Genomic DNA, 144179 nt, shown 5'->3' with positions numbered 1-144179 from the left:
ACTAGTTCCTGGTGCCTATAGGTTTGGAAAAATTCTCTAGTGTCTTGTGGGTTGATTTATTAGTCCCTGAAGCTGCGGGTTGGAATAAACACTTTGGAGCCTTGTTTTAATTGTGGGTTGAGTTACCAGTTACTATTTCCTAGAGCCCTGGATAGCTTAGGTAGAGACTGATTTGGTTCTTGTTTGTGATTTTTGGACTGTTGAGGTGAAATCACTATGGTTTGGGGTTGAGGTGGTTTGGACTTTGGAAGGTTTGGTTTGATTTTTTTTAGTTTAACACTTATGATCCTAAATTCATACTTGGAATATGGCACATGTGTGATTGGATGAAAGAGAGATTTGGTTCAACCTAATCTATGGTCAGGTGGTACATGAAAGTCCCTAACTCGGTTAGAATTTTCATATGTTAATAATAGTTATTTTCCTATTTTAATATATGAGCACTTGTGTTGGTTATCATTTTAAATGATGGTTGATTTTTCATGTTTTCTATTCTGGTTATTTGTTGGTTATATATCTCGTTATATGATATATTATATATATGGCTCTTGAAATGTTTGATAAGTTAGTAAATGTTTGATGAATGCATGAGCTAACAAATGTTATTGCAGCTACATTCATAGGGTATTATACATTCTTGGTGATTCTTAAATGAATTCCAGAATTTTATGACTAGTTATGCATTCATGACATGTAGCTCTTGTGTTTATCACATGTTTGACGAAATGTCTATCATGGATTATTCATGTCTAGGTCAAGTTATTGTTGGAGTTTTGATTTCTTATCATTTTTATCGTCATTTCCATGCTTCTGGAAAGCTACAGATAGTTCTGGGTAGTGGTATATAGGCTAGCCTAAAAAGTGGCTAAGACCTCGGAACCGTAGACTCAAAACTAGGGGATTTCGGTCATAACCACATGGAGGCAAGCCTATGAGTGTGGTTATAGCCTCCGAATCAAATGGATGCACTGTAAAGGGTGAGATTATAGAGCTATGTGAGTGAATAAAAGTTCCATCTTATGATTTGATCACCTGGGGTAGCTATCTGGATCCTGAGTCATTTGTAGTCCTTGAGGGATGTTAGAAAGGTTTTAGTTTGTAGGCCCCACTTCCATAACTAGAACTTGGAGGTTGGGTCAAATCGTAGTGACACTCGTCTCATGTTCACCCTGGATAGATGTGAAATTGGGTAAATGTAAGAGGGGGTAGTTATAGGGTGGTATTAGAGCTTTCAAATTGGAATGGATAGCCTAGTACATGTTGTTATGCATGCAAGTCAGTTGTATATGTGTGCATTATCCATGTGTTGTAGTGGCTATGGTTATCATGTGTATAATTAGTGTTACTGTTTTTCATCATCATGTATGATGATCATGATGTTATGATGTTGATATTTTGATGTCATTATATATATATATATATATATATATCGTGCTAATCTAGACTAACTTGTGCAGATGGGATAACCTCCCTTGAGATACACTGAGGTATGATTTTGATTATGTTTATATTAGTTTATCTGACATGGCATGTTTGTAGGATATAGAAGGAAAAATATGATGAGCAGAATAGTGGACTATAATTCAGATGACTCTCCTTACATATCAAATGAGTAGCAAGGAGATGAGTATTCCCCTAATATCAAAGATACATTGAGAAGTTGGAAGGAAAAAATAAAAATTTGTAAGGCAGAAAATAACAGGTTGATTAAGGCACATGAAAGGCTTTCTAGAGCTTAGGAAATGCAAGGAGAAGTTAATGCAACAATCCTTCAGAGTATTTTAGAATTTCAGAGATAGGGAAAACTAAGGATCAATCATGGATAGGTGAAAATGACTAATGGGGCATATGACAGTAGGTCTCAATTAGGACACATGTTGGATAGAGAGGACATAGTTAGAGGTGAAAGATCATTGGATACACCTAATAGGAAAGGCAGTTCCTATGGATTTTATTCTAGTTCTAGTTCTGAGAGACATCATTCCCATCACTGCTATCATCCTTATAGAAGGAGTGAAAAACAATACTTTCTTGAGTAATTCAAGAAAGTTGAACCTCCTACATTTGATGGAGAGATGAAGCGTCACACGATGCATAAGCTTGGTTGCATGGGATGAGGAAGTTATTAAAAATGCATGAGTATTGATAAAGCATGAAAGCCAAAATAGCTACCTTCAGTCTTAAATGAAAAACACATATTTGGTGGGAATATGTGAAGAATGTCAGAGGCATTTGAGAAGATAACCTAGTTTGGGATGAATTCAAGAGACTCTTCAAGAAGAAGTACTTATATGAAAGGTAATATGATGACAGGGCTAAGGAGTTCTATGAGATAAATATGGGTTCTATGACCGATGATGAGTACGTTAGAAAATTCTAGGAGTTATTTAGGTATGTGCCTTACCTCAAGGAGGTGAGAGAAAAGATTCAAAGGTTCATCAATGGGTTTACAGTACAATTCAAATATAGGATTGTGTTTGATGAGCCTAAATCATTAGAGGAAGCCATCAAAAAGATGAAGCATTGTTATGAATAGTCAAAGCGTAAATCTGAGTCTAAGAAATATTGGAAATGGAGTGAGAATAATAAAGGAAAGTGGGATAAGAAGCGAGGAAGAATTTAAGATGTAGGTGATCAGGAGAATGCAATGTTGCACAAGAAGTTCAATGCAATTGATAGAGGAAATGGGTCTTAGCCTAAGAGAAACACAAGGGCACTAGTAGGAAGCCTTTGAGTTGTTGGACTTATTATGGATATCATTGCAAGGGATATTTTCCACAGCATCAGGGTGGTAGATGTCATATTTACAGTGCTCAAAAGACACAAAAAATTGGAGATGGTGGTCATAGTATTCCTCGAATTTATGAAACAGTGGATAATAAGAAAGCATGCCATCAGGAATCTACTATCGAGATGGAAGGTAAGATTCATGATCAATTCGTTTCTATTTTGATTGATCCTAGATCTAAATGTAGTTTTATTAGTCCTGACTGGTGGATAAGTGTGGCTTGAGTAAAGGAGTGCATGCAGAATATTCATTGGTGCAGTTGGCTATAGGGACAAAGAGAAGAGTTCATCATTAGGTGAGATATTATGGATTTGAGTTGAATTGTATGCCCACAGTAGCACATCTAAATGTGCTTCCTTTGAGCTCATATAGTATGTTGCTGGGAATGAATTGGTTGTCCATTCGCAAGACTAAAGTAGATTTTTATGACAAGGCTATTGCGTGCTTGGATGATGATGGGGAAAGAATAATATTGTAGGGAAATAATAATCCTACATTAATAAGAATGGTCATAGCTATGCAAGGAAAGAATAGTCACAGGAAAGGATGATTGATATTTGTAGTGCACATCTCCAGTGATAAAGGGAAGGATGCTAAGGATGAGGAAGTTTTGAAGAAGTATCCTATTTTGGAATAGTTTCATGATGTTTTTTGGGGAGAGATTCCAAAGTTATGGCCTCATTAGGAAGTATAATTCTCTATTGAGTTGATGCTACGAGAAACACCAACATCGAAGGCACCTTACAGGATGAGCACACCAGCGTTGGTGGAATTGAAGTTGCAGCTTAAGGAAATGCTTGATAAGGGATACATAAGGTCAAGTGTGTCATCTTAGGGTGCACCACTGTTGTTTGTGAGGAAGAAGGATGGTACTCTTAGATTTTGCATTGACTATAGGTAGTTGAACAAGTTGACCATTAAGAACATGTATCCATTGCCATGGATTGATGACTTGTTTGATCAGTTGAAGGGAGCAACACTGTTTTCAGAGATTCACTCGAGATCAAGATATCATCGGGCATGTATTAAACAAGAGGGCATACAAGACCACATTCTGTACCAAGTATGGGCATTATGGGTTTGTGGTGGTTCCTTTTGGTCTTACTAATGCTCCAACTATCGTCATGTGCTTGATAAACAATGTGTTGCATCCTTATTAGGACAAGTTTGTGATAGTGTTTATTGGTGACATATTCATATATTCCAAGAATGACGAAAAGTATGTAGAACACCTAGAAGCAGTGTTGAGATTGTTGATATAGCATCAGTTGTATTCCAAGCTCAGTAAGTGCAGTTTCTTTTAGACTAAAGTTCATTACTTGTGACATTTTGTTTCCAAGGAGGGGATAATAGTGAATCCGGAAAAGATTAAAGCCATCATGGAGTGGCCAAATCCTATGAATGTGGATGAGGTTAGATCATTCATTGGATTATAAGGTCACTGCAAGAGGTTTATCATGATATTCTCAAATATTGGCTATCCTATTACATTTTTGTAGAGAAAAGAGGAGAAGTTTGAATGGGCATAAGCAATTGAAGAATTTTCTTATAGATGCTCCATTCTTGAGGATCACATATCCTGATAAGGAGTTTGTTGTTTTCACATATGCTCACAAGGAAGGACTTGGCAGAGTCTTGATGTAGGAAGGAAAAGTGGTATGTTATGAGTCAAGGAAGTTGAATGAGCATGAGAAGAACTCTATGACTCATGATCTTTAGTTGGAAGCCATCATTCATGGACTAGAGACGTGGAGACATTATCTTCCTACTAGGAGGTTTGTTCTGATGAGTGATCACATATCCCGATAAGGAGTTAGTAGTTTTCACATATGCTCGCAAGGAAGGACTTGGCAGAGTCTTGATGTAGGAAGGAAAAGTGGTATGCTATGAGTCAAGGAAGTTGAATGAAATTGAGAAGAACTCTATGACTCATGATCTCGAGTTCGAAGCCATCATTAATGAACTAGAGACGTGGAGACATTATCTTACTACTAGGAGGTTTGGGCTGAGGTACTTGTTTGACCAACCTAACATGAGTGCCAAGGTAATCTAGATGGTTGGCTACACCCAGTGAGTTTGACTTTGAGATGAGGTACATCAAGGGTAAGGATGATAGGATTGTGGATTCTCTTAGTAGGAGAGTGCAGGTGAATCACATTTCAACTATGAGTTCATACGGGGCATATTTGCAGGAGCATATCTTGCATGGATGGAATAACGATGGCAAGAACCAATAGCTAAAGTATAGATTACAACAATAGGGTGAGGGTGATAGAGATGAGGATTTTCACCTCATGGTGGATGGCTTGGTCAGATTCGTTAACAAGATATATGTGCCACATATCAGTGAGATGGAGAAGCTTATCTTGAGAGAGTTTCATGTTAAACCATATTCAAGCCACCAAGGATACCATAAGACTCTTACAACTATTAAGAAATTCTATTGTTGGTTGAACTTGATGAAATAGGTGGTTGAGATTGTTGCTAGATGATTGGACTATCAACAGGTGAAATATAAGTGCAAGCACCCAATTAGTTTGTTGCAGCTTATTCAGATTCCATAATGGAAATGGGAGGTCATTTCTATGGACTTCATTACTGGTTTTTCGAGGAAACCAAAGAAGCATGATTCCGTCATGGTTTTGTTTGACATGTTGAGTGAGGTAGTTGACTTCATTGCAGTGAAGTCTACTAGTTCAACTAGTGAGGCAGCTCAAATATTCATCAAGCAAATAATGAGATTGCATGTTGTTCCCAAGAAAATCATATTACACAGAGATGCCAAGTTCACATCTAGGTTTTGGAAGGAGTTGTTTGTAGGCTTGGGGATAGAGTTAGCCTTTAGTACAACTTATTTTATGTCGACATATGGACAAATAGAGATGCTAAACAAGATTCTTGTGGGCATGTTGAGGATGTATGTCATGGATCAACAGATGAAGTGAGAGGAGTACTTTCCACTGTTGGAGTTCTCATATAATAATGGGTATTAGGAATCCTTGAGGATGAATCCATTTGAGGCTCTCTATGGGTAAAGTTGTAATACTGCCATCAACTGGAGTGATCTAGTGAATAAGGTACTAATTGGATCGGATATGTTGGATGAGATGGAACAAGAGATGCATGTTACTAAAAGGAATCTAAATGAAGTATATGACAAACATAAGATTTATGTAGATCGACACCGAGCATTCAACAAGTTTCAGGTTAGGGAACATGTGTACTTATGCATCAAGACCAAGAAGAGATCCTTGAGGATTAGGTCATGTGCCAAGTTGGCACCTCAGTATTGTGGGCCTTTTGATATCATTGAGATGATTGGACCAGTGGCCTACAAACTTTCACAGTTTCCAACAGTGAAAGTCTATGATAACTTCCATGTTTCATTGCTTAAGAGATATGTGAATGATGTTGATCATGTGATTAATTTCTTTGTAATGCAAGAGGGACTAAAAGTAGAATTCTAGTCATAACCTTAGTGCAATTTGTAGTGGAAACAACTCATGCTCCAAAATCGAGTAATCGAGCAAGTTAAGTGCAGTGGAAGCACTTTGGGGTATGATGAAGCTACATGGGAGATGTCTAATGAGATTCAGGATATCTATCCTTCCTTATTTGTTGGTTGAGAAGTGGTGTTGGTACATGTGTTTGGGTTATGGTTATATATGAACTTATGTATTTTAGATATTGTAATGAGTTGTGTTATAAAGCTATAATAAGCAGTATGGTGTTCATGGTTTGCGTAGTTTGGCATGATGTAATGTTTTCATCGAGATATGTTATAAAGCTCCATGGCCAACATGTTTTTCTAGTTATAAGTGTCATACAACACTGAGGATGGCATTCCCCCAAGGAGGGAGGGGTTTGTAAGAACCCTTGGTTAATTTTTCATGTACAATAAGATAAGACCAATATCATGGGACAAATTCCAAGCTTAATGGTGAAAAAACACTATAGTGGACATATCTTGTTATTTATTTATGGCTAAAGGCATTGGCAAAGGAAAAGAGGAATTAATTGTCATTTAATTATGAAAATAAAGAAAAACAGGACAAAAGGGAGATGAAGAGACACAAATTTTCATGCAAGGAAATTTAGAAGAAAAATGAAGGAAAACGAAAAAATAGAGGCATCAATGATAAAAAGGCATCCGAGAAATAATTTATAGCTTTTGTTAGTTCAATTTTGGCTCTTTGTTTTCATTCTATCTCTCTCTTGTACTCTTGTACACTTAGATCATTCTTAGAGCACTCTAGCATTCACTTGGATTTCAAGAAAGAAAGCAAAGGAAAAGCAAAGCAAAGAAAAGGGAAAGAAAAGAAGAGAAAGGAAGCACAAGGAGGCAGTTGGATCAATAGGTACAACTGGATCATTTTGCAGGTAATGGGTTACATGTGTGATTTCCTTACTGGTTTATGGATGCATGATGCATGTGTTTGATTCTTTGGTTTTGTGTTGTCATTAGCATGGATATTTTCCTGGTTTGATAGCGGTTTCATCCTTTCCTTGACATTTCCTAGATATCCATGGTGTTATGGGTTTCCCACTTGTTTTCTGATTGGTTCTTAGGCTCCTTATGGCTATGGGTTGGAACAAACCCTCTATAGCCCTGTAGCAGCTTGGTTTGAGTTACTAGTGTTAGAAAATTAGAAAGGGAGAAATATTTTCCCTTGTAGATAATTAATATTGATTTCCTTGAATCATTATTATCTTTCTTATGTTCTTCTTTTATCTTTGTTCATCAATCAATTACCAAAAATAAAACACGAACATCAAGGACACTAGATGTAAGCGCACAACCAAGGAAAACCCCCCATATAGGGAAAACCCAATCAAGTACTCTTCCTTAAGTAATTCAAATGAGATATACCAGGACCCTAGACGAGCAAGCCTTCCTCCTCCACCAATTCATCCTTCCAATGAGATATTGTAACCTTCAATAGTCTCTTCTTGTCCAGCAACTACAACCCAACATTAACCCAGAAATTTTAGCCCCAGCTCCACCGACAGCTTCAGAATTCCATCCTTCCCAGTGACTGCAAAATCAATGCCCCTCCAACAGCTTCACATGTGTGAGATAAGGAGAGAAAATTTTGACATCTTGTTCTTGTGAACGACCCCCTCCTTCTTGCTATCATTTTTACTCTTCTTCTCTTGAAATTCACACTTTTCCTTAACCAGAAACTACATATCGAACTTGTTCTGAGTGAATGACAAATGACGTCGAGTTTCTACCTTTATATAGTGATTATGCCTCCCAGTTTAGGATGACTTGTCCAGTTTGAGGTTGACTTGGTGGAAGAGGCCTAATTGACTTATTTCATAATAAAATAAATTATCTTTCTTGACAAATAAATCCCAAGAAGGGTTCTTTACATTATGACATGGACAAGGAAACTTGACATAAACCCTAGAAGTCTTCAATGGATACTTGACCTTAATAAGTTAATTTATTTAATAATAAAATTCAATTTTATCTCTTTTGACAAATACATTTTAAATACAATTATGAAGACCAACACTATTTACATTCTTCAACACTCCCTCTTAACAAGGTAGGTATTCATAATTAACTATATTTATAGAGGTACATGGAATATCTCCAAAATGAACTACAAAGCATTTTGACACACTTAGTGCCTCGGACTAGATACTTGACCAAGGTTATCTATCCAGGTGGGGCTAAGCTAGAATAAAGCTTTTAGCTAGTCTAGGTACCATCAGGCTTATTAATTAACCATCAACCCAAGGATCTAGGTGTGTATCCAAGGTCAAAGCTCTAAGACCAATGCCACCCTCCCTCTTTGGGAACTAGACATCAAACACACATAGGTTATTTCCTCCCAAGCATCCGCCATTAGATGTTTCATCTCTCCCAAATAGTATAGATATATCTATTTATCCAAGAATTCTTCCCAAGTGTTCATCCTTCTTCATGGAGATATTTACCTGTTCAAACACAAACCCTAATCAACAATACAAGTAAACATAATCTTTTCGGGTTCTCAATTATCTTGATGCCACTTATACAAAGTTATTCGTATGCAACTAGTCAAAATATTTTCTTCTTTCATTTCTTCAAAAACATCAATACATCCTCAATACATTGTAGTACTTTCATTTATTTTATGATTTCTTCTTCAAGGTGTCCATCAACACCATCATAATATGCCCTTCCTCTTAATTGGAGAGATGTACTATTTTCTTCTAACTATGCTCCCTATTAACTTGGGAAGATCAACCACTTCTTAAATAACATCAGAGAACCTATAATGGCTTCATTCCTTCTTACAATATCATGGTTATCAACATAACTTCCTTTATCATGCTCACCAAAGTTAATTTTACTTATAAACATCTCCAACGTCTTGAAGATTATGTACCTGCACAACTTAAATAGCAAGTAGAACCAAATACAAAAGCATGGAGTTAAATATATTAGAATCATGTCAATATAATGGAATCCATTATATTTTAGACATCAAACACCTAGTTAGGGTCATGGTCAGCAAGAAACACATACTTATTTCTAGGTTTATTGTCATAATCCCTTTGAATGTAATATAAGGCAACTCATTTAAGAAATCAATGTCATTTTATCTAGGAGCTCAATATTACTTTCAAATATGTGGCAAACTCTACTATGATTTATTGCAAACCCTAGATTCCAAATTTGTGACACAAAGACTTAGATATTACCATTTAATAACAATCCTACAATGCATACAAGGTTTCAACAATGTTAGACATTACTTGGGCTTGTTTGCAAACCCTAGATTTTATCATCAAAACTAAATCATATCAGAAAACAATATTATCATATTCTAGAATATCAATTACTAGGGTTTTGTTTCAAAAACAATGTAAACTTTGAAATGGGAACTGATACTGTTACCCATTTCGTAGAGATAGCAAAAAATTGACCCGATTATTAAAAGGGGCGATGCAGAATACACAAAAAAATTTTATAACATAGTTTTTGGCACTTTAAATAACCTTAAATAACTGATACGATTACCTGTTTCATAGAGGTAGTAAAAACATGACCCGATTTTGAAAAGTGATGATGCAGAATACAATACTTAATTTTTGGAGCATATTTTTGACAATTTAAATATTCTTATGTATCAAATATAAATATTCGTTTTTAAATGTTAGTGATTTTTATGCTGATTTTGAAACGTGTTGATGCAACGCGTTATACATCATACTTTTTTTTTAGAGGACTTATTTTTCACACTTTAAAATTTATTATGTCCATTTTTTTTTTAATTATGATTACTTAAAGAATTTTTAAGTGGTTTTATTTTTATTTTTTTAAATGTTGATTACTTCAAGAAATTCATATAAAAATATATATAAAAAAAGACAAAAAAAATGTTAATAAAAAAAATTATCTCATAAACTATAAAAGAAGCCACTGCGACTAAGGTTCGCATAGCAAGATCTGCTCATTCAACTTGTCCTGACGATGAACCACACTGGTTGGTTCGAAACATGTCGACAAAAATTGTCTCTATGTGATTTTCGCTAAAGATTCTTCTCTAAATTGATATGGATCACAGAAGCCTAAATTCAATAATTGAATCCCTGCACGGAGGAGCTACTGCGACTAAGGTTCGCATAGCAAGATCTGCTCATTCATCTTGTCCTAACGATGAACCACACTGGTTGGTTCGAAACGCGTCAACAAAAATTGTCTCTATGTGATTTTCGCTGAAGATTCTTCTCTAAATTGATATGGATCACAGAAGCCTAAATTCAATAATTGAATCCTTGCACTGAGGAGCCACTGCGACTAAGGTTCGTATAGCAAGATCTGCTCATTCAACTTGTCCTGACGATGAACCACACTGGTTGGTTCAAAACGCGTCGACAAAAATTGTCTCTATGTGATTTTCGCTGAAGATTCTTCTCTAAATTGATATGGATCACAGAAGCCTAAATTCAATAATTGAATCCCTTCACGGAGGAGCCACTGTGACTAAGGTTCGCATAGCAAGATCTGCTCATTCAACTTGTCCTAACGATGAACCACACTGGTTGGTTCGAAACGCGTCGACAAAAATTGTCTCTATGTGATTTTCGCTGAAGATTATTCTCTAAATTGATATGGATCACAGAAGCCTAAATTCAATAATTGAATCCCTGCACGGAGGAGCCACTGCGAATAAGGTTCGCATAGCAAGATCTGCTCATTCAACTTGTCCTGACGATGAACCACACTGGTTGGTTCGAAACGCGTCGACAAAAATTGTCTCTATGTGATTTTCGCTGAAGATTCCTCTCTAAATTGATATGGATCACTGAAGCCTAAATTCAATAATTGAATCCCTGCACGGAGGAGGCACTGTGACTAAGGTTCGCATAGCAAGATCTACTCATTCAACTTGTCCTGACGATGAACCACACTGGTTGGTTCGAAACGCGTCGACAAAAATTGTCTCTATGTGATTTTTGCTGAAGATTCTTCTCTAAATTGATATGGATCACAGAAGCCTAAATTCAATAATTGAATCGCTAAACAGAGGAGCCACTGCGACTAAGGTTCGCGTAGCAAGATCTGCTCATTCAACTTGTCCTGATGATGAATCACACTGGTTGTTTCGAAACGCGTCGAGAAAAATTGTCTCTATGTGATTTTCGCTAAAGATTCTTCTCTAAATTGATATGGATCACAGAAGCCTAAATTCAATAATTGAATCCCTGCATGGAGGAGCCACTACGACTAAGGTTCGCATAGCAAGATCTGCTCATTCAACTTGTCCTGACGATGAACCACACTGGTTGGTTCGAAACGCGTCGACAAAAATTGTCTCTATGTGATTTTCGCTGAAGATTCTTCTCTAAATTGATATGGATCACAGAAGCCTAAATTCAATAATTGAATCCCTGCACGGAGGAGCCACTGCGACTAAGTTTCGCATAGCAAGATCTGCGCATTCAACTTGTCCTGACAATGAAGCACACTGATTGGTTTGAAACGCGTCGACAAAAATTGTCTCTATGTGATTTTCGCTGAAGTTTCTTCTCTAAATTGATATGGATCACAGAAACCTAAATCCAATAATTCAATCCCTGCACGGAGGAGCCACTGCGACTAAGCTTCGCATAGCAAGATCTGCTCATTCAACTTGTCCTGACGATGAACCACACTGGTTGGTTCGAAACGTGTCGACAAAAATTGTCTCTATGTGATTTTCGCTGAAGATTCTTCTCTAAATTGATATGGATCACAGAAGCCTAAATTCAATAATTGAATCCCTGCATGGAGGAGCCACTGCGGCTAAGGTTTGCATAGCAAGATCTGCTCATTCAACTTGTCCTGACGATGAACCACACTGGTTGGTTCGAAACGCGTCGACAAAAATTGTCTCTATGTGATTTCCGCTGAAGATTCTTCTCTAAATTGATATGGATCACAGAATACTAAATTCAATAATTGAATCCTTGCACGGAGGAGCCACTGTGACTAAGGCTCGCATAGCAAGATCTGCTCATTCAACTTGTCCTGACGATGAACCACACTGGTTGGTTCGAAACGCGTCTACAAAAATTGTCTCTATGTGATTTTCGCTGAATATTCTTCTCTAAATTGATATGGATCACAGAAGCCTAAATTCAATAATTGAATCCCTGCACGGAGGAGCCACTGTGACTAAGGTTCGCATATCAAGATCTACTCATTCAACTTGTCCTGACGATGAACCACACTGGTTGGTTCGAAACGCGTCGACAAAAATTGTCTCTATGTGATTTTCGCTGAAGATTCCTCTCTAAATTGATATGGATCATAGAAGCCTAAATTCAATAATTGAATCCCTGCACGGAGGAGCCACTATGACTAAGGTTTGCATAACAAGATCTGCTCATTCAACTTGTCCTGACGATGAACCACACTTGTTGGTTCGAAACGCGTCGACAAAAATTGTCTCTATGTGACTTTCGCTGAAGATTCTTCTCTAAATTGATATGGATCACAGAAGCCTAAATTCAATAATTGAGTACCTGCATGGAGGAGCCACTACAAATAAGGTTCGCATAGCAAGATCTGCTCATTCAACTTGTCCTGACGATGAACCACACTGGTTGGTTCGAAACGCGACGACAAAAATTGTCCCTATGTGATTTTCACTGAAGATTCTTCTCTAAATTGATATGGATCACAGAAGCCTAAATTCAATAATTGAATCCATGCGTGGAGGAGCCACTGCGACTAAGGTTCACATAGCAAGATCTGCTCATTCAACTTGTCCTGACGATGAACCACACTGGTTGGTTCGAAACACGTCGACAAAAATTGTCTCTATGTGATTTTCGCTGAAGATTCTTCTCTAAATTGATATGGCTCACAGAAGCCTAAATTCAATAATTCAATCCCTGCATGGAGGAGCCACTGCGACTAAGGTTCGCATAGCAAGATCTGCTCATTCAACTTGTCCTGACGATGAACCACACTGGTTGGTTCAAAACGCGTCGACAAAAATTGTCTCTATGTGATTTTCACTGAAGATTCTTCTCTAAATTGATATGGGTCACAGAAGCCTAAATTCAATAATTGAATCCCTGCATGGAAGAGCCACTGCGACTAAGGTTCTCATAGCAAGATCTGCTCATTCAACTTGTCCTGACGATGAACCACACTGGTTGATTCGAAACGCGTCGACAAAAATTGTCTCTATGTAATTTTCGCGGAAGATTCTTCTCTAAATTGATATGGATCACAGAAGCCTAAATTCAATAATTGAATCCCTGCACGGAGGAGCCACTGCGACTAAGGTTCGCATAGCAAGATCTGCTCATTCAACTTGTCCTCACGATGAACCACACTAGTTGGTTCGAAACGCTTCGACAAAAATTGTCTCTATGTGATTTTCGCTGAAGATTCTTCTCTAAATTGATATGGATCACAGAAGCCTATATTCAATAATTGAATCCCTGCATGGAGGAGCCACTGCGACTAAGGTTCGCATAGCAAGATCTGCTCATTCAACTTGTCCTGACGATGAACCACACTGGTTGGTTCGAAACGCGTCGACAAAAATTGTCTCTATGTGATTTTCGCTGAAGATTCTTCTCTAAATTGATATGGATCACAGAAGCCTAAATTCAATAATTGAATCCCTGCATGGAGGAACCACTGCGACTAAGGTTCGCATAGCAAGATCTACTCATTCAACTTGTCCTGACGATGAATCACACTGGTTCGTTCGAAACGCGTCGACAAAAATTGTCTCTATGTGATTTTCGCTGAAGATTCTTCTCTAAATTGATATGGATCACAGAAGCCTAAATTCTATAATTGAATCCCTGCACGGAGGAGCCACTGTGAATAAGGTTCGCATAGCAAGATCTGCTTATTCAACTTGTCCTGACGATGAACCACACTGGTTGGTTCGAAACGCGTCGACAAAAATTGTCTCTAGGTGATTTTTGCTGAAGATTCTTCTCTAAATTGATATGGATCACAGAAGCCTAAATTCAATAATTGAATCCCTGCACGGAGGAGCCACTGCGACTAAGGTTCGCATAGCAAGATCTGCTCATTCAACTTGTCCTGACGATGAACCACACTGGTTGGTTCGAAACACGTCAACAAAAATTGTGTCTATGTGATTTTCGTTGAAGATTCTTCTCTAAATTGATATGGATCACAGAAACCTAAATTCAATAATTGAATCCTTGCACGGAGGATCCACTGCGACTAAGGTTCGCATAGCAAGATCTGCTCATTCAACTTGTCCTGACGATGAACCACACTGGTTGATTTGAAACGCGTCGACAAAAATTGTCTCTATGTGGTTTTTGTTGAAGATTCTTCTCTAAATTGATATGGATCATAGAAGCCTAAATTCAATAATTGAATACCTGCATGGAGGAGCCACTGCGACTAAGGTTTTCATAGCAAGATCTGCTCATTCAACTTGTCCTGACGATGAACCACACTGGTTGGTTCGAAACGCGTCGACAAAAATTGTCTCTATGTGATTTTCGCTGAAGATTCTTCTCTAAATTGATATGGATCACAAAAGCCTAAATTCAATAATTGAATCCCTGCACGGAGGAGCCACTGTGACTAAGGTTCGCATAGCAAGATCTGCTCATTCAACTTGTCCTGACGATGAACCACACTGATTGGTTCGAAACGTGTCGACAAAAATTGTCTCTATGTGATAATCGCTGAAGATTCTTCTCCAAATTGATATGGATCAGAGAAGCCTAAATTCAATAATTAAATCCCTGCACGGAGGAGCCACTGCGACTAAGGTTCGCATAGCAAGATCTACTCATTCAACTTGTCCTGACGATGAACCACACTGGTTGGTTCGAAACGCGTCGACAAAAATTGTCTCTATGTGATTTTCGCTGAAGATTCTTCTCTAAATTGATATGGATCATAGAAGCCTAAATTCAATAATTGAATCCCTGCATGGAGGAGCCACTGCGACTAAGGTTCGCATAGCAAGATCTGCTCATTCGACTTGTCCTGACGATGAACCACACTGGTTGGTTCGAAACGCATCGACAAAAATTGTCTCTGTGTGATTTTCACTGAAGATTCTTCTCTAAAAAAAAAGAAAAAAAAAACCAAAAAAATATAGAAATTTTAAAAATATATGTCTAAAAAAAAAGAGAATTAGAAAACATGTATTTAGAATTAAAAATTAAAATTTTCAAGAATCATGTATTTTTCTATTTAAAAAATAAAAAACAAAATTGATTAAAAAAAAAAAAAATATTTAAATTTAAATTCTTTTAAACTTACATTTTTTATTTAAAACACCAAAAAAAAAAATTTTAAAAAATTTAAAATTTTTTTATACAAATCGTTTTTTTTTTTTTTTTTTTCGAAAAGTGTATATTAAATTTTTTTAAATTAATTGCTAAATAGTTTTATTTGTTTTTTTTTATTATTTAAAAAAAACAGTTATTAAAAATGTTATTTTTTTTAAACAAGGTTTTTTTATTTAAAACAAAATTTTTTAAAGTTTTTTTTATTTAAAAAAAAAAATTATTAAAAAAAAAAATTTGGGCCCTCCGGGCCGCCCGCGGTGGCGCGGTCCCAGGCGGAGGCCAACATGCAAGACCTCCGCCTGGGGTCGCGCCACCGCGAGTGGCCCGGAGGTTGCCGGGTGGAGGTGCTGCACGCAGGTCTCCACTCGAGGACGCGCCACCGTAGGCGGCCGGGATGGCCCAATTTTTTTTTTTTAATAATTTTTTTATAAATAAAAAACCTTTAAACAAATTTGTTTTAAATAAAAAAAAAAAAAAACCTTGTGTAAAAAAAATAACATTTGTTAATAAGTATTTTTTTAAATAATAAGAAAAAACAAAATTGTTAAGCAATTATTTTAAAATTTTTTAATATATATTTTTCTACATAAAAAAAAATGTACAAAGAAATTTTTTTTTTTATTTTTTTATTTTACATAGATAAATAAATGTTTCTTTAAAATTTTTAAATTTATTTATTTATTTATTTTTAATTTGAAAAGACATATTTTTAAATTTTTTTGTTTTTTTGGTTTTGTTTTAATTTCAGTGTATTTTTATTTTTTTAGTTTTTTCTAAATGTTTTTTATGTTAATTTTACTAGTTTTTTATGTTTTTTTTTTTTAAATATAGTTTGTTTTTATATTTTTTCCTAGGTTTTTTAATGTTTTTTTAACAATTTTTTTTTGTCTTTTTAATATATATATTTTTAAGTAATTAACATTTTAATCTTAATTTTAGTAGTTTTTAATTTTTTTTTTGGGTTAATTTTCTATGTTTTTATTAAATTTAGTTTATTGAATTGAGACTTTTGTGATCCATATCAATTGTTTGAGGAATCTTCGGCGAAAATCACATAGAAAAACTTTTGTCGACGCATTTCGAACCAGCCAGTGTGGTTCATCGTCAGGACAAGTTGAATGAGCAAATCTCACTAAGCACATTAGATAGATAGGACAGAGAATCCCATGACTTAACGGTTAACAACCAACAGCTAGAATTGACTGGATAACGGCTAGATTGACTCAGATAAAGGGTCAATTATTCTTAATATATATAAATTTTCTATTCATTTTATTATTTTAATTAATTTTAAAAAGAAAATTTTATTGCTGATTAATATTAAAATTAAAATGTAAGGGACAATTTTAGAATTAATATATAAATGATGTAAATATATTAATGAATATAAATTAAAAGTTTATGTAAAATAAATTAATTTCGAAAATATTAGTTAGTAATAAATAAAAAATGGAGTAATAGTTAATTATATTATAGTATTATAATATTAAAATTAAAATAGTATATTAGCTTTGAATTATAAAATAGATTAATTTTAAATTTATTTTATGTAAATTAAAAATAAAATTAATAGACAAAGAGTCTAGTTAAAAATATTAGTTAGTAATAAATAGAAATGGTTAATAATAAAAAATATATATTTTTATAAATATTCACCCAAGAAATATTATAATATTAAAAATTAAAATAGAAAAAAATGGTAATAGTTTAAATTAATTAATTGATATTAGTAAATTTATAAATAAATCAAGTTTAAATAAATAGTCACCAAAAATAATAATAATAATAATAATAAAGAAATCACAAACCTAGTAATAAAAAGGGAGGAAAAGAAAGAAGACGACTAGAAGGAGAGGGTTGGGACCCAGCAACTGCTAATCTTCCAACCATCTTCTCTATTAAGATTGTTCGGCCTTTTTTCAATCTCGAGGGCTTCTCTAAATTTCCGATGATGGAATTGAGACACTCTAGCAACCACACTAGCCTCCTCAATGCAGACATGATGAACCACACTTGCTGGTTCAAAACGCGTCGACAAAAGTTTTTCTATGTGATTTTTGCTGAAGATTCCTCAAACAATTAAATTTAGCTTCTTTTTAAATTTCATTTTTGTTTTAGTTTTTTGATAATGTTTTTTAAATTTCTCTATTTTTACCTAAATTTTATAGTTTGTTTCAATTTTATTTTTCTTTTCCATATATATATATATATATATATATATATATATTCTTTTCTTTTGACAATTTTTTTTATAATTTACAAGATGATTTATTATTATTATTATTATTATTATTATTTATTTTTTTTAAAATATGTTTTTTTACTATTTATTTGTTTATAACTTTTAAGTGTTTTTTAGTTTTTTTTTTTACATTTTTATGATTGATTTTTTTTTTGTTCTTTTTGTTTTGTTTTTTTTTTTTTTTTTAGTATATGCTTTAATTTATGTTTTCTTAATTTTTAAACTTTTTTTCTTTTGTGTTTTTTCATTGTTTTGATTTTTTAATTTTTAATTTTATTTTATTTCTTCATTATTTGTTTGAAATTTTAATCTTTTTCAGGGTCATGATAAAATATTTTACGCTATTATTTCGAAATGTTGAAATATTACCCTTGAAAAAAAAAAGGAAAAAAAAAAGTGTGATCCCATTGTTAACACTTTTTGTTTTGAGGGCATTTTTGGGACAATTTTTGCATAACAAATTGGTTTTAACCGCCATTTTTAAAATATGTTCAAAATTTACCCTAGGAAAAAAATAGTGTTATTCCAGCATCAACACTTTTTGTTTTTAGCACTGTTTTTGATGTTTTTAACGGTTTTTTTGGCTAGAGTTCCCGTTTTGAGTTTACAGTTCCTGTTTCAAAGTTGACATTGTTCAAACCCATAATTCACAATCTTTGAGCATCAATAATTAGGTCAACATAATTGAAAATACATATCTAGGATTTCATGCACTAGAAATATACACCAATATCTACACAAACATCAATACATTAGAGTTATACATATAAAAAATTTGATGAGGTTAGGGTTTCAATACATGAATTAGATATTAATAGAAAACCCTGAAGGGATAGGGTTTCTATAACATTTCCAAAACATACAAAGAATAGAAATTATAGATTTCATCCATAACCCTAAGTAGACTATGGTTTCAATATTACCATCGGCATACCCTTAGGTTAGGGTTTTACAATGAAACTTTTCAGGGTTCTACAAGAATGATAATATAATGAGTGTAGATTCAATCTAATGATTAATCACCCTAACAAGAATCTTTATGATTCAAAACCGTATACATAATGATGTCAGTAATGTAACGAAAATTTAAAATAAAATGAACATACCATTCATGAAGAGAACTTTATAACAAAGTTATAGTCTAAGGAATACCTTTGAGTTGTTCCTTAACAAACATTGTAGGTCATGAAATCTTAATGAGCTTCAATAGAACTTATTTCATGCTTCAACTCTATCCTTTGAAGTCTCCTCCATAACCCTTGAGAAATCAACAAGATTTCCTATCTAAGGAAAATATAAAGAGAAAGGTTATTAATATACAATACAACCAAATCTTGATGTAAGGAGGAATCAAAACATGAAAAGATGAAACCAAGAATATAATACTTATCTTTTTGTAAAATGGTGAAGGGTCTCTCTTAACCAAATCCTTTTGAGGGATACCTATAACGTTATAAAAATGAAATAATTTCTAATAAGACATGTTAGAACCGTAAACTCTAGAAATCAAAAAATAAAGTAAAACAATTCAAAATAGAAAAAAAAGGACTGAGAAGGATATGTGAGAGAGAGGGGACATAGCAGTATAAGTCCTTGACATCTGATTATGTGATCTTGTTCTTCCTAGATGGATCTTAATCAACAACATTTTCATGTTCCCTCTCTCTCTTCTTATTTTTTAGATTCTCTGGACAATGGCTTCTGTAGTGACCCTTCCTGTGATAGTTGTAACATTCAATCTTGAATAGGGCCAATTTCTTCTGATTGAAGGTTCCCTCCTTCTTGTGATGAGAAAAATAGGGATTTGAGGTGCTTTCTTCTTCCTCCTTTTTGTTTACTAATGATATTTTGGATTCTTCTTGACTACATGCATTCCACATTCGTTCAAATCTTGGAGTATCATTCCAACTGTTAATTCCTAATGCAAAGGAACTCCAATATTTTGGTGGTCCTAGAAGGGCATTGATTACAAGCTCCTTTTTCTGGAAAAATTTCATCTATAGCTTGGATTTCATCTTTGATTTTAGATATATTTATAAAATATGATGAAACAATATCATCATTTGTGATCTTAACAATTTTTACCTCATTCTTGAGGCTTTCTATTTGACCAATGTTCTTGATTACGAATAACTTGGAGAAAGCCTCATACATTTCTTAAGCCAGATTTATGTTGGATATGTATCGAATTAGGTTATCCTTAACTCCATCTACTATAAGGTACATAGCTAATATTTCAATTTCTCTAAACTTTATTTTTCTGCTTCACTTGATTCATCTTTCGGCTTCTTTATTTTTCCTTCAACGAGATCCAAAACTTTGTTCCTTTTTAGAAAGAGGTCTATTCTCTTTTTCCAGACCTTGTAGTTGGAGGCCCCTCCTAATTTGCTTTCTCCCTTCATTGAGTTTGACATACTTCCTGTAGATAGTAATCTTTTCACTATATATGATCCAATTGAACTTTCCTTGATCTCTTTTTCCTCAATAGATCTTTAACCTGCCTTTTTATTCCTTCTTTATCTTAGGTCTGATACCATGTTAGAAAATCGGAAAGGCATTTAGATTTTTCCTTGTAGATAATTACTTATGATTTCCTTGAATAATTATTATCTTTCTTATGTTCCTTGTTTATCTTAGTTCATCAAGAAGTTGCCAAAACCAAAACATGAATATCAAGGACATGAGATGTAGGTGCACAATCGTGGAAAAAACCCTATTAGGGGAAACCCCATTTAAGAACTTTCTTCAGTAATTCAAATGAGATAGAACAAGACCCTAGACCAACATAAATTCCCCCTCCACCAAGTTAGCCTTCCAATGAGATATTGTAACATTCAATTGTCTCTTCCTTCCCAGTAGCTAAAACCCAAAATCAACCCATAAATTTTTGCCCTAGCTTCACCAACAACTTCAAAATTTCAGCCTTCTCAGTAGCTACATAATTGAAGCATCTCCAACAGGTTGACAACTTCACATGTGTGAGATAAAGAGATATAATTTCGAATTCTTATGCTTGTGAGAGACATCCTTCTTCTTTATCCTTTTTCCTCTTCTTCTCTTAAATTTCACACTTTTCCTTAGCCTATAAACTATAGATCGAACTTGTTGTGAGTGAGTGATAACTGAGGTCGATTTGCTACCTTTATATAGTGATTATGCTACCCAGTTTAGGATGACTTGTCTAGTTTGAGGCCAGCTTGGTGGAGGATGAATAATTGACCTATTTCATAATAAAATAAATTTTATTTCTTGATAAATAAATCCCAAGAAGGGTTATCTACATAATGACATGAACAAGGACACTTGAAATAAACCCTAGAAGTATTTAATGGAGACATTGGGCTAAAAAAATCTAACCCAGGCATGAAACCCATGCTTTAATAAGTCAATTTATTTTATAATAAAATTCATTTTTCTTTCTTTTGACAAATACATTTTAAATATAATTATGAATACCAACACTAATTATGTTCTTCAACAACTAGTTCTTAGAGACTGCAAGGTAGGAAAAACACTTTGGAGCCTTCTGGATTGAGATATTAGTCCGTAGAGCCATAAGTTGGAACAAATGCTTTGGAGCCCTGATTTAGTTGTGTGTTGAGTTACTAGTTCCTAAATCCCTAGATAGCTTCAGTAGAGACTGATATGGTTTTTGTTACTGATTTCTGTACCAGTGAGGTGAAGTCATGATGGTTGAGGGTTGAGGTGGTTTGGCCTTTAGAAGCCCTTGTTAGTTTTGTTTCTGTTTAACCCTTATGATCCCACAGTCATGCTTGGAATATGGCGCATGGGTGATTGGCAGAAAGAGGTATTTGGTTCAACCCAATCTATGGTCAGGTGGTACATGGAAGTCCCTACTTTGGTTGGAATTTTCATATGTTAATAAGAGTGCTTTTTCTATTTTAATCTATGAGAAATTGTGTTGATTATCATGTTGACATGATCATTGATTTGTCATGGTTTCTATTTTGGTTATTTACTAGTTTTATATCTGGTTATATGATGTATTTTATCTATGGATCTTGACATATTTGATAAGTTAATGAATGATTGATTAAGAAATTGGCTAACAAGGGTTATTACAACTACCTTTAGAGGGAATTAAACCTTCTTTGTGATTCTCAAATAAATTTTAGAAGTTTATGATAAGATATGTATTCATGACCTATAGCTCTCATATTTACCATATATTTGACAAAATGTTTGTCATGGATCAGGAATGTCTAGGTAATGTTCTTACTTGAGTTTTGATTACTTATCAGTATTATCACCATTTCCATTCTTCTAGAAAGTTACTCACAATTCTGAGTTGTGGTTTGGAGGCTACCTTGAAAAGTGGCTTAGACCTCAGAACTATAGGCACAAAACTGTAGGATTTAGGTCATAACCACATGGAGAGAATCTCGTAGTGTGGTTATAGCCTCCCAAACTCATGGATTCATTGTCAAGGGTGAATCTATAGTGCTAGGTTAGTGAAAAAGGGTTCTAACTTAGAGATTGATCACCTAGGTTGGTTGTTTGGCTCTTGAGTGGTTTGTAGTCCTTGAGGGACGTCATAAAGTTTTAGTTTGTAGGCCCCACTTCCATAATTGGAACTTGGAGGTTGGTTCATATCATAGTGACACTCGTCTCATGTTTATCCTAGCTAGATGTGAAATTGGGTAAATGTGGGAGTAAGAGGTTATAAAGGGTATGCCCACCTCAATTATCATGACTTTTTGCTACTTTAGAAACAAATAATTGTAGTGGGACTTCCATTATTTAAGAATGAATATTCTACATGTGTATGGTGTGCACTAGGGAAAATGCATAGGGAAGAGTTCCTTACTCATACAAATTGATTAAAAATAGTTGTTATTCAACTAGTGCATACAAATGTGTGTGGGCCTATGCAGACTATATCATTAGGAGGATCATATTATTTCTTGATATTCATTGATGAAAATAAAACTTGGTTGAACATAAAACAAACAAATACATCAAAATCCCCCCATCTGATCAAGGGGGTGAATATAGATTGGGTGCCTTTGTCAAGTATTGCAAATCCCGTGGAATTATACAATTGTACATGGTGTCATATACTCCACAGTAGAATGGAGTAGCTGAAAGGAAGAACATAATGATAGTGGAATGTGCAAGGAGCATGATGGAAGGTAAAAATATTACCAATGCCTTTTGAGCTAAAGTTATTAATACTATTGTTTATTTAAACAATATAATTCCAACAAAAAAATTAAGCCATACGACTCCATTTAAATCTATTTATGGTTATCAATCAATAGTAAACCATTTAAGAATATTTGGAAGTAAAGTATTTTCTCATGTCTTGAAATAAAATGGGAGAAAACATGATGCTAAAGCTATCAAGTGTATTTTTATTATTTATTGTTCTGGTCATAAGGCATATAAGATGACCATCCCTCCACACACAAATTATTTGAAAATAGAGATGTTTTGTTTCATGAACATGCAAATGAAGGCCGTAGGGAGGAAATATATGATCCATGGCCTATTACTAATAACTTTGATGATGTCAAAAAAAAAGTTGATGACAAAGACTAGAAGAAACAATAGGAAGACTCTAATGATGTGGACACCTTGAGGAATGAAAGCACACTTGGAAGAGGAGATCAGTCACCACAATGTAGGAGAAGGGATGAAAGCAGTGAACTACCAAGAAGGCCATCATGCTATATTCAACTACTTGTAACATATAAAGATTATGCCTTGATGACTAAAGTGATGAATGTCAAAAAATCTTTGAAATTTAAAGAAGCTATTGAACATGTAGAATGGATAAATGAAATGAAGGAAGAATATGATTCAGTAATAAGAAATGATACTTGGGAATGAATTGAATTGCCTAAAAATAAAGTACCCATAGGATGAAAATGGTTGTTCAAACCCAAATTTAAAGTTGATGGGAGTGTGGATAAATACAACGCTAGATTGGTTGCTAAAGGTTATTCATAAAAATAGGGAATTTGTAACATCCTCCTCCCACATCTACCCAAGTAATCATCCAATCGGGGTAAACATGTGACAACAGGTTACTATGAATTGATTCAACCTCTTAAGTCATGTTAAGGAAGTGGAATTGATGGAATCACACCATACATACCTTTAACATCAATAATAGGACTCCTAGGAACCATCCTAACCTTTTTGCTAACCAAACCCTACGTCCCACTGTGTTTTTAAGCTATTAAACCTCTGGACTCTCCCATGCTATGGGCATGCTAGCATCCAAAGAGCTCTAGACACTCCCACAAGCCTGAATGTCTATGTCCAGGGACTATTTCCAGCAGACCTATGCTAGAGTCTAGGGACTTTAAGGAACTTTTCAAGCCTAGAATTCTAGCCACTGCCCAAGACTTGTTGAAACTTCCAGAATCCATTTAATACATGATGACAATACTAATAAACCAAAATATAACTCTAGTACTAGGCTTGACCATCCCCAACTAGAACTGACATTCTGTCAAACACTTGGCATTAATGCAATCTACGGGTCTAAATAACAGATCTAAGCATATGGGTCTCATACTTATCTGATATTCGCTATGAGACATTGTTTCTTTATAACTTTAGCTTCAATTTCATCCATTAGTCCATAAATACATTATTCATTCATATACAAGTAAAAACATGATGAGATCCATACATAGTTATTGTCATAATACATGCTCATAACCAACATAATAACAAAAGAAATACCAAGGATACAACAACCATATAATCCACATATAAACAAGTATAATATAATACTCATGAGATAACAAGGAGAAATAACCTCATTTAATGATGCAAAAGGAAACTTGGTATGTGACTACCATGTTCCACCCAATCGTAGAATGGTTGGAGCCAAATCTCCCTTCATCCATTCACCCCTATGCCATATTCCAATCATGAATGTGGGATCTCATAAAACACATCAATGTAAAACCATCCATGGCTTCCAGAGGCCAACCACCTCAACCCATCAAATAATGATTCCACTTCACGGTTGGACATCATAAAACCATCACCGGATTGGTCTCTTCCCAATCCTTCTAGGGCTCTAGAGCATTTGCTCCAACCTGACTTCTAGGGCTATTAACTCAACCCATAGTTGTCGTTAGGCTTCCAAAATGTTTGTCCAACCAAGGCCTCCAAGACTAGTAACTCAACCCACAACTGTCGTCGGGCTTCCAGAGCATTTGCCAACCAAGGCTACTAAGACGAGTAACTCAACCCACCAAGGGCTTCCAGAACGTTTGTCCAACTAATCCTTCTAGGACTAGTAACTCAACCCAAGTTGTTAGAGGGCTTCTAGAGTGTTTGTCCAACCAAGGCTTCCAGGACTAGTAACTCAACCCAAGTTATTACAGGGCTTCCAGAGCATTTGTCCAACCAAGGCTCCATAAACTAATAACTCAATCGACGCTAAAGGAAACATGATAACCAACCATAAAAACAAAGAAATGAACCCATAACACCATGGTTAGCTAGAAAATGACAAGGCTAGGGAAAACCACTGTCAAGCCAGGCAATCCTCCATGCCAATGACAACTCATAACCAAGAAACCACATGCATGTGTCATGCATGACAAAAATAGTGATGAAAATGTACATGCAACTCAATACCTGCAAGTAAAACCTATTGTAGCTGCTAATCATAATGTATTACACTTTCGTACTCTTCCTTTTCCTTCTTGCTCCAAAACTCCAAGTATGCCACGCCCTCCAAGAGTTCTCCATGAAAACTCTAAGTGAGAGAGAGAGAGAATAGAAGAGAGCTCCAAAACTAAACTAACCAAGATTACACTAACCAAGCCTGCCCACTAATTCTCAGAAGCCTTTTTATCAATGAGGCCTCTATTTTCTTTATTTTGCATTATTTTCCTTAATTTTCCTCCTTATTTTGAACCTATTACCTTTCATCTCCCTTTTCTCCTAATTTCCATTATTTTCATAAATAAATATGCCAAAATGCCATTTTTCCTTTCCAAAGCCTTTGCCATTTCCTTTTCTAATTTCCATTAGCCATAATAACTTAAATGAACACCCACTAGGATGTTTTTCCCACCATTCATCTTGGAATACATGTCCCATCACCATGGTCTTAAATTTTTCTACATGAATTTTTAACCAGCGTTGATACATAACCTTCCCCCTTGGGGGAACACCGTCCTCGATGCTCAATGATATCTTTAACCAAAAAGACTTATGAAAACAAAACATATTGCCCATGGAGATTTATAACATAGCTCATTGCAGTATTTACAATGACCATCCACCAAAACATGACAAACATACCTTTTACTTGAGCTTTATACAACAACTCATTACATTATTTACAATAATAACCACATATACATACATACACATTTTCTTCACCCAAACAATAGTCATATTGTTTATGGAGCTTTATAAATCTAGCTCGATATAACATTTACAATAATACGCACATATACACATAAGCACATTTTCTTGACCAACAAATAAAAGGATATGATGCTTGCATCTGCAACAAGGAATATAGAGGCTTACACATCCACCCTCATAGTAATACCAAGATTCATCTCCTTCCCAGGAAGTCTAGAATCCACTACTAAAGTCAAAATTGCATCCAATGTCCAGCGCCACAATCTTGTGCCACTTGTCCTCTTAGTGAATAGTTACCGACTCATTGTTCCAAGGCAAACTCCCAACATGCATTTGATTCTATCTAGCAATGCTAATGACCAAAGAAAAATCCATCCCCACCCTTCCCTTATTTGCTACAAAGTCCCTTAGAAAATTTGGTCACCCCCTTTCGTGTAGTCACACACCTTCGAAGTTCTACTGGCACCCCCATCCTGGGCATTCCATCCCTTGGCAAGGCTTCCTCGCATCGGAAGATACAAAAACCAAGGCATATCCCTGCCTTGAAACAATCATACTGGTCATAGCATGCTCGTGGAAATCAACGGACACTATTGGGCACCTGTTTCCCACAATGACCTTATTCCTGAATGCCTTACCAGCATACTGTTTCATGTTCCAATTCCCTTTACTATTGCTACTAATTCTTGTAGTCGGTTTCAACCACCCAACCGAGAATTTCATGCTTTCCTGTACCAAGTACAAATTTCCATTAGAATCAAAATAAATTGAAATAACTTCAAATCATACCTCATTGGTGGCCCATCGATAAGGTATACTTGCAATTATGTTCGCTTATTGTCACAACAAGTCAATCTAGAATCTTTGACCAAATCATCACGTATACACATATCACATTAGGTTGGCTTAAAACACAACCATCATAGATCAAAATCATAAATCACATGTAACGATCATAAACCATAATCACTGATTAAATGTAATCATCATAGACCATAATCATAATCACATCCATAATAAAACAAAATAATGTTGATAGTTATCCTTTAATAAATCCTTAGGTTCTACTTTTTTTCTTTATTCTGTACGCACACTGGATTAGTTGCCACACCTGACAAACACCCATTCCTTCTCTTCAACCATGTACACATACACAATGTACATCAAAACACATACATCCACACACAACCTAAAAAACCATGCAATACATGCACCTATACCTGACATATAACTCATACACCTACACCCAGGTTACAACACAATGCATACACCTACATCTAGGGTACAACAAAACACATTTGTACACCTAGACCCGATGTACAACACAACACATACATACACCTACACCCAATGTACAATAAAATACATCCATCTACACCCGATGTACAATGCCACATAATACATGTACCTACACATGGCATACACCACAACATAATACATAGACTTGCACCTTGTGTACAACATAACACAAATACATACACAGAGTACAACACAACGAATACACATGTCATAATACCACAAATACACAATGCACATACGTAGTACCACATGTAGGCAACACAACATGCACAACATGAACATAATATCACATGTACACCAGTACCATATGTACAACATGTACATAGTACCACCTATACATAATAGAACCCGCACAACGTGTGCATAACAACACATGTACATGACACCACAGGTACATCGTACCACTGGTACAACATGTACATAGTACCACATGCACGACATGTACACTACACCACATGTACACAATACCATATGCATGACATGTACACAACAACACCTGCACACAACACCACATGTACAACATGTACAAAATACCACATGCTCACAACACAACTTGTACAATCATGCACACAACACCATATGTACATAACACCACATGTACAACATGCACACAAAACCACATGTACATAGCACTACATATCTAACATGTACATAACATCATCTATACACAATACTACATATCCATCATGTGCACAACACCATATGCACACAACACCGAATATCCATCATGTACATAACACCATCTATACCTAGCACTCCATATGCCATATTCACACAACACTATATATTCCACCTTGTACATAACATTACATAAACAAAATGTACACATACTATATATACATAACATCACATGTGCACATTACATATGCAACATGTACAACATATACAACATATGGACAACAATAGTACCTCACATCCAAAACCACACTATCTCTACCAAGAAGCCTTGCTTACAGTATTATCCATGCTTGTCCCAGCATGTCGAATACTACACCACTTTTATTTCACTGATGTATCCCTCTGTATATCCTGTCCATGACATAGACATAATATAATCACATAATGTCAACTAATAACCACATGATGCTGACCTCATAGATTTGTCAGGGCTACTCCTCCCAATTGATTCCTCGTAAGACCAGGAACCTCTTCATTCCATTCACCCGCATAAGAAATCATTTTTCCACAAGAATGATCCATGATGTCCCTATCGGATAGTAACATAGATACATAGATACATACATATATATAAACATTAGTATAAACAATCATGATCCTGTTAGACAACAATATGCATACATAAACATATATACATATAAACATCATCATAAAAAAATAATGATCTAGTTAAACAATGGCATACATACATGCATATGTACATATAAAAATTAGCATAAAATAATCGTGATCCATGATGACGCTATCAGACATGACATACATACATACATGTATACAAAGATATACATCAGCGTAATCATGATCACAATGTAATTACTAGATATCATAAGGTCAAGGTTAAGAGGACCCCCTTTATGCGTGTAACACATGCACAAAATCGAGAAGAATAGTTCCCAACATAGCCAAGGCATCTGTCGCCTCAAATCTATTTACTTTACCTTTCTTGATTACTTTTCTCATGACTTTCCCACCATCGCCCATTTACACGAATTAACCCAACTAATCCAACTAGTTTTCATAGTCTTACCTTCCCCTATGCTTACTCATGCACCAAGCTTCGTCTGTGTCTTACATTACTTGTTGGGTACCAAACAAATATCCTTGATATCCATTAACTTTCCTCTTTCCCAACCAAGTCCCAAGTCTCTCGAAACAATAAAGACAAGACCAAGAAGAAAACGAGAAGAAAACCATGGAAAACCAACAACAATATGACACCACAAACAAAGTAGCATGGCCATGCACAAGATGAAAAACTTCAATCAAGCACAATAAGTTACCAAAATACCAAAAGAACGAGACTAACAATAGATGCCATGACTCAATCCCCATGGTTCCTAGTGCTTCCAAATGAAAGCTTAACCTGAGCCTTCTTCAAAATTTCATGGAAGTCTCTTTGTCATGCAATCCCCTGCAGCATACTACCATAAACACATAATTGTTAGTGTATAAATAAATATAAAAATATACCAGATATCTTACCTTGTTATTCCAAGAACATTTCCTTGTAGCTGAACACATATGTGCCATGTCTCATGGGACCCTAATTCCCTTGATAGATCTAGCTATAACTAGACACCAGCTGTTATACCTGTCAAATGCATGTCAATGAATATAAAAAATATCCACATTATTACAGAAAAATCAAGGTTAATAATACTTCTTGTATGCAAAGCACTCATTCGTTTCGAATTAGGGTTTCCAAACATAGCCAATGGAATTCTTACTCAATTCCTTTCTTTTATCTTTTTACCTTGTTGCAATTGAGCCTTACTATGTACTGTCATATCACCCAATTCTTAGTTATATAAACACATCAATTGTTACCTTGTCACACCAATACCAAGAATGTTTCCTGCAACTATTTACACATGTCAACCACATGTTCCAAATATTAAGAAAATCATATCTATCAATCTAAAATCAACCTTTACCAATACTAATTCAATACTGTCATAATCCATAGTCAACTCATAGTCATTGAACATAATGATACAAATGTCACCTACTTACTCTCAAGTACATATCAACTATCTTAAACCAAAATCATTTCTTCATGTAATCTTACATACACATAGTCATATTATGAAATTCATCAAACATTCAACCAACTTGCAAACATACCATTTTAAATTAATCAACTAGGAGACATAATCAAACAATCAAGCACCAAATATATGACATATGAAAACTCGTACCATAATGTATCTGAGGGGAGGCTATCTTGTCTGCATAGTCAATCTAGTTAGCATGATATAAATTTACAACAAATCATCTCAAGCACAAATAAAATCATGATATCCATAATAGTCACTAGCTAACATGTTCACATCATAAACTCATAAATATTTTCCTTTCATGCATAACAATCACATATGTACGATCAGTCTAGATTAGTACAACACAATGTCACAATAATTTGACTCATACTTGAATGTCATAACCCTAACCATCTCCATAGGCCAATCCAATTTAGCATGATACATATAACATCAGGGTATTAATGCTATAACCCTAATCATCAAGTTAACTAGCATATAACCACAATAAGTTAACATATAACATGCTCATAAAAAACATATAACATAATCATCGAGCTAACTACAAGTTAACATATTCCATATTCATCAATGACATATAACATAATCATCAAGTTATCTAACATAAAAAAAAATAGAAATGCATACAACCACAAGTTACTATCATTCATGACTATCTCACACATGTGCATATGACTACAGTAATCAAGTAACATGTACCATGTATGTAACCATAACATCAATAGAATCAAAGGCATACTCATAGCCATAATGCATATAACAATCCTTAACCTACATACCTGCATGTCCAACATACAAACTTGTATGATGACATGCTCTTGCCTCCAGGCCCAATGCTGCAACTTCACTTTAATGATCTACATCTCCTGCTCTACCTCAACCAACACATTAGCATCATAACATATCAACGACATCATGAGGACTTAACTACATCTAATGACCTCACAATGCATATCTAACCTATTATGCATGCATAACCATGGCCACAACAATGCATGAACAACAACCTATAGACACTTACATGCATAACAAATGCATATATAGCCATACACTAGTGACGACACATTTCACAACAACACCATCATCCTTCACAAGGTGACAACACTACAACCATAATCAACACCATGCAAATGCAACTATCAAATGGACTACAAGCATAAGGAACACATATCAAACCTACCTGAATGCATGACCAACACACTGCCCATCTAGTTCGAGGGGTGAACCATGCTCTGATAACACGTTGGAACATCCTCCTCCCACATCTACCTAAGAAACCAGTCAACTGGGATAAACATGTGATGAGAAGTTATTATGATATGATTCGACCTCTTGAGTCATGTTAAGGAAATGGAACCGACATAAACACACCATATAGATACCAATGATATTCATGAGATAACAAGTAGAAATAACCTCATATTAATGATACAAAATCCAACCCAGTATGGGACTACCATGTTCCACCCGATTGTAGAATGACTAAGCCAAATCTCCCATCATCCACTCACCCCTGTGCCATATTCCAAGCATGAATGTGGGGCCTCATAAAACACATAAATCCAAAACCATCCAGGGATTCCAGAGGGCAACCACCTCAACCCATCAAACAATGATTCCATCTCACAGTTGGACATCACAAAACCATCATTGGATTAGTGTCTACCCAAGCCTTCCAAGACTCCAAAGGGTTTGTTCCAACCCATCTTCTAAAACTAGTAACTCAACCCAGAATTGTCACCGGGCTTCGAGAGAGTTTGTCCAACCAAGGCTTCCAGGACTAGTAACTCAAACCACAGTGGTCGTCGGGCTTCTAGTGTATTTGTCCAACCAGCCTTTCCATGACTAGTAACTCAAGCCACCAAAGGCTTCTAGAGCGTTTGTCCAATCAAGGCTTCCAGGACTAGTAACTCAACCCAAGTTGTTACAGGGCTTCCAAAGCGTTTTTCCAACCAAGGCTTCTAGGACTAGTAACTCAACCCATGCTATTACAGGGCATCCAAATCATTTGGCTAACCAAGGCTCCAGGAACTAATATCTCAACCCAAGTTAAGGAAACACGAGAACTAACTAGAAAAATAAAGAAATGAACCCGCAACACCATGGTTATCCAGGAAATGGAAAGGCTAGGAAAAACCACTGTCAAGTCAAGAAATCCTCCATGCCAATGACAACTGATAACCAAGAAACCACATGCATGTGTCATGCATGCCAAAAATACAGAGGAAAACATACATGCAACTCGGTACCTGCAAGAAAAACCCGGTGTAGCTATTGATCCCAATTTACTATTGCGCTTTATGTTCTTCCTTTTCCTTCTTGCTCCAAAAATCCATGTATGCCACACTCTCCAAGAGTGCTCCAAGATAACTCTAAGTATGAGAGAGAGAGAATATAAGAGAGTTCTAAAACCGAATTGACTAAGCTTACACTCACCAAGCCTGCCCATTGATCCTAAGAAGCCTTTTTCTCAATGAGGCCTCTATTTTCTTTATTTTCCATTATTTTCCTTCATTTTCCTCCTCACATGCAACTTTTGACCTTTCACCTCCCTTTTTTCCTAATTTCCATTATTTTCATAAATAAATTTTCCAAAATGTCATTTTTCCTTTCCAAAGCATTTTCCATTCCTTTGTTAATTTCCTTTAGCTATAATAACCGAAATGAACACCCACTAGGATGTTTTTCTCACCATTCAGATTGGAATACATATCCCATCATCGTGGCCTTATATATTTTTACATGAATTTTTAACTAGGGCCGTTACAAAATTAATTATGATGAAACTTTTTCGCTTGTAGCTAATTTAGATACATTGAGATTAATGATTGCTTTAGCTGCAAAACATAAATGGAAACTTCATAAACTAGATGTTAAGTCTTCCTTATTGAATGGGGAATTAAAAGAAGAAGGATATGTTCTTCATCTAAAAGGGTTTGTTAAAAGGGGTCAAGAACACATTGTTTTTAAATTAAAGAATGCTTTATATGGTTGAAATATGCACCAAGATAATGCTATGAAATCATTGATTCTTTCTTTCTTCATATGGGTTTTATGAAATGTCAATGTAACCCTAATCTGTATATAAAAATATATTAGAAGTGGCATGTTGTTTTTATTTCCATATATGTTGATGATGTTATAATAATAGGAAATTCTTATAATTTGATTGATCAAGTTAAGGACAATTGTCACATGTGCTTGACATGAAACACCTTGGTGAATTGCATTATTGTTTAGGTCAAGAAATATGGAGAGAACTCAAACAATGTTTGGTTACATAGAGTAAATATACTAGAGAGCTACTCAAAAGGTTCAAAATGGATGGTGTAAAGTAGCATCAATACCTTTATAGAAAAAAATTCCAAACTCTATAGTGATTATGGCTCAAGATAGGTGGATTTCGCATTGTACCATTAGTTAGTGGGGACTCTGAACTATGACACTACAACTAGGATAGATATTGCATACTTAGTCAACATGTTGAGTGAGTTCATGGTAAATGCTCTTGAAAGCCATTGTAATGAAGCAGAGAGGGTCTTTTGATATCTTAAGGGGACTATTAATTATGGTATTAAACATACTGATGCTTTTGGTGTTGGGTTGGAAAGTTATTATGATTTAGATTGGACAAAGAACCCTGATGACAAAATATCAACTTCAAGACATGTATTCAACATTGGATCAAATATCGTGGCATGGAGAAACATGAAACAACCAACTATTGCTTCAGCATCAAATAAAGTTGAATATAAATATTTGTGTAGTGCTACATATGAAGCAATTTGGTTCTGGCTAATTCTTAAAGATGTTGGTGAAGAACAAAAAACAAAAATGATTATCAAAACAACATCAAATTGGCCAACAATATTTTGTACCAAGCAAGATCAAAACATGTTGAGAGTGATTACAATTTTTCGGGAAAAAGATGTAGTCTAAAAAAATTAATTTAATTTATTATAATAATAGTTAATGTCACTAGGAGATTTACATAGCCTCTTGGAAAGACAAAGTATGAATAATTTAGAAATATGTTCGGTGTAGTAGAAAACACATTTCTCCATTAAGAGGGAGACCTAGAATAATGGAGAAATGTGGATAATTCTAGATTATTTTATTATTAGTCTCTTGTTGTGTCTCATTAAGATAATGGGTTTTAATTAGATTCTAGGTTTTATTTACCATGAAGTTATTCAAACTCCTTAAATAATTTGTAATCTTGTTAATGTATGTGTTTATAATGATTCAAGTTGTGAAAACAAAAGCCCTCCACCTCACCTATGAGTTGCATTTCTCTTCTTCCATACTTTGTGTCTAGTTAAATTAGATTTATAATTAATGTATAATTTATTTAGATTTATAATTAATATATAATTTGAATAATGAAAATTATTAAAAGCAATTAACTAAATTAAAAACAAGCCTTTTAATATTGGAATATATGGTATGAAATTTATGATGGTCTATAATGAAAATGATTTATTCTCATAGTAAATTCCACGTATGGCAGTGGAACGGCAACGGCAACGCGCCGTCAGGGCTGATCGAAGGCATTGCGGATTATGTTCGCCTCACTGCGGGCTGCGCCCCATCACACTGGGTTAAGCCAGGCAGCGGTGACAAGTGGGACCAGGGCTACGATGTGACTGCCTACTTCCTCCAGTACTGTGACACCGTTACTTCTGGTTTCGTTGCGAAGATGAATTCGAAACTGCGCGATGGATGGAACGTGGGATTCTTCAACGATATCACTGGCAAGTGGCAAGTCTGTGGATGAGCTTTGGAGCGATTACAAGGCTAAGCATGCAAATTGATCCTGAGCCTAAGTAGTGAATTAATTGGTACGTCACATCTACTCAATATAATAAATGGCATCTTAACTGGTGGGTCTAGAAAATTAAATGATGTGTCCCTGACATACCATTCACCTGACGTAATAATGCCATTTATATTTGTATGATATTTCAATGAGTTTGAATTCCTTTGAGAAAAGACTGGTGGTAACCAATCACTCCATAAACTATGGTTTTGACAGGATCGAGTAAACATCAGAATGGTTAACTGTCAGTAAGACGCATCACGATAATTAAGATTCATTAAGAAATTTATATATATGTATATATATTATTATGAATATTGTTAATAAAGATTCATTAAGAAATTTATATATATATATATATAGATTATTATGAATATTGTTAATTTATAAATAAATTAATAGTATGTAATATAATGATGTATTAAATAATATATGTTTAACAAAAAAATAGTATTTATAAACTAGTGTATACTTTTTATATATATTGTTTTATGTATACTCATGTTTTTTTTTTTGTAAGCAAAGGCGAGATTCTTCATTTCTATTACTGTAAACTAAGGTACATAAACATAAACATATGGGCCGGTCTCAACCCGCCCCGAAGGGAAACCAGGTATCTTGACCACCTGAGATTCTTAACAGCCATCCAAAAATAAAATATCTTCAGTCTTTCTACCCATGCTATATAGCCAGTTATCCAAAAATATAAACCCAGCAGTCTTTTTTCCCATATTACATATCCATCTACCTTTCCTACAGTGAAACAGAGTATGATTTGAGTCATGCAAAACTAGTAAATCTAGAGAAAACTAAAAACAAAAAACCTCTTTTCAGCTGCTCCATCTGCTGCTAGTTCCGAGTCTCCAGATTGGCCTCATTCTCCGTCTTAACACCCATTCCACTAGCTTGTAGAAACTTCAGGATCTCATCCATCTTCCTATCTTGCATCATTAAGGTTACTTGAAGATTTTTCAGCTCTTTCTTCATTACAGGTATACCCTGAGCCATTTCTACCATTTCCAGGGCTACCTGTTCAAGTGCTTTAGCTAGTAATCTTTTCATGCCCCAATAGACATGCAAAGATTGTTTATATAATGTCATCCTGCCTCTGGTATGTCCTGGGTCAGGCAGATATGCCTCCCAATCCTCCAGTTCTGACCCTGACTGTTCCTGCGATGCTTCCTCTTCCAAATGTTCAATAATCCTGCGAATGTTGGGATGAGTATGCTGATGATAAGCCTCTTCAGCCTCCTGTAGTTTCTTTTTCATATCTCTCTTGCCACGTTTCCTACCTCTGGCCTCACTGCCCATTTCTTCCTCAAAATCAACTCTTGCTGTCCTACCCCCTCTGCCGCCTCTCCCGCTGCAACTCCCTCTGCCCCGCTGGCTGGCGCCTTCCTTCTTCTGCACGCGCCCTCCCCGTCTCCGCCCTCGTCGGCCACCCACCAGTCTCTCCCCCTCTTCCTCAGACTCCTGTTCTTCCTCCCGGGCATCGTCCTCCTTCCTCTGTCCTTTTCCCCGCTTATCAACGCCTTCTTGTCCACGCCGGGGTTCTTCATCCACCAGGTAATCCCGTATATCAAACTCCGTCTCTCAGTCATCTGAAATAGTAAGCATAATCTTCCGAATGGTCTCCTCGACCTGGTTCTTACCCTTCGCCTCGCGACTGATCTCCCTACTCCTCATCCAGCGACCGCCATCCCTGTCCTGACCCTCCGCCATTTCCTCTTTATCCGCTATCACCGAAATCCTCTGACTACTCTTCCCCGCCCGACAATTCTCAATTGATCCCCAACTCCAATTCATTCGCATGCATGCAAGACAGAATGCATTACCAAACCGCCACCTTGGGTTCCTATAGCTTCGATGCAATTCAAAATCGTCATTACTCCGCAATCCATATGTATTATCATAAGTGGATTCGATCGCCATCACTCTGACGAAGTGTCCTCTCATCCTCGGTACCCAGTCCCATTCTCTTCTTGAAATGATCAATGGGGCATTGTGGTTATGACTCCAAGCGATCTGGGTGTAAATGCCATCCGCGCGAACCTGCGTACTCTCCCCACCATCATGATCTATGGCACATGTGTCCCTGCTTGCCATAATTCGAAGGTAGTTATGGATTCCCCGCTGGCACCGTCGCATCATATAAGTCCCGGTTTAATATATCAGTTAACTCTGCCCACCGCGGATCGTCCTTCACTAACCTCCAGCTACTATCGATCCGCCTATCCCCTCCACCGCTTCCCCAATTTGCCATAAGGTCCGCTGCCCTGTTTCCATCGCGTAAGACATGGTAAATAATCGTGTACTCAATCCCCCGCAGCAATCCTTCTATGTCTTTTACATTCATCTCGTTAAATTTTTATATTGATTTATATTTATGTCATATTTTGCATCTTTATCTTGTCATGATGGTTCAAAATGTGTAGACAAATCATTTTTGAGTGATTATTGCCAAAAACATGTCTTAAAAACTTAATATGGATCACAAAAGCCTTAATTCACAAAAAAAAATAAAAAAAATTACTTATATACAACCTAAAGAGAAGCATATTATGCACACCATAAACACTTAATTTGTCCAATTTTCTAAGATAAGTTAGAAAACAACTCGGTTCTCTTTTAGATTTAAGCCACTCTACCTTTTTGGCAATCATATTTTTCATCTACTCAAGAAACAAGAACAATTAAATCAAAATTTATCAGAATAAACAAGCCTTTCTTCATTCATTATTTCTTAATGATCTGGTTAGAAAATTTCCGGAGCTTCATGATTCGCAATACACCTTCACAATTCACCATATCTGAGCTCATTGTACAATGTTCAAGAAAATGAAGAGGGAATCGTTTCTGTATTTTTCTTCCCATAATGCATCAAACCAATGAAAGGATATCTTCTCTGGATTTTGATGAACCACCATTGTATTTCGGTCCTTGAATTAGTGAAAGCAAACTATACCAATCTCTCTATATAAACGCAGATTAGTGATTCACATCCCAATTATAGGTGTAGGTATCACTTTCTTCTCTCAAACACTAAGTAGGTCAATGAGCACAAGTGCACATTTTATCTATTGATTGTGGGCGAGATCTATCTTATCATAACATATAATGAAATCCACATGAAATTTTTTGGTTATGCATATTATGTGCATTTATGCAGGTGTCATTCTTCTATTAACACTAATATACACTAATGTAGATGGAACTGAGTTCATTGCTTAGAATTGTAGGTTTTTGAAAGTGTGCTTTTATAATTGATTGGATGTATCATACACTACTTGCATTTCATTGGGAGATGAAAAACTCCAAGCATACTATAGTTGTTGTTTTGCACAATCAATGATACCAAAAGGGGGAAACTGCACATCACATTTCACCAACAGCTTTAACCTAGTGGTGTAACACCTGATATGTAGCCCTGGCTCGAAATGCAGAACCTCTCGCCTACGATGAACTCATTATTTGGGTTTGTTATCCCCTCTGTCATCTACAACGACTCCTCTACAACGTTTATGCAACAACTACTCTTCAGGATTCAATGCATCAAACAATTTCAAGACATCTATTTCATGCAACAAACCAGGGGTTGTGGCTTTACTCACCATATTCTTATGCAAACTCCTCAACATAGCTATAAAAATCTCTTCACACACATCTACACTAATTATATTCATATCTACAATAGATTATATCCTGGGCCCTCCCTTAAGGGAGTTACCCATAGAGGCACTAGCTCTGATACCAATTTATAAAACCAATTACACACCAAAAAAATACATTACATTATATTAATCACATATAAATACATCAATGACTGGTTGAAGATACAAATTCTATCTTAACTAGACAATCGATTAGTTGAGAAAATATCTCAACCAAACACCAAAGTATGAGCTATATTAGTTCAACTAAATCTCTCAAATCCAACTAATTAACAGTTAAACAACTCACACAAAAATAACATTTAATGATGAGGAACATCATTCAATTTGCAAAAGACAAGTAGGAGTTAAATCTCCAAGTTTATGGACATGTGTCACATGAATATGAGTTATGGTTTTTTGGGCATGTCTTAGTAAGTCATGTTATTGGTCCATAGTATTATTAAAAACATATTTACAAGTTAAATATCTCCATGGTAATGTTGGGTGAATCTCCATTGTAAAAAATCTTTCATATGTTTTTTAATGTATATATGTTTAACTCATATATTAAATTTTTTAATAATTAAGAATAATATTGTAAACTAAAATTATAATTTAGTTAAATTTTATGTTTTTAAAATCATGGTAATGTGAGATATAATGACATCAATGTCTATCAACATTTATCATTTATTTAATTTATCTGATTTAGTTAGTCATTTAACCTCTATGGAATATTGTAGAATATCCATAAGTCACATATCAAAGATTGAAATTTATTTAGAAATTAGTTATTTCTTTTCCACTCTTTTAATTAAATTGCTTAATTAAAAAAATTTCATGCAAACATGAATTATGGTTTCTTTTACATTCGGTATTTTGTATTTTCCAGTGAAAATGGGATCTCTATCACTTACAATAATCTATGGGTTTTTATGTAGCTTTTTAATTGTTTCCATAAATGCAGTAGAAATTGTATTGCTTTTAAAAGGATGAGATGATGAACAAAATTGTGCATACTTGGTAATTCTGTGAACTACAACCATGATGACACTCTTTCCTTCAAACTTGGGTAAACTTGTGATAAAATTCATTCAGACTTCCTTCCAACACTGACTTGGAAAGGGTAAAGGCTGTGACAGATCTAAAGTCTTAATTGTCTCATCTTTATTTTTTGGCAAACCAAACATTCTACAACAAACTTTTGAATATCAAATTTAAGCTCATCTGAAAAAAATCCTTCTCTATCGTGTGGTAACTTTTAAAAATCCTGAGTACCCTCCTAAGAGGGAGGTGTGCAATTCCAAAATAATATTTTGTTTGAGTTTGAAATTCATACAATGATATAAGGGATCTTTATACCATAAAGAATGATTTTTCCAGTAATGTATCAAATGTATTGGCATCTTGCTGCAACTTTTGAATGAGTGTTGACACCTCTTTTTTATTCTTCCATTCATCCCTTGCTTTAGTTATCCAATTAGGTTGGATAATAGAAATGGCGCAAAGAAATCCTCCACCTCCTCATCTTTTCTTGAGAGTGCATCTGCAACAACATTTTACTTCCTCTTTTTGTAGATGATTTCATGGGCATAAACCAACGTCTGTGTGACCCATTTTTGCTACTTTTTTTAAGATAATGTTTGTTCCAAAAAAATTTTAAGACTATCATGATTTGTTTTTACATTGATGTGTCTTACCATTAGGTATGTCCATCATTTCTTTAGTGCATGCGATATTTCCAACATTTCCTTCTCATAAATAGGTTTGTGTAAATACTTTCCTTTGATTGGGAAAATTTCAAAGGCAATGGGTCTTCCTTATTTCATTAAAACAACACCAGTTTCATTTCCTGAGGCATCACATTCCACAATAAATGTTTTTGTGAAGCCTAGCATAGCTAAGACTAGTGCTTGGTGCACTATATCTTTAATATGTTCAAAGGTCTTAGTTCTTTTGGAGTCCAAGAAAATGCATATTTCTTTAGTAATTCTATTATAGGTGTTGCTATTATCCCATAATTATTAACAAACTTGCGATAATATCCTTTCAACCCAAGAAATCCTTGAAGATACTTTATCGTTATGAAGTTTTCCCATTCCTGAATGGCTTCAATTGTGTTAGGGTCTACCTTAACACCCTCATGAGATACAATATGACCCAAATATTCCACCTTCTGTACTCCAAAGAAGAAATTGGAGGTTTTTAAATATAATTGTTTCCCCTCCAATAGTTTGAGCACCCTGTCAACATGTTGAATGTGATCCTCCAAGACTTGTTGTAGATTTGTATATCATAAAAAAATACCAACACAATTTTTCTAAGGAAGGGTTTGAAAATGGAATTCATCAAACCTTGAAATGTGGAAGGTGCATTAGTACGACCAAATGACATTACTCTCATGAATTTTGAATGTTATTTTTGGAATTTCTTCATTCTTCTTTCTAATTTAATGATATCCTAAACGAAGATCCAACTTGGTGAAGTAAATTTCTCCATGTAATTCATCCAACAATTCGTCAATGATAGGAATGAGAAATTTATCTTTAATAGTAATTTTGCTGAGCTCCCTATAATCCGGACACATATGCCATGATCCATCCTTCTTGTGCACCAATATTACTAGAGCAGAGAAAGAACTTTGACTAGGTTGATTTATATTGACCTTGTTAGGCCCCTATACTACTAGTGTAACCCATTATTATTATTAGTACAACCCACTTATTATATTGATGTACCCATGTAGTGCCCATATTGTTACTATTGTGCCCCATAGAAGCCCACTATTGTTATTATTGTGCCCTTACATTATTATTGTTATGTCGGCTATGATTATGTTATGACCCCTTAGACCCCTATATATAGAAAGGAGGCCTTTTCATTCGTATCATCCAAGAATTGTTCATTTATGTAATGTAAAGGAGGTTGCCCCCTCGAAGAGGCTGAATTATAAGGTGTTGATCTATCTTTTCTTGAGCTGGTTTCATAACATTTGGTATCAGAGCTTTGGATTCTAGGGTTTCGCTGCTCCAAACAGGTCATCGTGGCATTTTCACTATAACTTTTTTCTGTGACGTTTCAGAAATCGCAAAAAAAACCATTTGAGAAGAAATCTCGCTGAACCTTGGGTCCAAATTTCAAAGCTTTTCACGTGATATTTGCGAAGATATGATCTGAGGAAGTTGGTATTTTTGCAGACTCCTGAATTACATTCAAAACAGGTGACCTGGGGAAAATCGTCATAACTTTCTCTCTGGGGATCAGACTGAAATTTCGTAAGAAGGTATAGAAAGAGGATGGACTATAGTTTCTTGTATGCATGTTTCAGATCTAAAGGTCGAAAACGTGACTCGTGGCACGTCGTACAAGTTCGCTCTACTGAACTAGTCTATAAGCAAGTCACTGTGGGAGATTTCACATAACTCTTTCTTGGAGAATCCAATTTGGGTCAGACTTGTGGCATTGGAAAGAGGACACAAAGGGCTACTACAGCTCACAAATGCAAAACTAGATGATTGGAAAGTACAAAGATACATCAGAGGCGATATCGAGATCCTACAAAGTGAAAAAAGGTGTGTAGATTTTCTTAAATTTTTGCTTAAGCTTGGTTTGAAAATTTATTTTGAAGGAATTCAAAGGGCATAGTAGAGCATTATTATCAGTAACTGATGCCCCAAGGAAAGAAAATGAAAATACCTAGTAAGGAACCTGAAATATCTAGCATGACTCATGAAGAAGAGGAAGAAATGCAACATGATATATCAAAATTACAAGACCAAGTGCAACAACTGTCCCTTACACAAAAAGGAACAGAATCTAAGATGGATGGTTTAAAGAAAGATGTAGAAGCTAAGATGGATGGTTTAAAGAAAGGTGTAGAAGCTAAGATGGACTGTTTAAAGAAAGGCGTAGAAGCTAAGATGATTGACGTGGAAGCTAAGATGGATGATTTGAAGACAGACATGGACGAATTGAAGATAAATATGAATAAGTTGCTACAAGAAATGGTCCCTAAGGGTGAAAGGCTAATAAAGGAAACTCATGATGAGAACAAAAGAAATTTTAATAATGATTCCATAGACGCTAATATTACAGATGGAGCAATTCTTCGATCCAAATAATGTGCAAAACACACGAAAGGTACGTATGGAAACTTTATATTTGGAACCAAATCAGTTTGTATGGTATCAATGGCTTTGGTCTCGTAAACCATTTATCACTTGGGCAATTTTTACGGAAGAATTGATAGCACATTATGAGGATACAAAAAGCAACACTTTTTTTAGCCAATTGATAAGTCTCAAACAAAAGGGTTCAATAATGGAGCACATTGAAGAGTTCCAAAAATTGAACATAAGGGTAAAAGATATTCCAGAGGAGCATAGCATTGATGTGTTCATAGGGTCTTTAAAGGATAATATCCAACACGATTTTCGCCTTTGGGAACCTCATTCATTAGAGAAGGCATTCAGGTTAGCAAGAAAATTGGAAAGAAAAATTATGGCAACCAGGAAGCATACCACTCACAACTATAAAGGCGAAAGTGTTGTTGCCCCTAGTCTTCCACAACCTATAAGGTTGACACCACAACAATTGGAAGAAAAAAGAGCAAAAGGGATTTGTTACAGTTGTGATAGCAAATACACTAAAGGTCATAAGTGTGCTGAGAAGAAATTATTCTACATAGATTGCGAAGGGGAAGAAGAAAAGGAGCAAGAAAGGTCAAAAGAAGAGGATATACTCCAGGAACAAAGCCTAGATGAAGAACAAATAAATCCGACCATATCTTGTAATGCATTGGCGAGAACTACCACTCCTCAAACCATCAAGATAGAAGGACAAATCAAGAAGAAAAGGGTAATAGTGTTGATTGATTCAGAAAGCACCCACAATTTTATTCATTGTAAGGTAGCAAAAGAATTGAATTGTTTCCTATATCCAACACCAGAGTGTCAAGTGATGATTGCAAATGGAGGAACAATAAATTGCTCTAGAAAGTGCCATAATATCAAGCTATCCATGGGAGAATATGTATTGAGTAGCCCAATGCTTTCCATTCCAATGGGAGGTGCTGATGTTGTACTAGGAGTCCAATGGCTACAATCCCTGGGTACAATAACTTTTAATTTTCAAGGACTTTTCATCAAATTTTCTACAGAAGGAAAGGAAGTTGAATTAAGGGGTATTGCGGGGAAACCATGAAAGATAATCAGCTCTAATAGTATGACAAAGCTTCTAAAAAAGGAGCAAAGAGGTGTAATTACACAATTATGCTCACCAGATGTTTCCACATCAGAATCATCTATTTCTCAAGATCTCCAAAAAGTCCTGGACAATCATTCCAAGGTATTTGAGACTCCCAAAGGTCTCCCACCTATGCGTGATCATGATCATGCTATTCATCTGATTCTAGGAAGTGTTCCTCTAAACATCAGGCCATACAGATATCCCTATGTCCAAAAGAGTGAAATTGAACGTATGGTTGCAGAAATGCTAGAGGCTGGTATAATTCAACCGAGTCAAGGTTCTTTCTCTGCTCCAGTAGTATTGGTGCACAAGAAGGATGGATCATGGCGCATGTGTCCGGATTATAGGGAGCTCAACAAGCTCACTATTAAAGATAAGTTCCCCATTCCTATCATTGATGAATTACTGGATAAATTGCATGGATCAATTTACTTCACCAAGTTGGATCTTCGTTCAGGATATCATCAAATCAGAATGAAGACTGAAGACATTCCGAAAACAACATTTAGAACTCATGAGGGTCATTATGAATTTTTGGTCATGCCTTTTGGCCTTACCAATGCACCTTCAACATTTCAAGGTTTGATGAATTCAATTTTCAAACCATTCCTTAGAAAATTTGTGTTAGTATTTTTTGATTATATACTAATCTACAGCAAGTCTTGGAAGGATCATGTTGAACATGTTGACAAGGTGCTATAACTATTGAAGGAGAAACAATTATATGAAAAAAGATCCAAATGTTTCTTTGGAGTCCAGGAGGTGGAATATTTGGGTCATATTGTATCTCATGAAGGAGTTAAGGTAGACCCTAGCAAAATTAAAGCCATTAAGGAATGGAAAATCCCCACATCCATAAAGCATATGCGAGGATTTCTCGGGTTGACAGGATATTATCGCAAGTTTGTTAAGAATTATGGGAGAATAGTAGCACCTCTAACAACATTATTGAAGAAACATGCATTTTCATGGACTCTGAAAGCAACAAAGGCCTTTGAGCATCTTAAAGAGGCAATGTGCCAAGCACCGGTTTTAGCTACACCGGACTTCACAAAAACCTTTATGTGGAATGTGATGCTTCAGGAAATGGAATTGGTGTTGTTCTAATGCAAGATGAAAGACCCATTGCTCTTGAAATTCGTCCAATCAAGGGAAATTTTTTAAGCAAAGCTATTTATGAGAAGGAAATGTTGGCAATACTCCATGCACTTAAGAAATGGCGACCAGGTACCTAATGGGTAGACACTTCAAGGTAAAAACCGATCATGATAGCCTTAAATACTTTTTAGAACAAAGATTATCCTTTGAAGAGCAACAAAAGTGGGTCACAAAGATGTTGGGTTATGACTTTGAAATCATCTACAAAAAAGGGAAGCAAAATGTGGTGGCAGATGCACTCTCATGAAAGGATGAGGATGTGGAAGCATTGTTTTGTGCTACTTCTATTATCCAACCATATCGGATAAATGAAGCAAGGGGTGAATGGAAGGACGGAGAAGTATGGCCACTTATTCAAAAGTTGCAAAAGATCCCAATTCAAACAATATTGCCAGAAATTGAAGAGGAAGGAAAAATCATATTGGAACCTGGAGCAGTCACAGAAACAAGAACTCGACAGCTACAAAATCGATTGATTTCAGAGTATCTCATGAAGTGGAAGAACTTACCCACTGAAGATTCCACATGAGAGGACAAGAATTTTATACAGAAACATCAAGAACTACTCAAGTGTTGAGGACAACGCTTTTTGAAGGAGAGGGGCATGTTAGGCCCCTATACTACTAGTGTAACCCCTTATTATTATTAGTACAACCCACTTATTATATTGATGTACCCATGTAGTGCCCATATTGTTACTATTGTGCCTCATAGAAGCCCACTATTGTTATTATTGTGCCCTTACATTATTATTGTTATGTCGGCTCTGATTATGTTATGACCCCTTAGACTCCTATATATAGAAAGGAGGTCTTTTCATTTGTATCATCCAAGAATTGTTCATTTATGTAATGTAAAGGAGGTTTCCCCCTCGAAGAGGCTGAATTATAAGGCATTGATCTATCTTTTCTATCTTTTCTTGAGCTGGTTTCATAACAGACTTCTAACATTTCTGGAACCATATGTTCAATTTCACTATTTTGGGCGTAGGGATATCTATAAGGCATGATGTTTGGAAGAACACTTCCTAGAAACAAATGAATAACATGATCATGCTCACAAATAAGTGGGAGGCCTTTGGGAGTCTCAAATACCTTGGAATGATTGTCAAAGAATTTTTGGATATGTGGAGAAATAGATGATTTTGATGTGTGAACCTTTATTGATCATAATTGTGCAATTACGTCGTGTTTTTCTTTATTCAGAATAATTTTCATGCCATTAGAGCTTAGTACCTTTCCTGGTTTCCCTGTGATACCCCTTAATTCAACTGCCTTTTCTTCCCAAAAAAATGTCAGGAAAATTCTTGAAAATTAAAAGATATCACCCTGAAAGATTGTAACCATTGGAGTCTTAGTAGAACATTAGCACCACCCATTGGAATGGAAAGCATTGGACTATTCAATACATATTTCCCCATGGTTAGCTTGATATTATGGCACTTTCCAGAGCAATTTATAGCTCCCCCATTTGAAACCAACACTTGGCACTCTATTGTTGGATATAGGAAGCAATTCAATTCCTTGGCTATATTAGAATGAATAAATTTAATTTATGGGAACTACCCGAATCAATCAAGAGCACTACATTTTTCTTCTTGATATATCCTTCTATCTTGGGAGTTTGAGGAGTGGTAATTCCTTCCAATGCATTAGAATATATGGTCAGATTCATTTCTTCTTTCTCTAGAGTTGTTTCTTGGTATATATCCTACTCTTTTGATGTTTCTTGTTTATTTTCTTCATCCTCTTCAAAATCTATGTAAAATAGTTTCTTCTCAGCACACTTCTGACCTTTAGTGTATTTTTTATGACAAATGTAACAAAGCCCTGGATTTTCTCACTCATTCATATGGGTGAGGGTCCGTAAGCACACTCGACTTTGATTTCTTTTCCTCTAGTTATTGTGGTGTTAGCCTTGTAGGTTATGGAAGGCTAGGAGCAACAACATGTCTATGTTTATAGTTTTGAGGGGTATACTTCCTTGTTGCCATGGTTTTTCTTTCAACGTTTCTTGCCACCCCAATGGCTTATCCATTGAATTAGGTTCCCAAAGGCAAACCTCATGTTGGATGTTATCCTTTAAATCCCTATGAAGACATCAATCTTATGCTCCTTTAGAATATTAGTTGCCTTGATATTCAATTTTTGGAAGTCCTGAATGTGTTATGCCATTGAAACCTTTTTTTTGAGATTTATCAATTGGCTAAAGAAGGTGTTTCTCTTTGTATATTCCTAATGTGCTATCATTTCCTCCATAAATCTTTACCAAGTGATAAGTGGTTTTCAAGAACAAAGTCGTCGATACCATACAAACTGATTGGGTTCTAAATATAAAGATGAAATGCATACCTTTTGTGTGTGTTTCACGTCATGTAGATCAAAATATTGCTCCATCTGTAGTATACATGTTACCTAATCATTGTCATCAAACTTCCTCATACCTATATTTGGAATTTAGTTTCTCTTCAAACCAAAGATAGAGTCTCTACAATCATATTTCATATTCATTTTTTCGTCATCCTGATTTTCATGGAGTACCTTGTCACCACTGGGAAGATTTTCTTGCAACAACTTTATCAAACCTTCCTTCAAACTTTCCATTTCTTATTTTAAACTATTCTGAGAATATTCCATGTATCCTTTTATTTTTTCCTCTAAACCATCCATGTTAACATTCATCAGTCCCAATTCATTTTTGGTTTCTCTTTGGGAGAGTGAAATTTGTTGCACTTGGTCTTGTAATTTTGATATATTATGTTGCATTTCCTCCTCTTCCTCATGTGTCACAGTAGAGCTTTATGGTTTCTTACTAGGTGTGTCGACTTTTTTTCCGATGCATTTCATAATCAAGAAACTATATCTATGCTTCATTATTCCCTTTGAATCACTTCAAACTAATTGTTCAAACAAAAGTTATGCAAAATTTTTAAAAATACACACTTTTTTTAGGAGCTTGGTATTAAAATTGTTGTATCTTTATAATTTCATATCTCCAAGGTCTGGCATGTCATCCTCTAATATCCCTCTAAGTCTTCTTTCCAATGGCACAAGTCTGACCAATATTAGATTCTTCGAGAAACAATTATGCTCAATATCCCATGATGACCTGATTATAGACTAGTTCAATAGAGAAAACTTGTTCAGTTCCACGTATCATTTTTTCAACCTTCGACCATAAAAATTATACAAGAAAAACTATAGTCTATGTACTTTTGGTTGTTGTTTACTAAATTCAAATCCGATGCTCACAGAGAAATTTAAGACAATTTTCCCAAGGTCACCTATTTGAGACTCAATTTTGGAGCTTGCCAAAACCCTAAGATCTTCAGACCATATCTTAAAAAATATAGTGAACCATGATCTGACATTTGTACACGAAGTCACCAAGATTTTGGATCTACGTGGTCAAAATTTCAACCTCTAAACCTTTATAGAAAAAAATTTATAGCGAAAATGTCAATATGACCTATTTGAAGCAACGAAACTTTAGAATCCAAATCTCTGATACCAAATGTTATGAAATCAACACATAAAAAATAAGAAAAGATGGATCAATAACTTAAAAATTATCATATTCAAGGGGAAAACCTCCTTTACATTACATAAATGATCAATTCTTGGATGATCCAAATGCTAAGACCTCCTTGGTATATATAGGAGTCTTAGGGTCTTAATATAATCAGAGCCTACATAAGAATAATAATGTAATGGCACAACAATAATAATATTGGGCTTCTATGGGGCACAACAATAACAATATGAGGAATAAATGGGAACAATAATAACAATATGGGGCTACACTAAAAATAAAAATAAGGGGGATACACTAATTTTATAGGGACCTAATAGACATTTACCATCCATTTAATTGATGCGTATTCTAACTTATAGAAAAATTAAAAAATATTTTGCTAGATTTCGACCAAAAAGCCATTTCATGAATAAGTTAGAGCATTCCTTTAATTTATAGGGTTGATTTTGTTAAATTAAAAATTTAGAAGCCCTATTACAAAATGGACACACATAATTAATGAAAAAATGACAAATCTACTTTTGAGATAAATAGAAATCACTACTAAGTATATTCTATAATATTTAGTGGAGCTTAAATCCCTACCATCCACCTAAAAATTATTCATAACTAGATTAAAATTTTGGAATCCTTATTCCAAAATAGACATTCACAATAAATACTAAGTAACATCAAAAGAAAAAATCAACATTTAGTGGCGTGGAATGAATGTTGAGAAGCAATAATTGGTCAAATTGATGTTTGATTTTGGTGCGTAGAATCAGAAAGCCATAGACTATTTATGGTTTTCTTAGAGCTATTTATTGAGTGCTATCATTGGAGGAAAATAGCGCATGAATTTTAACTCGCTATTGAGCTCTCTAAGAGGAAATATTTTAGGGGAAAATTTTCACCAATTGGCTATATTTTGGACATTTTTTAAAAACAATAGTTACCCTTTTGGTTACCAAATCTAATAGTGAATTACTCTGTTTTTGTTGGATATTCACCTATGTTATACATGTATGATTTTTCTAACCAAAATAGTAACCTAGAATATTATATATTGGCATGATATTTGAACCTTTAAAAAATGCCTTGCTCTCATGAATCTTTAGGTTTGGTTATTGTCATTTTTATTGAGATCACAAAGAAATGGTAAGGGTTTTAATATAATCATGGTTTGAGTGGGATCTTGGAAATAATGAAATATTGTTGTAGAGAAATGGAAAGCAAAAATGGATATGTTTAATGTTACTAACTTTTAGTTATGGAAGTTTAAGCTAGAAGATCTTGTCATGTATATATACCCTTGGGTTGTAGCATCTAGAATCAAACCCATTAATATGAAACATGAAGAGAAAATGGTGCTGGAGAGAAAGGAAAGAATCCCTATTAGGTAGTATTTGGATGGTTCAATATCATTGAGCATTTATAAATAAAAAAAACATTGCAAATCTTTCAAAAAATATGGGGGATTTCTATTAGGTTAAATCCCTAGTTAATATATAGTTTCTTAGAAAATTGTTGTTTTCCTTGAGAATGGGTCATGGTAATTCTATAGCCGATGACCTAATTGCATTTAATATTATTGTGACTTGTTGATGTTAATTAATGTGATGATGGATGATCAGGATCATTGTATGAACCATTTTTGTTCTTTGTGAGACTAATGGGACAACCTAGTAATGGTCATCTGTGTTGAAATGTGGGCAAGTTTGGGGTGAATTTCCCCAAGAGAAACCTAACTACATAAAAAGAAGCTCGTCTTGCCCCAAAAGGATGTTTCAAATTCAATAAAATAAATATTATTATTTGATGTGTTTGGAACTCCTCTCATTATTATTTGGTGTGTGAAATTTGTTTGGGAAATCAAACTTGGAAGGCATGTGGTCAAATATATTTAATATTTTTGAGACAGGTTTTTAGTGATAATCACATAAAAATTCATTTGTCAACATGTTTCGAACCAACAAGTGTGAGGGTTTTCCTCAAGTCAGCTTCACTTAATGAAGAGTCGCATTGTCATGTAAGAACTCCTTGGCTCCTTCAAAATTTTGTATAAATTAGAGTCCCTCAAGTCCATTCATTAAAAACTCAAGTAAAGGCATCCAAGAGCTATTATTTGGCCGCAATCTATTGGAGCATTCTAAGTTAAGGATGGATGAGTTTCTTTTTGGTTCTTTTATGTGATTGATCTAGGTTGTGAGAAGAATCACATTAACAAGTTATTGGGATATCTCTGTGCTTATTTTAGTGATTCATTTCTCCAAAGAACAAGGTTGAAGTGGTTCAGATAACTGAGCCCTAAATAGATGGAAACCTAAGGTTATTCAGACCTCTGACTAGGCCATGTTTATGAGGTTAATTTTCAGTGGTGTTTGGTGCATCTTCCCTTAAGATTTTGGGTTGCAAGAGTATCACTCTTAGGATATGGTCAAGTCATCTTTCACGTGTTTGGAGAAGGTTGTAAGGCTTATTTTGGAGGTTCGATAGATCAGGACTAATGATGGAGTGTGGCTACATTAAGTGAGGAACTAGTGTTCGAACTTTGTGGAGACTTGAGGCTAAAATTAGGGTTGTTGTAATTGTTATTGAAAGCCCTAAATAGGGTTGAAAATATCAAAATATAGTGCATAGGTTGAAGTTTTTTTGAAGGAAGAATCATGACATCCTAAAGGTATGTAATTACATTCTTACATTGATTATTTTCTTGATGATATGATCTATCTGAGTACAATGAATTTGGAGGTTTTTTATAGGCTGCTTGGTGGGCCCTAGTATTGTAAACTAGCGCAATCTTATTGCAATTAAGTGGGGCTATGTATTGTGTCAAAAGACCTATCAAGTTGGAGAAGCTAAAGGATATATAAAAAGGGTTGGTTTTAAGCCCGTATTCAATGAGTTGTTGGGAGGTCATATGACAATGATATATGACAATGTGTGATAGTATATAACAATGATACTTTTCCTGATGTATGGTAGTGATATGAAAATGATGCATGACAAATATATGACAGTGTATGGTAATGTGTAGTAGTGTCTCAATGACAATAATGTGTATCAAAGCCTCTATGCTAGTAATATGTGATATTTCCTCTATGACAATGATCTGTGACAGTGTCTCTATGACAAATTTGAAAATTCCTCCATGAAAGTGATGTGTAGCTATGCGTTATGACAATGATGTGTATATTAGTGATGTGTGGGTAGAGATGTGGAGGCAATCTTACTATCAAAATTTTTGTGGAGGGCTTGTCATTTCCTCTTTGATATATTTGTCAGATGTCATCTCATGAGGATCATCCATGATCCCAGGTTAGCCCTATGAGGTCTATTTGATTATTATTAAAATAATTGTGTCTCATTATTATTCTACCTTGTATCTCAACTAAATTTTTATGAATATCCAAGAAGAAGAAGATTTGATTATGGGTTTTCCCCGTTAAGGGGTATGTTATGAAACCAGCTCAAGAAAAGATAGAAAAGATAGATCAACGCCTTAGAATTCAGCCTCTTCAAGGGGGCAACCTCCTTTACATTACATGAATGAACAATTCTTGGATGATACAAATGACAAAACCTCCTTTCTATATATAGGAGTCTAAGGAGTCACAATATAATCCAGCCGACCTAACAATAATAATATAAAGCCACAAAAATAACAATAGAGGGATTCTATGGGGCACAGAAATAACAATATGGGGGTAATAGGGGCACAACAATATAAATAAGGGGTATAACTACAATAGTAATGGGGTAATCACTAGTATTATAGGGACCCAACATGCCCCTCTCCTTCAAAAAAGTGTTGTCCTCAACGCTTGAGTAGTTCTGGATACTTCTGCATAAAATTCTCATCCTCCCATGTGGAATCTTCAGCGGATAAGTTCTTCCACTTGATAAGATACTCTGAAATTGATCGATTTCGTAGCTGTCGAGTTCTTGTTTCTGTGACTGCTTCCGGTTCCAATATAATTTTTCCTTCCTCGTCAAGTTCTGGCAATATTGTTTGAACTGGGAGCTTGTCACCTATAACCTTCTTTAAACATGAAACATGGAAAACTGGGTGCAATCGAGAAGCTGCAGGAAGCTCCAATTTGTATGCCATAGTACCAATCTTTTGCAACACCTTGTACGGACCATAATACTTTGGTGATAATTTATTATCCTTCTTAGCTTGCTTTAGGGACATTTGCTTATATGGTTGTAGCCGTAGGAATACCCAATCACCTACATCAAAACTTCTTTCACTGCGATGTTGATCTGCCTGTTGTTTCATTCTATTTTGTGCCAACACGAGGTTATCCTTTAAGAGTTGGAGGACTTGTTGTTGATGTTCGATGTGATGTTCCACTGCCTGAACCTTAGAATTTTCTCTTAAATATGATGTGATGGATGGTGGTTGATACCCATAAAGTGCCATAAATGGGGTCATTTTTGTTGCTGTATGGAAGGAAGTGTTATACCACCATTCAGCCAGAGGCAACCATTTGACCCATTGTGTCTGTTTATCAGATACAAAGCAACGAAGATATCCTTCCAAACATTTGTTTACTATCTCAGTTTGCCCATCAGATTGAGGATGATAAGATGAGCTATGAGCTAACTGAGTACCAAGACAAGAAAATAATTCTGTCCAAAAATTTCCAGTGAAAATGGGATCTCTGTCACTTACAATAATCTTTGGGTTTCCATGTAGCTTTTGAACTGTTTCCATAAATGCAGTAGAAACTGTACTGGCTTTAAATGGATGTGATAATGCACAAAAGTGTGCATACTTGGTAAGTCTGTCAACTACCACCATGATGACACTCTTTCCCTCAGACTTGGGTAAACCTGTGATAAAATCCATTGAAACCTCCTCCCAACGTTGGCTTGGAATGGATAAAGGTTGTAATAGACCCGGTGTCTTAATTGTTTCAACTTTATTTTGTTGGCAAACCAAACATTCCGCCACAAACTTTTGAATATCTGATTTAAGGCCATCCCAAAAAAATTCCTTCTTAACCCTGTGGTAAGTTTTTAAAAATCCTGAGTGCCCTCCTAAGGGAGAAGTGTGCAATTCCATAAGAATCTTTTGTTTTAGCTGGGAATTCTTACAGAGGTATAAGCGATCTTTGTACCATAACGAATCATTTTTCCAGCTAAATGTATCAGAAGTACTGGAATCTTGTTGTAGCTTTCGAATAAGTGCCCACACTTCTTCGTCATTCTTCCATTCCTCCCTTGCTTCGTTTATCCAATCTGGTTGGATAATAGAAATGGCACACAACAATGCTTCCACATCCTCATCCTTTCTTGAGAGTGCATCTGCCACCACATTTTGCTTCCCTTTTTTGTAGATGATTTCAAAGTCATAACCCAACATCTTTGTGACCCACTTTTGTTGCTCTTCAGAGGATAATCTTTGTTCTAAAAAGTATTTAAGGCTATCATGATCCGTTTTTACCTTGAAGTGTCTTCCCATTAGGTAGGGTCGCCATTTCTTAAGTGCATGGAGTATTGCCAACATTTCCTTCTCATAAATAGCTTTGCTTAAAAACTTTCCCTTGATTGGACGACTTTCAAAAGCAATGGGTCTTTCATCTTGCATTAGAACAGCACCAATTCCATTTCCTGAAGCATCACATTCCACAATAAAGGTTTTTGTGAAGTCCGGTGTAGCTAAGACCGGTGCTTGGCACATTGCCTCTTTAAGATGTTCAAAGGCCTTTGTTGCTTCCGGAGTCCATGAAAATGAATCTTTCTTCAATAATGTTGTTAGAGGTGCTGCTATTCTCCCATAATTCTTAACAAACTTGCGATAATACCCTGTCAACCCAAGAAATCCTCGCAGATGCTTTATGGATGTGGGGATTTTCCATTCCTTAATGGCTTTAATTTTGCTAGGGTCTACCTTAACTCCTTCATGAGATACAATATGACCCAAATATTCCACCTCCTGGACTCCAAAGAAACATTTGGATCTTTTTGCATATAATTGTTTCTCCTCCAATAGTTGTAGCACCCTGTCAACATGTTCAACATGATCCTTCCAAGACTTGCTGTAGATTAGTATATCATCAAAAAATACTAACACAAATTTTCTAAGGAATGGTTTGAAAATTGAATTCATCAAACCTTGAAATGTTGAAGGTGCATTGGTAAGGCCAAAAGGCATGACCAAAAATTCATAATGACCCTCATGAGTTCTAAATGCCGTTTTCGGAATGTCTTCAATCTTCATTCTGATTTGATGATATCCCGAACGAAGATCCAACTTGGTGAAGTAAATTGATCCATGCAATTCATCCAGTAATTCATCAATGACAGGAATGGGGAACTTATCTTTAATAGTGAGCTTGTTGAGCTCCCTATAATCTGGACACATGCGCCATGATCCATCCTTCTTGTGCACCAATACTACTGGAGCTGAGAAAGAACTTTGACTCGGTTGAATTATACCAGCCTCTAGCATTTCTGCAACCATACGTTCAATTTCACTTTTTTGGACATAGGGATATCTGTACGGCCTGATGTTTGGAGGAACACTTCCTGGAATCAGATGAATAGCATGATCATGATCACGCATAGGTGGGAGACCTTTGGGAGTCTCAAATACCTTGGAATGATTGTCCAGGACTTTTTGGAGATCTGGAGAAATAGATGATTCCAATGTGGAAACATCTAGCGAACATAATTGTGCAATTACACCTCTTTGCTCCTTTTTTAGAAGCTTTGTCATGCCATTAGAGCTGATTATCTTTCCTGGTTTCCCTGCAATACCCCTTAATTCAACTTCCTTTCCTTCCACAGAAAATTTCATGAAAAGTTCTTGAAAATTAAAAGCTATTGTACCCAAGGATTGTAGCCATTGGACTCCTAGTACAACATCAGCACCTCCCATTGGAATGGAAAGCATTGGGCTAGTCAATACATATTCTCCCATGGATAGCTTGATATTATGGCACTTTCCAGAACAATTTATTGTTCCTCCATTTGCAATCATCACTTGACACTCTGGTGCTGGATATAGGAAGCAATTCAATTCTTTTGCTACCCTACAATGAATAAAATTGTGGGTGCTTCCTGAATCAATCAACACTATTACCTTTTTCTTCTTGATTTGTCCTTCTATCTTGATGGTTTGAGGAGTGGTAATTCCCGCCAATGCATTACAAGATATGGTCGGATTTATTTGTTCTTCATCTAGGCTTTGTTCCTGGAATATATCCTCTTCTTTTGACCTTTCTTGCTCCTTTTCTTCTTCCTCTTCACAATCTATGTAGAATAATTTCTTCTCAGCACACTTATGACCTTTTGTGTATTTGCTATCACAATTGTAACAAAGCCCTTTTGCTCTTTTTTCTTCCAATTGTTGTGGTGTCAACCTTGTAGGTTGTGGAAGACTATGGGCAACAACACTTCCGTCTTTATAGTTGTGAATGGTATGCTTCCTAGTTGCCATAATTTTGCTTTCCATTTTTCTTGCTAACCTGAATGCCTTCTCTAATGAATCAGGTTCCCAAAGGCGCACATCATGTTGGATATTATCCTTTAAAGACCCTATGAACACATCAATCCTATGCTCCTCTGGAATATCTTTTACCCTTATGTTCAATTTTTGGAACTCCTCAATGTGCTCCATTATTGAACCCTTTTGTTTGAGACTTATCAATTGGCTAAAAAAAGTGTTGCTTTTTGTATCCTCATAATGTGCTATCAATTCTTCCGTAAAAATTGCCCAAGTGATAAATTGTTTACGAGAACAAAGCCATTGATACCATACAAACTGATTTGGTTCCAAATATAAAGTTGCCATACGTACCTTTTGTGTGTTTTGCACATTATTGAGATCGAAGAATTGCTCCATCTGTAATATCCATGTGGCGGGATCCTTGCCATCAAACTTCCTCATATCGATTTTTGGAATATGGTGATTCTTCGATCCAACATTAGCGTCTATGGAATCATGATTAACATTTCTTTTGTTCTCATCATGAGTTTCCTTTACTACCTTTTCACCATTAGTAAGTATTTCTTGTAGAAAATTAGTCAAATCTGTCTTCAAATCTGCCATGCCTGTCTTCAAATTTGTGTTCAAATCTATCTTCAAATTGTCCATCTTAGCTTCCATTCCATTCATCTTAGCTTCCACGCCATTTATCTTAGCTTCCATGCCATTTATCTTAGCTTCTGTTAGCTTTTGTGAGCGTGACATTTGTTGCACTTGTTCTTGTAATTTTGATATATCATGTAGCATTTCTTCCTCTTCTTCATGAGTCATGCTAGAGCTTTCAGGTTCCTTACTAGGTGTTTGCATTTTCTTTCCTCGGGGCATCAGTTACCGATAATAATGCTCTACTATGCCCTTTGAATTCCTTCAAAATAAATTTTCAAACCAAGCTTAAGCAAAAATTTAAAAAAAATCTACACACCTTTTTTCACTTTGTAGGAGCTCGATATTGCCTCTGATGTATCTCTGTACTTTCCAATCATCTAGTTCTGAAATTGTGACCTGTAGTAGCTCTCTGTGTCCTCTTTCCAATGCCACAAGTCTGACCCAAATTGGATTCTCCAAGGAAGAGTTATGCGAAATCTCCCACAGTGACTTGATTATAGACTAGTTCAGTAGAGCGAACTTGTACGACGTGCCACGAGTCACTGTTTCGACCTTTGGATCTGAAAAACACCCACAAGAAACTACAGTCCGTCCTCTTTCTGTACCTTCTTACGAAATTTCAATCCGATCCCAGAGAGAAAGTTATGACGATTTTCCCCAGGTCACCTGTTTTGAATGTAATTCAGGAGTCTGCAAAAAGACCAACTTCCTCAGATCATATCTCCGCAAATATCGCGCGAAAAGCTCTGAAATTTGGACCCAAGGTTCAGCGCGATTTCTTCTCAAATGGGTTTTTTTGCGACTTCTGAAACGTCACAGAAAAAAAGTTATAGCGAAAATGCCACGATGACCTGTTTGGAGCAGCGAAACCCTAGAATCCAAAGCTCTGATACCAAATGTTATGAAACCAGCTCAAGAAAAGATAGAAAAGATAGATCAACGCCTTAGAATTCAGCCTCTTCGAGGGGGCAACCTCCTTTACATTACATAAATGAACAATTCTTGGATGATACAAATGACAAAACCTCCTTTCTATATATAGGAGTCTAAGGAGTCACAATATAATCCAGCCGACCTAACAATAATAATATAAAGCCACAAAAATAACAATAGAGGGATTCTATGGGGCACAGAAATAACAATATGGGGGTAATAGGGGCACAACAATATAAATAAGGGGTATAACTACAATAGTAATGGGGTAATCACTAGTATTATAGGGACCCAACAGGGTATTTCCCGAGTCTCTGACCAAAATCTTGGTGTCTCCGTTGTGTATGTTTTTCTTCTATTGTTCCTTACTGTTTCATTGTGTTTTTGATGTTATTGTTCTCTATACATAATTTATTATGATGATATGGGGTGAATGTAATGTGTAAATTGTTGAAATTTTTAAAAATTTGTTTATCTATAGTAGAAAACAATCTAACCTTAAAATTAACATGGTATCAGAGCTAGGATGAAGAAAAATCATTGAGATCACCCCCACGTAGACACCTATTTCTTGTTCAAGAAAAGTGAAAGAGATGAAGATGTTGGATATATAAAAGAATGATAGTGTTTGAAGGAAACCCTAGGGAACCTTTGTTCTTACAAATTATGGCTAGGGTTTGAGAGAAACCCCTAGGAGTGGCCTTGGATATTGAAAAGGCTTAGGTTCTATAGCATTGGAACCCTAGTGTAATTTAGAATCTCCTTATGAAATGATATGATTAGTGAGAAGTCACTGGGTTATTTGACCACCTATGATTGATTCGTAGTAACCCTAGATGGGATAATCTCCCAATTAGAGATGGCATGATGCATATCTAGTGCTCATCTTGTACATTGATAGCTAGTCTTTGAAGGATATGGAATGAGAATATAGGTGGTGATAAAGAGGATGTATTTCTTCTAAAGACAAGATTGACATATGATTGATGGACAATGGTGAATCATGGAGGAAGGATCAAGAGAGAGATGATAGCTCCCTATAATCCTTATTAAAGATAAGTACTTTCAAGACTTATGTGACACAGTTCCCATTTAGATTGATTTATATTACTATTTATTCTTCCTTCTTTAGTAATTGGCTAGCCAAATGCTTGCTTCCCTGTCTTCCTGTGATGATGTGATCAAGGCAAGCATATCCTTCTTGAGGATCATCAAGTGTAGAGTAATGCAGAGAGAGTGAGCTCCAAGAGGAAGCTCGTGCAGAAAAATGAAAGAGGTAGTCTCATATCTAGAGAAGAAAGGAAATCCTACCATATAATTAGGTATACTTTCATTATGTTTATTTAATTTTCTATTATTTCTCTTAATCTTGTTTTGGGGTCTATAGGTACATTGGATGGATGTAAGGACCTATTCATCAATACCGAGATTGAGGAGGATGCAAAGTCATCCCATGATTAGAGTAGAGCTTGAAATGGACAAGAGATCAAAGGAAGGATTTTAATATCCTAATTTAATGGTTAAGACTAAAGAGGCTTCCTATTCAGAGGGAGTACGATGCTAAATTGAATGTAATAGTCTATTGACAAATATGTTTCAATGTTAGATTCTTCCATGAATATGATCTTTGAGAGAGAGTACTATGGTGAGATCATAACAATTGTTGTCAGATGCACTATAATCATATGTATGTGAAGTTTTCTTCCTCCATGGTACTTAAGGAAGAATCATAGCTAGAGCTACCTTTCATGTTTGAGATGCATGAGTAGGAGACTCTTTATTTTTAATTAAAGCAAGTCCCCTGTGTTTGGCATGCCTAGATTAATGGACATATAATGCAGAATTCAACCTCTCTTCAAGGTTGAAGGTATGCCTTTGATATTTAGTTTTAGATACTAATAAATTGTTTTTGATAAGATCATATCATGTGATTAGTTCTAGAAGGAGTTGAACTCTGAGTCCAAGGTGATCCACTTCTTGAGATTAGAAGTGTAATAGAGAGATGATGAGGACTTCCTTGTTAAGGGAAGTGTTGACAAAGTTAATCCTCTCTATGGATAGAGACGATCCCTCTAGCCCAATGAGTGGGTCTAGCAACTGAAGTGACAATGAACTAGACATATTCCTAGGTTATAATTGAAAAGAAGAACGAAGGAGATGTCCTACCTCGTTATGATGTTATTACGCTTTCCTTTGTTGAGGGCTTCGAACCGCTTGTGTCACGGACTTGTTCCTTCTTCTCTTAGTGTTTATGTAACTGCAAAAGTGATCAAGAGACAAAAAACCATGCCAAAACCAATAACAATCTACTTAACTGATCAAGGAATGTCAAGCTAAATAATACATGAACATATATATTTTGGGAATATGAACCAAAAGTTGTATATTATTAAGAAATAAGGGGAAACTTACAACCAAAGCCTTGATTTTGAAAGGTTATCTTAATCCAAGTCCAAGCCAAGAAATCTCCAAGCACTCCTTCTCAATGTCTAATGAATAGCCTCTAGGCACAAGCTTAGCATAAGGGTGCAAATAAACATAGACCAACCATTTGGGAATGGGAGAGGATGAATTTATAGGTGGGGAAAGGGAGTTAGGAGTTGTCCAAAGATAGGATTAGGCCCTCATCTCAAGGAGGTAGCTCATAGGGATAGAAAAAGAGGCCAAGTTGGGTTAATTTGACCTCATCTATGCGAAACAACCTCCACCTCCCGCTCTGGGAGTTTCTAGATCACAAAGCTTCACATCTTCTTTGGGAAAGTTACCTTTTTGGGATCATCGCGATAATGCAAGGGAATAGAGAGATTCCATCATTGGTCAAATAAAGTGAAATAGGCGACCATAATTGCTTTAAGCCTTATAAGAGTGATGATCCTCATTTTAGGGTTTTAAGAGCTATTTCTTCAGGGAAAGCTCAAGGCATTTTCCAATCAAAGTCTTAGGAGGGATCTAAGTTGTATACATGGATGAGTATACTGTATAATGGTCATGGTTCATGTACTTCAGGTTATGTCATAAGGAAGTGCAGGAGGTGTGAAAAAATATTGTGTAACAATAAGTATGTTATCAGAGACATGGCACGATGGATTGCATGAATCAATTGAGAGACTTTGATTTAGATTTATGTTTGGTGGATCCCACGATGAGTAGGAAGTTAGATGGATCCTTACTTTGCAGAATGTACCCTAATCTAGGTAGAGCCTAGACATGTATATTAGGATGTTACATATATATATTAAGATACCTAAATGATTCAATCAGTCATGGATTGAGACAATTATGTGACTATAGGGATATGTCGATTCCAAGTGAACCTTGGGTGTTGTGATTAGGAAGAGCACATTGAGGTGTTGCTTTAGTATGTATCTTGCTTTGATTTCCTAGATGAGAAAGTGATAGACCTCCATTGTACCCTTTCCTACTGTGGCTGATAATAATGCAAGCAATGTGCATTCAAAAGCTATCCATATGATTATCATGGTACCACTGATGGAGTAATGAGGCTCTAACATTTATTGAGAAATGAGGCTTTAACATAGAGAGAGCGATGAGGTTCTAACACATAGGGAGAAGTGAGGCTACGATAATGACTTGTCGTCACAATTAATACATAGCCACTAGGAACTATTGTTACATAGTGTTGGCCTTGACAAGACTACTAGATTGTGAACGATTTTATGGAAAGAAGTAATCAAATCAATGGATTCTAAACCAATAAACCAAATTGATCATTCATGCAAAGATGTTGTATGTAGGGTTTGAGATAAGCACATGAAATCCTCACCAGTTAGCGATGGTTATTGGGTCCAATGAAAATATTATCACCCCGACTAAGAGATCCTGCCTCCATAATAGATCTAGAACCTGCATACAATCACCAACAAAAAAGGAGCACATATTCCCTTCTGCAGAGGACCTTTAGCTTAAAAAAATGAACAAGAACATGAACAATAAATTATATGTTCATATATGATAGGAAGGAACATTTACATTTATTAATCATGAATGAAAATTAATACAAAATGTATACCCTCATAAGTAGATCCTCCTCTCCAAATTATGGTAGGGTCTCCCCGGCTCTTTGAATAGTATGAACATGAGAAAAAGATGACTCACAAATTTAGAATCAGAATCCAGATAGGAACATGACTCTATGATTCTCTCTCTATAGCTAGCTTGACCCTCAAGGATGGACCAGTTTATAAATACCCAAATGACTCCCAAGAAGATGAATGTAGATGCTTACGGTGAATAGAAGTTAGAAAGCTTCTCTAATAATTCACACAAGCCAACTCGAATAGATGAGATAATTTGTAGCTTTGAATTTATCCTCTAGGGAATGTAATCCTTTAGAAAATAAGCTAGAGTCATAGGGACTGAACTAGGAAAGTTTGGCTCCAACCACAATGCATATAAGCTTCTCTCAGTGACTAAAGGATTGCAGTCACTCTGTCAGACACTGAATTCCTACAGCTATGGATAAAACTAGGTCAAAAGAGAAGTCAAAGCTCAGAAAATGGTCAAGTAGTAGATGTACTCATGAGTACTGACTCAAGGGAGAAAAATAGGTTGATAGAAAATCTCCTCTAATGCATGAGGTTAGAAGAGTAACTGATGGAAAAGATTCATTACAATAAAGCTCAGATGCCAAAATGGGGAGAAGGAGACAAAACAAAGGAACTAGGTTAGAAGAATCCAAATGCGAAAGTCTCATTTGTGCTAATAAAATCCACAAGGAAGGCATACCCATGCTCGGTCACAAAAAGAGATATTGAACATGGCCGCTAAAAATTCATTATGGATCCATGGCATGAAATGCTAAGACATGGCCATGAACAATAGATAATGAATTTATGTGAGTAATCAGAAATATCATAGTCACCAAAAAATGCAATGTAGATCTATGGCATGGAATACATTATTAGGATTATTGACACATGATAGACACAAGGTGTCCCATAGTAGTCCTCAAAGTACATAAATAATACATAACTCCAATGTTGCCTAGGAAGGGTTCCATATAAGAGTGATATTTCCCTAATCCAAGGTCTTTGACACAACACCAATGGTATGAATCTACAACATAAGAATAGATGTGTTAATGTTAAGCATGGTATAAATTGATTGATTACCATTCAATGAGGTATACCGTTAACCTATGTGAGGAGACCCACCAATGATAAAAAGGACCCCAAGGTACCGAGTACAGTCCATAAAGTGTGAATATATGAGCTTACATCGAACACTAGTGAGCTCAACTGATGTAGAGTTAATGATGTAAACACAATGCCGATCATGAGGAATCCTACCACTAAGGTATGCAAGATCCAAGGTACTACTAGTTCCTAGATCAATCTCCTAGATGATGAGTTGAAGTCAAAATAAGAAGATCCATTGAAGGAGGGCCTTAGTGTATCCCCCATCAACTGACATGGAACTAACTGAGAGATGATGTAATGAATGGATGAAGTCTTGAAGCAATGAAGTACATTTGATACAAGGGTGGATGACTCAAAAAGGTAAAAAGGAAATTGTAGATGGCCAACATAGGTTGGGACTTCCCTTGAACACATAATGGCATGAAACAAGAGTGACTTGGAATCAAGACTAATGAGCACCTCATGATATCATGCACCAACATAGGAAGCATTGAGGCACATTCCATAGTGACTAGAAGAGTAGCCAATTAGAGGAGTAAACAAACTCATATGTATGGTACAACACCTAGGAAAGCTAAAACTTAACTGTAAAATAATAATGCAAGTAAGTGCCATGTTCAAGGAAGATGCAACTGATATTTCCATTTTGTTGAATAAAGAAAATAAATTTTCCCTTCCTATTTTCTCCATTTAGTCTCCTTCATGGTTTAATGAGAATGAAAAAGAAAACAAGTATACTCAATAGGTTCCTTTTTTGTAATTTTTAACGAGGTTGAAAAAGAGATAAAAGTACACTCATACACTTCTCATGGTTTAATTAGCTTCGAGAATGGCAAAGAGATCTTGTAGGTTTTAACCCTGTTAAAAATTACCTACAAACAAATTCTTAAAAGACAGAAAATATACAATGACGAGAAACACAAAACAAATATATAGATATTTTCCCCTGGATCCCAAAACCAAGACTACCATATTGATTTTTCATTCTATTCCTTTCAATGTTACAACACATATATATACATGACTAAGGATTCATAAACCCCAATCCATTAACCCTCAATTAGAACATAATCATAGTGCCCTTGACCAGATCTACAAGATACCATAAGCATAAAATCATCTTGCCCAAAACCATGTGTGAAACCCATGCATAAAACCATAGGTAGGTCTTCCCACCTAATATAGGGTCCAAAAAACATTTTCCTGAGGCACTAGCCCAGACCTCGTGATCTCCCTGATGTACCCTGCACAACAAATGGGAGCCTCTCATTCCCCCTCTAGCCCCCCACTTCTCACGTGAGGCTAGTCGTGGAAAGAATATAACGCACAACCTACATTCTCCCACTTGTTGTTTTCTTTCCACATAGGGGGTCACATGAGAGCTTAGTCATTGGTTCAGCACTATAACGCCCATTTTTTCTCTACACCAAGAAAACTTCTCATTGCTCACAGACTTTGTCAATGCATCTGCAACATTCTTTAAAATTTCCACCTTTACCAGCAACAATTTTTTTTCCTCAACCATATCCCTCACAAAGTGATTCTGAACATGAATGTGCTTTGTCTTCGAATGATAAGCAGTGTTCTTTGAAAATAAAATTGCACATTAGCTATCACAGTATATCCTTATAGCTCATTATATTAACCCCATACTTGAACACAATCTCTATTACCAAATGACTTCCTTGCTTGCATGAGTGGCTGCCATGTATTTTGTTGTTGTAGTTGAAAGTGCCACTACAGACTATCTCTTTCTCATCCAACTGACTGCACCTCCAAATAGGTTAAACACATCCCCACTTATAGATCTTTTCTGATCTAAATCCCCAGCCAATTTTGCATCAACAAAGCCATGGATGTCCAAAACTCTATCCAATCCTCGTCTCCCTTGGTAGCACACACCATAATTACTAGTGCCACGCAAATACCTGTAAACTCACTTCATTGTTGTCCAATTCTCCTTCCCTAGTTTTAACAAAAGCCTGCTCAATACTCCCATTACATGTGCAATGTTTGGTCTAGTGTAGACCATTGCATACATTAGGCTACCAACTGCACTTATGTATGGAAGATGAGACATGTCCTCTTCCTCTTCTTATGTCTTGGGACACTATTCAACATATAACTTTACACCTACAAGAATAGAAACCTTCACTAGTTTATTATCCTACATATTAAACCTCTACAGTATTGTCTCGATATACTTCCTCTGGTTCAACCAAAGCTTCCTATTTTCCCGATCTTGTTTAATTTCCATGCGCAAAATATAGATTGCAGCACCGAGATACTTCCTGTCAAATTTGGAGGACAATTGGCTCTTCAAATCCTTCATAATTTATTTTTTATTTCCAATCAGAAAAATATCATCCATATACAAGACAAAATAAATAACATGGCGACCAATTAATTTAAAATACACACAGTGATTTGCTTTTCTTCTAGTGAAGCTAAGTCCCCGTATAAATGTTTTAAATTTCTGATACCACACCTTGGTGACTATTTTAACTCATACAAAGAATTTTTAAACCTGCATACCAGTTATTTCTTGCCCTTCACCACAAAGGCTTTAGGTTGCTTCACGTAGATCTCTTTTTCCAGATCCCCGTGAAGAAATGTTGCCTTCACATCCATCTATTCTACCTCAAAGTCAAAAGAAACAACAACAGATAAAAGTAATCTAATAGAAGCTACCTTGGAAAGAGGAGAAAAAGTATCACCAAAATCAAATCCCAACAACTAGGAATAACCTTTTGCTACCAACTGAGATTTTTATTTCTCCACCTTGCCTTCTTCATTCATATTCTTCTTAAACACCCATTTTCATCCAATGGGTTTCCTTCCAACTGGAAACTCCACCAGATCCCAAGCCTCATCTTTGTCCAAAGATTCCATTTCATCAATCGTGGCCCCTTTCCAGAGTTTGCCATCCTCTGAATATACTACCCGCCTGATTGTTTTGGGGTCATCATTAGTAATAGATAAAGAAAATTTTGAATAGAAATCAGATGGACTATACCTATATGGCTTCCTTATTTCTCGAACTAATCTTCCCACAGCTGGAGTTTGTGGCTCTTCATCTTCTGATTCATGTTCATTTGTATAGTCCGATTCTTCCTCCTTTAGCTCAAACTCTATCTTATTAGGTTCCTTTGGTAGGACTTCATGTTTAATAAATATTTCACCTCTGGGTTCCAAAGCTTATAATCTTTTAAACCATCCTTATACCCAATAAAGATGCACCTTTCAGATTTACTATCAAACTTGGTTCTTTTCACCTTTGGAACATGTACATATGCAACACAAAGATGTGAAAGAAAGGGCTTCTTACCAATCCACACCTCATGTGGAGACTTATCCTCTAACATTATGAAGGTGATCTATTAACCAGGTAACATGCAGTCTTCACCACCTCTACCCATAATTCTTATCCTAACTTGGCACCACTGAGCATGCTTCTTTCCTTTTCCATCAATGTCTTGTTCATTCTTTCCACTAATCCATTTCGCTAAGGTGTGTATGGAGTATTCTTGTGTTGTGCTATACCACACTTCTTACAAAACTCTTCAAATTCCTTCTTGCAAAACTCTCCACCATTATCCGTCCTCAACACCTTTATCTTCTTCTTTGTCTAGTTTTCCACCAGAGCCTTAAATTATTTAAACCAGTCAAAGACTTCATATTTCTTCTTGAGGAAATATATACAAGTATTCCTTGAGAAGTCATATCTAAATGATACATAGTACATAGACTTACCCACTGATGGAACTGACACAGGTCCAAACACATCACTGTGCACAAGCTCTAATATCCCTTTCGCCCTCTTAGCACCATAGGGGAAACTTCCTGATTTTGCTTCCCATATATGAAATGTTCATAGAAATTGAAGTCGAGAGATAAATTCAACATACCTTCTACCAGACCATTACGATGAAGTATTCGAAGGCCCTTCTCTCCAATATGTCCAAGCCTTTGATGCCATAGCATGGTCTTTTCTCCAAAGACCACAAGGTTTTCTACTCCACTTTCAGGAACTGCAAAACCATTTCACCCATCAATACCAATGCTACCAAGAAGCTTCTACAGAGTTCAAATCTAAACTCCCTTATCAATACTAGCGCTCCTTGAACCATCTTGCAAGTATCTTTCTCGAAGACTGTTTTTACACCTTCATCATCCATCTTGGTTATAGAAATCAGATTTCTGGCCAATGTAGGAATATGCAGAACACCTATAAGTGTTCTAATCCTTCCACCTTTCAAATTCAACTTTACTTTTCTACGTCTGATGATTATAGCCTTCCTATCATCCCCTAAGAAGACGTCACCACCATCATATTTCTCATACTCACAGAACCACTCTGTATGGGGAGTGAAGTCAAAGGATGTACCTAAGTCAATTAGCCATGCCTCATGATCCAAATGTGTACTTTAAGAATTAGACAAGTACACATCCCCACCTTCATCTGAGGTGTTTTTAACCTCTATAGAAGGAGCATCATCAAACCAATTTCCTTTCTCAGGAGCTTTAGATCTAAAGTCCTTTTTGAAGTGCCCTTCCTTTCTGCATTACCGCACACCTTTACAAGTTTTCCTAGAGATTTAGATGTCCCTCTATATTTATATCTCCCACTCAATGACTTATTTTTGTTTCTGTTCTGGGACTATCCTCATATAGAAAAAGCATATCCATTCAAGCCCTCCATATTTTTCCATCTCATCTCCTCTGATAGAAAGGATGAGACTATTTCATCAAACTTCAAGGTAGTTTTATTGCTACCTATTGCAACAACCAGACTATCCCACGAATCTGGTAGAGAACAAAACAAACTGATGCACTTATATTCATCCAAAATTTTAATACAACATATAAGAATTGGCTTACCACAGTAGTGAAGGCGTTCATATTCTCTGTCACCAAGTTTCCATCCTTCATCCTCAGGTTATACAACCTTTTTCATAGGAATAGTTTATTTACCTGAGGCTTAGATTGGTACAAAGTCCCCAACTTGTCCCAAAAAACCTTCTCCATAACTTCCCCTGATTCATTCAACAATAATGAATTTGAGATACACAACCATATTTTGCTCTTTTCCTTCTGATCCAAATTTGTCCAGTATTCATCTGACATTTCATTTGTTTAGTACCCAGATCTACCACGCTCCTCTGATCTTTATCCACCCACAGATCCTCCGTCTTGAGTTTTCACAACTCAAAACTCTAACCATTGAATTTATCGATCTCTATCTTTCCATTTCTCACCATATTCTATCACTGCAAGAATCAATCTTGTTAATTTCCCACTAAACAGGGTCTATCATAGGCCTGAGAAAACTCGCTTAGTAGCAACGGCATCCCCTTGAAGATGAAACAACTCTGATACCAAATGTAGGTTTTAACCCCATACAAAAATTTCCTGCAAACAAATTCTTAAAATACAAAAAATATACAATGACAAGAAACACAAAACAAATACACAGATATTTTACCCTAGATCCTAAACCTGGGACTACCATATTGATTTTTCATTATATTCCTTTCAATGTTACAACACATATATATACATGCCAAAGCATTCATAAACCCCAATCCATTAACCATGGATTAGAACATAACCATAATTCCCTTGACCATATCTACAAGATACCATGGGTAGAGAACCATCATGCCTAAAACCATGTGCGAAACCCATGCTCAAAACCATAGGTAGCTCCACCCACCTAGTATAGGATCCACAAAAAAAATATATAGCGCAGACCTATGTAGGGGGTTACCACCCCCTTGCAAATCCCCCAACAGGGGGGGCTTTGCCCCCCCCGCTGTGCATGGTGAAATGACGGGGAGGCTACTACCCCCCCTCTAAACCTCAGCTTCTCACATGAGGCTAGTCGTGGAAAGAATATAGCACACACCCAAGAGATCTATCACCAACTTTAAATTTAAGTAACAAGTAGGAAAGGACAAAAATAACTTGACATTTTCATTTATATTTAATGAGCATGAAAATATGGAAAAAGAAGCTTGGGATTTTCATAAGTTTAACAAGTCAGGAAAAGAGGAACAAAATGAACTCGGTATTTTCATTGATTAATCAAGATGAAAATAATGAAAAAAGGGGCTTGGTGCTGCTCAGGGTATAATGAGCATAAGAAGGATACTAAGGAAGCTCATCTAGGAGGAATGAGTGGTATAAAGGTAGTAGCTAGTTCTTATATGATTGAACTACTTCAAAGCATAAGGATTCAAGGAATTTTGGAAAAAGGACGAGTAATCGCATTAGTTTCTCCAAGAAAGGGTAAAAAATCAAGTGAAAGCGAATGATAGGCCAAGAAGAGGATGAGAATGGTGGGAAAATGAAGCCAAGGCTCATCATGAAAGAGTAGGTTATTAAAATGTGGCATCACAAGGGATAAATTGTTGAATCCTCCTAGGGTATAGCTATAAATGTAACAAAGAAGAGGAAAATGTATCTCAAATTCGAAGTCATGGTGGGTACGGAGGAGGGATTTTGAGAGGAAAAGAAATAACAACATGGATACCAATGTGACAAAGAAGGTGTTAAGCTTGGACATCCATGTATAGGTAGGCTCTACCATCAAGCTATGATGTGCATAGAGAAGAGTGTCTAATTCTACAACTTGATAGGGTTGGATATAAGGCACAATGATGGCACTCACAATTAGAAATGCTCTGGTGATGATGATATATGACTTATCCTTATATGCCAGTAAGAGAGATGTACCTTAGGCCCATTAACAAAAATAAAACCCCAAAAGAGACATCAATAAAAAGAAAAATCTGGATACTCTTGCCAAAATATGATTAGAAAAAGACCATAAAAAAACCTATAAGCCCAAAAATAATTAAAAATGGAATATTCTCTAGATGCTCAAATTTTTTTATAAAAGAGACACATACATCCTCATTTGATTCATTGTGAGTTGGAGAAGAGAGAAAAATACAAGGCTTCCCAAGAAATTGTGCAAGGAGGGAAAGGAGTGGAACGAGTACCAAAGGATCTTCCCAAGCCAAGGTAATTCAATTTTCATCCTACACTAATCAATTTACGCGTTGGTTTTATTATGGCCACAATGTGTTAAGGGATTTTTTTTTTTTCTTATGTATCTTCTTGGCTCTGGAATTGAATGGGAAAATTTTGGCTAAGAAGCCCCAACCACACTGTTCCAGTATCACATCGTGCAAATAGAGTTGAAATTATTTCATTCATACCTAGCGACTAAGGTCAAAATTCAATTTTTTCTTCTATTCTGGAAAAAATCCTTAAATCACTTGATATCTTAGGGTTTAATGGTGAAATATATTAATTTTATATGACCATGCTCATGAACGATATATGATTTATATATTGCAGGAGAAACGATGATCGAGTGGAGGGAGAGAGATCATGTTCCAAATGACATGCAGGGCATAACTCATTTACCAACTTTGGAAGCACTGACGAATTGTGGTCTACTGAAATACTTCAAGATTCTAAGTATGAAAGACCAACCATGGTTATTGCAACAAATAATCGATTGATGTGATGTAGATAATCAACAATTTGTAGTGGGTCTAGAGGAATTCAGGCTAAGGTTGGAGGACATTTATTTCTCCATAGGGTTGTCAAGGCAAGGAGCTCCAATTTTGTTGGCTAGTGTGACAAGTAGGACTGAAGAAACAATGAGGATCTACATAGTTCGATACTATGGGAAAGAGATACAAGAATATGGTGATAAAATTCTAATTGTGACCATAGAAGACCTAATTGCATAAACCATAACATGCACCATCACCCAATTAGGAAGGTAAAAGGTGTTGCATGTGGTGGCCAAAGTACATATGGACCTAGTCGTACAATGTATGGAGCCCACCTTATTTAACTGGTGTGAGGGTGTCTTGGTTAATGTCAAATATCAACTCCCTAAGGTCGAGAAGAGGAATAATAAAAAACTTTGGGTACAAGAGTCTGATAATGTCATTCTTTCTAGAGGAGGCCCTAGCAATGAGGCTAATGGTATATTATGAGCAAGACCCACCACCAATGGAGCCTCTGATGATGAGATGGTGCAACTTGATGATGAGGTAGGAGGGTGTCCATGGTGGACACTGGATTCCCCCATAATACTTCTAGTGGCTGAAGAGAGTTCCCATGGAAATAGATGATTGTGAATATGATGGGGTAGATTACCAGGGAGGACCAAATTTGGTCTTTCCCCCAGGGATGGAGTGGAGTGACATAGGTAAAATGCCTTTTAAGGTTTTTTCATTTTTTTATACTTTTGTATTTTTGGAATATTTAAATTTTTTTTTGTTTTGTTATAGGAATAACTAACATATTAGCTTTAAGGGGAAGAAATATGAGGGATAACCAACCCCCTTTCTAGCTCTTTGGGGGGGAGAAATCAAGAAAATCCAGTAAAGCCAAAGCTAAGGAGAAGAAATATAGAAATCAATGAGGAGATATGTCAAGAAATATATAGAAGTTGTATAATGCATGGCTTTTAAAGCAATTGGATTATCCAGATTGGTTAGCTAATGTGGTTTGAGTGGATCATCCTAGTATAAGATTTTACTGATGTCAACTAAAAATAAGGAAAAAAAGGATTTTTCCTAGTTTTTAGAATGATCTTTATTATTTTAGACTTGGAAATTGAAGTGCTTGGCAGAGGAAGGGGTTATAAGTGATGATATTCCCTTATTGATGAATGAATCACTTGGCACCTGTTTATTTCTCTCTTATTTCTTTCATAGGTAGCAGGCCCTAGGAACAAAGTTATTAACGTGTAGTGAATGTGATATGCAGATGTTGCATCGGTTCATTGCGAGGTATATTCTCCTTTGAGGAGGGGAGTACCACTAGCCTAGGCCTAAGCAATACACGTAACAGCTAGAGAAGATGATGAAAATTAGTAGTTAAGAGAGTTCACTCAGAATGTCGAGGGATTGACACTAGGAGTTCAACCTAGTGGGATAACAGAGACTCCTCAACATATCGAGAGGTATATAGTAGGGGTGAATTCTACTTATTGCCAAGGTCTCCTTTGATGGATCTTGTTTTCTATATTGTGTTTTCATGAGCACCACTGACCAAGGATAATGATTTTCCTAGGGTTTTGATATTACTGCACATGTATGGAATTATGGTTAGGGTATCAGATGCCTAGATTTTGAACGATGTAACCAAATTTTATGATTTAAAACTCTATTATGATATAATAAAATGATATCTTGTATGGTGTGTTTTTCTAAAAAAGTGTATGTTACAATATTTTTTGTCATGTGCATGGATAAAAATTTAGTGAGACAAATTTCAATCTAATACATACCTAACTAAATAATCAACCAACATGTTTTTTTCTCCAGGAACGTGGGCATAAGAAATATAATCAAATGATCATTCCAATATACATACCCTCAAAAGGTAGTGTAATATTGTAGGATTCCTCAAAGAATAAATACAATTCAGCTGAGACAGTATGAGCTGGGAGTCAATTTCAACAACTAAGTGTCATATGCAAAAGTGATTAGCCTCAGTTAAGAGCTCAATTATGGCACTATAATATGCCACATTGTTGGTGACTAGGTGAAGACATAAACCCCTTAAAATCACAATCTCATCGGGGGGGAGAAAAGATAACCCAAGCAACACAAGCTATGTTCTAAGTATAACAGCTTGCACCATATGCAAATCCTATGTAGGGGATTCAGGTTGATGACATATATCAAAAAAAGACTAGAAACATGAATCAATCACAAAAAACACCAAGGAATAGAGAAAGAAACATCACACCCACACCTGTATGCAATACGTAGAAGGGGCCATCCAAGGAAACTAAGTATAGTAGTGTTTGAGGTAGAGCACATTATGGGGCTTCAACAATGGATTCCCATCACAATCAACTAATTCATAGTCCCTTTTCTTAAGGACATGTTTAACAACACAGGGACCATGCCACAAGGGTTCAATATTTCATGCTTTTAACTCATCATGGTCTTAATCATGGACCATAACCAAGTCACCTTTAGAAAAGACACGAGGTTGAACAACATTATCATATTGCACCTTAATATGTTTCTTGTGAGTTTTTTTTATTAATTAGGGGAAAAAAGCATTGTCCATCTAGATGGGTAACGTGTAACATAAGTTCTTCTTAAACGTGTAACATGGTGTCAAAAAGAAGTTCCATAGATAGTTCAAGGGAAGATAATTGACATTGAATAGGAAGGAAAACCTTTACTTTGTAAACTAGTTGGAAAGGAGTAAATCCTGTGGCGAACTTGCCAAAGGTTTGATATGCCCATAATGGAGAAAAGAAAATAAGATTCAAATTTGACTTATGATTCCGTATTATTTGATGTAACATATTTTTCAAGACACGATTAACAACCTTGAATTTACCATTAACTTGACGATGATAGGGGGTTGAGTGTTCATGATGAAAGCCCAACTTGGCAGCTAGTTCCTACATTATATGATTTTGGAAATGTTTTCCATGATTAGTGACAATTTGTTTAGGCACTTTGAGTCAAGAAATGACATTACTAAACAATAATAGCATTGCAATGGAACCATCATTTGAATATGTAGGCATAGGCTCATCCCAGTTGGCTAAGTAATCAACAACCACAGAAATGTAGTGATAACCACAAGCTAAGGGTGCGTTGCATTGCATAAAACTAATGGCCCATTGAGCAAAAGGACCAATGGAAAACACAACATTTAAATGGGTAGTTAAAACTAATTTTTGATAGAATATTTGACATGGATGAAACTTTTCTACATTATATATACAATCTTTGAAGAGTGAGGACCAAACATACGTAGCGCATAGGATCTTCTAAGTAGTGGGAAACCCAAAAAGATAACCACCACATGCCCCAATGTGGAAATCATTCAACACTCATTTGAATTCATCATGGGTAAGGCATCTACATAATAAAGTGTCAATGCCATGATGGTATAGAGTATCAATGATAATAACATAGTGTCGAGACTGGTGGTGTATGTGTCAACGTTCATCATAAGAAAGTTCAAGTAAAAAAAGTTGAGTATAGAGATATAAAAGAACATTTGTACACCAAGGGTTGGAAGAACTAATAAGGAAAAAGGATTCATTAGGTAGTAAATATGTGGGCATGACTTCCTCATTAGTTTGAGGTATCTCATCAAGAAACTCTACGAATGCTTGGGATTTCTTAGATTTTGCAATGGAAAACTCCAAATAAAACTTCTAAAGAAAAACAATCCACTTGGGGTATTTACCCCCAATGATTTGATGACTAAGGATATGCTACATAAAGTTGGATTAAAAAATGAACCTATGCAAGAAATTATCTTTCTCTTACATAATATGAAGTTGGTAGACCCTTTGTGGAGGAGACAAATTGATGAGGGCCTCAACCTTAGAGTGATTGACATGGATCCATTCTTTAAGAGAATAAGACCTAGCAATCTCTTGGATCGTATGCAAAAGACGCATGTATTAAGATTAATCTAGATTTTATAGTAACGACATTGGATAAATACTTCTTTGAGGTGTGCAGGATGATCCTCACGAACTAGATATTGAGCGGTAAGGTCATCAAGGTAGAATTCAATTATGTTTTTGATATCGTGAAACACATAAGACATGGCCCACTAGAAAGTGGCACCAACATTTTTAATACAGATGAGAAATTTACGATAGACAAATGTCCCCAAAGGGTACATAAACACAATATTGTGTTGGTATTCTATTTTGTTTTTGATTTGGTTAGAGCTAGAAAAACCATCCATTAAGGAAAAGAAAGAATTACCAGCACACGCATCAAGGATCTGGTAGATAAATGGCATGGGATAAACATCCTTAGGAAAATCTAGATTAAAGTCACGATGATCTAGACAAACCCTAATTATCTTTTTATCAACTAGAAAATGATTAGAAACCCACTCCATCAAGGTTACTAGGTAAATGAAACCAACATCCAATAGTTTTTGAACTTCAGCTTTAATAATAACTTCCTTCGTAGGGTTTATTGGCTAGAGTTTCTACCGAACATGTTTGGCTCCAAGATAATTCATAATCTCATGTTGAACAATTTGGGGGTCTATGCTATGCATTTTTTCATAGGACCAACAAAAAACATTGGGAATGTCTTTGAAGAGGGCAGTATAAGTTTCAATCTCTTGAGGAGTGTAATATGCTCCAATAAAGATGTTTTCCACAACACCTAGTTTCGTAGAAATATTAATAGGAATCATAGTTGATATGTTTGCCAATTCCCTTCAAAAGTGATAGTGTAAACCCAAATGGGGAGCTGGGAACATTCAACACCGCTTGAGGAAAGTAGGATTTTATTTGACACATCTATGTTATCTACATGAGGAAGAAAAAATGATTTATGATGAATATCATCCCAAGGGACGATCAAATACCAATGTGACCTACTAAATAGTTTCGTCTAACAGAAGCGGAAAATATAGGAAGTCACGAGAAGGAGGATGGTAAAAAACCCAAGTAGGCATGGGGTAATCATTAAGTGGCACTGAAGGAGTACCACCTGACTCATAATATGAAAATGCTAATTGAATGGTTTGATAAGAAATTTCTACTGGACCTAAAGGTAGTTTCCCACCATATTGTTCAAGATCAGAAGGAGAAGGCACCACCCAAGGATCACTAAGGATCTGGGGTCCACAAGTGGAGAAGATACCATATGCATGGGGGAAACATAAGGTGAAGGATTGTTAGGTGGGGACAAATGAAAGACACCAATAAGGGATGATATTTTGAATAAGCTCGCACCAACACTCTCATAAGTCCCAGGGTTATCTCCAATAAGTGGGCTGGATTTCACCATAGTGGTAAGTTATGTTGATGGCACACAATAGTCTAACTAAATGATCATTACTATTTTGTCTTCATGCGAAAGAAAAGTATGTGAAATACCAACGATACGAAAATGTGCATATCATAAAACCAACTATGGACAAGGAGTAGGTTATTGTATAAGGGAGCATCAACGACTTCAACATCAACGTAGTTAGTATTGCCACCTATCTTGATGGAAAAGTTAAGAAAAACCACTTGAGGTTCCAAATGATGTCCCTCAAATGCTTGAAGAGTGGTAGTAGATTTAGTGAGTCCTGGGGAATTGAGAGATTTCTATCATGATGTTGACATAAAATCGGTAGAAAAGCCTTCATCCACTAAAGTGAGATGAGTATGTTTATGAAATATTTGCACACAAATCTAGAAAGTGATTCAATGGGAAAGGATACAATGAGGAGTTTCAACGTTGAATGTAATAGGAGAAGACTCTAAGGGGTCCACCACCCTAATCAGAGTTAGCAAAGCTTTGCATTGTTGAGGGAAACTTTGTAAAACCTCCAGGGTAGACATGGAAAAAGGAGCTTGGGATAAATCCTTAATGATGTTGTAGTGTTGAGAAACCTGTGTAGATTGATTGTGTGCTGACTTGTAAACAAAGCCCTTAGGTGGGTTATAGATTGGCTCCATAGGCCTATCGAGCACGAGAGGTCTAGTGGAAGCAACTAAGGTGGCCGATTCCTTAGATGAAGAACTCAACTTAGGAGTATCATAAGAATTAGCTCGTGTAGTCACATTAACTTGCTCTTGGAACATAAGGATGGATATATTATTATAAAGATGGAAATATGGCCCCTCATTTCCCCCTTATGGAGGTGGAGGAGCTTCGGAATTTATTTTTGAGGTTGTGCAGGAAATGCATAAGTCAAGATAGTAGGCTCTTGAGTAACAGGGAGTGGTGTAAGAAGTTGGTGGACTTCATCCATTCAAGGGAACTTGTGAGTCAAATGCTTACCTCAACATATCTTACAAGGGGAATTGATATTGCAATGCCATTCAACTGTGCCCCCTCCCAGATTAGATGGATTTGGTTGTCTCCTGAGTAGGAAGATTCTTTTGTTTATTATTTTAATCCCTTTTTTCGCCAATTTTTTGAGCATTCTTGGGTGCAGTGGACTTCACTGTAAAAAAATTGGTAGGTTCCTTAGAAGTGGGTGATTTTTTGAGAGCCAAACGCACTTGGTGGGGCTTCTGAGGTGACACTCAATTTCCCTTGTTGGGCAACAATTTGGCTCATGTAGTCAGATACAAAACCAATCACACCATTAGGTTATGGTCCCAAAGTGGGTTTAGGTGGCTCTATAGAGGGATGAGGAGCATTAGGGATTACTTCATAAAGCATGCCCAAATGAGAATAAATCAAATCGAGTTGTTAGGCAGCCAAGACAACATGTTCCTCGGTAACAACCCTGAACATAGACACATCCATTAGTGAAATTTTGAGATCTACAATGGGCATCCTAAGGAATATTATAAAATAATAGTGGAAATAATAAAATATTATTGGATTACCTCATCAAATTTTGGAGGGAAAAAAGAAATAATTGTTTTTTTCAACATGTATTTTCAACTTATCTCCCTACGATTTTACTCAAATTTCGAGTGGGAGCACTTGTTGGATACAAAATTTATTTTTTCATCCAATTATTACCCATGTTGCATACTTTAAATGGACCCTACTACACGAAAAATGTGAAATACATGAAAAAACGTCATTGCAATCACATTTTTCATGTTTTTCACATTTTTCGTGTGGTAGGGTCCATTGAAAGTATGCAAAATTTGTACTCCTTGGACGGAAAATTAAATTCCACATACAATGAGTTATCCCACTCAAAATTCGAGTAAAATCGTAAGGAGATAAGTTGAAAATATGAGTTGAAAAAGTAATTTTTTTTGTTTGTATTTTTACCTTTTTACTCCAAAGATGGGGATTCATCCGCCATGGTTGACATCATCGTATTGAATCATATTGGCTCTTATAAAGTTGACTTTTGTTTTACATTTTTGTTTTGAGGATGATTTGTTACCTCAAAATTTCTCTAATTCTCTGTGATAGGAGGTAGCGACAATTAAGAGAACCATTTTCAAAGAATCTCATCATGGAGCTTCATTCAAACTAAAGCCTTACATTGTTGCCTATTAGGCCCTTATAATACTAGTGATTCCCCCATTAGTATTGTCATTTTAGCCCTTATTGTTATTAGTGTGCCGCTATTTTCCCCATATTGTTGTTAGTGTGCCCCATAGAATCCTACTATTGTTATTGTTGTGCTCTTATATTATTATTGTTATGTCGGCTTTGATTATATATTTGTGACCCCGTAGACTCCTATATATAGAAAGGAGGTTTAGTCATTTGTATGATCCAATAATTATTCATTTGTGTAATGTAAAGGAGGTTGGACCCTCGAAGGGGCTGATTTTGAAGGTGTTGATCTATATTTTCTTCTATTTTGTGAGTTGGTTGCATAACATTTGGTATCAGGGCTTTGGATTCTAGGGTTTCACTACTCCAAATAGGTCATAGTGGAATTTTCACTATAACTTTCTTTATACAATGTTTCAGAATCTAAAACACAAACCCATTTGAGACGAAATCGCTCTAAAACTTGGGTCTAAATTTCAGATCTATTCTCACTATATTTTCAGAGATATGATCCAATGGAATTAGTGTTTTTGCAGGATCCTGAATTATATGTCAAACAGGTGACCTTGGGAAAATCGTCGTAACTTTCTCTCTAAGCATCATATTTAAATTTTGTAATATGTTACAGAAAGTGAAGAGACTGTAGTTTCTGTGCATTGTTTTCAAGTCCGAAGATTGGAACAGGGACACATGGAACTTCGTAAAAATTGGATCTACTAAAAAAGTGTATAATCGGGTCATCTTCGGATATTGGGAATAACTCTTTCTTGGAGAATTAAATATTGATCAGACTAGTGGCATTGGAAAGAGGAGTCAGAGAGCTACAATAACTCGTAATTTCAGACCTTGAAGATCCGAAATTTTAGAGATACATTAGCTTCAATATTGAGCTCCTACAAAGTGAAAAAAGGTGTGTAGTTTTTTTTTTATATTTTGCATAGCTTGGTTTGAAAAATTAGTTTGAAGGAATTCAAGGGGAACAGTGAAGCATAATTATCATTAATTAATGCCTCGAAGAAAGAAAATGGAAACACATTGTAAAAAACCTATAATTTCTAGCATGACTTATGAAGAAGAGGAAGAAATGCAACATGATATATCAAAATTATGAGACCAAGTGCACCAAAATTGACTCTCACAAAAAGTAACAGAAGCTAAGATGGATGGTTTAAAGAAAGGCATGGAATCTATGATGGATGGCGTGGAAGATAATATGGATGGTTTAAAGAAAGGCATGGAAGCTAAGATAAATGATGTAGAAGCTAAGATGGATGGTTTAAAGAAAGGCGTGGAAGCTAAAATGGATGGTGTCAAAGCGAAGATGAATGACATGGAAGCTAAGATGGAAGGCAAATAGAAAATTGAAGACAGATTTGACAACGTTGCTACAAGAAATGTTTATTAATGGTGAAAGGGTAGTAGAGGAAACTCATCATGAGAACAAAAGAAATGTTAAATATGATTTCATAGACTCTAAAGTTGGATTGAAGACCCACCATGTTCCAAAGATCGATATGAGGATGTTTGATGGCAAGGATACTGTAACATGGATACTACAGATGGAGCAATATTTCGATCTCCATAATGTGAAAAGCACACAAAAGATATGTATTGCAACTTTATATTTGGAACCAAATCAGGTTGTATGGTATTGATGGCTTTGCCCCTGTAAACAAATTGTCACTTGGGAAATTTTTATGGAAGAAATGATAGCACATTATGAGGATACAAAGAGCAACACCTTTTTTATCCAATTGATAAATCTCAAACAAAAGAGTTTAATGATGGAGCACATTGAGGACTTCCAAAAATTGAATATAAAGGTAAAAGATATTCCAAGGAGCATAGGATTTATGTGTTCATAGGGACATTAAAGTATAACATCCAACATGACGTTCGCCTTTGGGAACCTGATTCACTGGAGAAGGCATTCAAGTTGGCAAGAAAAATGGAAAGAAAAATTATTGAAACCAAGAATCCTACCACTCACAACTACAAATATGGAAGTGTTGCCTTCCCTAGCCTTCCACGACCTAAAAGTTTGACACCACAACAATTGGAAGAAAAAAGAGCAAAAGGGCTTTGTTACAATTATAATAGAAAATATACTAAAGTTCATAAGTGTGTTGAGAAGAAGTTATTTTACATAGATTGCGAAGAGGAGGAAGAAAAGGAACAAGAAACATCAAAAGAAGAGGATATACACCAAAAACAAACCCTAGAGAAAGAAGAAATGAATTTGACCATATCTTGTAATGCATTAGCCGGGATTACCACTCCTCAAACTATCAAGATAGAAGGGCATATCAAGAAGAAGAAGGTAATAGTGTTGATTGATTAAGGAAGTACCCATAATTTTATCATTGTAAGATAACCTCCTATATCCAGCACGAGAGTTTCAAATGATGGTTGCAAGTTGAGGAACCATAACCATAATATCAATTTATCCATGGGAGAATATGTATTGAATATCTCAATCCTTTCCATTCCAATGCCATGGCGCTAATATTGTACTAAGAGTCCAATGAATATAATCCTTAGGTACAATAGCATTTAATTTTCAATAACTTTTCATGACATTTTGTTCATAAGGAAAGGAAGTTGAATTAAGGGGTATCACAAGAAAACTAGGAAAGATAATTAGCTCTAACGGAATGAAAAAGATTCTAAAGAAAGAACAACGAGGCCTAATTGCACAATTATGTTCATTAGAGGTTCCCACATTGAAATCATCTATCTCTCCAGATCTCCAAAAGGTCTTGGACAATCATTCCAAGGTATTTGAGACTCCCAAAGGCCTCACACCTATTCGTGATCATGATCATGCTATTCATTTGATTCCAGGAAGTGTTCCTCCAAACATCAGGCTTTACAGATATCCCTATGCCCAAAAGAGTGAAATTGAACATATGGTTATCGAAATGCTAGAGGCTGGTATAATTAAACCTAGTCAAAGTTCTTTCTCTGCTCCAAGAGTATTGATGCACAAGAAGGATGGATCATGGTGCATGTGTCTGGATTATAGGGAGCTCAACAAGCTCACTATTAAATATAAATTTACCATTCCTATCATTGATGAATTATTGGATGAATTGCATGGATCAATTTACTTCACCAAGTTGGATCTTCGTTCAGGATATCATCAAATTAGAATGAGGACTGAAGACGTTCCAAAAATAGCATTTATAACTCATGAGGATCATTATGAATTTTTAGTCATGCCTTTTGGCCTTACCAATGCACCTTATACATTTCAAGGTTTGATGAATTCCATTTTCAAACCCTTCCTTAGAAAATTTGTGTTAGTATTTTTTGATGATATACTAATTTACAACAAGTATTGGAAGGATCATGTTCAACATGTTGACAGGGTGCTCAAACTATTGTAGGAGAAACAATTATGTGACAAAATCTCCAAATGTTTCTTTGGAGTACTAGAGGTGTAATATATGGGTCATATTGTATCTCATGAAGGTGTTAAGGTAGACCCTAGAAAATTAAAGCCATTAAGGAATGGAAAATCCCCACATCCATAAAACATCTACAAGGATTTCCTGGGTTGACAGGGAATTATCACAAGTTTGTTAAGAATTATGAGAGAATAACAACACCTCTAACAACATTATTGAAGAAAGATGTATTTTCATGGACTCGAGAAGCAACAAAAGCCTTTGAACATCTTAAATACGCAATGTGCCAAGCACCAGTCTTAGCTACGTCTGACTTCAAAAAAGCCTTTATTGTCGAATGTGATGCCTCCATAATTGGAATTGGTGCTATTTTAATGCGAGAAGAAAGACCCATTTCTTTCGAAAGTCATCGAATCAAAGGAAATTATTTACACAGAGATATTTATGAGAAGGAAATGTTGGTAATACTACATGCACTTAAGAAATGGTGACCCTACCTAATGGGAAGACACTTCAAGGTAAAAGAGATCATGATAGCCTTAAATACTTTTTAAAACAAAGATTATCTTTAGAAGAGCAACAAAAATGGGTCACAAAGATGTTGGGTTATGACTTTGAAATAATCTACAGAAAAGGGAAGAAAAATTTTGTGGTGGATGCACTCTCAAGAAAGGATGAGGATGTGGAAAAATTTCTTTGCGTCATTTCTATTATCCAACAAGATTGGATAAACGAAGCAAGGGATGAATGGAAGAATGATGAAGAAGTGTGGGCACTCATTCAAAAGTTACAACAAGATCTCAGTACATATGATACATTTAGCTTGAAAAATGATTCATTATGGTACAAAGATCGCTTATATCTATGTAAGGATTCCCGACTCAAACAAAATATTCTTATGGAATTGCACACTTCTCCCTTAGGAGGGCACTTAGGATTTTTAAAAAATTACCACAAGGTTAAGAAGGAATTTTTTTGGGATGATCTTAAATCAAATATTCAAATGGTGGAATGTTTGATTTTCCAACAAAATAAAGTTGAAACAGTTAATACCCCAAGTCTATTGTCCAGTCAATTTAATGTCTTAAATTGCTCTACATAAATTATCAATCCGGGTATCGTAAACTGATGAAGTGTGGTGCACCATATGTGCTTAGTTAACCTTTTTCTTACTTCGTTGTTTTATAGATTTTATTTTGTTTTGGGGCTTTGTTTTTTTTGGTTTCCTAAAGTGTCTAATGCAAATGGAAATCCTATTCTAAGGTCTTAAGAATACTTTTAAAGGACAAGTATGGATAGAAATTTCAAGACAAGGCCTATGTTCCTGATGGTAACTTCCAAAACTTAGCACTTCAAAAGATCTCAAAACATGTTATTGATGGAATTAGTACTTAAACAAAAGTGTAAATATGCAGCTACTTCAATCAGAACGGAATGCAACAACCAATCAATGAGCTAGTGACTATGAAACCCAGTATCCTTGCTGTTGTATAAGAAGAAAACTGAACTTAAAGCAATTCAAAAACTGTAAGCAAAGTAAACTAAATCATATTACATCAACCCATATTCTGATCCCTCACCTTTCGACTCGCTCTAGCTATAGGAGGCAATCATAAACAAATTGAGTAATCTGATATCTAAATTGCATAAAATGAAACTAAGATCAAACTACGCATTCATACTTCAATCCCTCACCTTTCGACTCGCTCTGGCTATAGGAGGTAACCGAAAATGACATGAGTAATCTAATCACTAACTTGTAGAAAAGTAAACTAAATCATATTACATCAAATAATATTCTGATTCCTCACTATTTGAGTCGCTTGGCTATAGGAAGGTAATCATAAACAAATGGAGTAATATGATATCTAAATTACTTGAAATGAAATTACATAAAATGAAACTAAATCATACTACATCAAATAATATTATGATTCCTCACTATTTGAGTCGTTTGGCTATAGGAAGGTAATCATAAACAAATGGAGTAATATGATATCTAAATTTGCATGAAAGTAAATGAGCAAAACAAAACTGAAAGAAATAACAATGTTGGAATTAGAACTCAGAAAATAAATCCGCAGAAGGACAAGATAATTCCATCATGTCATTAGTAATTAAAAAGCTATGTGCATTACTAATCTACAATCAACCGGTTGAACACACTTGCATGAATTAAAAAATTGCATGAATGAAAAATCTAATCTATCAAACTTGAAAGAAATCAAATGACATAATGAAATCAAAGCAAAATTTACAAAATTAAATCCACTCTACCTTACATTCTAATGTGCTCCATGACATCTACTTCACATCTCCTTCCATTTTGAGAACATCAAAGCTTTATTCAAATTCTTCAAAATTACAAAGTACAACAAAGCTCTCCAAAGCTTTCCAAAGCCATCAAGGAAGAACTACAAACTCACAAGCTAAAAAGACTTAAGAACTCCAAACCCTAAGCTAACAAATGAAGGAGAGAGATCTCCTATTTATATAAAAAGATGAGAACCATCTCATTAATGAGAGTCCATGAATCTCTCCCTCTACCTCTAGAGTCCTAATCAAAATAGGAACTGATAAGATACATGTCTTCTTAGAGTTACAATACAATTAGGAGATGTGACACATATCCTCATGATCCCATGATTCTTTCCACTCAAATTCGAATTTGGCCTTAGAGTGCCACATAAGGGTCTTCTAGAAGCCTCCTTTCAACCTACACATGTCAACAATCTCAACCCATTTGCTAGGTATAAGCATATGCACATTATTTTCTAGTTTTTAACCACAAGTTCACTTAAAAGGCTTAGAACTAATAAACATTGGAAAAACATAAATGTGGCCCAATGATAATGAAAGTGGGATGAATGTGGTGACATAGTAGTGAAATGGAGGTGAAATGGAGGTGATATAATGGACATAATAGTGAAAGTGTAATCGAAATGAATGACATTTTCAAGACTCAACATACCCCCCAACTGAAGCTATTGCATGTCCTCGCGCAATATATATTACATTAACTCTTTTGATCCTTGAGCTTTGGCTTAACTTTGCATGATATCATTTGATAACTTCATATTTCTGCAAAGTGTTTCACTTGAATTGCAACATGGTTGGTTCTTGTGCTACAACCATTTTTTTTGTTTGTATCCAATTTATCCTTTAAGCACTTTTTCAAAAGCCATTGTATGCTCATAATAGCAATGTAATAATTAATATATGTTGGAAGTATGTGAGCTCTTGAATATGATATGGACATGGCAAGATATGAATATGAATGTATTCCCCCCCCCCAACTGATGGTATTGGCAATTTTATGAAATGAGGAAGAGAAATATTTTTCCAACAATTATCATTCTAGCTTTTTATGGAATTCTATGGTCAAAAATTAGAAAATGACGTACCTTCACTTACCCTTTGGAATGGATGAGTTGTATGTGTAGTGGCTGAAAAAATATGTTCATATTCTTCTTCAAGTGGCTGAACAAGAGGAGTCATGGATAGAGAGATAAGATGACTTTTTATGGCTTCTACTAAAACTTGCTGAATCTGCTCCAAAATGCTGAAAATAATAGTCTTTATGTCTTCAAAACTCACTGGCACAATTCCTACTATGTGAAAAGATGTTCTGATGTCGAACATAATAGGAAATTGTTGGCTTAGTGGCCATTAATGGATGCCACTAGTCAGCACGAGAACTCTCACCATTGATGACAATGAGAGTCAAGATGCCCAAACACATCTTGCTAGGTATGAATGAATTTGTTGAGGTCGAGTCACCTAGAAGATCTAACGAACAAGGGACATTAATGTATTCCCATTGTTTGTTAGCATGAGGACTTGCCATTAAGGCATGCTAGCCTCAAGGTGTTTTTACAAAGAACTTAGACTCAAAGGACTATAGACTCAATATTTTGCATTGAAGTAGGGCTTATTTGCAGAATGAAAATGACAAGGAATGGAAGATGAAAATGGAAATTGGCAACGGAGAGTAGAAATGGAAATGGGAAATAAGCAAGTGAATGAGCCTCTTGCTTTTATTTGTGAGTTATGAATGGACAAAAAGAGATGGAAAGTGTATGTGAATGTAAATGGAAAATATGGAGCGAAATGAGGTGAATGGTTTATTATGAAGTATGGATGTGATGGATGGATGTGATGGAGACAATAGTATCTAAAAAAATTTCAAGTGTTTGGATCTGATTTTGCATCAGCATATTTCCTCTTTGTTTCTGATCATCTTCTTATGAAACAAATTGGTCTCTTAGAGAGACATCATTCTCTTGTAGTCATTTGTCCTTCCTCCTAGAACCTGCAAAAAAACTAATACTTCTTCTACAATGGAATGTAAGATTATCAAAGGAGAGAGGTGATCAATCTCTCTAATTATGATATTTACACTCAAAACTAAGAATTTGTGTTAATGAAACAAGTTCTTAAAGGAAAAATCAAAAGAATTTATACATGCTTTGGAATTGGTGCCCCAAGTTGAATGTTGCTTCCTTTTAGCAATTTATTTCATTATTTTCCATTTCAAACTCTAATGATGGTTTTCTCATTGTATAGATCTTGTTTAGATCTTTCCAACGATACTTAAATAATCAAAATCTGATTTTGTATGAGAAAGATAGGCTGATTTGAACAATGAGGTTTTTCTGGCTGCAGAATTAGAGAACAGCTGCGGAATTGGACTTTAGCTGCGGAATATGCACAATGTTTGTAGCTAAAAATCTTTAATAAAAAGTTAGCCATTCATCTTTCATCATCAATCCAAAATTAATCAATACCTTCAGAAAAGTGAGCAAATAACTTATTCATTTCATTGATTCAAAATTATTATTTTTTTCTTGACATGCAGCGACTTAGTGTGGCGACTCCGTGTGGCGACTTTGTGATAACACTCAACTTGGCTTGCTTTTGACCGAGGTCTTTTTCATTGAATTGGATCAAATGAATAGGACATCATCCATGTACTGACATTCCCCCAGCTACCCATGTGGCTTGTTTTTCTTGATGACACCTGCAACCTAGAGTTTAACAAAACAGCTGCGGAAAGTTGAACCAGCTGCGGAAAGTGGCTTGTTTCCGCAGCTAATGAAAACAGAGTGTAGAAAATACTGTGAAATGGAGTGGCTGTGTGCGTGGAAAAGAAAAAAAATGTGGAGGAGTGAAGGCTTATGTGAGCACAGTGGAAATGAAGCCGTAGTCAAATTAACCACGATCCATAATCACAAATGGAGTGTGAGAATATTTCCAAACTTGAGTTAAACGTGGAGGAAAGAGGATTCATGCATTCCACCCAAAGCGATGCATGCATTCCACCCAAGTACAACACATGGAAAGTTGAATGCAGTAATTACTCCGACTATGCCAAGAGGATTCCAAACCTCCATCATCATATGATTGGACCGTTCTGAAGGTATGATGGAGCCATTAGCATTCCAAAACTTGTGATGACTTTGTCTATTCTATAAATATCTACACCAAGAATTGCCAACATATGAGCCGATTGAGTGTATGGAAAGAACATTCGATTGACAGCAAAGTCGGTGCAATTTCCCACCACTATAGGGACTTTCTTTATATTCTTTCCAACATTTATAAGGTCAACAATAATCTGCGGTGAAGTTTTCTCTGTTCGAACAATTTCAAGGAGTGGCATCACATGCGCAGGACTGAAAAAATGTGCCCCTACTATACGGTCTTGAACATGTGTTTTTGCACCAATGAGATTGAGATCAATCGTAGACGTATTCGAGGCCAAGATGCTGTGAAGAGCCGTACCCAACCAGATCACGTAATGGAGAGTCGTTTTGAATTGGAACTGTTGTTTAACAGGTGTTAATGATTTGCAAACGGGTGGCATAAGGGCAGAAGACGTGGTGGAAAAGGGTGGAAGACGTGGTAGAGGTAGAGTAGGTGCCAGCACAGAACCAAATTAGAATTCCCCTTTCTCAGGCACGCCGAATTAAATCACAGTCTGTTCATTTAATTGAAATTCCGTTTTTTTTCACGCGGCAGTCAAAAATGCGCTCCCAAGAACCGCAAATTTCTCCCAAACCGCCACAAATCTCTTCAAACGGTTTCTGGGTTATCTAACTGACCCAGCTGGCAAAAAAACCAATGTTTTAGTTTCTCTAAATTCACCTCCATTTTTCCAAATCGTACTCTCAAAGTTTGACATTTTTTTGTTCTGCATTTTTTCTGAGTTGATGTTTTTACTATTCTGCATTTTATGAATTGTTGCATTCATTTTTTTCTTGTTTGATTTGCAATTTGAACACATGGAAATAAAAAATGAATAGTATAAAAAATTTCAAAGACATTGGCGTTGTTTCATTTTTTATGTTCAGGTATTTTGACTGTAAGTGATGGTTTCACGGAGGCGGAGCGGTTGTATGAGCGGAAGATGGAGGAGGATTGCGGAGTGGATGTTAGCAAATTCATAAAATGACTGCAGAGTGGTGTATTGGATTGAAGAAAACAAAAGTTTCTTTATCCTTTTGTGAAGATCCGAAGTCCTGAGAACAGAAATTAAGAACAAAAAATATTTGGTTCTCTCGGACTTGCCAATTGATAGATCATTCCACCATTTCTTAGATTGCAAGATAGGAAGGAATTTGGATACCTTGATATTAATGCAAATGAATCGGTAGTTCTATTGATATTTCAACACAATGGGTTGCCAATGCCTTTTCTACAAGATATCCAGCTAATCCTTCATACCCTTTCTTTGAAAACCAGATCAGCAGAAGTCAAACCAGATTCCAAAAATGCAGAGTTTTTATTTTAACACAACAGAGTTTTGATTTATTTGGTTTTTTTTTTTTCATATATACAGTGCATTTTTTTTTATGTTGCAAGTTTGTTTCAGGCCAAAGCTTGAACAGGGAGGCAGATTTTTTATTTTTTTTTGTTGAAGCCACAGTGGAAGCTAGGATTGAAGATAGCCATAGATTGTTTTTCTCTTTTTTTCTTCTCTGAAATTGTAAAATTTTATAAAAAGAATTAATGATTTTCAATTTCAGGCAGCAAATACTTCAAGAAAACATGCTAAAAACAGGACTTTGACTAAGGTCCTAGGCTAGTTTTTCATTGATCTGAGCTGGGTGACTAGGATAGGATCCATGTCGAGACAATTCTTGAGATGCCCATGTGGTCGATTTCTTCATTGGACGCTTGTAACCTGCTAAACCTTGAAACAACTGCGGAATTCTCAACAAGCTGCGAAATCAGGGCACTTTCCGCAACTAAGTTGCAAAACCTTATTAAAACAGGATACAGTGTTTTGAGGACCACTATAGACCATAACCAGTTAATCTTGGACAGCTGAACCTATCAAAGCAGTTGGGTTTCATTTTTTTTTTTTTTTTTTTTTTTTTTGAATCAAATGAAATGATGAAGTTTATTTTGTCTCCTTTTTTTTTCCTTTTTTTCAACATAACAATTCTTTTTCTGATCCTCCAGATCACACAAAGTGCAGGAGGAGAGCATACTCAAGAATTATTAAAAAAAAAATTTACATAACAATCATTTTTCTGATCCTCCAGATCACACAAAGTGCAGGAGGAGAGCATACTCAAGAATTATTAATTTTTTTTAGATGTAAGAAATAAGGTCTCCTAATTACACTTCCCCGGCAATGGCGCCAAAATGTCTAGTCAATTTAATGTCTTAAATTTCTCTACATAAATTATCAATCAGGGTATCGTAAACTGATGAAGTGTGGTGCACCATATGTGCTTAGTTAACCTTTTTCTTACTTCGTTGTTTTATAGATTTTATTTTGTTTTGGGGCTTTGTTTTTTTTGGTTTCCTAAAGTGTCTAATGAAAATGGAAATCCTATTCTAAGGTCTTAAGAATACTTTTAAAGGACAAGTATGGATAGAAATTTCAAGACAAGGCCTATGTCCCTGATGGTAACTTCCAAAACTTAGCACTTCAAAAGATCTCAAAAGATGTTATTGATGGAATTAGTACTTAAACAAAAGTGTAAATATGCAACTACTTCAGTCAAAATGGAATGAAACAACCAATCAATGAGCTAGTGACTATGAAGCCCAGTATCCTTGCTACTGTATAAGAAGAAAACTGAACTTAAAGCAATTCAAAAACTGTAAGAAAAGTAAACTAAATCATATTACATCAACCCATATTCTGATCCCTCACCTTTCGACTCACCCTGGCTATAGGAGGCAATCATAAACAAATTGAGTAATCTGAATATCTAAATTGCATAAAAGGAAACTAAGATGAAACTACGCATTCATACTTCAATCCCTCACCTTTCGACTCGCTCTGGCTATAGGAGGTAACCGAAAATGACATGAGTAATCTAATCACTAACTTGCAGAAAAGTAAGCTAAATCATATTACATCAAATAATATTCTGATTCCTCACTATTTGAGTCGCTTGGCTATAGGAAGGTAATCATAAACAAATAGAGTAATATGATATCTAAATTGCATGAAATGAAATTACATAAAATGAAACTAAATCATACTACATCAAATAATATTTTGATTCCTCACTATTTGAGTCGCTTGGCTATAGGAAGGTAATCATAAACAAATGGAGTAATATGATATCTAAATTTGCATGAAAGTAAATGAGCAAAACAAAACTGAAAGAAATAACAATGTTGGAATTAGAACTCAGAAAATAAATCAGCAGAAGGACAAGATGATTCCATCATGTCATTAGTCATCAAAAAGCTATGTGCATTACTAATCTACAATCAACCGGTTGAACGCACTTACATGAATGAAAAATCTAATCTATCAAACTTGAAAGCTATCAAATGACATAATGAAATCAAAGCAAAATTTACAAAATGATATCTACTCTACCTTACATTCTAATATGCTCCATGACATCTACTTCACATCTCCTTCCATTTTGAGAACATCAATGCTTTATTCAAATTCTTCAAAATTACAAAGTACAAAAAAGCTCTCCAAAGCTTTCCAAAGCCATCAAGGAATAACTACAAACTCACAAGCTAAAAAGACTTAAGAACTCCAAACTCTAAGCTAACAAATGAAGGAGAGAGATCTCCTATTTATACAAAAATATGAGAGCCATCTCATTAATGAGAGTCCATGAATCTCTCCCTCTACCTCTAGAGTCCTAATCAAAATAGGAATTGATAAGACACAAGTCTACTTAGAGTTACAATACAATTAGGAAATGTGACACATATTGTCATGATCCCATGATTCTTTCCACTCAAATTCGAATTTGGCCTTAGTGTTATAGACATTTTTGTGCCTTACAGCATGAAGCATGAAATGTCAATAATCTAAGGGATCCAAAGTCCCTAAACATGTTGTTCCTACCCCTAGAGGAACAAGGTCAGCAAACCACAGCACTGAAAATCAGTTCTCCACCTGAAAACACTCAAAAACAAGCTATTTCTGGATCATGTCAGCTGCTCCACTGAGCATCTGCGCTGAATGTCAACTGCTCCACTCTGTACCTACGCTGAATGTCAAAAGCAATGAAGGCTACCTGCGCTGGGCGAGATTGGCCAAGTGGCACAGTCATTCTGCAAGGTGTCAAATGCCCAGGAAGCTTCCAAAATGACACTTGGATCAGGGAATTCGCCTTGTGATGAGTAAGAGGATCTAGATCTCCAAGTGGAAGCAAGAAACTCCAAGTGGACTCAAGAACTGAAGTATAACTAAAGTGGGAGAGGACACTAGTCAGCTTCATGCCAAACTCAAGCTGACTCATCCTTTCTCCAAATCTCCTATATATAGAGCTCTCTCATGAGGTCTAGGGAGGCTGGAATCTTATGAATGTAAGGAAGTGTTGTTGGTTTGTGCATAGAACTATTGGGTGATTGCTTTGAAGGAGGTGAAGAGGAGATTTCTTTCTGCTGGGAGGTGTTGCTGGATTGGGCCTCTTATGGTTGTAACACTCTCAGAACTTTGCTTCTTCCATTAATAAAGCATTTGAGGTTCTTCTATATGCATGTGTCTCTATGGCGAATTGATGCTTGTATATTTGATTTATTCTAATCCTTGAATCAGTTATGGATGTATGCTTCTTGTAGTTTCCCTTTCTTGTGCTTTTGCAGGATCTTTGTGTAGCTGGGCCAGTGAAAGAGCAAGGAGCTGGGAGCAAGCAGGAAAGAGGGAAGATTGGATCAATCATTAGCGGAAGATAACGGTTAGTGGATCTCTTCCTCCTCTCTCTTACATCTCATAAAGAAGTAATCTTGAATAGCTTTGTATTCAGTTGTTGCTGAGGTACTATCACCCTTAGAGTGGGATAGGGTCATTCCGTATTGGATACTTTTCCCAACAACAAATTGGCGACTCCGCTGGGGATCGTATCTTGTTGGTTGTTTGTGTTTTTGCTATTCATTTCATAAACAAAGGGAGTACCGAATCGAACTGTGTTTGAATCTTTCAAATGCAAAGTAGAGGGCAGCTACTCTGGCTCAGTTTCTGGGCAAGTTTATGATTTGAAGAGCTGATCCACAAGGACTCTAATAAGCTCTTAGTGATAGATTTTCATCCTCCTTGTCATCCCTTAGTGTGTCCTTGACTGATAGCTTCTGATTTGAGCAAAAACTGTGAATTTTTGAGCAATCTGTGACCCGGAAACCACCAGAAACGAAAGTTTCGTTCTTCAGTGTAGGCTGTACAAAGGTTGTCTGCATCTCAGCGCAGTTCCCGAAGGGGCTACCTGCGCTGAAGGTCAAACAGGCAGTGTTCCACCTGCGCTGGACCAGTCCTGCCTTGTGCTGCTGGGGTTTCCTGCTGTTTCTTGCCCTGTTTTCACTCTTGTTTTTGCTGTTTGTTACCAGTCAGTGTGCCTATCTGAAACCAACTGTCCTTGTCACTATTCCGCCTTGGTTGTATAAAGAAACTGTGTTTGTTCTTTGTGTATTTCTTGTATCATTTACAGTTTCCCATAACGAAAAGCGAACTAGTCTTGTTGTGGCCTCTTAGATCCAGAACTGTGATAAGTGTCGTAGTGATCTTAAGAGTTAGTTTGTTTGTTGTTCATAGCTGATTGAGCTTTTGCTTTCGTCATTTGGTTTGAATTTATATATTTCTAGTGTCGAAACAAGTAAATCTTAAGGTGTCTTTTGATTTTGGACAAGCTTGTTTGCTTTCACTTGAAATTGAATTCAAAATTATACAACAGCTTTCTTTTTGCATTACGCCAACATTAAGAAAGAGAAAAGAAATACTTGCATTGTGCATGTGCATTATGACAGCTTGCATGTTGATTTAGCGAAAAGTGCATTAGTGTGTGCTCTATGATCTGTGTGAAAAGATGTTATCTTTCTTTTCCCTCAGTAATTAAGATTTTCAAAGTTGAAAGATTGAAAAGCTTGCTTATCATCTTAGACTGCATTTAGGAGTGTTATCATACATCTCGTGGTGATCCATAAAGGCAAACTGCTAAACAAGATCAACCTTAAAATAAATTGAATTTAAATAACAACGCATTGAAACATAACGCAAACACATAGAGGTCTAAGCTAAAGACGTGTTCCGGCGTCGTTAAACGTGATATCTTAGCGTTGAGTGGTTGGGAGATTCCTCCACGGTGAAGCGATAAGTATCAATACGGACTTGTGCTCCCACGTACCGTCGCGTATATATTGGGAGACCCCTATAGGAATAAAGCCTTTATCCAATAGGAAACCGTGTCGGCCGCCCTACTGATCGCAATGCAGTGAACACAGCATTCACGAAGATCGACCACTCGTACCGTAAAACGTATTCTGTGGTTTTGCGAAAATTTTGGCACACCCTCTGCCTAGAACTCCAAAGTAGTTTCTTTTGGCCTTTTTCAAACTCTATAACTGAAAAAGTCCATCCGAGCATTTGTCACTTCAGGCTCGTTAAAACATCGAAGGAGACTAGAGTCATCTTTAGCTTTTTCTCGACTCTTAAAAAGTGAAAAAGCAAGTTGTGTCTAAGCGTCGTTATAAAATTTATTTTAAACGGAACATAATCACCTCCTATTCCCGCGTTGATCTTAAGTTGAGAACATGGAACGCCCCAACCAAGGAACTCCACATGATGGAAATCCTAGTCCATTCTCCTCTTGGGGAGAAGTTGGTGCGCCCCACATGGCCACATTGTCGCTTCCAAGACTGACAATTGGCCTGCCTATTTGGCTTTTCTCAACTAATGTAGTTCAGACCACCATGGTTCCTGAACAGTCGAGTCAATAGTTAGATCAGTCTAGAGTTGCCCACCAGCCTTCTACTTCCTATAACTCTTCCTCCAATCCCTCATCTTCGCAAGGTGGGATTGGCAAAGGCCAAGCTCCCATGGAGAAGAAGGAAAAGAAGAAGAAGGAGAAGAAGAAGAAGGAGCCTAAGGCGCCTGGGGGCAAGTAGAAGACATCTGACAAAAATCCACACACAGCACAGACCGGGCCTAAATCGCCATGTGTCATATGTAGAGGAGACCACTTCCATAGAGATTGTCCCTGTATTCCCCGGATACTAAGGGACTGGTCCCCTCGTCTGCACAATTCGGGAGCATCAACCTCTGATAGCCATGTTGATTGCTTACCGTCAACCAGCGAAAGTGAAGGTTCAAGATAGAGAGGGGGAGCAAGATCCCCATGCAGACTGTGTGAAGGCGATCACGCCATCCACCGTTGTCCCTTCTTAGACGAAGCGAAGAGAGTTTTGGAAGATCGCCCGGTTTCACCGTTGGGGCTTCCTCCTGGATACAAAAAACTCGTGCCAAGTCCTTCGTTGGTTGAAAATACAGCTGGCCCGCCCAAGTGGTCAGCTGAAACGTCAGTCATTGAAAATGAACCTACTGAATCCAGACCAGACGAAAGTATAAAGGTCGATACGGCAGTTGAGCCGGTTCTTCCTTCGGAGGTTTCATCCTCAAATGACACCGTCACTGAAGAATCATCTTCAAATGACACCCTCACTGAAGAGAATAAGGATGACACCATCCAGATTCTTTTCATCAACACAGATTCTGATGAGTATCAAGGAAATGCGCCCATTCCTTTATCGCAGGAAGGAACATCGTCAGGATCGTATCCGGCCGTGTATTCGGTCCCACCACCAAGCAACCTGGTTGTGTCCTTTGATTGGAACCAACTAGGCAGACCCCGGTTACCAGCCAGTATACTATTCGGAATCATAGTCCAAATTTATAGAATGGTGATGGCTGGAACTATCATTGATGAAGGGGCGTCTGTGAGTATCCTTTCCTCTATTGCTTGGAAAGCACTGGGTTCCCCAGAGCTTTTGCCTGAGATAAGAAATCTCTCGGGTTTTGATAAAGGAACCAGTCGACCATTAGGGATCCTCCCCAATGTGCCTGTTACATTGAAAGGGAAGACCGTTCAAATGAACGTGATGGTCGTTCAAGGACCCTTGGATTATAACCTACTCCTTGGACGAGACTATATATATTGCATGGGAGCTATAGTCTCCTCACTCTTTAGAGTAATGTGTTTTCCACACGAAGGAAGAATGGTCAAGCTCGTAGACCAACTTTCATTTCCGGGATCACGCATCGCAAATAGTCAAATACCAACCCTCAATGGTCTATTCACCCAAGAAATGTCTCCACCCCCAGTCCTCCTTCCCGATGAGTGCGAGTGATTCAGAAAGATGGGACTGGAACCCAGGGGGCATGCATCCTGGCCTGCCTTGGGCAGAGGAAACCTTGGGTATAGAGTAAATTTCCGCGGAAGAATATGACTAGTCTGTACCCCGTCCAAAAAGGAAGAGAGGGTTGTTCTAGGACAAGATTCTTTTGTCAAAGTTATGTGTTTGACGATTTCTAGTCATGCACCTTTGTCTAAATAGGTAGGCAATACCAAATAAAGAGATTCCTTTGCGGCAGCAAATTGTAACCATCTTTGGGTAAAAAGGCAAGCCTCGCCCATTAAAACAAATGTTTTGAAGGATAAGTAGGGGCAGCCTCCAAAGAAAGAGATTCCTTTGCTGCAACAAATTGTAACCATCTTTGAGTAACCTAATGATAGACATCGCCGAAGAAAGAGTTTCATTTGCGGCAGCAAATAAAACCATTTTTTGGATAACCTGAAAGAGGCAAGCCTCACCCATCAAAACAAATGTTTTGAAGGATAAGTAGGGGCAGCCTTGAAATTGTACTTTATACCTGGGGGCATGCGAACCTTTTGGAGTGCAAGCAAAGAACGGTTATTTATCTATTTTTTTGGATTAGTCGTTTCCGAACTTGCATAAAGAAAGGATGTGGGGCAAAGGTCAAAATTTGCCAAAGAGCATAGCTTATGTGAGGTGCAAGCTCTATAAAAATTGGAATCTTGCAGGAGACATTTCTTATCTTATGACTGGTATATCGAGCAGTTTTAGCATAAAGTTCATGCTCGTTAAAAAATAAACGCAAGATCCGAGCAGTTTTAACGCGGTCTTCATGCTCGTTAAAAAATAAATAAAAGCAGTGAGCAATGTTTCCCCCAGAGTTCAAGCTCATTTTTAAATAAAAAATGAACCTATTCCGGTAAATAACCATTGTGATCATAAATTTATTAGCCATAAAAAGCCTTGGTCGTGTTTGCACCTGCCACCTCCATTCCATTTGGCCGATCGTTCACCCCCATATGATTGTTTACCCCTTTTTGAGGAACAGCTGCGAAGAGTGATTTCACTTAGCCATCCTTGTGACACTACCGTGATTGGAAAATTCCAACTTGTACCTGGAATCTGCTGCTATCCCTGTTTATCACTCGTTCCTCAAAAGATGAGTCTTCTTTGAGCTCTTTTCATCTGACTCGTAAAATATGAAAAGTTTGCCGAGTTTTGGCCTTCCAGCTCGTTAAAAGGACCGGAAGAGCTATCCCTCCTCTAGATTTTAATCTTTTTGGACCTGAGGGATTATTGCACAAAAAGGTCGAGCGCTTGTTTTATTCAGCTCGTTAAAGTAATCGAAAACTCATCCCTTCTGTATTGTTTTATACTTTTTCGGACTTAAGGGATTAGATGACGAAAAAGGAATTTTGGAGTTAGCTTTCTGTACCTTTTCAGACTCTCTAAAATTGAAAAGGACCGAGTTTTCCTTGTCGTTAGACTCGTTAAAATGATTAAATAGCGACAAACTTGTCTTTAGACGAGAACGAGTTTCCCTATCGCTAAGCTCGTTAAAACATAGCGATGGGCTTGCCCGAAGGGCAGGTTATAGAACAAGCATATGTTATCCTCCTCAAGCTTGACAAAAATAAAGAGGTACTGGTCAGAAATGACTGGGGAAAAATTGGGAGAACCTCAAAGCTTTAATGGTAGCAAGTCGCTCTTGAACATGACACTTTGTCCTCCGTATCACATCGGGTTGGGTTGTTTCATTCACCGGTCTCATCACCATGGTCCTCGCCAAACCATCCACATTTGGGGTAATGCTACCGATCCATCACATCAGTGTCGTTATATGTTCAAGAGATGTGTTCAGAAAGAGTCAACCGTGTCCCATCCACTGCCATACATTATCCTTCATCCACCCATGATTGCCACCCTGAATCATATTTCACAGATTGTTTTCATCTCCACTAAAATCATTAGCTCCGTTCCGTGTCACTGATGCGGGATTCATTAAGGCCCTCCTTTGACGGATCGCTTCTTGTCGACTTCAGCTCATTATCCAAGAAGTTGATCTAGGAAAAAACCCCCCAGTACTTTGAAGCTTGCATGCCTCAATGGCAAGTTTCTCACTTCCGGCGACAGGTATACATCAATGACCTTCGACCAGAAGATTTTGTGTGGTGTTCGACGCCAAGTCCTTTATTCACACCATGTGGATTGTACTGCAGTACCTTGAGGGTCATTGTCATTATTGGTGATTCCTCTCGCACTTGTTAACGGTTTACATTATTAACCGGTAATCAAGCGATGTCTTTCCATGTTCGACTTCAGCGCAATTCTCACATGGATCGACTTGTACTTAGAGTGCAGATCGAACGAGTTTGAAGACCCCGGATCTAGTTTCATCCATCCGGGCTGCGATATATATATTCAGGATATAAAGACATTTGTTATGTACATCATTGCAGCAGATGATCATCCTACTCAAAGGATGATAATTTCAGCAGAGAATTATCAGTCTACCACCAGACGATCGTCTGTTCTATGTACCAAAATGAATTTATAAAGCTGAGCATGGGAATGCCTGCCTCAGCTAGATCATGAAAGCAGAATGAAAAATAATGTATTGTATTGTATTTTATTACAGGGCACCTCTCAGCGATTGAATGAACTTCGGATCCTCCTGATAAAGCATTTCACCCGATAAACGACCTCATACTTTAGGGGGAAACTGTTATAGACATTTTTGTGCCTTACAGCATGAAGCATGAAATGTCAATAATCTAAGGGATCCAAAGTCCCTAAACATGTTGTTCCTACCCCTAGAGGAACAAGGTCAGCAAACCACAGCACTGAAAATCAGTTCTCCACCTGAAAACACTCAAAAACAAGCTATTTCTGGATCATGTCAGCTGTTCCACTGAGCATCTGCGCTGAATGTCAACTGCTCCACTCTGTACCTGTGCTGAATGTCAAAAGCAATGAAGGCTACCTGCGCTGGGCGAGATTGGCCAAGTGGCACAGTCGTTCTGCAAGGTGTCAAATGCCCAGGAAGCTTCCAAAATGACACTTGGATCAGGGAATTCGCCTTGTGATGAGTAAGAGGATCTAGATCTCCAAGTGGAAGCAAGAAACTCCAAGTGGACTCAAGAACTGAAGTATAACTAAAGTGGGAGAGGACACTAGTCAGCTTCATGCCAAACTCAAGCTGACTCATCCTTTCTCCAAATCTCCTATATATAGAGCTCTCTCATGAGGTCTAGGGAGGCTGGAATCTTATGAATGTAAGGAAGTGCTGTTGGTTTGTGCATAGAACTATTGGGTGATTGCTTTGAAGGAGGTGAAGAGGAGATTTCTTTCTGCTGGGAGGTGTTGCTGGATTGGGCCTCTTATGGTTGTAAGACTCTCAGAACTTTACTTCTTCCATTAATAAAGCATTTGAGGTTCTTCTATATGCATGTGTCTCTATGGCGAATTGATGCTTGTATATTTGATTTATTCTAATCCTTGAATCAGTTATGGATGTATGCTTCTTGTAGTTTCCCTTTCTTGTGCTTTTGCAGGATCTTTGTGTAGCTGGGCCAGTGAAAGAGCAAGGAGCTGGGAGCAAGCAGGAAAGAGGGAAGATTGGATCAATCATTAGCGGAAGATAACGGTTAGTGGATCTCTTCCTCCTCTCTCTTACATCTCATAAAGAAGTAATCTTGAATAGCTTTGTATTCAGTTGTTGCTGAGGTACTATCACCCTTAGAGTGGGATAGGGTCATTCCGTATTGGATACTTTTCCCAACAACACTTAGAGTGACACATAAGGGTCCTCTAGAAGCCTCCTTTCAACCTACACATGTCAACAATCTCAACCCATTTGTTAGGTACAAGCATATGCACATTATTTTCTAATTTTTAACCACAAATTCACTTAAAAGGCTTAGAATTAATGAAGATTGGAAGAACATAAATGTGGCCCAATGATAATGAAAGTGGGATGAATGTGGTGACATAGTAGTGAAATGGAGGTGAAATGGAGGTGATATAATGGACATAATAGTGAAAGTGTAATCGAAATGAATGACATTTTCAAGACTCAACATCTATTACAACCTTTATCCATTCCAACACAATGTTGGGAGGAGGTTTCAATGGACTTTATCACAGGCTTACCCAAGTTCGAGGGAAAGAGTGTCATCATGGTGGTAGTTGATAGACTTACCAAGTATGCACACTTTTGTACATTATCTCATCCATTTAAAGCCAGTAGGGTTTCTATTGCATTTATGGAAACAATTCAAAAGCTACATGGAAACCCAAAGATTATTGTAAGTGATAGAGATCCCATTTTCACTAGAATTTTTTGGATAGAATTATTTTATTGTCTCGGTAGTCAGTTAGCTCATAGCTCATCTTATCATCCTCAATATAATGGGAAAACTGAGATAGTAAACAAATGTTTAGAAGGATATCTTTGTTTCTTTGGCTTTGATATGCAGACACAATGGGTCAAATGGTTGCCTCTGGCTGAATGGTGGTATAACACTTCCATACTGTAGTAAAAATGACCCCATTTATGGAACTTTATGGATATCATCCACCATCCATCACATCATATTTAAGAGAAAATTCTAAGGTTTAAGCAGTGGAAGATCACATCAAGCATCAACAATAAGTTCTCCAACTCTTAAAGGATAACCTCACTTTGGCACAAAATAGAATGAAACAACAAGCAGATCAACATCACAGCAAAAGAATTTTTGATGGAGGTGACTGGCTATTCCTATGGCTACAACCATATAAACAAATGTCCCTCAAGCAAGCTAAGAAGGATAATAAATTATCACCAAAGTATTATGGTCCATAGAAGGTGTTGCAAAATATTGGTACTATGGCATACGAATTGGAGCTTCCTGCAACTTCCTGAGTGCACCCAGTTTTCCATGTTTGATGTTTAAAGAAGGTTATAGGTGACAAGCTCCTAGTTCAAACAATATTGCCAGAACTTGACGAGGAAGGAAAAATCATATTGGAACCTGAAGAAGTCACAGAAAAAAGAACTCAACAGCTATGAAATCAATCAACTTTCGGAGTATCTCATCAACTAGAAGAACTTACCCACTAAAGATTCCACATGGGAGGATGAGAATTTTATACATAAGCATCTAGAACTACTCAAACATTGAGGACAACAATTTTTTGAAGGAGAGGGGCATGTTAGGCCCCTATAATACTAGTGATTCCCCCATTATTATTGTCATTGTAGCCCTTATTGTTATTAATGTGCCCCATAGAAGCCCACTATTGTTATTCTTGTGCCCTTATATTATTGTTATGTCAGCTTTGATTATATTGTGACACCGCAGACTCCTATATATAGATAGGAGGTTTAGTCATTTGTATGATCCAATAATTGTTCATTTGTGTAATGTAAAGGACGTTGCCCCCTCGAAGAGGGTAATTTTGAAGGCATTGATCTATCTTTTCTTATATTTTATGATCTGGTTGCATAACATTGCCACTCATGAATATGATAAAAAAATAAAGTGGACTTGTCTTGCTTGATGTTGGACAAGAGGCCAAAATAAATGTTGTATATTGCAGATAATTTAAAATAACTCAAAAATGTCTGAACCAAGGACAAAAACTCACTAAAAGATGTTATATCCAATTCAATATAACATTTAGTAGCATCTATAGTTAGGGTTAACTGGAAAAGATTCAATTTGATCGAATCATCCACTAAAGAGTTTGATGAGAACCAAAGATGGTAGGTGGAAATATGCATAGATGGGTTTTCTCCAAGCTTTTCTTCAAACTTAGGGATATCAGATGGAAATTTTGAAGGCATAGGTGGCTACCAAGAGTCGTGAAAGATGGGGTCATTCATCAGCTTAGGTAAATATGGAAACTCAAGGGAAGATAGAAAAGGATTATGTAGTGGAATGAATGGGTCATAGGAGGAATAAATCCATGATCAACTGTGATGTCCCCACATATTGTGGTTTTAAGGAAAAATTTATAGACCATGGTTATAATTCGTCTTGGTATATAGAGGATATGAGCCAACGTGACTTGTGTAAGGAGTTTTCCCCCTAAGGTAGCTGCCCTGAAAGAGAAAAAGACCCCCAAGAGCATGACTGCTAGTGGGCTTGTACCTGATTGGTAAAGAAGAAAATCCTTTTGTAGAAGAACCAACATAGGGAGGATAATTCATAGGAATTGTGGTGGTTACCGCTAGGTAAATTAGCCCTTTCATGAAAAGTAATAGAGGATGAAATCCCTCGAAGCAATGAATTATATTAGGCTTAGAGAATACTAGAAGAAGGGTTGTCCCAGGATAGTTAGGAGCAACAAACAATCCTCCCCACACATTTCTCAAGGTTACCATGCCCATATAAGGAATAGGTATAGTAGGCTAAACAAAACTAGGAGTAAATATTTATGATCCTTTAGGATGGCTAGGGTTTGATCCCGTGGCTGAAATAGATGGAGGAATGGGCACAAAAATACCGAAGAAATTTGTGCGAGTCATAGAATAGATGGGTGGTATGCCCAAAGAGGACATGAGAGGTATCGAAGGATCATAGGAGGTGTAGGTCATGCCACACCCAATGGTGGTAATGATGTCATAGTAATAGAAACTGTAGATGTAGAGGGTAAAGGAGAATTGATCTCCTCTATAGGTAATGACAAAAAAGGAGTATATATTTAGGTAGGTGTTAAAACATCTAGATTTATCCACGATAACTGTGCTCCTAATGGGTCATTCAAAGGTGGATTAACAGGAAAGGTAGAATCATCTACCAATGTCTCGATAGATATTAGGTCACTACCATGAGGACCAAGAATATGTTCCATAACTAGATGTTGGTCTAGGTATTGAGTATCGACAGACACTCTATAAGCAGGAGTCACCAATTCACCTTTCTTAGGAGGTACACACCATATTCAACATGACATCTAGAGACTTCATCTAGGTAGGGTCAATAAATATGTTTTAACCAAAACAAGTTAGTACTAACACCCCTAACTCCAAACTACTAACTCGGACCAAACAACACACACAAGAAAATCCCTAAAAGGTAGTCACGTGCAAACCATCCCAGTATTATATTTCAAATGGCCTTCCAAAAGAATTATTACTTGCAGGGTTTGATCTTTGCAAGGAGAGTTGTCCGAGGGAAGGTAAGGTATAGGAATGGTTGCTTCCCACAACCACCACCTATAGATTTATTTTCGTAGGAATAGACACCAAAGTACCTCTGTCCCATGGGGGCGTATGAATCTTGGGCTTTTGGATAATCAAATGACAACACAATATTCCCCTCCTGGAGATAGGTAGCCTCGAGGGGAACCACTCATACCATGAACTAAGCCTAACCCCCTCTCAAATGGGTTTTTTTCATGCTATGGTTTTGATCATGGGATTATGGAGTATTTTTAATATCTTTAACAGAGGTTGCTAAGTTTTTCTATGGTCTTGGAGCAATTTACTTACACACCTAGCTCCAAAATCCTAGCCTACACTAATGTTAGTGTGCTACCAGTAAAAAAGAAATATGAGTCTAGTAAACTTTATTATAGGGTTTATATTAGTGGTTCTATTTACTCAGTTGGGCAGTGGCGTGAAATAAAAATGGTGTGACAGACCCTTATTAATAACACCCTAATGCAACTATATGCAAAATTCTCTTTCCAATTCAATGAAAGCTAACTATAGTAGGGTATGTGTATTTTCACATTTTCAAAAACAAATTCCTACTAAATTCTCCTCTTACTTGTCCTAGGATGAAATCCCCATATTTATAAAAATTCAAACCCAAAAGATAAATCAGGAAACAAAATCCAAAAAGAGGTTGAAAAATCCCTAGGCTAGAATGCAAAACACTCAAAAAGTGCCAAAACTTGGAATCAAATCCAAACAAGCACTCTCAAGAAATCAACAAGAAATAAAAAAAGAGGAAAGAAGAAGGAAATAGAAATAATCTAGGGCTATATCAGAATGCTTGATTGAGATCCAATGTCCTACAACAACAAAAACAAACCCTAGAAGCAAGAGGGACTAGAAAAGATTAAGTGGGAGTGAGAAAAAATGAATCTAAAACTATGAATAGAGAAACATACCCAAATAAACTTTTTTGGTGACAAAATACACAACCATAAGCAAGGAAATCACCTCTTGTGAACAAATACAAGTACACAAGACCAAATATGATCACTCAATTAAAAGTGACAAAGGAAAAAGAGGTCCAATATAGTTATGATGTCAAGTTCAAGAATAGATCTTAGTTATTTCTAAACCAACTAAATAAATCTCGAAATATATGATCCAATGTTAAGGATAATAGCCCAAACCAAAGCACTACAAATATCCAAGGAAAACCATGGATTAGTAGCAAATGGAGCATTAAATAGTAACCAACAAAGGAAGATTCAAATCCTGGTGTTTTTTATGGTTGATACCAACATAACAAACAAATAAAAAAGGTTTAAAGCAAATCAGAGAGGAGAATGGATTGAAACCCAATCAACTAGACAAGAAACCATTACAAGAGAAATTCAACCTAAACAAGGAGAAGTAACATAGATCTGTAGCAAATTTGGGCACAAAGCAAAGGTTACAAAATAGAGTTGATCTTAAGGACAGACTCCTGTAGGATCTCTTAGAATATTTTAGGATTCCAAGCATGATTACATGGATGAAATCCTGAACAGTCAGAGATAGAATAAAGAACCCAATGGTTCTAAGGCAAAGCCACTCTGTAACAAGTTTTGTGCCTGTCGCTGAGGAAAAAAATGGTTTTTCAGAGATGCGTGAGCAACAAGGCGAAATCTAGGTAAAATGAATCAATTTATTATTGAAAATGAGTTGTAATCACATAGAGAAATTTAGGAAGATAATAAAAAGTAGATCTAAGACAAAAGAGAAGATATCTAAAGGAAGACTAGGAAAACTCCCTAGTGGTGTCACCAATTTTGTTTCAGCAATTTATACATATCCACTAGAAGCTATTTCTCCATATTCATACCCTTGGAAGGAATAAAAGTCTACAAATGAGTATATTGCAAGAAGTAAACAAATCAATGGGTGCCAAACCAATCAATCAAATTGATCATTCATTCGTAGATGGTCTATCTAGGGTTTGAGGTAAGCACCTAAAATACTGACAGATTGGCAGAAAATGTTGGGTCTGATATAGAGATTGTTGGCCCAACTAGGAGATCTTGTCATCCATAATAGATCCATAAACTCCACACAATCACCACCAAACAAGGAGCACAAATGGCCTTCCATAGAGGACCGTCATCTTAAACAAATGAACATAAACATGAAAAATAAGCTATACATTCATATATGATAAAGGGGAGCATTCACTTCTATTAATCATGAATGAAAATCAATACAAAATGTATACCTCCATGGGTGGATCCTCCTCTCCAAATTTTAGTAGATTCTCCCCCTCTCTAAAGAGTATGACGTTGAGATTAAGATGTCTCACAAACATTGAATAATAATCAAGATAGAATCATGACTCTACAATTATCTCTCTATATCTAGGTTAATCCTTAAATATGGACCAGTATATAAAGACCCAAAACACTCCCAAGGAGGATGAATGTAAAAGCTTAGGGTGAAGAGAAGTTAGGAAGCTTCTTTAATAATTCACCCAATCCAACTCAAATATATGAGATAAGGTGTAGCTTTGAATTAATATCCTAGGGAAAGTAAGCCTCTAGAGCATAAGTTAGGGTCTCAGGGACTAAACTAGGAAAGTTCAGCTGCAATTCCTATGAAGATAAGCTACTCAAACTCGCTGAAAGGCTATAGTGTGCTAGACATTAAATCCCTACAACTATGGGAAAACTATGTCAAAAGAAAACTCAAAGCTTAGAAAATGGTCAAGCAGTAAAATAACTCATAAATACTGACTCTAGGGAGAAAAATAGGCTAATAACACCTATTCTAGAATATAAGCAGTGAGGCTTCAACAAATGAGATAGTTAAAAATATTATTTTAAAAGAGTAGATTAGAGTGCATAAGAATGTATCCTTCATAGAAAATATTCCTTCCCTTGTATTTATGACTATCCATGGACTTGGTGAAGGGGTTTCTATAGTGAAGATCTCTCTCCCAGAGAGGGAACCCTATTGATTGAGAAAATCAAGTATAAGCCTTATCCTACCTTTATGACTAGCCATGACTTGGTGAAGGGGGTTTTCTATTGCTCCTGTGTGTGAGGGTACTCATTAAATCCATGAAATTTTACGAGAATATTCCCCCTATCCATTCTACCCACAAGTAAATGTCATGTCATTATTGATCAGGTGCCACGCTGAGGTGGTTAAGCTTGCCGAGATTGTGACCCATTTGGCTAGTGGGTGAGGAGACTTGGATGTGTGTGATCTTTATCTAATGGTGAACGTGCCTACCATGGACTTGGTTATGGTAAATTGATCTCTCTTAGGTATTGGATGTAGGTGTTGTACCACTTGCACAATGAGGATCAAGTTGGGTGAGGTTCAGTTAGTGGACATACGTTGTGTGATCTTTACCAAGGTCATTTATGAGTGATATGGACTTTGTTGTGGTAGATCGATCTCCCCTATTGTCCTGTGGATCATTCTTCTTAATCTTATGGATTAATTAATCATTGTTTAGCTGAGATGAGGTCATGGAGCTTGACCTGAAGATTAGAAGGGTGCATGTGATACTTACCAAGGCCATTTATGACTACCATGGACTCAGTTGTGGTAAATTGATCTCCCATACCATTGTTTATTGATTGTTATTCTTCTACGAGACAATATGAGATGAGATGAGATTCCTTTTTGTTGATACATGTGCATCCAAGATTAGACACATGGTTTAGCCAGAAATCTCTCCCTAACTAAGAGGGAGCATTGAAATTTGGAGCATATTTGGGATGAATTTCCCTAAGAAAAACCCAACTACCCAAAAAGAATACCATATTTCCCCAAAAGGAGAATTCAAATTCAACAAAAAGAAATATTATTATTTGATTTCTTTTTCACTTCTCTCAATATTATTTGGATGCAACAATTTTTTTGGGAAAGCAATATTTAAAGGCACGTGGTGAAACATATTTAATACTATTAAAGATAAAATTAAAGAGGGTTTTACTCAAGTCATGTTCACTTAATGAAGAGTCATGCTACCACATAATCACCCCTTGTCTCCTCCAACATTTTGTATAAATTGGAGCCCTTCGAATTCATTCAGTAACACATCAAGTGAAGGAATCCAAGATCCCCGATTTTGGACATAGTCTATTGGAGCATTCTAAGGTAAGGATGGATGAGTTTCTTTTTGGTTCTTTTCTATAATTTGTCTTGGCTATTATAAACATCTTGCTAGTTGCGTTGTTGGGAAAAAATTGTGCTTATTATGGTGATTTGTTTCACTAAATAATAGGGCTGAGGGGGTTCAAATATCCAAGCCCTAAACAAATGGAAAGCTATGTTTATTCAAACATATGACTAGGCCAAGTTTATGAGGTTAATTTTGGGCATTTTTTGGTGCATATTTTCCTAATATTTTGGGCCACATGAGTAAAAATATTAGGATATGTCTGAGCCTTGTTGCACATTTTTATAGAAGGCAGTAATGCCTATTTTCGTGGGTTAATAGATTAGGACTAATGATGGATTTTGGCTGCATTAAGAGAAGAACTAGTGTAGGTTCATTTTGGGGACTTAAGGCCCTAATTAAGGTTATTGTAGTTGTTACTGAAAGCCCTAACTAGGGCCAAAAATATCAAAGTACAATGGACAGTCTGAAGTGTTTTTTGAATATTGAATTATCATGACCTAAGGGTGTGTAATTACATTATTATGTTGATGGTTTGTTAGATGATATGATCTTCCTAAGTACAACCAATTTGTAGGTTTATTATAAGTTCCTTAATATGCCATATTATTGTAAACTAAATTATTCGTGTTGGAATTAAGTGGGACTATGTATTGTGTTAAAATGCCTGCCAAATTGGAGAAGCTAAAGGGTAGATATTAAAGCGCAAGTTATCAAGCCATTATTCAAGGTTGCAGTGAGGGCATATTATAGTGAGATATCATAATGTGTGATAGTATATGACATTGATACTTTTATTTATGTATGATGGTGATATGAAAATGATGCATGACAGAGATATGACAATGTATGGTAATGTATAGTAGTGCCTCCATGATAGTAATTGGTAGTAGAGCCTATATGATAGTAATATGTGATAGTGCCTCTATGAAAATGATGAGTGACAGTGCCTCTATGACAATGATGTGTGGTAGTTCTGACAATGATGTGTAGTAGTGCTTTATGATAGTGATGTGTATAACAATGATGTGTGGAAAGTGATGTGTGATGAGCTCTGTTATTAAAATAAGAATGTTGTAACTCATAGGGCTACCAACCTTAACCTGTCAATCTGGGATTCATACAAACATAAGACGTGACAATGTTGTATGCAAAACAAGCAAAACTCTACCTAAGCTACTATGATACTATGAATAAAACTAATACAAAGACCATTTTGCAAACTAAATATATTTTTTCAAGAAATGAAAAAGATTGATTTTCCTATTGCATAAGATAAAAAATTATGATCTAATTGCAAGGAAAGAAATGCTTGGAAATGAAACCCTAATTAATTGTAGAAAATAAATGACAAAGAAATAATCCTAGCCTAGGTTCATAAATAAAATGGAATGAAATAAATCCTAAACTACTACATGTGAAGTAAATCTGATGCTAGTTATAGGCTTTAATAAATGCTTCAAGAGATGTAAAATATTCCTATGTTATTGAATTCATGATTAAAACAATTAACCCTAATCGCAGAAATAAATTGTAGTGATGAACAAAGGGAGTTATAAGTGGAATTTGATAATCCTCAAGCTTGGTTCCAAGGCCTAGGAGAAATTCCAAAGCGTTAAGAAAACAAATTAGGCTTAAGGATCAATTCTGGTCAAGTTTTGATGGATTCTGGATAATGATACAAGATGTTACATCATTTCTCTGTATTGCTACATGAATGAATCCAAGAGAATTCAAAGGGATTATAAAGTGATATGAAGGTGAGGAAATATGGTAAAAGGTTAGTTAAGGGTATGGGAGTCCTTTCGAAGCTTATTACTCCTCAAGAGCCCATCCTGCACAAGGGAGGAATGCAAAAATTAGCCTCTAACAATTCTATGATGTAATTTCTTTATGTAGACCATGAAGAAGGATATATGAGAATGGAAGGAAGGTGTTAATGGTAGGTTTACAAATGAAAATGATGATGTTTTTCCCTGCAAGCCAATAGTATCATTAACACACAAGAGGGTTATTCAACTAGAAAAACATTCAAACTATAATTATGTGAAAAATAATAATTACAGAGAATTAAATTGTAAGGAAAATGATGAGTTGGATTTTAATCAATATATAACTATTTTATAAAGACAGAAACTATATTTTGTGCTTTCCATTACAAATTCTATAACCACATGTTTTAAGAATAATGATTTACAAATATTTATAGTAAACCTTTTTACACGAGAAAATCTAAAAATGAAAACACTGCTAAACTAACTGTAGAAGAAAAAATGCAGAAAAAAATCTACAAGGGACAGAGACTGGAATGCTTGGGTTGGGACCTAATGCATGGTAAATTAACCCTCTGGGACACACTCATACTAAAGGAAAAAAACAATTTTCATTGATCTCAAAAAGTGTTCAAATACATGACATGCGAATCAAAATAGACAAGTAACAAGCTCCTAGCTCTAGAAGTCACTGCGCTCCTCCAAAAGGTCAAATCCAACTGAGATCTTGGGCTCCTTTATTTATACAAAATGAGTGAGAGAGAAAAATCCATGTAAGGGGGCGACTTCACTCCAAAATCTCTATAAAATTGGATCTAGTCTCCTGAGATCATTAGAACCACTAAGTGTAGTAACTTCCCAATAGCCAACCGAGTTGTTGTTAAGTTAATGTAGGGAACGAGCCTCTTACATTTCCTCTAGCTAGTCTCCAAAATACTTATGCATATTAAATATTATTTTCCCTACACATTTAACATGTTAGGTCATAATGTATGATAAATTTTCCTTAATATTCCGAAATAACACATTATACTCCAAAAAGGTGTCATCAAATGCAAAGAGAGAGGTAAATGTATGTTGAAGGATGTCCAAATTGTTTACGAGAGCAAAGCCATTGATACCATACAAACTGATTTGGTTCCAAATATACAGTTGCCATACGTACCTTTTGTGCGTTTTGCACATTATTGAGATCGAAGAATTGCTCCCTCTGTAATATCCATGTGGCGGGATCCTTGCCATCAAACTTCCTCATATCGATTTTTGGAATATGGTGATTCTTCGATCCAACATTAGCGTCTATGGAATCATGATTAACATTTCTTTTGTTCTCATCATGAGTTTCCTTTACTACCTTTTCACCATTAGTGACCCTTTCTTGTAGCAACTTCTTCAATTCTTCCATGTCTGTCTTCAAATCTATCTTCAAATTTGCCACCTCCATCTTAGCTTCCATGCCCTTTATCTTAGATTCCATGCCATTTATCTTAGATTCCATGCCACTTATCTTAGCTTCTGTTAGCTTTTGTGAGCGTGACATTTGTTGCACTTGTTCTTGTAATTTTGATATATCATGTAGCATTTCTTCCTCTTCTTCATGAGTCATGCTAGAGCTTTCAGGTTCCTTACTAGGTGTTTGCATTTTCTTTCCTCAGGGCATCAGTTACCGATAATAGTGCTTTACTAGGCCCTTTGAATTCCGTTAAACCAAGCTTACACAAAAATTTAAAAAAAAACTACACACCTTTTTTCACTTTATAGAAGCCTGATATTGAATCTGATGTATCTCTGTAATTTTGGATCATCCAATTCTGAAATTTCTCCCTGTAGTAGCCTTTTGCGTCCTCTTTCCAATGCCACAAGTTTGAGCCAAATTGGATTCTCCAAGGAAGCGTTATGTGAAATCTCCCACAGTGACTCGCTTTTGGACTGGTTCAGTAGAGCCAACTTGTATGACGTGCCACGAGTCACTGTTTCAACCTTTGAATCTGAAACACACACACAAGAAACTACAGTCCGTCCTCTTTATGTACCTTCTTACGCATTTTCAATCTGATCCCCAGAGAGAAAGTTATGACGATTTTCCCTAGGTCACCTGTTTTGAATGTAATTTAGGAGTCTGCAAAAAGACCAACTTCCTCAGATCATATCTCCGCAAATATCGTGCGAAAAGCTCTGAAATTAGGACCCAAGGTTTAGTGCGATTGCTTCTCAAATGGGTTTTTTTTGCGACTTCTGAAACGTCACAGAAAAAAAAGTTATAGCGAAAATGCCACGATGACCTGTTTGGAGCAGCGAAACCCTAGAATCCAAAGCTCTGATACCAAATGTTATGAAACCAGCTCACAAAAAGATAGAAAAGAGAGATCCACGCCTTAGAATTCAGCCTCTTCGAGGGGGCAACCTCCTTTACATTACATAAATGAACAATTCTTGGATGATACAAATGACAAAACCTCCTTTCTATATATAGGAGTCTAAGGAGTCACAATATAATCCAGCCGACCTAACAATAATAATATAAAGCCACAAAAATAACAATAGAGGCATTCTATGGGGCACAGAAATAACAATATGGAGGTAATAGGGGCACAACAATATAAATAACGGGTATAACTACAATATTAATGGGGTAATCACTAGTATTATAGGGACCCAACATTTACCACTTAAGGAAAAATTATGCACTATATTGGCTAGGGTACAGAATGGGATTGCAGAGAAATCTGTAGAAGGGTTGCTAAAGTTGTGATTTGTAGGACCCCAAGAGCTTGATTAAGCACATAAAAAACTTGATCTAGCGCTTTATTTCAAAATTAAAATAGCTCGATTAAGAATTAAATAATCCCTCGATCGAGCTTGGTAGGTGGTTAAGGAACAACTCGATCGAGTTATAAGCTCGATATAGCCATTAAAAAACCAACCACCCACCAATTTTCTTACCAACTTTATTAATGCCATTTATGTAAAATGTTATGGCTTAGCAACCCGATTGAGCTTATAAATCAATCGATTTTTCGTTTTCAACCATAAAAAAAATAAAAGAGTCTAAATTCAAATGTAGAAAAAATTACATCAAACATGCATTCATAGAGAAATATCATAGCGTGAAAATTGCACAAGAATTCATGGCAAACATGGGAATTGGAGATTTATATCTATAACAGGAAATAAATTACCAATCATAAAGGAAATTCACGAAAAATCTAGAGAAAGGATGAGAAAAATACAACAAATATTGAGAAAACAAGAAGATCATGCAATTCAAGAGATGCATGCAAATACAGGTAATTCAAGTGGTCTCACTTCTCATATTACTTGCTCCATATTATATACATTAGGAAATATGATTGAAAACAAGAAAAAAAAAGGACAATGAAACAATAAAACTAAGATAAAATAATCATTAAAAGTAATACCATGTAGTTAAAAATTGAGATGTAACAACAACTAAAGAAATCCATTTGAAACCATGCAAATGATTGAAAACTGCTTTAAACCATGCAAATTATTGAAAACCACTTGAAACCATTGTTTATTTGAATTTTTTGAAATCACTTGAATTAATGCAAATTATGAACCACCTTTGAATTGTAAGGGTTTAGGATAACCCACAAAACCATTGTAACATAATTTCCATATATTATTTACATGAATTACAATTCATGGAAATTTATTTACAAGAGGGATTAGAAAAAATGGTTGTTGCATAGGTTCTCCAAACCCTATAAACATTAGTTTGATTAATGCTTGAAATGCTTGTAGGAGTTAAAAGAGAGAAAATGTGTCAAGGTCTAGAAGGAACAAGAGTATCCCTCCTTATTAGAAAGCATGTTGTGCGACATCGCCTATCTAAAGGTGATTATGTAGATCATGCTAATCACATTGTAGAAATGACAAAAGTAGCACTATTCAAGGAATTTTGAGAAATCAATCCCTGTGTCAAAACATCCATAACCATGTTTCAGAAATTGAAACCATGGTTTATTAGGCATAATACAATCTATAACACATGTTGCTGCTAATATCATGTTGAATTCCAAACTCATTATGAAACATTTAAGGATTTTTGCAAAAAGAAACTTGCACGCCGACCATCCTTCTCCTATAATGCGCGATTTTGTTTCATCAATATTGTGCAAAAGGAATCTAGAAGAGTTTATTTACAAGAAAATATGTATATGCGGGAGAAGATGCACTGAATGTGGTGATTTGACATTGTTCCAAAGGAAATTTTCTATTGATCCCAACCTTTCTGGGATGTCAGATGTCATGATCATATGGAAGTGATATGCATATGTTGTGGTAAACCAACCATCTTCTTCAATTTTGGCACCTAGGAGGATCAACTATGTTGAGGTTAAGATTCCTATTTCATATTTAATGGGGAAATTTCAGAACTAGATCTCTAAATATGTCAAATACTTACATAGCTCTAGGTGGCAAGATTTTGAATTTAAGCATTTTCACAAGGTATTCCAACCATGGAGAATCTTATCAATGGTAGACTCTACTTAGAATTACATGTTTTCTCCTCAAACAAAGATATAGAGTGAGTACTATCACTTAGACCAAATGTTCATGTCCGTACATGTTCTATAAAAACATGCACAATTACATGTTGATGGTAGGGATAGCAATAACAAGTCACATCATATGAATAATGACTATGAATTCTGCATCAGTGATGATCGTGGGCATGACACATTATTCATGCAATATTTCTTTAGCTTGGTTCATGAATCATTCAGGAAGAATGAAATATCATTCAGAAAGCATTGGATATGGTCAGATGGTTGTGCATGGGATTTCAAGTCAGCATGTAATTTTTATTAGTTGATTTAGCTACATAAGGAGACAAAAATTTAGGATACTTGGATCTTTATTGAAACAAGATATGGAAAGGGTGAGCATGATAATGTAGGTGATTGTGTGAAACGAGCACTTAGGAGGTACCAAATGAGCCATGATGCATATCGAGTCAATTTGTCAGTAGAGGTGGTGAACTAGCAAATATTCGATTTAGGACATGAAGGTCACATATCTATTAGGCTTGTGCATAGTTTCTTCTAGAATGTTGAACTTGTAAATAAATAGATCTAATCCTTTGTAATAGCCTTGGTTAAAACCTCAAGTAAAATATATAAATACCATGGATGATGAGACATGTATTCCAAGCTGAATGGTGGGCAAGACATCCTAGAGGTTGTTCATTTGGTTTTTTATGGCTAAAGGCAAACAAGGCAAGAGGAATCAAAGATCAATGAGGGAAAGGAGAGATAAAGCAGCTACAATAGGCTTCATTGCAGGTATCGAATTGCATGTGTATTTTCCTTGTTAGATTTGGCATGCATGGGATTTCATGTGTTTCTTTTCTACCATGGCATGGGTTTTTCTAGGTGTGACATTATTTTGAACCTAGCCTTGCCATTTCTTGATAGCTTTGATGAGATGGGTTCTCTAATTCAGTGTATGTGGGATGGCCAGATTGGATTTGAAGCTGAATGGGGTGGATATCCAATACGAAAAACACATGGTGTAGTGGTCCCTGAACCAGACTGAGGATGCACAAAGCCACTGGCCTAATAACCCCTGAACTAGACTGTGGGTTGTGATAAAGCCAGATTGTGTGCCTCGATAAGCCTAGGAGTCCTTTCCGATGAATGGCAAGATATATAGTAAATCGAAGAGGTGGATTTTCTCTCTGTTGGGCCTAGTGATTCCAGGATGGAATGAATGGTAAAGCTTGGAGAGTATATCTTGGTGTGGGGCCTAGTGATCCCTGGATCAGACCGCGAATGCATGGTAAATCCTGAGAGACTAGGAGGCACTCAAATTCCCCACAGTGTAGGCAGAGAACTCTAGTGGCATCCATATTGACTAATGTTTTTTATGTGTTCTATGAGTCCCACATTCATGCTTGGAATATGGCATAGGGGTGATTGGTTGAAGAGAGACTTGGCTCAACCAATCTATGGGCGGGTGGAACGTGGTAGTCCCATCACTGGTTGGTTCATTGCATTGATTAATAAGAAATTCATTCCATTGATTTTCATGTGTAAATTTATTGATGTATCTATGGATTTTGATGGTTGATATGCTTATTGTATTTCTGTTCCTGTTATGTTGGTTACATTTATATTTTATGGCAGCAATTATGTATGGCTCTCAACATGTTTTTACCTGTATATGAATGGATAATGTGTATATGACCTAATAGATGAATGATCTGAAATGAGGGTTTAACATCTTGTTATACTTACAAGAACCTCCCACTCCAAAGCTTAACAAATATATGATCTAGCTTATGTTGACAATTGTGGAATTAAGTACTTGAAATAGGTGTATGTCTTTGTTTTAACTGTTTAAGTGCTTATTTGTTCATGCTGATATTAAACACATATAACAGTAAATGCAGCAAATAGACAACCACACATAACAACAATATAATCTAGGAGTTCACCCTAATATCATGGGCTACGTCTCCTTGAGCTCTTGTCAACTTGACTTGGCTCTTTGGGATTATGGTAAAGCTTCTTTTACAAGTTCCACACTTAACTCCAAAGGTTACTGAACTGAACCAATGGGCTTAGAATACCATCTATATCCCTGGCTGTCCTCACTCTGCAAATAGATCTAAGCTTCCTTGGACTTGATTCCTTCAATCAGTGCTCTAAGCTGACTTGAGCTTCTTGATGGCACTAACTCCCTCATAATTCTTCAATAGTCTCTGAAACTTCTTCCTCCATCTCTAGCACATATAAGACACCTACAAAAAATTGATCATTTGATAATTTTCTGCCTGAAACTTCCCTATAGCATCCTGGCCCTTAGAAGTCTTAAAATTCTTCTACAAATCCCTACAATGGATTCAGAAGGCTCATTATAGTCAAAATTGACTATTGGATCACTGAGAATGAATACTGGTAGCTCCTGCAACTGCCTCCAACCTCTGGTGGCTCTGAACTCCAGAATCAACCTTCTTGGATAGAATTCTCCATGAAGATGACTTCTTCAGCTCCTATGGACTATTCGATCAACTTCAAAAGGATGTAATTAGTCTAGCGAGCATCTTGTTTCACTCTCTCTGAGTTTATATGTCTCTCGGGCTCTGCCTTTATTTTTTGGACTCTCTCATTAAAACTACTCTTTGAGTGCTTTTTTATGTGATATCTCCACCAATATTGGTGACTGGACCTGACTCCAACTAAACTTAGCATATCCATTAAAATTTAGGCGCTCCACCAGGCTGACCATCAGAGGTAGTTGTTGTCATAACCGTTGGGCGCGTTCATGAAGGATAAGTCCTTATCGCGCATATATCTGGCAATTAGGGATAATCCTCCATAGAGCTTTTGATCGAGTATCTCATCCATCCAATGGCTATCACATCATCCGCTGGCTAACTTGCCTGGACGATCTCCACAGTTGACGTGACCTCATTCAATCCAATGAACGTCGTGCAATCTCGCGCAGATTTCTACATGTTCAACATTAAATCGAGGGTGCACGAGAAAAGCAGTTTTGCTCTGCTATATGTTTCCTGCTGAGGCTAGTTGTGTGCTTTTGGTTGAATACTACTTCCAGCATTTTTCCCATGCGAGAAACTGTTTATCGCTTTACCAAATACTGCCCACATCCTTAATTCAGAATTTAAAGAAAAAGGCGCTTCATAAAGGTTTTAGCACCTAAAGTGAATATTAACCTCTCAACGCTATTTCATGTTAAAAGACAATATTAACCTTTTAACATTTTAATTGGCGGTCATGTGAATTGCAACCATTTACCTTGTTTGCAACCTTATTCTTAACTGCGGTTAAGGTCCTTGAGAAATATCTGATCACTTCTCCCCATTGAGAATCTTTTGGACCCCAAAAGGCTGATATACTAATCCTTACAGTAGATGAGAGTACAACACCCTCTTCGTTTAGCCTCCATACACTTGCCTTGCATGGCTAGTGCCTCTAAACCAAAACTTGAAGGTAGTCAACACTTTCCTTCCTAGATGTGCTTGTCCTCCTGTTAAGGATTATCTTCCTTGAATTCATTCAGAACTTCTGCTGAGAAGGTTAAAAAAGGTAGTTGAAGATCTCTTCTTTGATCATTGATCCAAGGTGGCTCAAACAAACGTGAGATTACATCTTCTTAATAGAAATTTACATTTGTAACAATTAAAGTATGTTTTACTGACACATTGTCAAAAACAACATAAAATCTTGCTTCAACAAGCAATAGATTTCACATCATGTGAATCATCATCGTGTCCTCACATCTCGTATACAAATGATTGACTAGATAACAAGCCAACAAAAACATGCCTTTTTAAACAATTGACCCTTCAAGTCAAGCATGTATAAAAAGAACTTAATGATTCTTTTCCAAAGATGAAATACTTCATCATTATCTCCCTTTTACAATCTTGGAGACAAAATCAACTTTTCCAAGTCAACATGACACTACATGCATGTTTTAAACAAAGCCATCGACCACCAAGTCAATTACACATACATGTTCAAATACAAGGAAATCATGAACATCCTTGTGTTGATCATACATATCATTCTCATGCATGTATTCCATCCTTCAACTTTCTCTTAAGCACAATCAATAGTACAAGATCCTCAATCATCTGTACATGTACTTACAAAGCTGAAACGAATATAATTTTGTTGCAATAAAGAAAGTCTCATACTCAACTTTTCCATTCACCTTTTTGGTAAAAACATGCAACTTGCATTCCATTAGAAAAGAAATGCATCAAATAAAAAAAAACATGCAACCTTAATTGGATAAGAACTCTACCCATTTCTTACCAATCCATATCAAAGGGGCTTCCTTTGACTACACATTAACATCGACATGTGAATCATCCTACAACACATCAATTATGGAAACTTCCTTTCCATTCTTGCCATTCTCTCTTTCCACCTTCTTCAAATTTCATGGAAGCATTGTTGGATTGAGAGTCCAAATTTTTTTAGCAATATGGCCTTGCTTATGGCAATAAGTAAAAAACATGTGCATCTTCTTGACAACATGATTTTCCTTGTCCAATGGACCTTCGGCTTCTTGCCTCCTTCCTTTCAATAGTTTCCTATATGTGGCCATTCTCTTCCAACATCTAGAAACACTATAGTTATCCAAACCACAAAAGGAACACACAATTCTTTTCTAATGCTTATATGGAAATTTACCATGCTTTACATGATCAAAGGAAATATGATTGAAATCAGGTTTATACCTTTCCCTTTCACCTTTATTACCTTTATGAGGAGGTGAATCAAATGAAGAAGTGGCTCGCTTTGGAACACCATCAATCTCTTCAATGTTGTTCGAGCTTTCACAACTCTCTAGTTCAAGTGCATGCTTATGAACACCTTCTTCCTACAAAGTATGTTTCAAACTATTTCATTCCCCAAGAATACAATCTTTACACTCTTGAGGTAGAAGACCTTAAATTAAACTCCTTCTAGGAACTGTTTCAATTGCCTTGATGGTTGCTTGGGAACTTTCTCCATAAGATTGTCCATGGCCAAGACCCAAATACTTAGGCCTTTCCTCAACCATTATTAGCTCAACAATGCCCTGTGCATGTTTTCCCAATCCTTTTCCTTCATAGCCCATTTGTGACATCAACTTGGGCCCTATGCCTCTTGTATTTTTTTCAAAAGAACCAACATAAATATTTTTAGAGGAAATTGAAGAAAAACTAGAATTGTTTACCTCTTCTTCAAGCTAATACTTGACTAAGGCTTCTTTGGAAACAAGGAGTTGTGTTTCCAACTCATGCATCCTTTCCAGGTTCATATTTGCAATATGAAGTTGACTCTCCATTTCCTACAATTTGTCAGAAATCAATTGCTTATCTTCCTTCATGGAATTCAATTGCTCTCGAAGTTTGGTGCTCTTCCTTTCATCCTCATACATTTCTCTCACCATATACATCATGATGAACAAGTCTTGTTTCATGTCTTCATCAAAGAATCTTGTGAAGGAGGAGGATTTTGAGAACTCACTTGTAGAAGTTTTCATTATAAAAATGAACAAAAGAACTTCAACAAAATTCAGAATCTATTAACAAATTTCTGAACTAAATGACTACAGAGTCAAACTCTTATTCAAGCAACCTTTTGTAAACAAACCTCTTGTGCTTCAAGGATTTCCTTGAGGTCCTTGGGATAAGGATAATGACTTCAGATCTTCTTCCTTGTTTTCCTTCCTGGACTTAGCTTTACCTTCACCTTTTCAAAATCAAACAATAGTCAATTTACAAACAATCAAACAGTCAAACCCTTTGTACTGTTTAAACACCTTTCAAGTCAAACAAGCAATCTATTGCTCTATCAATCAAGCAACTATGCTCTACCAATCAAGTAGCTAGCTTCGATCCCACCTGATCTGAAATGAGGGTTTAACATCTTGTTATACTTACAAGAACCTCCCACTCCAAAGCTTAAAAAATATATGATCTAGCTTATGTTTACGATTGCGGAATTAAGTACTTGAAATAGGTGTATGTCTTTGTTTTAACTGTTTAAGTGCTTATTTGTTCATGCTGATATTAAACACATATAACAGTAAATGTAGCAAATAGACAACCATACATAACAACAATATAATCTAGGAGTTCACCCTAATATCATGGGCTACATCTCCTTGAGATCTTGTGAACTTGACTTATCTCTTTGGGATTATGGTAAAGCTTCTTTTGCAAGTTCCACACTTAACTCCAAAGGTTACTGAACCAAACCAATGGGCTTAGAATACCATCTATATCCCTGGTTGTCCTCACTCTGCAAACAGATATAAGCTTCCTTGGACTTGATTCCTTCAATAAGTGCTCTGCGTTGACTTGAGCTTCTTAATGGCACTAACTCCCTTAGAATTCTTCAACTGTCTCTGAAACTTCTTCTTTTGTCTCCAACACATATCAAACACCTACAACAGACTGATCATTTGATCATTTGCTGCCTGAAAATTCCTTGTAGCATCCTGGCCCTTATAAGTCCTCATATTCTTTTGCAAATTCCTGCAATGGATTCAGAAGGCTCATTATAGTCAGAATTGACTATTGGATCAATAAGAATGAATACTAGTAGCTCCTGCAACTGCCTCCAACCTCTGGTGGCTCTAAAATCTATAATCAACCTTCTTCGATGAAATTCTCCATGAAGATGACTTCCTCAGCTTCTATGGAATATTCCATTAGCTTAAGAAGGCTCTAATTAGTCTAGCAAGCCTCTTATTTCACTCTCTTTTAGTTTCTCTAACTCTCGGGCTTTGCCTCTATTTTTTCTGGACTCTCTCATTAAAACTACTCTTTGAGGGATTTTTTATGTGATATCTCCACCAATATTGGCGACTACACCTAACTCCAACTAAACTTAGCATATCCTCTAAACTTTGGCCACTCCACCAAGCTGAACATAAAAGGTAACTGTTGCCGTAACCGTTGGGCGCATTCATGAAGGACAAGTCCTTATCACGCATATATCTGGCGATTAGGTATAATCCTCCATAGAGCTTGTAATTGGGTTAATTCTGAACCTTTGATCTATCCCGTCCATCCAACGGTTGTCGCATCATCTGCTAGCCAACTTGCCCGAACGATCTCCACCATTGACGTGACCCCGCTCAATCCAACGAATGTTGCACAATCTCATGTGGATTTCTACACGTTCGATATCAAATCGAGGGCACGCAAGAAAAGAAGTTTTGCTCTGCTACGTGTCACCTGCTGAGGATAATCACATGCTTTTGGTTGAATACCGCTTCCAGCCTTTCGCCCACATGAGAAACCATTTACTGCTTTGTCGAATACTTCCCACATTCTTAATTCAAAATTTAAAGAAAAGGTGCTTAATAAAGGTTTTAGCGCTTAAAGCAAATATTAACCTTTTAATGCTAATTCACATTAAAAGCCAACATTAACCTTTTAACTAGCAGTCATGTGAACGGCAACCATTTCCCTTGTTTGCAACCTTATGCTTAACTGCGGTTAAGGTCCTTGATCAATATCTAATCAATGTATATGCAGCAAATGACATTAGTGAACAATGGTTTATAGCGATTCTCAGATAACTATGAGATCCCTACACATAGTTCTATTGTTTACACCTGTAGGTTACATGTCGATGATATGTTTGACGAAATGCCTGTCATGGCTAGTTAGGATCTTTTTAAGGTCTTGTTGAGATTATTTCTTTTGTATCATTTTTTCCATGTACTTTTATGGATTTCAAGCTATCATTCCATTGAAGGTAGTGGCCTAGGCTATGGGCTTGGAAAAGTGGATTAAATCCCGAGGTCACTGGCATAGAAATGGAAATTTTTTTCCACAGTTACTGGCATGCAGGCCTATGAGAGAAACTTTAGGTCTTTGGTCACTCCCTTACCCATAGCATGAGAGTGATTATGGCCGCAGAAGTCCAGAACAATAGTGGGACCTAGGGACAGGTTGTTTGAGTGGTTGACTTGTCTCCTGAGGGTTCTGTTGATGATGTTGGATGATTGTGTGTGATGCTACATCGATTCCACTTTCTTAAGGTCACATAGGAGGTTGAATATGATCATAGTAGCCTCTCACCTAACGTTTGTAACCCCAGTTGGCATGGTTACTTGGGTGGATGTGGGAGGACAGTGTTACAAATTGGTATCAGAGCATGGTTCAACTCTCGGACTGGATGGGTTGAATGTGTTAGTCATGCATTCATGTTAGTTGCACCTGTGTCTCTTATACTTGCATTTCATGTACTTGTTTCATTTCTTGATGCTTGAGTATGGTTGTCGTATGCTTATCATGGAGAATTTGATATTGATTTCACAAAATGTATTTTTCATGTGTACGTGACTAGTTGCATATGGTTATATGTCACTTATATGTTGATTTTATGTCACCTACTTACATCCTTGTATGTTAGGTTACATTCTTGAATATTTTGGATTACATGTATCATTCTTGTAGGTTGATTACAAAATTTGATCGCTTATGTTCAACTACATGCATTTATGCATGGGTGTAGTTGATTTGGCATTACTTATGCATAATGTTGGTTGCATGTGGTAATGTGTACAATTGAGTAACGGTTTTTGTCATGCATGAAGTCATGGTTTGTGTACTTGATATGGTCATCCATTGATGACTAGACTCTAGCTAGAATGATGTGTGTATGGTTTTGTACTCATTCTTTTATATGTCTATATATAGTTGTTATGCATGTATGGTCTTGGTTATAGTTTGAATAGTAGGTCAAACATGCCTTGTGAAGTTATTATATGAAATTTAGGTCATCATGGTGATATTGGTATGTTATGATGCTAATGTGTTGATTGAGATAGAGTAGGAGATGTAGATCATTATAATGAGGTTGCAACATTGAACTTTGGGGTAAGAGTAGATCATCATGTAGGTATTGTATGTTTGGAATGTAGGTATGTAAGTCAAGGATTTTTATATGCACTAGGTTTATATACATTAGCTTTATGTACATGTATTTTTATGTTATGGTTACATACACAATAGATGATAGTTGATTAGTATGGTCATATGCACATGTGTCAGATAGTCAAGAATGATAGTAACCTATGGTTGTATGCATTGCTAATGGTGTCTTATGTTAGATAACTTGATGATTAGGTTATATGTTGTTGATGAGCATGATATATAGCTTATTGTTTTTATATGCTATTAGCTTGATGATTAGGGTTATTTCATTGAGATCTTGATGTTTTAATTTGGATTGGTCATATGCATGATGGTTATGTTAATTGCATTGAAGATCTTGATGTTATATGTATTGTGGTAACCTGTTTTTACCTATGTAGATGGCTATGGTTGCGTTATTCAAGTATGAGCCAACATATTTGTGATATGGTGTCATAGTAATTTAGATTGATTGTACATATGTGATTGTTATGCATGAACGACAAATGCTTATGATCTTATGATGTGAAAATGTTTGTTAGTTACTATTATGGATATCATAATTTATGTTTGAGTTGATATGTTGTGAGGTTATATCGTGCTAACCTGGCTTTATTGCATAGACAAGATAGCCTCCTCTGATATACATTAAGGTGTGAGTTTTCTTATGTCGTATATTTGGTGCTTGGTTGTTTGATTATGACGTCTATTTTGTGTTTGAGTGTTTGGTGCCTAGTTGATTTATTTAACACGGTATTCTTGAAAGTGGGTTGAATGTTTGATGAATTTCATAATATGAGTATGCGTTCCAATGATCTTGCTTTAAGATGATTTTATTAACAAATATGTGTTGATACAATTATATGTACTTGAGTGCAGTAGGTGATAGTTGTAGCATTATTTCTAATGACTATGAGTTGACTATGGATTATGACATGATTGTTAGTCCTGGTAAATATTTATTTCAAATTGATATATATGATTGTCTTGATATTTGGAACATATGGTTGAAATGTGTGAGCAGTTGTAGGAAACATGCTTGGTATTAGCATGATGAGGTAAACCCTAATTCAAAACAAATGAGTGCTTTGCATACGAGTACTCTTAACCTTAACTTTTTTTGACATTAAGTGGATATGTGCTAGATTCATGAACATGTACTTGACATGTATATTAGCTAGTCTTTAGCTACAGGTGGATCTGTCAAAGGATTGGAGTCCCTTGAGAGATGGCGTGGATGTCTTCTTTTGAAAGCAACATGCTTGGCACAACAAAATAAGGTAATTGATGTTTTGTTATGTTTATTTATACACTGATAGTTAGGTGTTTATGGCAATATGATGTAGGGGACTGCATGGAAAAGAGAGGTTGCCATGAAATATCGAAGAAGGCTCAGGTCGAGTTTTCCTTAGGAACCATGGGGATTGAGTCATGGTGTTTGTTGTTAGTATTGTGATTTTGGCATTTTTTTATTTTCTTACACTTGATTTGTAGCTTTATTTATGTATAGAGTATGGCCATACCACTTCATTTGCGGAGTCGTGTTGTTATTGGTTTTCATGTTTTCTTCTTGTTGTTTTTTCGTTTCCTTTTATGTTTTGAGTTCGGGTAATTGGTTGGGAAAGAGGAAAAGTTGATGGAGCTTGAGGAGAGCTATGTGGTACCCAACAGGTAATGTACAACATGAGTGAATCTCGGTGTATGAGTAAGTGCAACGAAATGTAAGACTATGACAATCGGTTGGACTGGTTAGGTCCATTGTGGTAAATGGATGATGATAGAAGAGTCATGGGAAAGGTAATCAAGAAAAGGTAAAGTAAATGGATTTGAGGTGTCAAATGCCTTGGCTATGTTGGGACTATTGTTCTCAATATTGCACATGTGTTACATGAATAAAGGAAGTTATCTTAACCTTGACCTTATAATATCTGGAAATTTTGTTGTGATCATGATTATGTTGATGTTTATATATGTATACATGTATGTATGTATGTCTTTGTCTAATGGGATAATGATGGTTTTATGCCAATGATTATGTATATGTATCCATGTATCTATGTATCTATGTACCTATGTCATTGTTTGACAAGGTCATTAGGAATCGTTCTTGTGGAGGGATGATTTCTTACGTAGCCAAATGACATGAAGAGGTTCCTGGTCTATGAGGAATCAAGTGGGAAGAGTAGTCATGACAAACATATGAGGTCCTTATCATGTGAATATGGAGTTATATTGTATGATTGTATTATGCCTATGCTTATGCTATGGACAAGTTATACCAAGGGATACATCTACAAAGTGAAAGTAGTGTGGTCTATGGCATGGATAAGACACTAGAAGCAAGGTTGCTTGGTAAAGAGTCAATGTGGTTTTGGATGTGTGGTACAAGTGTTGTGCATATGTCGTGTATGTTGTACTTGTTTCACCTGTGATGTTGTGTGAATGCGGTGTGGTGTATATTTAGTGTGTGTACATGTTGATTATGTAATGTTATGTACATGGTGTAGTACAAATAGTGTTGTATGAATGCTTCATATTCAGTGTTGAGTATAGATGGTGCTATGTACATGATGGATATGCAATGTGTGTGCATATGGTGTTCTGCATGTTTGGATATGCAGTGATGTGTACAAATTATGCTATGTACATGTTTGATATGCAGTGCTATGTACATGTGGTGTTGTGTGCATATTATACATGTGGTGCTATGTATATATGGTGTGGTGTGCATGATTTTACAAGTGGTGTTGTGTGCATGTTGTGCTGTGTATGTGTTGTACAAGTGGTGTTGTGTGTAGGTGGTGTTGTGTACATGTCTTGCATGTGGCATTGTGTACATGTGGTGTCGCGTATATGGCATGCGTGTGGTACTGTGTACATGTGGTATTGTGTACACATTGTACAATGGTGCAGTGTACATATCGCGTTGTGTACATGCTGTGAAGGTAGTGTCATGTACATGTGATGTTGTGCATACGTTGTGTAGGTGGTGCTTGGTAAATGTGGTACTAGTGTACGTGTGGGATTGAGTGCATGTCATACTTGTTGTGTTGTGGGCATGCGGTACTATGTATGTGCATTGTGTAGTCATGGTACTGTGACATATGTGTTCATTGTGTTTCACTCTAGACACATATTTTTGTTATGGTGTACATCAGGTGTAGGTGCATGTATTTTTTTATACACAAAATGTAGGCATATGTATTGTGTTGTTTTGTACACTGGGTGTAAGTGTATGAGTTGTGTCTTACATCAGGTATAGTTGTATGCGTTATGTTGTATCTCGAGTGTATGTGTGTGCATTTTGTGGCATCGCAAGTTGTGTGCGGATGAATGTCTTATGATGTTCATTGTGCACGTATATGCATGTACATTGGGTGTAGGTGTATGTGTTGTATGTCAAATATGGGTGCATGCATTGCATGATGTGGTATGGTCTGTGTGAGGAGAAGACACTGAGCGTTTGCTAGGTGTGGCAACCGATCTGGTGTGTGTATAGAAAGAACAAAGGAAAAAGTAAGGATCGATGAAGGATACATATAGGTATTGTATTTCAATTTTACTATGCATATGATTTATGATTCCGGTTTATGATGGTTACATGTGATTTATGATTTTGATCTATGATGGTTATGTTTTGAGCTAACTTTATGTGATGTTTTTATACATGATGCTAGTTTGACTTGTCGTGATAGGAGGTAAGAAAGATTGCAAGTGTATCTTATTGAAAAGCTACCAATGAGGTATGATTTGAATTTATTTCAATTTATTTTGAATCTAATGGAAGTTATGTGCTTGGTACAGGAAGCATGAAAATTCTGGGTTGGGTGGTTAAAATGAACTACAAGAATCAGCAGTGGCAGTGAAAAGAATTGGAATATGCAACAGTATGTTGGTAAAGCACTTCAAGAATAGGGCCATTATAGGACACTAGTACCCAATTTTGTCAAATGATTTCCATGAGCATGATATGACCATTAGGATGCCTTGGCTTTTGTATCTTCTGATGAGAGGAATCCTTGCTAAGGGATGGACTAATTGGGATGGGGGTGCCAACAGAACTTGGAAGGTGCGTGACTGCACAGAAGGGTTGACTGGATTGCCCAAGGGACTGTGTAGCAGAGAAGGGAAGGCTAGGTATGGGTTTGTTTTGGTCATGAGCATTTCCATATGGAATCAGATACACATTGGGAGTGCGCCCTGGAACAATGAGTTGGTAATCGTTCACTGAAAGGACAAGTGGCATGGGGCTGTAGTACTAGACATTGGATGCAACTTTGATTGTGGTAGTAGATTCTAGACTTTATGGGAAGGATGTGAATCCTAGTACTACTTGAGAGTGGAGGTGTGAGACTCTGGATTCCCTTGCTAATTGATACAAGCATCATATCCTTTATTTGTTGGTTTAGCAAATGCGTACATGTGTATATGTGATTATTATAAATACCTTAATGAGTTGTGTTATAAAGCTCCACTATGAGGTGTGTTGACATGTTTTTATGATGTCTGTTTTAGTAGATGGTCATTGTAAATAGTGCAACGAGATATGTTTTAAATCTCTGTGGGCAGTATGTTTTGTTTTCAGCGGTCTCATTGTTTATAGGTGTCATTGAACACCGAGGATGGTGATCCCCCAAGCGAGAGGGTTCTATAATAGCCCTGGTGAAATAACTCATGTAAAATATATAAATACTATGGATGATGGGACATGTATTCCAAGTTGAATGGTGGGAAAGACATCCTAGTGGGTTTTCATTTGGTTGTTTATGACTATTTAGGGAATTGGTAAAGGAAATGGATAAGGCTTTAGAAAGGCATGAGGCATTTTATTTATGAAAATAATGGAAATTAGGAGAGAAAAGGAATGTGAAAGGTCACGGGTTGCATGTGAGGAGGAAATTGAAGGAAAATAAGGAAAACTAAAGAAAATAGAGGCCTCATTGATAAAAAGGCTTCTGAGGATCAATTGGCAAGCTTGGTCATTGTAACCTTCTGTCAATTTAGCTTTCGAGCTCTTTCGTTATTCTCTATCTCTCTCATACTCTTGGACACTTAGAGTTTTCTTGGAGCACTTCGGCATTGAAGCAAGAAAGGAAAATAAGGAAAGAGGAAGCAAAGATCAAGCAAGGAAAGGTAGGATCAAGTAGCTACAACAAGCTTCATTGTAGGTATCAACTTGCATGTGTATTTTCCTTGCTATATTTGACATGCATCAAATTTCATGTGTTTCTTTTCTACCATGGCATGGGCTTTTCCAGGTGTGACAATATTTTCAACCTAGCCTTTCCATTTCCTTATAGCTTTGATGAGATGCGTTCTATCATTTGGTTTATGAGGGATGGCCAGATTGGATTCGAAGCTGAGTGGCGTGGATCTTTGAATTAAAAAAAACACATGGGATAGTAGTCACTAAACTGGAGTGAGGATCCATGAAGCCACTAGCCTATAACCCCTGAACCGGACTATGGATTGTGATAAAGCTAGATTTTGTGCCTCGATGAGCCTAAGAATCCTTGCGAGTGAATGTCAAGATATACAGTAAAGCCAAGAGGGGTATTTTCTCTCTGTTGGGCCTAGTTATTCTGGGATGAAATGCATAGTAAAGTCTGGAGAGTATTCCTTGGTGTAGGTCCTAGTGATCTCCGGATTGGAGTGCAAATGCACGGTAAAGCCTAAGAGACTAGGAGGCACTCAAATTCCTCATGGTGTAGGCGAAGAACTCTAGTGGAATCCTTATTGATTGATGTTCTTGATGTGTTATATGAGTCCCACATTCATGATTGGAATATGGCACAGGGGTGATTGGTTGAAGCGATACTTGGCTCAGCTAATCTATGGTCGAGTGGAACATGGTAGTCCCATCACCAGTTGGTTCATTGCATTGATTAATGAGAAATTCATTCCATTGATTTTCATGTGTAAATTTACTGATGTATATATGGATTTTGATGGCTGATATGCTTATTGTATTTTTTTCCTATTATGCTACTTACATGTACATTTTATGGCAGCATCTATGTATGGAACTCAACATTGTTTTACATGTATATGAATGGATAATGTGTCTATGACCTAATATATGAATATGCAACAAATGAAATGAGGGAACAATGATTTATAGAGATTCTTAGATAAGTATGAGATACCTACACTTAATTCTGTTATTTACACCTGTAGGTTACATCTTGATGATATGTTTGACGAAATGTCTATCATGGCTAGTACAGGTTTGGTTAAGGTCTTGTTGAAATTATTACTTTTGCATCATTGTTTCCATGTACTTTTATGGATTTCAAGCTATCATTCCATTCTGGGCAGTGGCTTGGGCTCTAGGCCTAGAAAAGTAGCTTAAATCCTAGGGTTGCTGGAACAGAACTGGAAATTTTGGCCCACATTCACTGGCATGCAGGCCTATGAGAGCAACTTTAGGTCTCTGGTTGCTCCCTTTCTCATAGAATGAGAGTGACTATGGCCTCAGAGGCCCAGCACAATAGTGGGACCCAAGGACAAGTTATCTCAGTGGCTAACTTCTCTCCTGAGGGTTTTGTTGATAATGTTGGATGATTGTGTCTAATGTTCTGTCGATTCCACTTCCTTAAGGTCACATAGGTGGTGAAATCTGATCATAGTAGACTCTTGTCTCACATTTACCCTAGTTGGCATGGTTACTTGGGTGGATGTGGGAGGAGGTTGTTACATCCTTGGTATTTTAATACCATATAACCCACAACAAAATTACACTCAGTGTGGATTAAATACATGAGGGAAATATTTTCCATTAAGATTAGAAAGCTCACATGTTTTTGTTAGTTTGTCATTGGTGCAGATGGATGCAAACTTGATCAATGTGAAAAACATGAGTATGTAAAAGGATGGAAATATACCCCTATTCATCGAAATTGACCTCATCTAATTCTGACATGGCAAGAGATGCACACTGAAGAGGGTGTTGTTTCACTTGATCATGAACAAGTCTCTGATGTTGTAAGGGAAGGTATGTGGCATCCATCATTAAACATTCCATCTATAAATTGAAATCTCAAAGGTATAACTAATACATATTTTATACTTTAGTTGTAAGTGATTTCTTTGTTGTCACTTCCCCCTCAAGGAATGAAGGAAACACGACCTACTATTTGATGTGATGCACACATGTAAAAATAATTTTGGTGCAACCATACAAAGATGGACAATTCACATACCAAATTAGCGACATGGTTGTGATGGGTAATTTTTTTTTAAATGTTAAAAAATAGGGTGGTGACATTATTTATAGAATCTCACATAAATCAAAGTGAAGGTGGGTGAACCTATAGGAATTTACAGGGTAAGTTCCTCAAACAGAACACCAAAGGACACCGCTCACAAACAGATCACAGATCAATACACAAGTATTGTTGACATGGTTAAAACCCTCAAAGAGGGAAATAGTCCACGGCTTGAGCCAACGCGGCCACTTCAGGAAATTTATTAATAAAAGAATGAAAATTTACATAAGCTTCTCTCATGAATGGTTACCCTACAAATGACCCTCCATGCTCTTTAAATAGAGATCATGGACCAATCGGGTGTTAAGCCATGAATCAAGTGTCAGTAATACCGACAAGAGAATGAACCGTTGGATCACTACATATTGTGACTGTCGGATTGTAAGTTACAAAAGTACATAGTAAAGAAACGCACTTTACCTAACTCTACACTAGACCAAGTTATACTTAACTATTTCCTATGTGTCAGAATATCCTAACATCACCCCTTAAGAAAAAATTGGGATAGGATTGAAGGATGTACAAATATGACATAATAGGAGAAGGAAGGAAGCATTAGAACCTATCCCCCCTTAGTGACAACTTCCTGAACTGCAACCATAAATCGAAGTTTAGTAAACTTCGCCTCTATGAGAGCCTTTGTAAAGATGTCTGCAACTTGATCATCTGTTGAACAATATTGCACTTCAAGAACATGGTTGTGAATGAGCTTTCTGATGAAGTGCATGTGCAGTTCAATGTGTTTGCTGCACTGATGTTGGACTGGATCTTTGCATAGTTGAATGGCACTTTGATTATCACACCAAAGTGTAGTCGGATGCTGCTACTGAAAGCCAAACTCTAACAGGAGTTGAAAAAGCCATAGGGCTTCCTTGCTAGCTTCTATGGCACCACGATACTCTGCTTCTGCTTAAGAAAGAGAAATGGAACTTTTTGTCTTGCAAGCCCATGTAATAGGTCTTGAACCAAGAGTGAACACATAACCTATAGTAGACTTCCGATCATCAGGGTCACCAGCCTAATCAGAATCAGTGAAATCAACCAATAGAGGAGATGCTTCTACACTGTAATGAATCCCAAGCTAAACTCTACCTCGAACATAACGAAGTATCCTTTAAGCTACTTTCCAATAACTTTCATGTGAGTTTTGCATAAACCGATCAATAAGTCCAAGAACAAAGGAAAGGTCAGGACGAGTATGGGTCAGATACAAAAGTTTTCCTACAAGTTGATGGTATAAGGTAGCATCAAATTCAGGGGAAGTACAAGTGACTCAAAGTTTGGCTCCAGATTGAAAGGGAGAAGAGGATGGCTTACAATATTCCATGTGAAAATGGCGTAGAAGATCGCAGGCATTCTTGGACTGGGAAAGGGAAATATCTTCCTTGGATTGCAAGACTTGAAGACCAAGAAATAATGCAAATGTCCTAAGTGTGTCATTTCAAACTTCTTTGTAAGGCTAGACTTCACATGGTTTATAAGGTTTGGATCACTACCAGTAAGGATAAGGTCATCAACATAAAAAACAAGAATGATGAGACTTTCCCACTTTCTTGGTGTAGACAGTATTGTCAAAATGACACCTAGAAAAGCCAATTTCTAAAAGAAAGCTATCCATTTTGGCATACCAAGCCCAAGGAGCTTGCTTGAGACCATAAAGGGATTTCTTAAGCCGACATACATGGCTGGAGTTTGTTTGCATAAAACCAGGATGTTGTTCCATATAGATTTCTTCATGCAAGTCCCCATGCAAGAAGGCAGATTTAACATCCATCTGATGGACTTCCCATTTCAAAGAGGTAGCAAGGGAAAGAACAAGGTGGATAGAGTTTATTTTGGCAACAGGGGAGAAGGTTCCAGTATAGTCAATGCTTTCAACTTGTGAAAAACCCTTAGCAAGAAGACGAGCTTTATGTTTATCAACTTTTCCATCTGGTCCATGCTTGGTTCTATAAACCCATTTGCATCTAACAAGTTTTCGTCCCTTTGGTAGAGGAACAAGATCCCATGTATCATTTTCCAATAATGAATGATATTCTTCATTCATAGCTGCGTCCCAATCTGGATGGCCTGAAGATTTTGCAAAGGTGTCAGGATCATAATTTGTTGAAGCTTGAGCCAGTAAAGAAGAGGCTCTATCGAACTAAGAACATGTACCTCATTGATCTGCAGGATCACCAGCAAGAGCACCTGTTGCATTCCGAGTAGCATAGACCCAGTTTGGAAGCTGAGGAGCTGAAGGAGGATACTGAGAAGGTTGGGGAGGATTGTCATCATCACTTTCATCATTTGAAGAAGAAATATTTTCAAAAGTAGAAGAGATAAAGAGAGGTGGCACATCCGCCGAACCAGGCTCATAGGCTGATATATTTTCAGTAAACTTTACATCTCTTCTAATGATAACATTTTTGGACTTAAGTGGAATAAGTCTATATCCTTTGACATCTTCAGAATATCCAACAAAAATACATTTCACTGTTAGGTTCTAAAGCTTTATGTTTCTCATGTGGAATATGGGCCCATGCTTCACTTCCAAAAATAGGAAAGTGACTTACATCTGCTTTAATTGAGCTCCATGCTTCTTTGGAGTGATATTGTTTAATACCTTAGTAGGAGTGCGATTTATTATGTAATTTGCACAGTTAATTTCGTATGCCCAAAAATTAAGACTAAGTCCTTTAGATTGAAGCATACAATTAGCCATTTCCTTTAAGGTGCGATTCTTCCTTTCAGCTACACCATTTTGTTGTGGAGTATATGGAACAGTATGTTGCATTTGAATTCCATTCTTAGTAAAAAAGTTGATGAATTTTTTGTTAATGTATTCTCCACCATTATCAGATCTTAGCTTAGGAATTTGATGTCTAGATTGTTTTCCAACAAAGGCCTTAAAGGCTAAGAACATGTTAAATACTTCATTCTTGAGTTTTAAGAAGTATACCCAAGTGCGTATGGAGAAATCATCAATGAAAGTTAAGAAATACTTGTAGCCAGAGAATGAAACAACTGGAAGTGGACCACATAAATCATTATGCTCAAGTTGTAAAGGGGCTGAGGCGTGCCAAGAGGCACGTTTTTCAAAACTATCTTGATGATGTTTTCCGAGTACACATCCGGAACAAGCACCATCTTTGCAAGATACCATTGGAAGACCTGTCACCATATTTTCTTTACATAGATTCTGAAGGGAGCAATAGTTTAAGTGACCAAATTGCTCATGCCAAATTTTGCTCACTTCATCATTATGAGCAACAAATACCGAGGGAAGATTTGATGACCCAAAGTTGTTAAACTTATACAACCTTGTAGAATCATCAGCAATGCCAGTAGCTAAAATCTATCTAGGATCTCTTAGGTCCTTAGTTACAACATCGTGAGGTGAAAATTCAACGATTTGACCTTCACCTAAATGAGTTATCTGATATATAGATAGAAGGTTGCAGGATAAGGTTGGAACACAAAATACATCATTAAATTGACCATTGTCTAAATGAACAGTTCCAATCCCTACAACACTAAGAGATCTATCATCACCAACATATATATTTTTGGTGTTATAATCATTTAAAGAAGAAAACATGGCTTTGTTTTTGGCCATGTGATAAGAAGCTCCAGAATCAATGAGCCACTCATGAGAATTAGAAGAAGAAGATACATTTAGTGCATATCCAGACCAAGATGTTTGACAACCACATGCAGAAAGTGTTATTCCTAAAGATGAAGTTGAAGTTGAAGAGTGCTCCAAATGGACGTTATGCTTCTTCATTGCTGCTTCCAAGGCTTCCATCTTCTTAAAGCATTTGGATTCTAAGTGGACATCTCGATTACAAAAGTGGCAATGTCCATCAATCTTCTTCCCTTTGTTTTTATTTGCCTTATCATTTTGTTGAAATGATTTTTCATTGAGGTTGAAATTGCTTAGGACCCTTGTTTGGTTTAGGACCATTCTTTTTAGGATACGGCTTCTTAGGATTCTTTGAATTTGGTTGCTGCTGGGCGACTAAGGCTTCCTTAGAAGAGTTCCAAGATTAAGAAGACCAAGGTGTAAGATTTTTTCTTGTTCTCTTATTAAAGAATCACAAAAGGCATCAAAGGAAAAGGACTTGTAATCTTGTCCTTGAGAAATGAAGGCTTCTCTTGTAGAATGGAAGGTGGAAACAAACACAGAGTATGATGGTACCAACTTAGTAAGAATAGAATAGATAAGGTTACCATCTTCTTTCTTAACCTTAACACCTTACAAGAGAAGTCTAAGGGTCTTGAACTTGGATAGAAAATCTTCAATGGAAGAAAATTTATTGGGGTCCAATGTAAGCAACTCATTTTCAAGTTGATGGGCTCTAAGTTCATTTTTAATTTCAAAAACTTTAGTGATTTGTTTCATTGCTTCATTAGTAGTATCAAGTTTTGCGATATGGAATCTAAGGTCTGGAGAAATATACATCCCTATCAACACACGTGCTTGATCTTTCCTATTTTCCCATTTGGCTACGTTATCTTCATCTTTCAGTTTGGTTTCTTGGCCTGAGGCTATTCTGTAAAGACCTTTACTTCTAAGTAAATCCACAATGTAGGACCACCATTGGAAGTAGTTGGTGCCGTCAAGAATATCTTGGCATGGACTTTCCATTTTAACAAAAACTGAAGCTGTAGATGCTGAAAATAAGTGTTCCAATCGAAAGATATCGAAACAATAGGCTGATTTAAAAAAAAAAATAGCTCTGAAAACGGCTTCCGGATGAAGAAGTTATGTATTTTTGAAGAAAATTTGTTGAAGATGCCGATGAAGTGCGGGAATGTGTGGAAATTAATGAAAATGCTATATTTAAAAAAAAATCCGCCCCCTTTCCAAACCAAGGAGATGGAACATAACAAAATGTAACCATGAACGTATTATGGAGACTTGCATTCCCATCACCCATTGGCTAAATGAGTAGATGATGAAAATGGAAAAACTTGAATACGAGTCTATAACACTCAACTATAATCTAATCTAATTTAAGAGATCAACATATTAATTTTGTAATTTAGAAATGTGATAATAGAATGCTTATATAATTCTGTAATTTTGAATGTGAATAAAATTCATAGAGAAATGTTTCCCTCTAAGAACTTGGTTTGTTGGTTTTAACCCTCTCTATGCCAACTACGACCACTCCAATTTGGGTAATAATCCAAAATTTTCCCTTTCATCTGCTTCATCCATAAATCTAAGATGATGTGGGAACTCACTTAGTCATTTCATTAAAGTAGACAAAAAAAGGCTTGAGAAGGGTATTATGACCTTTGCTCGAATATGTGTTGAAATTGATCTCAACAAATTGTTACCAGAAAAAATCCTCCTCAAGTGGAATGACATTATGTATTCGTAGTCAATGGACTACAAAAATACGACATTTTGTTGTAGGATCTATCAACAACCTGATCATCTGTAGAATGGTTATCCCTCGTTTCAATGGCTCTCCTATCCTTCAGATTCTAAGAATATGTCACGAGGATAGCCAGATCCAAAATGTCCAAAAGGATCTAAGACTTCTTTAGCTCATAAGACATAAAATATGTAGCATCAAAAATATTCTACAAACAAAACGAGTCATTTAGCCTTAGCTCAACCACATGCAGGGATATCCCATCCATCAAATGGAGAAGAACAAGATAATACTATCGTTTTGGCTTGATCAATGAGTGACCACATATTCTTGGAGTTGTCTTTAGTGCGACTTTTTGGAGATTCCGGTGACGGAATCCGGTGGGAAAAATTGAGGTTAAATCTTGATTTGTATTATTTAAAATTGTTTTTCAAGTGCATATTTGGATTCAGCACCCTGAAAAACCCCTAGGATGCTTTGATTGTACAAAAATTAGCTATCAAACTTGCGATTTCAATAAATTGCTGCCGAATTTTGACCGGAAAAACCCACCGGAAAAGCTTCCAAAAAGTCTCTTTAAAGACAACTCCCATATTCTTTCATGAATCAGATCACTCAAATAGTGATAAGAAAGTAGTGAAAGACAAATAGTGATAATAAAGTAGTGAAAGAAGTAGAACCTTTGGGTTTGGAATTAGATCAAGGAAATGTAGTTATTGTCTCCTCTACATTTGTCCCTAGTAACTCCTCAAAAGGGATTGATATGGGGAAAAAAAAAAAAAAGGAAAAAAGAACCCTCGGTAAAATCCACGATCATCCCTAAGCTCTTTTGCCAAAAAAAGTTATAAAAAGATTGTCGTTGTCAATTGTAGTTTAATAGTTAGTTTCCATATAAATTCAGGTTAGCCCAAAAAGATAGTAAAAAGATTCTCATTGTAAATTGTAGTTTAATAGTTATTTTCATATAAATTCATGTTAAAATATTAAAAAGATTATCATTGTAAATTATAGTTTAATAGTTAATTTTGTATAGTTTAATAGTTAATTTTCATATAAATTCAGGTTAGCTTATCCCTCAATATTTAGATTTAGTTGATATTCCGGTTGAATTAACCCAGTCAAATTATCTGTGAACATATCCTGGATTGTTCATAAAACAAGGGAAGCTGCGAGGCAGCAAGTCCCTGCATCAAGTTAAAACTAGTTACAGTGCTTACAACTCCAGATCAGCCTGATTACACTTGTTTCCTATACTTATGACTGTGATTGCTAGTATGTTTATTACTCAGAGTTTAGCCCATTACTTTACGTGAAACATAGTGCTTGTGTTATCGTTATATGTTATGTTAATAATATGTCTGGTATGACATTCAAAAAACAATTAGCACCTTGGAGTATGGGGCGAAAGTGAAAGGTATTGTCAAATTACCTAAATCCCACCTTAAAGAGAAAATCAATGCTACTTAGCAAGTAGTCTTGGAGACTAGGATCAAAGTCATGAGTGCCTTGATTGCAAAACTTCAAGCAGATAATAGATTAAAAGATGAGTGCAGAGATGAGATTGCAAAAGAGTTGGATGGAAAAACACAGCAACTGGAGAACCTGAGAAGTAGTGTAGCACATGTGGATGCTTATTCATTACAGGTATATTTATAATAAACACTATAAACCTTTAACACAACTAGCACTTATAAGAGCTTAGACAGCAAGTAACAGTCCTTTTACACACTAGTTACCAAAGCTTTCTACATAACTAGTACAGTGCTTACAACTCCAGATCAGCCTGATTACACTTGTTTCCTATACTTATGACTGTGATTGCTAGTATGTTTATTACTCAGAGTCTTAAGCTATAGTGATAACCTAATCAAGCCCATTACATTACGTGAAACATAGTGGTTGTGTTATCCTTATACGTTATGTTAATAATATGTCTGATATTACTACTAGTTACGAACGATCATTACGAATACGCTTGTTTCATTATTCCAATATAAGAGAGGAGGTAAGCTACTTAAGCTCTATAACTGCATATAACCTATCTTATGTAATTACAGTGATTTTTTACAGTGAATCCATGGTAATCACACTATATCGAGCTAGTATCATATGAGTTCCATATCAGATCAAGTAGAATGAATACCATAAGTAATACAGCTTATACACTGCTTGGTTCTATAGTAATATAAAATCACACTATATTAGTAGAGATCATGGGTACAGCTTATGTATGGTATTACAACCCATACAGATAGCTCATCTTACTACTATGGGATTTGAACTAGTTACATATCACTATTTATTACCTATGTCGTTTGAGCTACAACCTGTACACCATATATTTGGTGAACGACCTATGGGAATCATAGGGAACAAAGGAAAATAGACATGACCTATATATATAGGAAAAGGCAGATATAAGTAGCAGTTCGTATAGACTAGTATGTTGTGCTTACAGAACAGGCTTGTTGATGAGGGTAGTCTCTATTTATGTGATATTCAGTGTTTTTTCTGCTTCTTCATATCTTGATAAATCTTGCTTTGTTATGCCCTGATTCATCATGTAAAGCCTTGCTCTGTTTTGCTTCTATTGTGTGTGTTTTAATCTCCTGATTTGAGTTTCATTTGTTTTTGGTTTACCCCTGATTTCTTAGTTGCAGGCTCGTGGATTTGAGTTTTCAAGACCTATACACAGTTTGCTAGATGGAGAACCAGAACATGACAGAACCAAATTTGGACATAGTTAGTCAGGTACCAGGGCATGCATGCTCAAAGACTAAATTTCCATTGCTGGTATTAGACTCTATTTACCCTAATTTTATGAATTTGAAGCCCTTGTGGCAGACAACCCAATATGAAGGAACTTTGTTAAAACATTCTCAGTATTATCAGCTTAGTTCTAATGGGAGTATTCAAAAGGGTAGCCTTGATGCAGCACTGACTAGTGGGATGGAAGCAAGCTATAATTATATCCACATGGCTAACTTATCTGGCCCTTATGCTGAATGTATAACTCCTGTCAAGGGAGATGTATCATCCATGCCACGTGGAAATTATGCTGGTGTTTGGGGTGGCGCTTGTGCTGATAAATTATCACAAATTAGATTTCTTGATACTTCCCAATTACAAGCACCTGATTATTACAAAAATATGTTCATGTGTGACTATAATATGAACAGATGTGGGTTTACTTTTCACCCTGCACTAGTACAGAGCTTTTCAGAGATGTTGCCCGGCAATGGCAAGGTAAATAAAGAGACTAACCCTGAAAACATGGCCATGGAGAAAAACGCAATTTCTGAAGTACTGGCTACAGGAACATCAGGCCTCTGGGATGTTAATTTTCCATGGTACAGGGAAACTATTCCCTCATCTTTTACAACTATGCCAAATATGGGAATGAGTCAATTGTGCATGACAGCCCTGGACAGCTATGGGGGTGAGTTTATTGATTGTCCTATCATTGAAAATGAAGGTGAAATTCGTGTGAGTTGTGATGTATTAAGCAAAGGAAACTCTGGAGATTCTTAGACTCATCTACATAAAAACACTGCTGATTTAGATGCTTTGTTGAGTTCTGATGAAGAGGAGAGTAGCAATGGTCAAGAGAGTAGCATTGGTCACTCACCAGGTGAATATAGTGGAAATAAAAAGGAATGTACAAAAGTTGGGGATGATACTGTTGCTGGGATATCAGCCAAGCAAACAGTTAGCAATCAACAGGAACATAAAGAAGAGGAAGCAGACTTTGTACCTGCTATTATTGAAGAATTAGTTCATGAGTAGAGTATCGTAATCACTACTAGTTAGCTTGTCATAACATAGGTAAATAGAGTGCATTCAATAGTCTTATCACATAGTCTGAAGCCCTATATGACGAGTAAGATAAGCCCCAATAGGGTCCCGAATTGCATATGAATCAATCTGTAACCACTAGTTTATACAGATATCGTAATATCCATAATAGCTTACACAGAGCTTTGTGATTACTAGTTACTCATATTAGAAACGGGCTATAGCTGTATCACTAATAAGAGGTTACTGTAAGCTCCTAATCTATACGTGTGAAATCTCCTGTAATTCAGAGCTTATGGAGGAAATGCTAAAAATAGATGAAAAGTTGCTAACCTTGATTAACGAAATTGAAAATAGCAGACAACAGATAGCGGAAACAGAAACCAGGAGGTATACAGAAATCAAATTCTTTTCTAGATAAATGAGCACTCCGTTGCTATCAACTCTTTTAGTTGTTCAGCACGATTAGCTCCCCATCTAGTGCCCCAGCTTACAAGCTCCCAAGCTCCCCTGCCATCTCAAGAAAACTAGCCAGCAATCAGCAAACCCTCGGTTAATCTGTATAGTATTTGATAAAAAGCAGTCAGCATAGTCATTCAGATCAAACAGTACACCAATCTACATCCCCAACCCTCCATCATTAGATAGAACTAAAAAAAATGTTTCAACTCTGTTTGCAAATGTTTATACGATTCCTAGGCCATGCAGCACCAAGTGAAGGCCATATCATGCAAATCTATAATTGAGGAAGTAAAGATTACTCACAAGCAGACATGCAGTTACTAAATAACCATCAGCAGAGACAGCTATATATTAGCATTTAATGAAAGTCGCAACTTGTGTAGGTGCCAGTCATAAGTTGCAACTGAGGCCAAGTTTTGTTCTCATTACCGTCTCTAAATTCACTGGGCTGTTCCAGGACCGTATTTGAGTTCATTCTCGGATGCATGATGAAATGTTTGTGTTGCCTCTCATTCTCAGAGTTCAGTCCCATTTTGTTTCTTGGTTGCCATACATATATACAGTAAAGTATAAACCATAGACTAAAAGGATAAACTGACTGAAGCAAAAGACAACAGACTACACAAGAATGAATTTGAAATCCACAGTCAATGCACACTTAAGCAGGAATAGAAGAATGGAAGCTAGCCAGCTGTCGAGCTTGAAGAAAATTTAGTCTAATCTTAACACCGTAAGAGTGTGATGCCTGGTAGTTAGTCACATTTGAAAACCTCATTTCTGACATTTGTTTAATATTGCATGAAAGCCAAAATGGAGTAATAGCTACCTTGTAACTTCTCCAAATTCCCATTATTGCATGATCAAACTAATGAAAGGAATGCACGAGACCATGGAAAATTTAAGAAGTACCCCTGTAGTCCATGCTTCAGGTAGGTAGGCATAAATGGTACACCGCACAACTAATGACTATATTGGGGCAGAGAATTTGTGTTTACATAAAGCGTAATCGATGCTTAATGCTAGCATATCATCAATTCAAGACACCAGTAACATGAAAACTGCCTTGAAGCTTACATTTGACCTTGAAAATAAGCATTTCTTATGACAGAGTGTAACATGTGAAGAATACAAGACAAGCACGAATGCTAACAATTAGGACATTAGACCTATCAAGCAGACTGATACTCTTTTCAGAAAGTTTTCATATATATACAAAACTGTCTCAAACAATTGATAACTTCAATTGCTGCCAAACAAAACTGGAAACTTGTATACGGTAGTTCCCCTGAAAGGAATACTGGCATCAATGATACATTTATCAGTGCTCAGTTTAGATTCTTTATATTCAACGATCTTAAAATCATCTTTAACTCTGTCATCCTATGTGACATTTTTACTCTCAAGCTTTGTCTGCAGTGCCTCTCCTTTGTCAGCTTGATATTCTAGTTTTGTAATCATCGGCATCCCAGCAGAGACGATAGAAGCATAAAAAATGAGAGTTTCACCACCATGGCAGATCCAAATGCATATTTGAAGCATCCGTCGTAGACCTGTAACAGAGAAGGAAGCGGGGAATTAAGACAACGCGTAAAATAATGCAAAAATAGGCCTGAGATTCAGAATTTTGACTATCTCTCCACAAATATGTGAGCTGTAACTCAAATATACTCCATAATCATGCCAAGTACTTGTTGTAGATTCATATGCTCTTCGTTCGAGATGTTATTGTTTTCTTGGTTTCTTTTTTCTTTGTGTTTCTACTTTTACGATGTCAATAATCAGAAGAGTCATGAGAACAAGTGCTAAGTGAAACAATTCCACGAGTTGAGTAAGTTGGCTTATGATAATGGATTCCATGTTATGTGAAGCGGGGAGATGTATGTCAATATCTAGGTGCAGAAGGTGGTTTTGTTTTGTAAGCGAGAAATTAGGCATTACTTTTGCCAATTTATAAAAAAGTTCAACGTGTTTGCAAGATGGTTTTAAGTGTGAATGGAACTGGGTTTTTGAGAATATTTTACTGTACAACCAAATAAGGAAAGGCGTGCTAGATCACGAGAGTTGAATGCGGGATAGATTCCTGACACGTGCAGAAGTAAGTACATATACTGATTGATTTGGAATGGAGCTGAAATACTTGAAGATCAGATTGGAGGGGATATAATCCAATATGAGGAGCATTTATTGGAGCAGGCCAGTATTTAATGATCGGCATAAAACGAAAATCTTACTTTAAGTGAGAAATTGGTGCAATTAAGTGATCTATCTGACATGGGAGGCAGATGGCATATGAAATGATGTATGTGACGACAGAAGTAAATGCAAAATTAGGTGATGTATCTAACATCAGGGGCAGATCTAAAATGAAATCTTGGTGGTAGATTGGGTCCAAGCTATTCTAATAAACAATTGGCTAGACAGGACAAGTAATGAGTGTATGAAAGACATGTTCAGACAACAGGTGTGACTAAAGCCCTCTCTTATAAATCACACTACGTAATACTAGATATATTCTATTTTATTGTGCCTCCATGTATAAGACTCTAATGCAGATGACTGAACTACTTACTTATGTAGGTAGCATGGTTTCTAATATACAGAAGGTCACCTTTGCAGCTACAATCATAGCTGCCCCATGTATTTTTGCAACTGCTCTCTGAGCAGTGGCAAGCTAAGAGATAGATTGATATGTGCTTCACATAAGCGTCAGTAAGAGCACTAACATGTGCTATCACATTGGCTTGTGCTTCACAATCTAATTTTGGCCCTTGTGCCCACAAGAACAACATTTTAACCAGCCAAATTTGTTGAAGATAGGATATCTACCTGAGGGTGAACACTACAGAAAGGCTGGGGCTAAATTAGTCACTGCATTCAGTGATTTCAAGCTTGAAATTTGAAATTTGCAGACCTTGATGTAGCTAGAAATCTCTGAAAACAAATGATGTCCCCATCTTCAAGCTGCATGAAAACAAGTTCCAGCAGTTAACCTCTCTATCATGCAACATGCCTAAGAAAATTCAGAAACATAAGCCTAAACGCAATGTTGGGTCATGATTTTCTTGTTTAATTGCTGACACAAAGTGGAAAGGTTAGAGAAGACACAAAATATAATTAATAATAAGGCTTGGCTAATTTCAATTTTGACACCAAAAAAGCAACTAAAACCAATATTTCAAAATTAGCAGGAGTAAAAACATGAAGGAAAGAAGGTTGAACAAAATTATTACTGTCTAGAATACAAGTTCTAATTCAAATTGGATCAGTTTCAGTGAGATGGAGGGTTAAACTTTATAGGAATGGCAGACTTTCTTCTTTTTCCAAAAAGCTATAAGACTCACAGCAATGGTTGGGCTGGAACCCTACAGAAGACAGTGAGTTGGTAATTGATGGAAAGTTGTGTGCATGACAGGCACACAAGTAGCATTCAAAGGCAGTCTTTATGACTTGCACATTGGTTGAGTTGAAGGAAATACTTGATATCCTGAAAATACAAGCAACAGTCGCTTAAAGAACTTATTATACACAACATATAATAATGCAAAAACAAGTTCCAGCAGTTGACCTCTCTATCATGCAACATGCGTAAGAAAATTCAGAAACATAAGCCTAAACGCAATGTCGGGTCATGATTTTCTTGTTTAATTGCTGACACAAAGTGGAAAGGTTAGAAAAGACACAAAATATAATTGATAATAAGCTTTGGCAATTTTCAATTAAAAGACACCAAAGAAAAATCCATACCTTTTCCACCCATGCCTCCTTATATCCTACAATGTAAGTATGTTTAATGCGTGAAATGAAAGCCATCTGCAACCAACAAGAGGAGACATGACCTTCAGAATTGAAGTCACTTTAAAGTGAGATTAACTGAGTGTTTCCTTGTTAATGAAGTTGCTTCTTGATGAGCTTTTGTACAAACCATAGAGGACAAAGTGGCGACATAAAGCTCTTCTAAATATTAGCTTACAAAGAAGTGGCCAAATGGCCACCAAGAGAACAATACTTGATATCCTGAAAATACAAGCAACAGTCGCTTAAAGGCCAAATGGCCACCAAGAGAACAATACTTGATATCCTGAAAATCAAATGGCAACCAAGAGAACAATACTTGATATCCTGAAAATACAAGCAACAGTCGCTTAAAGGCCAAATGGCCACCAAGAGAACAATACTTGATATCCTGAAAATACAAGCAACAGTCACTTATAGAACTTATTATACACAACATATAATAATGAAAAAACAAGTTCCAGGAGTTGACCTCTATATCATGCAACATGCGTAAGAAAATTCAGAAACATAAGCCTAAACGCAATGTCGGGTCATGATTTTCTTGTTTAATTGCTGACACAAAGTGGAAAGGTTAGAAAAGACATGAAATATAATTAAGAATAAGACTTGGAAAATTTCAATTTTCACACCAAAAAAGCAACTAAAACCAATATTTCAAAATTAGCAGAAGTAAAAAGATAAAGGAAAGAAGGTTGAACTAAATTATTAGTGTCTAGAATACAAGTTCTAATTAAAATTGGACCACTTTCAGTGAGATGGAGGGTTGAACTTTATAGGAATGACAGACTTTCTTCTTTGGCGGAAAAGCTATAATACTCACAGCAATGGTTGGACCGGAACCCTACAGAAGACAGTGAGTTGGTAATTGATGGAAAGTAAAGTGCATGACAGGCACACAAGTAGCATTCAAACGCACTCTTTATGACTTGCACATTGGTTGAGTTGAAGGAAATCATGCCCACCCATTAAGTACTATGATGAATAAAGAGCAGTATTCAAGCCTAATTACTTATATTGCTCAGTACTATGATGAATAAAGAGCAGTATTCAAGCCTAATTACTTATATTGCTCAGATCTTAGCTATAGAGAATTCCATAATATGTACAGGTATGAACACGTGGCCATAAACAGGTGTAAATGACTAAACACACTTACTGTAATAGGTATAGATATAAAGTACATAAGCTTAGCTGATTACATAGGTTAAGCTTAGTTAGCTTCATTACCTTGGATTCATAGAACCAGGCTACCAGTAACACGGACAAGATATAAGTGTTTTTCAGATGTAAGAGAGCTTTGATGTTGCATTAAAACACTTTCGAAAAGGTAATGTGGCTATCTAAGCTATGAAAAGGGCCATTGGTTCATATCCTCTTGCTTCTCCTGCTTTTTTGTCGAATCAATTAATTAACTACTAAGTCATTCAAGCAAATGGTTTGTTTACATATCCCTTATGGTTTCAGCCACAGGAATCAAAACGAAAACATGCAAGTGTAACAAGGGTATTTTACCATGACCCTCACAGCATGATATCTCAACAATGCAACAATCAAGGGATTGCTACCATTCACCTCCTTTGTCTTTTGATAGTGCAAACAAAGTTGCTGCCAGTAAAACATCTTTACAAGAGAGCCTAATTATTACAAGAACAAGAACATTAGTTGTAACCCTTAAATGTGCATCTGAAAGTGACTATAGTGACTATATACATCAACTGTGTCTATGAAGCCATCTAGGAGATGAGGCACTCCTAGCGTGTGCTTCTGATTCGAGAGAAATACACCATGAAAACTGAAAAAGTCAAATCCTACAGAGGATAAAATATGTCAATCTGTACGGACAATGACATCCGAACTATCCAACAGAAAGCTGTTGTGTACGTGGAAATCTCGTAAACTGTATGTAACATCAGCAACGTCTTCTAGATATTTTTCATATGTCAGTCCTGTTAAAGATGGACAAAGTTCGAGCAACAAACTGTCTTTTAGAATGCACTTGTACTGAACATTTGCCTCTTTTTGGATAATTCAATTCAATTGTAAACTACGTCGATATGTGGTTAACTTTCTGCATGTGGAACAATTAAGTTGATCCATGAAAACTATTCCAAATGTATCCGCGGGCAGAGAGCAATTGCTGCAGATTGTAACAAAAGGTTCTCCATG

Source organism: Pinus tabuliformis, chromosome 1_1, assembly GCF_031772625.1.
Source record: "Pinus tabuliformis cultivar Carrire ecotype Pingquan chromosome 1_1, CPIR1, whole genome shotgun sequence".
Taxonomy (NCBI): domain Eukaryota; kingdom Viridiplantae; phylum Streptophyta; class Pinopsida; order Pinales; family Pinaceae; genus Pinus; species Pinus tabuliformis.
The sequence above is the reverse complement of the archived record's forward strand: the minus strand, read 5'-3'. Positions refer to the sequence as shown.